The sequence below is a fragment of the Schistocerca serialis genome, chromosome 2 (genome assembly GCF_023864345.2).
Source record: "Schistocerca serialis cubense isolate TAMUIC-IGC-003099 chromosome 2, iqSchSeri2.2, whole genome shotgun sequence".
NCBI classification, from domain to species: Eukaryota; Metazoa; Arthropoda; class Insecta; order Orthoptera; family Acrididae; genus Schistocerca; species Schistocerca serialis.
Genome location: NC_064639.1, coordinates 647797997 through 647942175, shown reverse-complemented (window position 1 = coordinate 647942175; position 144179 = coordinate 647797997). Strand labels below are relative to the sequence as shown.

The window sequence follows — 144179 nt, the reverse complement described above, 5'->3', positions numbered from 1 at the left end:
GATAATAGGGGTAACTATATGGAGAGACGGGTAATATACAACACGTGCAAGGACCAAGAGGGAATAATAAGAGTGGGAGACTAAGAGCCAAGTGCATGAATTTAAAAGGGTGTAATATAGAGACGTATTCTTTCGCCCCTACTGTTCAATCTATACATCAAAGAAGCAATGACGGAAATAAAAGAAAGGCTCAAGAGTTGAACTAAACATTGTAACTGAGATTACGAAGTAGTTGAAGTCAAGGAATTCTGCTACGTAGGCAAAAAAGGTTAACCAATGGCAGATGGAACAAGGAAGACATCAAAAGCAGGCCAGCAATGGCGAGAAATGCATTCCTGGCCAAGACAGGTGTACCTGCATGAAACGTAGGCCTTAATTAGAGGAAGAAGTTAGTGAGAATGTTCTCAGAATGGACTGTGGGGAAACTCGAACAGAAGGGAATCAATGCGTTTGAGGTGTGGTCCTACAGACCAGTGTTGGAAATTAGCTGGACTGAGAAAAGAAATATGTGGAAAACACTGAAAAGAAGAAGGGTCAGGATGACATGACATCTGCTAAGACATCAGGAAATGACTTTCATGGTACTAGAGGGAGCTGTAGATGGCGAAAATTGTAGAGGAAGACAGAGGTCGGAATATATCCAGAGGACGTAGGTTGCAAGTGCTACTCTGAGATGAAGAAGTTGGCACAGGAGAGGAATTCGTGGCGGGCCGCATCAAAACAGTCTGAAGACTGATGACTCAAAGAAAGAAGGAAGGTCATAAGACAAGACTCAACACACAGTGGGAGCCTCTAGTTGTACAAAAACTGTTACATACAAAGATATATGAGGATATGAATATCATTTATCTATATGAGAAATACAAATTGCAATGTTTCCATTCTACCTGGGTATATAACAAGGTATACTTAATTATGTAGTGAAGTACGAAATTTACTATTTGAGTCACCTAAGCATATTGTACTAAACAAGGGATTTATAATCATATCCTTGTAGTCTAAAACATTCAATGCATTACATATTTTTTTTGTACCCATCTCAAATTTGAGCGCAGCAATTTGTGTTTTTCTTATAGGTGTATTATGTCCAAACTGTCATACCTCTTACCGTGTAATAGCCTTTGTACAACTACAGACTCTCGCTGATTTTGTGTGGACCGGCTCCACCATCTTGTCTGGTCATGGTTTAGAAAGCCGAAAGCTGGTTCACAGAAACATATAAGACAAATCAAGAGTCTCACATTTTTACTTTGTCCAAATGTCGATGGTAAAACACTATTTACCACCACTCAGCTTTTAACGAGTTTGTATTCCTTCAAGTACTAGGGATATGACTGGTGATACTTCCGAACACGATTATGTCCAACATCAGTCCAAAACAATGGATATAAATTGATAAATCTGCCTGAAAATCTTTAGAAATTAATCAGTTCTACGTAACTTTCTAAATGGAAATTTATATCAACACATTCTTCTTAAAAATCACTTTCTTCCCAGCACATAGGTGGGATTACTGCAGTGTTTATGTGTTCTCGCTCCAACGGAGAAAGCTAAAACTGTTATTCTAATAAAGTTTTGTGTTAAAGTAATTCTCCACCGAGATGATAAAAGTCAAGGGATAGCTCCTAATATTGCGTCGGATCTCATTTGGCCAAGCGTAGTGCTGCAACTCGACATCACATAGAGTCAAGAAGTCGTTACAAGTATCTTGCGGGAATATTGAGTCATGCTGCCTCTATAGTTGTCCGCTCCAATAAATGTTCATTGCGATTCATGTCGGGCGATCTGGGTGGCCAAAGCATTCGTTCGAATTGTTGAGAATGTTCTTCAAACTAATCGCGAACAGCTGTGGCCCGGTGAAATGGTGCACTGCCATCCATAAAAATTCTAACGTAGTTTCGGAACATGATATCCATTAATGACTGCAAATGATCTGCCAGTAGCCCGTCTATGATCAGTTCACTTGGACCAGAGCACCCAATCTATTCCATGTAAACACAGCCTACACCATTATCAAGCTACTACCAGATTTCACAGTGCCTTGTTGACAATTTGGGTCCATGGCTTCGTGAGGTCTGCGCCGCATTCGAACCCCGCTATAAGATCTTACAAACTGAAATTGGAAGTCATCTGACCAGTCGTCTAGGGTCCAACCGATATGGTCACAAGGCCAGTAGAAGCGCTGTCATGCTGTTAGCATCTGTCATCTGCTGCCAAAGGCCATCAACGCCAAATTTCGAATGTCCAAACGGATACGCTAGTCGTACGTCCCACATTGATTTCTTGCATTATTTCACGCAGTGCTGCTCATCTGTCAACACTGACAACTCTATGGAAACGCCGCTCCTCTCGGCCGTTAAGTGTAGGACGTCGGCCACTGCATTGTCCGTGGTGAGAAGTGATGTCTGACATTTCGTATTGTCGGCACAGTAATAACGTTGTGGATCTCGGAATACTTAATTCCCTAACAATTTCCGAAATGGAGTATCCCAGGTATGTAGCCCGACCTACCATTCCACATTGACTGTCTATAAATTCCCGTTGTGCCGCCATAATCACGTCAGAAATCTATTTACAAATAGTTCAAAAGGCTCTGAACACTATGGGACTTAACATCTACGGTCATCAGTCCCCTATACTTAGAACTACTTAAACCTAATTAACGTAAGGACAGCACACACATCCATGCCCGGGGCAGGATTCGAACCTGCTACCGCAGCAGCAGCGCGGTTCCGGACTGAAGCGCCTACAACCGCTCAGCCACAACGGCCGGCCAATCTTTTTACATGAATCACCCGAGTACAAATGACCCTCTGCCAATGCAGTACCCATTTAGATCTTGTGAACGCATCACTACCACTATCTGTATATATGCATATCGGTCCTACGACTTTTGTCTCCTCAGTGTAAAGTTTTGTATTAAGATAATATTATAGTTATATGTTAAATGATTATACTGTATGATTTATACCGTACCTACACTTTTAAAACATATTAAGAAAAAAATTTATTTTCCTGCTAAACAATTTATTGGGGTAACTAAATAAAGAGGAAATGTCGGATAACCATCTCCTTAATAAGCGAAGCAGCAGTTTGCACCATGAAGTACTCTCTTACTGCGATCCAGATGTCGCTTAATTGGCCTGTCTCCTGATATGATGTTGACTGGTGTTACAGGGCTGTTTCACCGGGCCATCCTCCAGAGCGGAGCCTTCACGCCGCTAAGTCTGGTCATCCCTTCCAGGGAAAGGAGCTTCCGGCTGGCCAGGCATTTGGAACTGCCGGCTAACAGCTCGCAGCAGCTCCTCGATTCGTTGATGAAGGTGCCCGCCAGGACTCTGGTGGAAAACATTCTCGAGGCTCGCTCACACGAGGTTATGACACTAAGCTTGCTCACTTCGATGTCACGATTGTTTGGAGCGCATGTGTTTTGTCCCGAATATTAGAACTTTGGCTTCTGTGGTTTTATTTAAATTTGCCCATGTTATCTGGATGAACTTAGTTTCCTTTGTTGTGTTTGTCAGTGAGGTTACGTATCGAAAACGACGCTTGCTCAGGGAGATATATATATACGTTATGGTATGTATATTGTGTGATAAGGATGTTTAGTCATTTTGTTAGTGCATTTATTTACATTTTTTGTTGGTAATGTCGTTGTTTGACACACAGAGGACAGTACACTGCAACTTAATGCTTTCCCCGTAATGTGTTTACATCAGTCCAAAGCCTCTTAAAAGCTAGTTTCTATTGCTAAAATGGTAGTATACCGCGAAGATGAAACACTGATATTTAGATGTATTTATGTCATGGCAAATACTAGGTTATTAGTTGGAAAAGACAATTTTTTTTCAGTGAAATAGACTTTCAACATGGGAGCGGTTTTTAAAGATGTTGGTATTATTCCTTTCAAGTATATCATTTAGTAACATATCTCCATGTACTGTACCTTCAGTGAACACTTGCTTCTTATAAGTCCATTTGGTGTTACTTGTCCATTTTATGTAATATAAGAAAATAATGCGCACTGTCATGGAAGGGGTGGCCTGTGTTTTACATGTGGGTGGCTGCTACTGATTTATTATAGGTATTAGTGTGGTAGGCATTTTGTATGTTTGTTGAATCTCTTCTGAAAGTCTCCCACCTTGACGTACGTAGAGGACTTTGCAGGTGCTATATACTATTTTATAAATGCCATATTGTGAGTGTTTATATCTATGTGTGTTAACATCGTGTCTAGGTGTTTGTCTTACCGTGTTGTGAAGGCGATGTTAACGTTCCGTGGTCTGACTATTTTTTCTGTTTTGTAGGAGGGTTCGCATGTGAGAGGAATGGAAGCTGTGAATTTCTTTTTAACTTTCTTTGTAGAGGATGGTTTAATATAGTTTTCCTTTTTTGTGTGAAGCCATCAACTTTCATGGAAATGACCCACCATAGTGTCACACGATCCTCTTCCATTTTCACGCAGTCCTTTGTCGCCGTGGGCTATTCTTAAGCGATTCTTTTATTACTTTATGACCTCTATGGGGTAGCGATTGTAAATAGTGTTTTTCAATCGATAGCTGGACAAAGTAAAAATCTGAGCCTCTTCATTAACACAGGAATGTCTAAAGCATCGCGGGTTTTTCATTTCTGCCTAGTACATGTCAGAAATTTATCACGTCTCTTCCACTGTCGTATCTTTACCGACGAATGCGTTCTTGAAAATTGCCGAATACAGTAAGAAAGAAATTTGTGGATACCAAATCCAAGAATGTTGCTTATGACCGTCAACTCTTTCTCCGTAGTAAACAGTAATACAAACATGGTCAACCTTATACAGGGTGTCCCACGTATCTTCACCACCCTAAATAACTGTTTATGCAGATGCAAATTACAAAATGTTTCAAGCAAATGTTCTTTAGCCGTCAGGGGGACATCATTCTGTATGATTGCCTTCGTTGTAATTTTGCTTTCTTACAAATGTATGAACAGTGGTATAACTTTTTTTAAAGAGCACCCTGTATTGTTTATTCGGTAATTCATTTCCTCTCCTAAAGACCTATTCAAAAATGTAGCACAGTGTACCATTCACTTAAACATAACGTTAATAATTACATAACACAACATTGACGTTGTCGCTCCCAGCGATTAGTACAGGTACTCGGGGTAATGGAACACATCCACGTGCTGACGTAGACAGAGGTCAAATGTAAATATAAGTAGAATGCACACCCGTCATTCCGTCAACCACCGTCGGTTGAAGAAGTGCGTGAGTAGAATGTACACCAACGAAGAGTAGGTAGAAACGCCACTCATTAATGGAGAATGTAAGGTAGCAGAACAGTAATTGCAATACTGTTTTCTTATGTGTGAGTACATTTGGTACAGTACTTTAATCCTTTTAAATGATGTTGTGTAGAGCAGGCATACAGTGCAGATTGTTCTTCCTACAAACTGCAACGACATAACGTTTCTTTTACTGTTGTTGAAGGTAGTCGAAATGCTACGCAGGCAGCGGAACTGTACAGAGAGCGATATCCCGACAAGAACCCATCTTACGGACGGTTGTTTCCTCGTCTTGTTGCGATGCTTCAAGAAACGGAAAGTTTCAGCCCACGACAAAGCAATTGTCGTAGCACTCACACAGACGAAGACTCCGAAGTTACTGTTCTGGCTTCCGTTGCTATGAATCCAGATGTGAGCACATGACAGCTAGAACACGAAATTGGCATTCCCAAAACGAGTGTACATCGTATTCTTACACGTCACCGGTTCCGTCCTTATCATGAACACCTACATCAAGAATTTCATGGGAATGATTTCCAGAATCATGTACAGTTCTGTCAGTGGGCACAGCAGCAAATCCTCGCCAACCCGAAATTCTTCTCCAATGTTCTATTTACCGATGAATGTTCCTTTCCAAACAAAGGACAGGTAAATACAAGGAACATGCATGATTGGTCCAGAGACAACCCAAGATGGCTTAGACAGGTGGAACATCAGCGTCAATGAAGAGCTAACGTCTCGTGTGGGATGCTTGGTACTACAATTATTGGTTCTTATTTCAGCAATGGTAGTCTAAACGGCACAGAGTATGCCAGCCTCTGCCGGCCGGGGTGGCCGAGCGGTTTTAGGCGCTACAGTCTGGAACCGCGCAACCGTTACGGTCGCAGGTTCGAATCCTGCCTCGGGCATTGATGTGTGTGATGTCCTTAGGTTAGTTAGGTTTAAGTAGTTCTAAGTTCTAGGGGACTGATGACCTCAGAAGTTAAGTCCCATAGTGCTCAGAGCCATTTTATGCCAACCTCCTCAGACGAATTCTTCCTCCTCTTCTGGATGAAATGCCGCTAAGAACCAGAATGCTTACGTGGTATCAACATGATGGATGTGCAACACATAATGACTTGCGTGCACGTCGTTTTCTTTCTGAACCGAAGGTATCCTGCCAGGGTGATTGTTCGAGGAGGAACAGTTACTTGGCCTGCTAGGTCTCCTGATTTAAGTCCTCTGGACTTTTTTCTTTGGGGATGAATTAAAGACGTCTATCGCGATATTCCTTCAACTCAGGACATACAAGAAAGTATCGTGCTTGCTTGTAATTCTCTTCAGCAGGCAACACTGGAAGCAGTAAAATATTCTTTCATCCAACGAGTGCACCAGTGTACCGCTGTTGAAGGTCACCACTTTGAGTACCTTTCAATTTTCTATTCCTAGGCAATGGTACAGGAGAGTCGAAGTCAATTTTTTGTTATGTTTTTACTTGGTTTTCATTTGTTTTCTGGCAACTCCAGCAGGTGGACGAGTTTGTGATCCCGGGCTCAAAGTCAATGTTGTGTTATGTAATTAATGAAGTTGTGTTACAGTGAATTGTACACTGTCATACATATTTGAATAGGTCCTTAGGAGAGGAAATGAATTATCGAATAAAAAAACAGGGTGCCATTTAAAAAAAAAGTCATACTACTGTTCATATCTTGTAAAAAAGAAACCTACAACGAATGGAATCATGCTGATTGATTTCCCCCTGACGGCTAAAGAACATTTGCTTAAAACATTTTGTAATTTGCATGTGGACAAACAGTTATTTAAGGAGGTCAAGATAAATGGGACACCCTGTATATATTATTTCCCAAAGTAAGGATAATTCTACCTAGCGTCCAGGAACCTAAACAATTACTATGGCATTTGACCTAGTAACAATCTCTTATGTCAAGAGTCGTACTATCAAGAGACCTGCTTATAAGTTGCGCAAAAAATTATCTTTTGTTCGTAACAAAATACACGACTAGTAACACAGCTGTTGTAGTAAAGATAAAATATTTAGAATAGGTCGTTGACAAGCTAGGTCTGTTGGAATAAACAAAACTAAAAAAAATAAAGATCCGTGAGTTAAGAGAATTATTTCAATGAAACTGGAGACGACGATACAAAAACGGAATAGATAACCTGTGACGACGGCATAGCGACAAATTTGTTATCCAAGTTCTATGGTGTTTCATGTTATCTTTTTAGGATTACGTACTATGCTTTTAATTTATGAAGTGCAAAAAACTTTATAAAATTATCTGTGACAAGTGAGGTATGTGTCTAGTTTTCACAAAAATAAACTGTTATCCTGTTCTTCAAACACTCATCACATTTTGCACGTACGAAGTAGTGTAGTAGTCAGTTAGCATTTCGAACCAAACAGCCGTCCAGTATACAAATTTTGTTTTTTTGTAGCATTTGTCATTCATTTAAGATAACAGGCATGATGGTTTCTTCGAAACGCCATGGGGACAATTTCTTTCCCTACATCCGTCCAACACGATCTCGTGCTGTGTCTCCAACGGCTTCATTGACGACGAAACATTTAAACTAAGCATTCCTTGTTCTTTTCTTACGTTTTCAGGAAAAACTGCGGCTGGACATGAGCCCATTCCGTCCGGTTCTGGAACCTACCGACGCAGAAGGCGGGGCCTTCATCAGCGAAGAGTTCGAAGATGTGTTGGCTAAGGGCCAACACAGCTTGGTACCGGTCATCATGGGAGTAAATTCGATGGAGGGCTTGTATCAAATAGCCGGTGAGTTGTTATGGACTTCCATCAATAGCTTTACCACTAACAGCATACACACACACACACACACACACACACACACACACACAGAGAGAGAGAGAGAGAGAGAGAGAGAGAGAGAGAGACAGACGCACACGCGCACACACACACACACACACACACACACACACAAATAATTGGCTTGCGTGCGAGCACTCGTCGCTTTGCAAAAACCGAAATGTTGCCTCGGTCCCTCGAGAAACCTACTGCATATAGACTGATCAGCCAGAACATTATGACCATCGACCTACTATCGATATAAACCGGCCCAGGGGATAGCAGCGTCACCTGGCGAGGAATGACTGCTGTTCAGACACACGCACGGTGCCTGTAGTATCAGTGAGCGTGCTGTCCGTGCATAGAATGGGGAAGGTGCGCGATCTGAGTTTCACTGAGGGCTGGATGTGTAAGCCCGGAGGCTCGGTGCGAACATTACGGAAACTGCATGGGTGGTCGTGTATTAGAGGAGTGCTGCAGTGAGTGTTTTCAACATGTGGCGATACCATGGTTGGGCGGCCACCTCTCACTACAGATGTCTGACATCTTAGTGCGGCGGGGCGAGTTAAATTTTCGTTCGCTCGTCGTACTGTGCACTGTTCAACTGCAAAAATCCACCTACCTCAGTACGGCGTCTGCTCACCATCCCTTTTCTCTGCAAACGTACGTACTGTTTAGACGTCGGAAAAGCAGCATTGATAAAAACGACGCCTATACTTACGTTGCAAAGTCCGCGTAAATTCTAGTAGCCTTCTCTCCTACAGTTATCTCATAATACACGTCGGGTGGTAATGTTGGTGCTTCTGTCATTAGAAATTGTTCAAAATTCGAAACCAAGTCATTTTTATTTCCTTAAGCCCGTATTGAAACCAGCCATCAAGTTCATATTTACTTAACTAACGAATCTACAACTCGCAGTTCTCAGTTCATACAACTTCACACGCTAAGCAGACAGAAATACAAATAAGTCCGACCAGACTGACTACGCGATCTCGCAGTCACAGTTCCGCTACTAATAGTGAGTTTCACATTCGACCCTTTTCAGTGTTTTTCTTTAAGAGAAATTGCACGCCAAAATACTCCATTTATGAATACGGAACGTGCCACGCGGAAATGTACAAAAAGAGGCCGAAAGTTCACACGCCCGTAACTTTCAAACAAAGCAATTCCAAAACTTCCAAAAACAGCTTTCAAACAAAGCAATTCCATAACTTCCAACTTTCAACAAACTGTTCGTAGTTGCAACGGATTTTCTTGCAACTAGTTTTAAACGAGAGGAACGCAATATTTCTTCATCTTATACATAATGAGAAACAGCACATTTAACATGTCCTTCCGCAACCGAGGCTGACGAGCTACTCTTCTTCAGACTGCCTGTCTCCCAGTATAACTAACTTGTTGTGCGCGGGAAGTACTTCGTTCTGATTGGCTGATCAGTCTGGCGGACCAATCAAAATGATCCTTCGAGATTATTCTCGCGGCAAAACTCGCCTAAGCCAATCACTATTCAGAAAAGGATTTGCGTCTTCCAAAATGCAAATACTTACACAATATTTAATAAAACAAAACGAAATTAAAATTAATCTTGAAAATAATTTAGAAAATGATTACTCTGCAAACGGCCATTCTGGCTGCCTTCTTACAAAAGCAATAACATCTAGACATACGTCATCAATAATGTGAGTAAAACACAACTTTCCCAAGTTCTAGTTACGTAACGTTGTACATAATATAATACTGAATTTCAACGTATGTCACACGTACACACTCTCACTCATTCTCATTTATTCACATAACAAACTAATAAATTTTTTCTGAATTTTATACTACAAAAATGCAAAATAATTGTTTTGAAAATAAAATTTCAGTTCAATCATTCTACACCTTGAGAACTCTCGTAATAATTTCAAATGATACTAAAAGGCAAACTCTTATTATTCATAACTGAGTTTTGTAGTCTAAGTGTCGGTTTGGGGTGTTTTAGGTAATTTTCTGAACCTGCGGAACTATAATATGTACGACTTAGAAATTTTGTGGAGACCTTCTCCTGAATAAAATAAAACTAGTATATCAAATTTGAAAATAATCTGTCCATATTTAATATCTTTTATTTAGATTCGTAGAAGGTATGAATGTAAAGTCGCTCGAAGTGTCACAGGAGCCGTTCTCATGCTGCCTAGCAGCGACAGCTGTGCTTATGAGTCATGGCTAAGACACAAGTTAGCAGCTTCCTAAGGTCCAATACAGAGGGCTATGTTGCACTGAATGTTATCATGTAATAACTTGCGACGCCATTGTAGGATGGGCAGACTGGTAAAACAGAACAGGCGGTGGACTGTGGCGGAACTAACATCAGACATTAATGTTGGACAGAGTAATAGTGTGCACGCACAGTGCACCGAACACTCTGCATCCGATGAACCATGCATATACCAATCTTAACACGACGACATGTCAAATACGACTGAAATGGGCACGTGATCATGTGTCTGGACGTTGGAGCTGTGGCAGAGCGTTGCAAGGGTTGATGAATTCCGATGTCTTCATGATCCTGCCGATGAGAGAGCGCTAATCCGTCGTCTTCCAGGGAAATAGTTCTTTGACACCTGTACTATACATGCTGGAGGCAGCTGCATTATGCCCTGGGAAACATTCACATGGGCATCCATGGATCTGGTGGTGATCGTGCAATGCACCATGATGGCCAAGGAGTATCATACCCTGGTTGGAGACCACGTGCCCTCCTTCATGACGATAATGTTTCCCGACGGCAATGGCAATTTCCAGTTGATGTGCTGGCTCCCGTAACATTACTGGGATGTGATTGTACTTGGCGTCAGAGCTCATTGACCCCTCGCGGGAGTTTACAGGATTTAGTTGACTCGTGTTTGATGATGTGGTACCAACACCCTCCAATGATCGACCAAAGCCTCGTTTCTTCCATGCCACGGCGCGTCGCAGCTGTTATCCGTGCCACAGATGGACATACCGGCTATTAGGTAGATGGTTATAATGTTCTGAAAAATTAATGTACATCCATCTTCTGGAAGCCACAGCGTAATCTCCAGTGGATACATGTGCTTCCTGACGTTATTAGAAGAAATATAAAAATATTTGTCAGCTACCTGGTGACATCTGAAAATGGGGTTTAAAGCTGCAGTGTACAGTCTAGATGTGCCAGTGAATCTTATGGTTCAAATGGCTCTGAGCACTATGGCACTTAACAGCTGTGGTCATCAGTCCCCTAGAACTTAGAACTACTTAAACCTAACTAACCTAAGGACATCACACACATCCATGCCCGAGGCAGGATTCGAACCTGCGACCGTAGCAGTCGCGCGGTTCCGGACTGCGCGCCTAGAACCGCGAGACCACCGCGGCCGGCCAGTGAATCTCAATTCCCGACGGATATTTACAGGAGACAACGATGTTTGTAACCTTTAACGATTTCCTTGACATATGTCATTATAACACTGAGCAGAAAAAAGAAAGAAAGGGACGTATCAAAGGAAGCATAAGGTCAGGTCCATTGATGCCTAACAAAAATATACGTAAAGGAACACTGCTAACCATCCTGTCGGCATTTCTGTTTTAAAAATGCGTCATTTTCTACTTCGAAAGATAGAGCTGTTTGTTCGATATGTGATCCAAAACAGATCCCATTTCGATTCATGTAACGAGCTAGCAGTGGGACATAGGGGACGGCAATTGAAATGTTCAGTTTCTTCACTTGCCTTATAACAACCGTAGCTTCTCTGAAATCATGGTCTAAATCGTGGAACTGGAGGTATTTTTATTTTAATTCTGGGACAAAAGAATGAATGTCTAATGCGTGATAGAGTATCTGTTGTTCTGTGTAACACAGCAAAATCGATGACTTGACCCGTACAGCATACCAACCAGCCAGTGGTTTCTCTCATTGCATTGTCATATTCACCGGAATATAAAACCTTATGCTGGGGATGAAGAAGATGTTGCTGAGAATGTATGTTTTCAGCACAGAACTGTGTGGCAGTGAGACATGGTCTGTGGAAAAACTGGAACGCAAGAGAATAGAAACACTGATACGTGGTGCAATAGAAGAATGTTGAAAATTAGGTGAACTGATAAAGTTAGGAATGAGGAGGTTCTCCGCAGAACTGTCGAGGAAAGGAATACATGGAAAACACTGACAAGGAGGAGGGACAAGATGACGCGAAATCTGTTGAGACATCAGGGAATAACTTCCATGGTACTTGAGGGAGTTGTAGAGGGTAAAAACTGTAGTGGAAAACAGAGATTGGTATGCATCCAGCAAACAATTAAGGATGTAGATAGCAAGTGCTGCTCTGAGAGAAAAGATTGGCACAGGAGAGGAATTCGTAACCGGCTGCATCAAATCCGTCAGAAAACAAGAATCAGCAAGTAACTTCAAAGTTAACACGAGATGGTACTTTTTTCACTATGTACTGACATCTCTTCATCTCATTGAAATATGGAGGATGACGAGCGAAACTGTTTCTGTGACTCAAGGAGATCTAATAGCCTAATATTATGAGTACAAATCGAACAGTGGGAGACAAGAGAATTATCTGAATGCCAGCTCTTGGATCTTTTATGCATGATCCTACTAGATATTATGCACGTCTATTGCAGTGTCTCTGGTTCAAAAATGGTTCAAGTGGCTCTGAGCACTATGGGACTTAACATCTGTGGTCATCAGTCCCCTAGAACGTAGAACTACTTAAACCTAACTAACCTAAGGACATCACACACGTTCATGCCCGAGGCAGAATTCGAACCTGCGACCGTAGCGGTCATGCGGTTCCAGACTGAAGCGCCTAGAACCACGCGGCCACACCGGCCGGCTGCAGTGTCTCTGGGCTCACACTTTTTAGCATCGCCCTCCCCTCAGTGACAGCATGCTAACAGTACTGACAACATAATATCGCAACTAAAATATGCTTTTGTGCGATTGTTTCTCATTTCTATGTTATTTTATTACGCAACACATTAAAACTGTTGAGGTATGTAGTACAAGGATTATATGAAAACTCCTTACAAAGACATATATTTCTGAAAATGTAGACACGATGTATTTGTAAAATTCAGTTACAGGTATAATTTCCTAATCGCCATGCCATTCCTTACCACCATGTCATAACATGTGCAACGCCTATGAATTTTCTTTTTTTCAGACCTTCGTCGCAGTAAAGAGGCCTTGGATGCTTTTAACGAGGACTTAGAAATCGTACTCCCAACTAACGCTAAAATCAATCCGCAAGATCGAACAAACGTGGCAAAGAGTATGAGAAGTTTTTATTTTGGTGATAAGAAGTTGAGCGAAGAGACAATGCAGCAATTCGCTGAGGTGAGAGGGATTTTTATTTAGCCATAGTTCTATAGCTGTTATATGTCCGGCGTTAGGATATAAATTCATCAACAGCAGTTTACGTGGATCAAGGTATGATCTCGCCTTGAATGGAGAAGGGACCTACGTTTATTAGACAATATTTTATCGTTGAACAGAGATAACGTGTAAATTATTAACATGAGAGCCTCATCTAGCTGTCTGACCATGATATTTACACCTTCATTGTTTTATTAAACCACCATTCGTGAAACAGTGCATGAACTTTGCTACGAGTAGTGGAATTCTGTAGCGCATCTGAACGGCACACTATTTGATTTTTCCTTCCTCTTCTTCCTCCTCTTCTTAGAGCTTTCTCCTCGTGTAAATGCTCATATCCTTCATATTTTCCGTTTCCGTACCTTTGACGTGATGTGTAAGGCCTTTGTAAATAGATCTTCCTGAAGAGTGGCGCAGTGGTTAGCATACTGGACTCGCATTGAGAGGACGACGGTTCAAACCCACGTACCCCCATCCGTGGTTTCGCTAAATCGCTTCAGGTAAATGTCAGGATGGTTCCTTTCAAAGGATACGACCGACTTCCTTCCCCGTCCTTCTCTAATCCGATGGGTCGATGACCTCGCTGTTTGGTCCCCTCAACCAAATCAGCCAGTCAACTATATTATTCGAAACCTTGCAATGCAAAGGCATTGTCTATGTTACACAACGCCGACTCGCCATTGCTGCTATTAGACGCCGCTCTTAAAACTGACCGTCCCCTACTTCACAGTCCACAACTCGTGGTCTCACGGTAGCATTCTTGCTTTCTGAATATGGGGGCCCGGGTTCGATTCCCGGCGCGGTCAGAGATTTTCACCTGCCTCGAGATGACTGGGTGTTGTTGTGTCGCCTTCATTATCATCATTCATGCACATTACCGTCGAAGGAAGGCAACGGAAAACCACCTGCATTAGGACCTTACCTAGTATGGCGGTGCGGGTCTCCCGCATCGTTCCCCTACGCTCTGTCAAGAAGCATGGGACTTCATTTCCATTTCCTACTTCACAGTTGGCGCTTCTCCCGTGTTGTCGAAAGATCAGTCTGAAGATGCCTAAACACTGTCCAACCATAGACCATTTAAAAGGAATTGTTCACCACGACACGAGAGCTGTTGCTTTTCGAAGGCGACATTTTATTCAGCACAGTTCTCCATCTCAATAAACTTATAGTTTCTATGAAATGACAACAATTTGTGCCACGAATATGAATTAATTTACTCACGGTTATGTATATACGAGGCGCTAACTAAAATTATTCCGGCTTTCTAGCGCGTTGCTCAACACATACGTCTGTTACATGGAGGAAATGGATTCATACTCCTGTAACGTCAGGAATATTTCATAACTTTTGCCATTCGGCCTATAGAAGGTGATTGAAGTGCTATCTGGAAGACAGAATAGAAATAGTCCCATCGACTAAAAGATGATCAGAGCACAAGCACGGGTAGGGAAGGGATGCTGGATGATACCAGGTGTGTACATTTCCAAGGAGCCACCCCAGCATTCAACTTAAACTCTCGGTTCCAAAAAGAAAGCGAAAATGTCGACAGGCAATAGTTAGTAGCATTTTGTGTTTGTATGGAAAGATCGATGTGCGAAGCATAGAACTTCCGTCGTCCTACATCAGCGAAAGATCTTGACAAGAAGTCGAGGAAATTATGGTCCCGCGTAAAATCGTTAAACTGTTCGAAGCATTCTATTCATTTACTCGACGACCAGTTTAGTGTGACAACGGGAAACCGCAAAAAGGAAAGCTGAAGTTTAAATTTTGCGTGTAAAGTATCATTCACGCTGAAGGACCGTAGAGACATACCAGCGTTTGACAGTCTCGTATGGAGAATCCAGGAAAGGCATCGCTGAAAGCAAACCACTCCGGAAGGATTCACTGTTTGGTTTTACAGAGAGTAATCTTCGACATTGGGCCCTCACTTAGCTTGCATTTATCGCGAATCTCTCACTCATTGCAAAGTCCCAGGCGTCTGGAAAAAGCACAGGGGACGCTCCTATACATAAAGGGTAAAAGAATGGACGTACAAAATAACAGACCGATATCCTTCACGTCGGCTGGCTGCTCAATTCTTGACCATATTCTAAGTTCGAATATAATAAATTTCCTTAAGATAGAGAAGCTTGTTTCCAGAAATCAGCAAAGATTTAGAGATCATCGCTCGTGCGAAAGTCAACCTGCCCTTTTTTCACTCTATACTTTGTGATCCATTTATGAAGCACAACCGGGGGTTCATTTTCCCTAGACTTCCTGAAAGCACTGAAGCACTGGACAGGTGCCTCACTGCAGAATGTTAACGATGGCCCGAACATACAGGTTAAATTTTCAGATATGTGAGTGGCTCGAAGACTTCTCAAGTAACAGAATCGAATACGTTATTCCAGACAGCGATTGTTCGTCAGCGTCAACAGTATCGTCTGGATTACTACAGAGAATTGTGGAAGGATCGCTCTTGTTTTCTTTACGCATAAAGGATTTTGCAGATAGGAAGACTAGCAGTCGGCAACAACTTGCTTATGACACTGCACTTTATGGCAAAGTGTTGTCGTTGAATGATGTGGGAGGATACAGACTGACTTGCATAGAATTTCTATTTGGTTCATAAATAACGACTTGTTTTAAATGTAGATAAACGTAGGTTATTGTAGGTGAGTGGGAAAAGTAACCAAGCAATGTTCAAAACCAGTACTAATGGTGAGCTACTTGATACAGTCACGATAAAATTTATAGACGTGACGTAGGGACGCGATATGAAAGGGTACGAGCACGTAAGGTCGTTAGTGGGAAAGGCAAATTGTCAACTTAGGTTTGTTGGGAGAATTCTAAGTAAATGTGATTCATCTATGAAAGACACCGCATGTAGAACCCCTGTGTGACCCGTATTTGAGTACAGCTTGAGTGTTTCGATGCGCACTAGGTCGGAATAAAGCAAGACATCGAAAAAGTTCACAGGAGTGGTACTCGATTTATAGCTGGTAGATCGATCGACGCGTGACTATTTCGGAAATGCTCCGTGAAGTCAAGTACAAATCTCCGGATAGAAGAATTTTTCGGAAAACACTGTGAAAGGTGTGTGTTTATGTGTGTAAGCATCAATTATCTCTCAGAGGTAGTGATGGGGCAGCCTTGGTTTATAGTGATATACAAAGAAAGAAATTTCATTGGTCATGAAATGATTAATAACGCTTTCTGGCTCAATGTCTCAAAAGTAGTTGCATAGCACACACTTTCATGTACCTGAGCGCAACGGCTAACAAGGGGTGTGCTTATATCTGTATATCGTAGAACAGAAGTAAACAAATTGACGGAAACAACAGATAGTACTAATTTATTTTAATTTTACACTTGTAGCGATCCACAGTACTATGGGACTGTTTCCCCGAGTATGTATTCTCCTATGCACAGCGATTGTATCAGCGAAGCATCGGAATTCATTCAGCGACACTCCCACATTTATCGTAAGCAAAATAAACAAGATTACGTGATAAAGTATTACCACACGTAACAACCTAATGTCTTGCAACGGCAACCCACATCGCCTTACTCTATTTAGGTCATCCGACATCATTAAGCAAGCCGATCTTGTACAAAAAACAATGAAATGAATTCAAAAGTGATGCAGTAACCAGCTTCCAGCTTCTCAGTGCTTGAGAAGCTCTAGCCCTTTCTCAGCACACGTCATTCCATATGAAAAGGCTTGAGTGAATGTGGCACTGCTCACAAAGTCACGACTCTGCTCACGTCGAACGGCGTGTAAAACTTAGGACAGTAAAATAACTTATAATTGTCTTAATGGCAATAGTATGGATCGTAGAATTTATTCTCCATCATGCAGAAGTAATTTCATCAGAATAGTATGCTCCATTAAATATAACTCTAAATCAGACACGTCTTAATGCTACAAGCACACACAGGGAAGGTAATGGCTGACTACCTTCGTAGAAGGAAGGCCTATGTATACTCATCGTCAAGGCACTTGATTAGCTGATAGTCAACGGCTCACAAAAGACAAGGTTTCTGTTGCATCGGTAATGCAAAGGGTTTACGAAACATCAGAATCGATATGTGTTGAAGCTGGCTGGTTTAATATCTGAAATCTTGGAAGGGATAAAACAAGAGGCAAGAAATTGAAAGAACTAAAGATACGTACATTTGAAGTCTTGAAAAATCTTAGAGAACCGGCGTTGGCGACTAAATGAATGACAACTATACTGCCACCAACGTACGCCTATCTCACATAAGGACCACATAAGTGAGGGAAGAAAAATCAGGGCCCGTACGGAGGCATATAGACAGTTGTTTTTCCCTCGCTTAGTTTTCGAGTGGGCGAGGAATGGCAATGGCTTGTAATGGTACATTGTACCATTCACCATGCATCATACGGTGGCTTGCGGCCTGCGTACGTACATGTAGATGTATCGATTTAAGAAAAATATTGCAAAACTGACTCGAAACAGGTTGATTAATACCTTGTCTTCCGCTCCTGCCGAATAAGGGCCCAGTTCCTGGAAGAGGAGTAACGGTGTTGTTCGGTTTTAGAATCGTGCAGTAACGATTGCGAAGTTGGTGTGGTAACCACATGCAACATGCGTCCATTTTCAACTTTGGTGTATGTGGTAACAGCAGTGGGTTGGCTGGCGAAGTGCCACAATATGTATATCATTATATGTCACTAAGGAATTTATTCATCAGCAATCCAGGGAAGTCAATATCTTCTGCTCGTTATTCAAAGATTTCTCTTGTTTATTGTCTTGTACACCGTTTGTCGCTTTGCAGGTGCATTCCCCTTCTGTCTGCCACAGATTGGTCTACTCTTAATTCATCACAGGCATCTTTCGAGGGCGCTTCACTGGAAAGCTAAATAACTGCCCCTCTTCGGTGCGGCAATCCGTCAGCCAGCTTCATTATACAATTCAAAAGGGACTGCAATATTATGCAACTTTAAATAAAATTACATTTACAAATTTTTCCATTTTCACGTCAAAAGTGTGAGGTAATGACGTAATTAATTAGTTTTTCAATTTAAATGAGCCATTACATTTTAGAAAAATATCCTTATTTCATAAAAAATAATTACTCTCAAAGAAAACATTTGCGAAGAAACTACATTGATATATGAATGATGGGTCACTCTTAACTGTTTAAGGGGGTGCACAAAGGAATGGAACATTCATTTAAAACTTTGGCATAAGGTTTACTGTTGACGGTAGGGAAGCTTTTAGTCACGTGGAAAGCACCTTAGGAATAACTTCTGCCTTTGCACGATCTGCAAGATGTCCCAGACAACTGTTTACGTAAAGCAGAGCTGTATCAGATATTGAATGCTGTACGTTTAAGTCAATATACAGGGTGAGTCCCCTAACATTACCGCTGGATATATTACGTAAACCACATCAAATACTGACGAATCGATTCCACAGACCGAACGTGAGGAGAGGGGCTAGTGTAATTGGTTAATACAAACCATAAAAAAATCCACGGAAGTATGTTTTTTAACACAAACCTACGTTTTTTTTTAAATGGAACCCCGTTAGTTTTGTTAGCACATCTGAACATATAAACAAATACGTAATCAGTGCCGTTTGTTGCATTGTAAAATGTTAATTACATCCGGAGATATTGTAACCTAAATTTGACGCTTGAGTACCACTCCTCCGCTGTTCGATCGCGTGTATCGGAGAGCACCGAATTACGTAGGGATCCAAAGGGAACGGTGATGGACCTTAGGTACAGAAGAGACTGGAACAGCACATTACGTCCACATGCTAACACTTTTTTATTAGTCTTTTTCACTGACGCACATGTACATCACCATGAGGGGTGAGGTAAACGTACACATGTGGTTTCCGTTTTCAATTACGGAGTGGAATAGAGTGTGTCCCAACATGTCAGGCCAATAGATGTTCAATGTGGTGGCCATCATTTGCTGCACACAATTGCAATCTCTGGTGTAATGAATGTCGTACACGCCGCAGTACATCTGGTGTAATGTCGCCGCAGGTTGCCACAGTACGTTGTTTCATATCCTCTGGGGTTGTAGGCACATCACGGTACACATTCTCCTTCTACGTACGCCACAGAAAGAAGTCCAGAGGCGTAAGATCAGGAGAACGGGCTGGCCAATTTATGCGTCCTCCACGTCCTATGAAACGCCCGTCGAACATCCTGTCAAGGGTCAGCCTAGTGTTAATTGCGGAATATGCACGTGCACCATCATGCTGATATCACATACGTCGACGCGTTTCCAGTGGGACATTTTCGAGCAACGTTGGCAGATCATTCTGTAGAAACGCGATGTATGTTGCAGCTGTTTGGGCCCCTGCAATGAAGTGAGGACCAATGAGGTGGTCGCCAATGAATCCGCACCATACATTTACAGTCCACGGTCGCTGTCGCTCTACCTGTCTGAGCCAGCGAGGATTGTCCACGGACCAGTAATGCATGTTCCGTAGTTTCACTGCCCCGTGGTTTGTGAAACCCGCTTCATCGGTAAACAGGTTGAACTGCAACGCATTCTCTGTTAATGCCTTGACAGAATTGCACTCTATGAATAAAGTCATCACCATGTAATTGCTGATATAGCGACACATGAAACGGGTGAAAGCGGCGACGATGCAGTATGCGCATAACACTACTTTGACTCAGTCCACCGGCTCTCGCAATGTCCCGTGTACTCATGTTTGGGTTCATGGCAACAGCAGCTAACACACCAGCTGCACCCGCTTCTCCTGTGACGGGCCTGTTACGGACCCGTTTGCGTGCTACGACCATACCTGTTGCATACAGTTGGCGGTAAATGTTTTGCAATGTGCGGCACGTTGGATGCTCTCTGTCCGGGTACCGTTCTGCATACACCCTGCAGGCTTCAGCTGCATTTCGTCGACACTCGCCATAGATGAGTATTATCTCCGCCTTTTCTGAGTTCGAATACACAATGATCACAGTTCCTACAACACTGGACTATCACAGACGTCTGGTAACACGGTGTACTACAGTTGGTCTACGTGCGGAGACGAATGCAGAATAACAATAGCAGCAAGCTCTACATGCGGACACCGCGACAGCTAGACCAAACCACAACAGTGCACTACAGCCACACTCGTAAACACGGTCGTCATCGTAAACATGTCCCTGCAGATGCTGCTCGCCGACCGTGGCCCGTGTTTGTTACAACACGCAACTGAACGTCGGATGTTTCAAGCGTCAACTTTAGGTTACAATATCTCCGGATGTAATTAACATATTACAATGCAACAAACGTCACTGATTACGTATTTGTTTATATGTTCAGATGTGCTAACAAAACTAACGTGGTTCCATTTAAAAAATACGTAGGTTTGTGTCAAAAAACATACTTCCGTGCATTTTTGTATGGTTTGTATTAAACAATTACACTAGCTCCTCTCCTCACGTTCGGTCTGTGGAATCGGTTCGTCAGTATTTGATGTGGTTTACGAAATATATCCAGCGGTAACGTTAGGTGACTCACCCTGGTTCAAAATGGTTCAAATGGCTCTGAGCACTATGGGACTCAACTGCTGGGGCCATAAGTCCCCTAGAACTTAGAACTACTTAAACCTAACTAACCTAAGGACATCACACACATCCATGCCCGAGGCAGGATTCGAACCTGCGACCGTAGCGGTCGTGCGGTTCCAGACTGTAGCGCCTTTAACCGCTCGGCCACTCCGGCCGGCTGACTCACCCTGTATTTAATCTTTATATACACGTATTGACTCTGAGATTGTTTTCAAAGGTTGCGTGGGGTAGTACGAGCCCTAAACGTTAGAGTACTAACAAAAGCAGGTTTTTTTATGGAAACTCTGGAAAATCTGGTGTTCCGTTCAGTGAAAGATGGATTGTAGAGAAAGATCCAGAGTCAGGTAGAGTTGTACAAAAGCGGTCACTATGATAAAAGTGTTATTTCCAGTACTCTCTGCCCTATGAGGAGAATGAGAGGATAGATTATTAGATTAATATGAAGCATGTTAAAACACTGAGAACAGCAGGTTTCCAAATGAAACGAAGAGAAATAATTTTGAGAGAGAGAGAACCAACAGACAGGGTAAGACACAAGATTTCGGTGTTGTTCGCCTCACCGACGTTTGGAAGACAGGCATCATTAACATGAGCTGACGTTTGTAGACTAAATATATGCCTAGTTTCAGACGAGAGTCGCTCCGGAACGTGAATCACTTCAGGAGATACAAATGACTAAATATGATACGGAGGAGAGCAAGGCGGAACTGCTAAGGAAAGACGTACAAAGCTCTAACTCCACTGATTGACCTTAGTGTAAATGGTCATAAAATTACAGCCATCCTACATTTATGTAGGAAATGATGTTATTCATGTAGCCATGAATTTATATGAACAGTTTCACAGAACAGAAGAGACAACTGTACTTCCAGTAAATACCCTGTAATTACAGCAACCAGTCGTAAAACTCGTGCAGTTACCAGGATAGTAATCGTAAGTTGTAAGACTGTAGAAAGGTACTTTGATATGACTGTATTGTCTTTGAATCTTGGACTGAGGATTGCGTCTTTGCTAATAAGAGATTGACCAAAAATAGATGTAAACTTTGGAAGAGAATGATTAACAATCAATGATAAGAATAAAGAATTCGAAATTAATCTTCCTGGCAGATGAAAAGTGTGTGCTGGACCGAGACTCGAACTAGGCATCTTAGCCTTTCGCGGAAAAGTGGGCTACCAGCTGAGCTACCCAAGCATGCCTTACGACCCCTCCTCACAGCCATAATTCCGCCAGTACCTCGTCTCCTACCGTAGGTAGGCAAAGGTCCCGAGTTCGAGTCTCGGTCCGGCACACCGTTTTAACCTGCCAGTAAGTTTCATTTCAACGCACACTCCGCTGCAGAGTGAAAATTTCGTTCTGGAAACATCCCCAGGCTGTGACCAAGCCATGTCTCCGCAATATCCTATCTTCCAGGTATGCAGGAGAGCCTTCTGTGAAGTTTGAAAGGTAAGAGACCAGGTACGGACGGAATTAAGGCTGTGAGGACAGGTCGTGACTCGTGCTTGGGTAGCTCAGATTGTATAGCACTTGCCAGCGAAAGGCAAAGGTCCCGAGTTAGAGACTCGGTATGACACACAGTTTTAATCCACCAGGAAGTTTCTTTTCTGCGCACACTCCGCTGCAGAGTCAAGATTTCATTCTCGAATTAGAAATTAATTTGGTTACCTGTTACACAGGATAAGGAAGCAGGAGGGCTCACTCATATTTGTTTTAGACGCCCAAGCTGGCAGTTACGTCTTTTTTGCCTCAGTAAGATCAACTGCAAAACATGCAAGAACTTTTAAAGAAGTTTAATGGCACTTATTATGTTAATGGTTTGGGTACGGTAACCAGTTACTGGGAGCTAGAGCAGGAAGAGCACAACCGAATGTTGCGCAGTATCCTTATAGAATGAACGATTTTAGCACTTCAAGTAGATGTCATTCGCTTCCAACATTTTGCAAATTGGAAATATGTGGTAAGGACTATGGGTCCCAACTGCTGAGGTCATCGGTCCCTAGGCTTACGCACTACTTAATCTAACTAAAACTAACGTACGCTAAGGACATCACACACACCCATACCTGAGGGAGGAATCGAACCTCCGACGGGGTCCAACATTTTATCTGCTGCTTTTGTTCAAACTTTGGACTATAATATCGGAGAGATTTTGACTGTTCAGCTCGTGGGAAGAGCGTATAGATATGTTCGATAAACTTCTGACTGCATTTGAAACACCTTAGGCCCCTCAATCTGCAAACATTTCAATTCGTGAGAAAGAAAGTACAACAATAATAAGGGCATGTAATTTCATCAGCAGCAAATGAAACAAATGCGAAAAAATTAGAAGCAGTTCGGAATTTTCCTGTAAAAACCTGGAAAAAACAGTTTCGGTCATTTCAAGATTTTTGTGGATTTATCCAACACTTCATTAAAGGACCCTGCGTGACTTAATGTGCATTTTTACAGTGCATTAAAAAGAAATACATTTGGATACGGGGTACTGAACGACAGAGAGTATTCAAAGATTTCATGAGTTAAACTTCACTATTGTAATCCCCAGTCATAATTAAGCATTTCATCCTGGGACAGCCATAGGTGAATCTGGCATCAGGGCAGAGTTATGTGAGTTAGCTACTAAAATTGATATAGAAGAAACACACAAGAGAACCTAACATGAACTATAACAGAGGGCAGATGAAACTTTAAAAACTATCAGAGCAATGTACGTATCAAGGTAAGAGAGCAGTTCGGCAAAACTACGTTGTGTATCATGACTTTTTGTACAGTAGTACGGACTGACTCTTAAAACGTGGAGACTTCGCGTACCAAAACAAAATACACACATCAAAAACAGTTTTGCATCACCGCAGTTCCAAGAACTCCTGAAGACAGACGATGACTGTGGATATTGTATCACAGACACAGCCCCTTTGACTGTTCGGAGATGTCACTAAACCCGCCCAAAGATGTAAACAACCATGCATGAGCAGCGCCGATTAGACGGAGAGGTCCAGTCATTCCACGAGCAAGGAGGTACACGACTCGTGATGTTTGTAGTTCAACCATGTCTAGACGGTCAATACCTCGGTTCTCAACAAAGGAAGTGTCCAGGAGTCTCGGAGTGAAAGAAAGCGAAATTGTTCGGAAATGGAGGAGATACAGAGAGACAGGAACTGTCAATGACATGCCTCGCCCAGGACCCAAGGGCTACTACTGTAGTGGATGGCCGCTACCTATGGATTATGGCTTGGAGGAACCCTGACAGCAACGCCATCACTTTGAATAATCATTTTCGTGCAGTCACAGGACGTCGTGCTACGACTCAAACAGTGAGCAATAGGCTGCATGATGCGCAACTTCACTCCCAACGTCCATGGCGAGGTCCATATTCGCAACCACGACATCATGTGGCGCGGTACAAATGGGTCCAACAACATACCGAATCGGCCGCTCAGGACTGGCATCACGTTCTCTCCACCGATGAGTGTCAATCAGACAATCGTCGGAGATATGTTTGGAAGCAACCCGGTCAGGCTGAACGCCTTAGACACACTGTTCAGCGAGTCCAGAAAGGTGGAGATTCCCTGTTGTTTTGGGGCGGCATTACGTGGGGCCGACGTACGCCCGTGGTGGTCATGGAAGGCGCCATGAAGGGTGTACGGTGCGTGAATGCTATCCTCCGACCGATAGTGCAACCATATCGGCAGCATATTGGCGAGGCATTCGTCTTCATGGACGACAATTCGCTCCCCCATTGTTCACATCTTCTGAATGAAGTCCATCAGGATAACGACATCGCTCGACTATAATGGCCAGCATAGTCTCCAGACATGAACACTATCCAACATGCCTGGTATAGATTGAAAAGGGCTGTTTATAGACGACGTGACCTACCAACCACTCTGAGGGATCTACGACGAATCGATGTTGAGGAGTGGGACAATCTGGACTAACAGTGCCTTGATGAACTTGTGGATATTATGCCACAACGAATACAGGCATGCATCAGTGCAAGATAATGTGCTACTTGGTATTAGAGGTACCGGTGTTGTACAGAAATCTGGACCACCACCTCTGAAGGTTCCGCTGTATTGTGCAATGTGTCGTTTTCATGAGCAGTGAAAAGGGCGGAAATGATGTTTATGTTGATTTCTATTCCAGCTTTCTGTGCGGGTTCCGAAACACTCGGAACCGAGTTGATGCAAAACTTTTTTCGATGTGTGTATTTATGACCTGATTAAATGTGTGTAAACCATGTCTGCAAATTTGGTTTCAAAAAATGTTTACAATAGTTTCAAGAAAAGATGACCTTTGAAAACATACTTCATCTATAATAACATGCAACAAAAGAAAGTTATTTATGTCATTGTAACAAAGTGTCAGCAATGTAACATAATGAATTAAGGCATAATATTCTCCAGCAAGCAATAGGCCAACTCTTTGCTTTGGATTTTTTGGACTGCTTCTTTTCTCTCCTGAAAATTTCTCATAAATCTTAGTACCAGTGGAATTATTTTCTAAATTCTTTCGATACTTCATGCTGAAAGAAGCTAAATGTAAGATAATAAAAAGCCTAAGAACGACTATTTCCTAAATACTACTCACCTACAGAGTGTTTTGTCAGATAACAGCCTGCAATTTGACAGTAGTGCTTGGAACTCATTTGAAGAAGAAAAGAATATCCTTGACATTGCTACTTCTACCTATCGTCCAATGTCTAATCCTGCCGATCACATCATGTAACAATCAAGAAAACTTTTCCGAGCATACAGCTGAAAGGAACATAAGGACTGATTTTGAAGAATTAATGAATAGTTAGTTTATCAGACACAAGTACTGGTATGGCACCTGCATAGTTTTACATGGCAAAAGCCACTACAATATTTTGGAAGACAATGGAGAAGGAGGCTCTTGCCAGAAAATTAAATCACTATCGCATACACAAACCATTGTAATGAAAGGCGAAGTTTATGTGTGGATATGATCCAATTTCAAATCTTCAAAGACACAGGATGAAATCAAGATATTTTTGCATAGCTTCTTCTTAGGATCATTTAGGATTGAAAAGATAATCAATCCGAATTAAATTGAAATGGAAATGCTTAATGGTGAGAACCATGTTGGCTTTCATTACGTGGAAAACATTGTGATGTATCAACAACGTTTGGAAGAGACTGAAAGCGAATCAAGGTGTAACAACAACAAAAAAAACTTTTTCTAAATTGCAAGACCTCTCCCTTTTATTGGTTTCTGCTATCAGATCCGATCGGTCTAATCTGAATAGCAGATCATACCTCAGGGTCCAGTACTAATTAGTGAAGTTATGCACAATGCACATGGGAATTATTAGCTATGAAAGGAAAGTCACTGAATACAACATGCAGAACGTATTTCCTAAACAACGTTGAAGTTTACAGGGATTTGACATTTATTATTCACAATCTCAAATAATATTTCGGAGTTTACATTAACAATCGTCACTCTTGGTTGGAAAGATCCAGAAATGAGTAGGATATCAACCAGGTCATGACGCTATCCTATTATACAGAAAAGTAAACTCGCGTGGTAAGTATGCAGTGATTGCGTGGCAAGGAATTAACAGCGAATGAAGTTAAGCCCATTAGTCGGCAGAGCGTCCATTCTGGAGGCCGCCGCTCCTACCCAGACGAATAATCGGTAGTTCCTATCTGTCCCTGGCATACTGCTGCAGCGATGTAATCTAACTGTGAGCTGTGCTGGCTGCTGTTGAACCGTAAGTAACTCGGGATGGCCCTCCATCACCTCTCAAAGCATGTAACAGACTGGTCGAGTAACGTGGTAGGTTAATAACTCGTAAGTGCCAATGAGCCAGTGTACAAGCAGTTTTGTTTTATGGAGTCCTTATGTGTTGCACAGGTGTTCAGAGATCGATAACTATGTTCTATAAGATACTGATGTGTTGTGTTTTTCTCCTTGTTTATGGACGCGATTAGCAGTGCGGTAAGAAGTTGTTTGGTCGCTGATTATACGTAATCGACAATGGCCTCATCGGTGTGGTTCCCATAGAAAAAGGAAAATCACTACAGACGAAATTGGTCGTTTTCCTACTGTCAACGCTTCGTGTACGCATTTGGTCTATACGTGAGAGATGTATACGTCATACAAATCATAGTATCCACCATTCATCTGCTTTGTCACGTAGTGCTACGCGTGTATGGCAATATTACCAGCCGCCATTACACACAGGGACGCTACCATCACGAAAATACCTACACATAGTCATGTTGCCATCAGCAAAGGCTCAATGACCTCGCAGTTTGGTCCCTTCCACCCTCCATTTTAAACCAACCAACAGCAGGACCAGAGCAGGTCAGCCTGTCTGCGAGTGTCTGCTTGCACTCCATTCTTTGGCAGTAGTATAAACTGCAGCAGCTACTAGGAGAGACGCTGCTTATAATTGAACAATAGTGCACTGTCTGCAACTTATTCTCTTGCATGTTGTCAGCCACACATTTCCATTTTATTTTCGTTCAACGTGAATATCGTATTAAAATTTGTTTAATACAAAAGTGCATATCAGTTATCATTTAACAGGAAACAATTATCACCTCCTTCTACATTTCTTGTGCAATATCATATTGCCACATAAGGGGAGCCACTCGACACGTCAAAACTCATCGCATGTGATATATTTAATGTGCATTTGGGTCCCTGAATTAAAAAAGGTAATAAAAAAAGGAAAAAGAGAAACATAGTACCCCAATATTTTATTAGTGCATAATCTGTGCGTATGTTGGTCTTTATAATGGGTTTAAGTAAATAAATTAAAAAAAACTGAGTACATCAATGTCTCTTAAGTGTAGTGTAACGATAAAAACAAGCGCCATGGAGACACTGGATTAACTTCCTAAGGTATTTATGCAAGAGATTACTGTACCCTACGTACCACTTATCACAATGGACCCCATCTTTGACAGCTATCTTTAATGTGCGATTTCATATTTTATATCCCGCACTGAATATCTTGTGTCATTTTATTATATGCCTATTGCAATGTGTGTTATATAGGATGATACCTTCTTTAATTACGCCAAAGATTATTATTAACAATTATGATGAACGTATTTTGTTTATTATTTATAAGTTACAGTAGATTTAATGAAGGTGGCCTCATGATTTTAAATGTTTTATTTTTATTTCTTTACCATGTTCTCATCTAATCACCTACAGGTGTTTCATTTTAATATTGAGTAAGTTTATTACATAATTTTGACCTCAATTTGATTTGTAGATTAGGTAATGAAATGTTTATTTCTTTCATATCTTTGTTTTTCCGTTTTTGTTGCTATAAATGTTGACAACACACATGATTCAGTCACACATTTAAATTTTGCTAAAAAAGTATACCCTTGTAGCGGGTACGTAGCTATTTCTGTACATCTTTATTTTCTGTTACGGCGCATCTGGAGCTAATTCACGTCATTTTCAATTACTACACATTTGATTGAACTTGTTGGGCTTAATTCTCACTTTCTCTTATAAATTTCACATCGATAATTTTGATAAAACTTAATTTCCAGCATGTAAATTGTTTTCATTTTTCAAGGCTGGTCGGCATCGTCCTCTGAGCCAGTGGAAGAATAAGTTAACGAATATATAGAAACTAGATATTCATAAATAATGTCTGAAATGGAGATGTAGTCTATGCTTCTCCCGCGACATCTAACACTGGATTTTCACGAACAACAAAATATCAAATGCAGTTTTTTAATGCGAAATATTTTCTCATCAATAGCATGTATATAATGTTATATCTACCGGTTTTGCACGACTACAATGAAACGTTAATAATCTGCATACGCATCCAAGTAGTAAACTTCATGTTAGTTTGACCTTTGTTGCACGCCACTGCCATTGTGTTGCAGCTGTAGTGGCCAGCAGTATAGACATTGCACTCGTGTTTGGGAGGGCGTTGACTGAGATCCTTGTACGGTCTCCTAGATTTCTCCTTTCTTTGGTTAACATCCTTACCTGACCCATACCTGTTCTCCGTCTCCAATAATCTGTTTGTCGACGCTAATATTCCTTTATTTTCGGTGGTTTTGAGGTGCATTGGACATTGGTTACTTCTGTCCTTTTGTATGGTAAACTGAAAGTTTCGTCATCCCTCTATATGAAAAGTAGTGTCGTTGAAAAACGAAAAAAACTGAGATTTGACTTATGGTGTTTTGTAACTGGATAATAAAGTTGCTGTTTACTGATCACGCTATTAATAATAATACTCTTTAATCTAGATGAAGGGTGACCTCTGGTTCGTGTACCCTACGCTCAGAGCAGCGAAGAAACTGTCCACAATTCCAGGCGCAAAGCCCGTTTACCTGTACGTGTTCGACGTTGATGGACGACTGAACGTGTACAAGACGCTGTTGCGCTTGCAGCAGTATGAAGGTGAGACATATTTTTAAGTTGAGTGAAGCCGTTGTTATCTACTATTTACAAACACATTAAATTACGAACATGCTAAATTTATTATAGTAAATGTGTTGTTTGCTGTCTGTGGATTTAAGACTATGAATGCAGTGGTTTCCATTGCCTACTGCATCCTCATGTTGTTGATCATTGCTGATTCTTCGGGTCTTTAGTGGCAGTTTCCAACTCCAAGGGCAAGAGACTGCCTCAAACCTCTGTTCGCTCCTCCGCTTTCTTCTACAAAGCAGTTGGCAGAATGAGGTCGACTTCTTATGCCGGAAGTCTTCGGCCACAGATGCTTGCTATTAATCAAAATTTAAGCAGTGGTGGGTTTCGAACCCGACGCTAAGGGGGTTTTGACTGCTAATTGAAGACGCTATACCTCCTAAGATCGGAAAGTTTCTCATTTTAGAAATTTACTCGGCATCTCATAATGTAAGATTTGTAGTTTGTTACATACACCAATATAAAATACATTAGGATTTTAAGTGCTAACATTTCTCTTGGTAACTGAGGACAGTGTAATAAACAATGTTACAGCAGTATTTTACTTCGTTTGCAAATTAACAATTATAGTTACTATGGGCACTATGTTTTCGGCTTCGTAAGCACGTCCAAGTACATGGGCAGCAGATCAGCTATCGAAGTGTGCAGGCGTGAACTAAAAGCGAAGAGTATGTACTGACAAACATAGCCCATTTAGTGACGAGTTACGACCGTTCAAAAAACATAAGGTACTAAACTATGTTATGTACTTGCTGGAAGACAGACGCAGAGAAAAAACAGTTAACCCCTGAAGTGGGCACAATGCCTGTACCAATACCCCTAAAACACTCCATATAAAAATGTATGCTTGGTTTGTCCATGCATCCTACTGTAACTCTGCAACTCACACTTGCAACACCGAGTATGATATTTGCTATGGTAGCCCTCCATCCTCTTTCATGAAAATGACTGGTCTTGACCTGCATGGAACTTATTCGAAGATATGGGGTGTAAAAAGAGGGCATTATACCAATGAACTGCTTACAGAAATTCGCTGGAGCACTTAGGAGTCGAGGGCCGAGCTGGCAAAGACTGGCCAAAATGTTTATTCTAGAAAGTTTGAGAATATTGGAGAATGTTATGAAATCTTATCGGTTTATCAGACGAGTGGCGTCGTCATCTTGTCTCCACGTTTCAATGGATTCCGTAGTCATCAACTTCCGGCGAAGATAATGGATACGAAATCCTTTGAAACATTGCGACTAGACGACAACGCCACTGGGAGGATAACCCGGAAAGATTTCATGGTGAAATACGTCGAAATAGCCTGCCATAACATATTGTAGAACGTTGTAGTATATTCGAGAATGTTATAGAATCTTCGAGAAAGTTCTACAGTTATGTAGAATTTTCCACAACTATAATTTTCAAGAATGTTTGACAGTGTTCTAGAATGTTCCAAGAACTACCCCAAGAACGTATTCAAACGTTCTATTACCCTATTGTGATCGGGTCACTTTTCAGAACAAAAGAATATACGCAAGTAATAGGTGTTGATAGAAAGATATGGGTAAATGGCTCCCTGCTGGAGGTTGGTGGAGGTGAAAATGGTGTAGACATATAAAACCCCTTATGAACAATCGTGAACAAATGTAGAGACGCAGCAGACAAACAGTAGGCAGTAGGCGATGGTACTCTGACTTGAGCACTGTGGCACAGACTCGCCTACATTGGTAGGCGTATTTCGAGGACTGAAGCTTACAGTTTTCTGATATTCCTGCTTTGTGAAAGGCTATGTCAGGATGCTGGGGCATTGGAGTGACAGATGGTGGTGAGAGACAGACCAGTTCACCCTGAAAGGACTGCCCTGGATGTTAAACTGGGACCTGCTATGCTGAGGAGTAACAGTGCTAATAGTGAGATCTCTAAGTCTCAGACCATCTGACACAATGGACCAGCTGGTTTCCAGGAGCTCAGGCCGTTTGTGGTTCTCATCCTGAAGATGGCGGTGGTAGCTGAATCATAAGGGTGGCACTGGCCATCACAGGCTGGAAGTCATATTGCAGCACACTTATTAATAGTCATATTACTGCCTAGCTATTAGATGATGACGAGGTTGTCCTCGGAGGTTTAAATACATTGACCTGCCCCGACCAAAAGTGGTCATGCTTTAGGGTCTTGTCAAAACATCTCAAACGGAGCCAGTGTTCTAGGTCCGAGTGTCATCACTTGGAAAGAGGGCGATGTGAAAGTGGCCCTAGAGCGAAAGATTGTTGCATCGACAGGTCTCCATCTGCGGTTGCTGGCTGTCTTGTGGCCTGGTTACAGCTATGGACTGTGGCGGAGTTTTATGCCATTGCATTTCGCCCCTCCTTAGATTAATGTGGTTCACCAGATGGTCATTTAAGAGTCTAGCTGCACAGATATAGATCTATCTTTTCCTCTACACTCTATAGTCTACTGCACAAATTCAGAATACTTACTGCATGACTTTTCCCCTTGGCGTATTCTTCTCCCCTTTTTATATTCCATTATATACAATATCTCATTCTTGTAATGTTGAAACACGAAATTTCTAGGTCCTTACTCTATTCTTTCTCTTTCGCTACTTTCCTTCACTTACTGGCTTACTTCCTCCATGGTGCCAATGCTACTGCTACGAACCCACAAGTTGAAGGAAGGTAAGGATAGGTTTTGGGCAGATCTACATCTCAGGTGGCAGTACACAGCACTTATTATTAGAATTAATTGAATAAACACTGTTTTTCGCCTTGCCTCACAAATTTTAGTATGGTTGCTACACAATCTAGGTTTCGGATTGTAAACCCATTTTCTAATACAGTACCGACTATGAAAATTAGGTGAATTCTGCGAGAGTTTCTATGGCAATGAGTCGGTGCTGATGTTCGGTTCGATGTTTCTTTCACGTGGCCGAGCAGATGTTCCATCACTAGACGACAATTTTGTGTGCCTATCAACTGATCCAGAGAGGGGTGAGGTCTGGCATGTCATTTAAGTAAGTCAGGTTTCCCTTAGTTAGGATCTAGAAGAATACGCCTGGCAGGTAAATTAATACTTTGTGCTTCCGATTGTAGTTCCGGTGATGGCGGAGGGTAACTGGAAATAAGATTCTGAAATACCGCATCGTGTATCGTTTATGAACAACTTTTGCCCCTGAAGTACAATTCGCTTGTGCACTGTCGATATGATCTTCTTTATAGCGGTTGCAAATGACAGCCGCCGGTTTTGGTACAGAAAATAGCCATTGCGGCCATATCATTTGAAAGAATTAGGATTCACATGCAGTGACCTCACCATGGCACCCGATCGGCGGCTTCTCGGAGCACAACAGTCTACTAGCAAGACTCAGAGACTGTGTGTACGTATTTTTCGGATCAGACAGTGATTTAACCAGTTCGACAACGCAGTAATTCGGTGATGGAGAATATTATTTCCTCAATTCTCCATTATATTTAATGACTAAATTGAAGTAGCAGACATTAAAATTAAAGCTAAACACCAAATTGTGTACATACTAGCACCCACTCTTATATACTGCCAGCTGTTGCAAGGCTATACGACTACATCTACACAAACCACATAGTTAACGAAAAACAAGCGCACAGCACCATGTAACAGCGACATTACACTTCCAAAGTAAATGAGACACACAAAGATTCCACAAACACTGTAAATGAAAATTTCACACGAAAGTTCCTGTAAGCTATTGCCAAACCAAGACTGTCTCCTTTACACTCACTCGTGAGTCTCTTCCATGAAACCAATACAAGCCCAGACGTATCCATAACACATAAACACAAATATCCTTAATAAACTAATAAGAAAAAAAAACAAAATTAGGTCGCAAAGCCATCTCGTGGTCTGAAGGCAATTGGATATGTCGAAAGAAGTGAGTACATAATGCTTCACTTGCCTGGCCTTCTCTCTCGCATTTTCTCCAACCACTTCCCTTTCCCCTTTGGAAGAAACCGCCAGTAACTGAGGCACGAAATATGGTAGCAGAGCATTCCAGTCGTTCTGTCTACATTTTGTATAATAATTTTACATTGTTGCTATTGTTTAGTGTAGTCTTTCAGTTCTATTATTTGTTTGTGTCATGTGCTAGTTCATAATTTCTTTATGTGTAAAAGTCGACGCAATTGCTCCAATAACACAAATAGTGTCTTGGTCTGTTGTCTCCAGCATTTCGAAATTAAGTATCCATCGATCAAGCATAGCCAGTGCCACCGCTACTACCTGTTGGTTTTGTATAGCGACCATGGCGAAAAAGGTGAGAAATAATCAATTATAACTAATACATATCGATTCCTTGCTGGAGTTAATACAAGAGACCAAAAGTGCCCCATTTATGACGTAGCTTTGTATGGATTGATGGCGAAAATAACCGCTACAGGTTGGCAGGATGTGTGCGTCAGGATGGACTCGGTTCCTAGGTGCGTAACTTGAACTCTTTTGATGGCTTGGGGACGGATATGTCATTGTGGGAAGTGGCAGACAAACAAACGGTGAGCAGAAACAGTTCTTTATGAATCCATTAAAACTGAACAGTCACTCGGCGTTTTCATGTCGACTCAATATTTCCACTCACAGTGGCAGGCAAGATAGACGAATCAAACAGCCCACAAATGCTGGCACGCCAAGTGCTGAGTCAGCCATGGCACCCAGAGTGCTGGAAACATCTCTGCTGCAGGCACAAGGCAACCAACAGTGTCTTCTAAATTTGCGACTAGTCGTAGCATCATCCAGATTCAAACTCCGGCTGATGTCTGGGGAACGCAACGGGCAGCTGGTGGCTTCGCAGCCCAGAGCTGGCTGACCATCCATTCAGAACAAGAGTCAGCGGCCCCATAGAGATGGAGGCAGAGCGTTGGCTGCCAGGGCCTGGGAATTCAGGCAGGGATTGATGGTTTCGAGCCGAGTTGTGGCGTTAACGACAGTGACAATTGTGTGTCCAACACAAAGGTTGTGGAGCAGCGTTACCCAACTGGGCGATCTTAGTGTCGAGGTGAACTGGAGGCTTTAAATGCAGCAGCCCAATGCGCAGGGCGCACACACACACACACACACACACACACACACACACACATATATATATATATATATATATATATATATATATATATACATATATATATATATATCCTCCCCCCATGAACCATGGACCTTGCCGTTGGTGGGGAGGCTTGCGTGCCTCAGCGATACAGATAGCCGTACCGTAGTTACAACCACAACGGAGGGGTATCTGTTGAGAGGCCAGAGAAACGTGTGGTTCCTGAAGAGGGGCAGCAGCCTTTTCAGTAGTTGCAAGGGCAACAGTCTGGATGATTGACTGATCTCGCCTTGTTACAATAACCAAAACGACCTTGCTGTGCTGGTACTGCGAACGGCTGAAAGCAAGGGGAAACTACGGCCGTAATTTTTCCCGAGGGCATGCAGCTTTACTGTATTATTAAATGTTGATGGCGTCCTCTTGGGTAAAATATTCCGGAGGTAAAATAGTCCCCCATTCGGATCGCCGGGCGGGGACTACTCAAGAGGATGTCGTTATCAGGAGAAAGAAAACTGGCGTTCTACGGATCGGAGCGTGAAATGTCAGATCCCTTAATTGGGCCGGTAGGTTAGAAAATTTAAAAAGGGAAATGGATAGGTTAAAGTTAGATATTGTGGGAATTAGTGAAGTTCGGTGGCAGGAGGAACAAGACTTCTGGTCAGGTGACTACAGGGTTATAAACACAAAGTCAAATAGGGGTAATGCAGGAGTAGGTTTAATAATGAATAGGAAAATAGGAATGCGGGTAAGCCACTACAAACAGCATAGTGAACGCATTATTGTTGCCAAGATAGATACGAAGCCCACACCTACTACAGTAGTACAAGTTTATATGCCAACTAGCTCTGCAGATGACGAAGAAATTGAAGAAATTTATGATGAAATAAAAGAAATTATTCAGATAGTGAAGGGAGACGAAAATTTAATAGTCATGGGTGACTGGAATTCGAGTGTAGGGAAAGGGAGAGAAGGAAACGTAGTAGGTGAATATGGATTGGGGCTAAGAAATGAAAGAGGAAGCCGCCTGATAGAATTTTGCACAGAACACAACTTAATCATAGCTAACACTTGGTTTAAGAATCATGATAGAAGGTTGTATACATGGAAGAACCCTGGAGATACTAAAAGGTATCAGATAGATTATATAATGGTAAGACAGAGATTTAAGAACCAGGTTTTAAATTGTAAGACATTTCCAGGGACAGATGTGGACTCTGACCACAATCTATTGGTTATGACCTGTAGATTAAAACTGAAGAAACTGCAAAAAGGTGGGAATTTAATGAGATGGGACCTGGATAAACTGAAAGAACCAGAGGTTGTACAGAGTTTCAAGGAGAGCATAAGGGAACAATTGAAAGGAATGGGGGAAAGAAATACAGTAGAAGAAGAATGGGTAGCTCTGAGGGATGAAGTAGTGAAGGCAGCAGACGATCAAATAGGTAAAAAGAAGAGGGTTAGTAGAAATCCTTGGGTAACAGAAGAAATATTGAATTTAATTGATGAAAGGAGAAAATATAAAAATGCAGTAAATGAAGCAGGCAAAAAGGAATACAAACGTCTCAAAAATGAGATCGACAGGAAGTGCAAAATGGCTAAGCAGGAATGGCTAGAGGACAAATGTAAGGATGTAGAGGCTTATCTCACTAGGGGTAAGATAGATACTGCCTACAGGAAAATTAAAGAGACCTTTGGAGATAAGAGAACCACATCTATGAACATCAAGAGCTTAGATGGAAACCCAGTCCTAAGCAAAGAAGGGAAAGCAGAAAGGTGGAAGGAGTATATAGAGGGTCTATACAAGGGCGATGCACTTGAGGCCAATATTATGGAAATGGAAGAGGATATAGATGAAGATGAAATGGGAGATACGATACTGCGTGAAGAGTTTGACAGAGCACTGAAGGACCTGAGTCGAAACAAGGCCCCCGGAGTAGACAACATTCCATTGGAACTACTGACGGCCTTGGGAGAGCCAGTCCTGACAAAACTCTACCATCTGGTGAGCAAGATGTGTGAAACAGGCGAAATACCCTCAGACTTCAAGAAGAATATAATAATTCCAATCCCAATGAAAGCAGGTGTTGACAGATGTGAAAATTACCGAACAATCAGTTTAATAAGCCACAGCTGCAAAGTACTAACACGAATTCTTTACAGACGAATGGAAAAACTAGTAGAAACCGACCTCGGGGAAGATCAGTTTGGATTCCGTAGAAATACCGGAACACGTGAGGCAATACTGACCTTACGACTTATCTTAGAAGAAAGATTAAGGAAAGGCAAACCTACGTTTCTAGCATTTGTAGACTTAGAGAAAGCTTTTGACAATGTTGACTGGAATACTCTCTTTCAAATTCTAAAGGTGGCAGGGGTAAAATACAGGGAGCGAAAGGCTATTTACAACTTGTACAGAAACCAGATGGCAGTTATAAGAGTTGAGGGACATGAAAGGGAAGCAGTGGTTGGGAAGGGAGTAAGACAGGGTTGTAGCCTCTCCCCGATGTTATTCAATCTCTATATTGAGCAAGCAGTAAAGGAAACAAAAGAAAAATTCGGAGTAGGTATTAAAATCCATGGAGAAGAAATAAAAACTTTGAGGTTCCCCGATGACATTGTAATTCTGTCAGAGACAGCAAAGGACTTGGAAGAGCAGTTGAACGGAATGGATGGTGTCTTGAAGGGAGGATATAAGATGAACATCAACAAAAGCAAAACGAGGATAATGGAATGTAATCGAGTTAAGTCGGGTGATGCTGAGGGTATTAGATTAGGAAATGAGACACTTAAAGTAGTAAAGGAGTTTTGCTATTTGGGGAGCAAAATAACTGATGATGGACGAGGTAGTGAGGATATAAAATGTAGACTGGCAATGGCAAGGAAAGCGTTTCTGAAGAAGAGAAATTTGTTAACATCGAGTATAGATTTAAGTGTCAGGAAGTTATTTCTGAAAGTATTTGTATGGAGTGTAGCCATGTATGGAAGTGAAACATGGACGATAAATAGTTTGGACAAGAAGAGAATAGAAGCTTTTGAAATGTGGAGCTACAGAAGAATGCTGAAGATTAGATGGGTAGATCACATAACTAATGTGGAAGTATTGAATAGGATTGGGGAGAAGAGAAGTTTGTGGCACAACTTGACCAGAAGAAGGGATCGGTTGGTAGGACATGTTCTGAGGCATCAAGGGATCACCAATTTAGTATTGGAGGGCAGCGTGGAGGGTAAAAATCATAGGGGGAGACCAAGAGATGAATACACTAAGCAGATTCAGAAGGATGTAGGTTGCAGTAGGTACTGGGAGATGAAAAAGCTTGCACAGGATAGAGTAGCATGGAGAGCTGCATCAAACCAGTCTCAGGACTGAAGACCACAACAACAACAACATATATATATATATATATATATATATATATATATATATATATATATATATATACAGGGTGAGTCACCCAACATTACCGCTGCATATATTTCGTAAACCACATCAAATATTAACGAATCGATTCCACAGACCGAACGTGAGGTGAGGGGATAGTGTAATTGGTTAACCATAAAAAAATGCATGGAAGTATGTTTTTTAACACAAACTTACGTTTTTTTCAAATGGAACCCCGTTATTTTTGTTAGCACATCTGAATATATAAACAAATACGTAATCAGTGCCGTTTGTTGCATTGTAAAATGTTAATTACATCCGGAGATAATGTAACCTAAAGCTGACGCTTGAGTACCACTCCTCCGCTGTTCGATCGTGTGTATCGGAGAGCACCGAATTACGTAGGGATCCAAAGGGAACGGTGATGGACCTTAGGTACAGAAGAGACTGGAACAGCACATTACGTCCACATGATAACACCTTTTTATTGGTCTTTTTCACGGACGCACATGTACATTACTATGAGGGGTGAGGTATACGTTCGACGGGCGTTTCATAGGACGTGGAGGACGCATAAATTGGCCAGCCCGTTCTCCTGATCTTATACGTCTGGGCTTCTTTCTGTGGGGTACGTTAAAGGAGAATGTGTACCGTGATGTGCCTACAAACCCAGAGGATATGAAACAACGTATTGTGGCAGCCTGCGGTGACATTACACCAGATGTACTGCGGCGTGCACGACATTCATTACGCCAGAGATTGCAACTGTGTGCAGCAAATGATGGCCACCACATTGAATTCTATTGGCCTGACATGTCGGGACACCCTCTATTCCACTCCGTAATTGAAAACGGAAACCATGCGTGTACGTGTACCTCACCCCTCATGGTAATGTACATGTGCGTCAGTGAAAAAGACCAATAAAAAGGTGTTAGTACGTGGACGTAATGTGCTGTTCCAGTCTCATCTGTACCTAAGGCCCATCACCGTTCCCTTTGGACCCCTACGCAATTCGGTGCTCTCCGATACACGCGATCGAACAGCGGAGGAGTGGTACTCAAGCGTCAACTTTAGGTTATAATATCTCCGGATGTAATTAACATTGTATATATATTGTATATATATATATATACACTCCTGGAAATTGAAATAAGAACACCGTGAATTCATTGTCCCAGGAAAGGGAAACTTTATTGACATATTCCTGGGGTCAGATACATCACATGATCACACTGACAGACCCACAGGCACATAGACACAGGCAACAGAGCATGCAAATGTCGGCACTAGTACAGTGTATATCCACCTTTCGCAGCAATGCAGGCTGCTATTCTCCCATGGAGACGATCGTAGAGATGCTGGATGTAGTCCTGTGGAACGGCTTGCCATGCCATTTCCACCTGGCGCCTCAGTTGGACCATAAAAAAATGCATGGAAGTATATAGAATATCTATATATTGTTGTACACGTGTTAATTAAATCACGATGTTTTTCCTATCGTTGCCACGTTACGCCACTCCAAACATCAGTGACATATGGAACAGAAACATTCATGCCTCCTAGAAAGCTTCCAGGCTTGCGCTGCATAAATCGTGTCATATGGAACTGAAGATATTTAATTACCTAACATTGTCCAGACAATTTTATGAATAACTCTACGCAGCGGCCCGTAAACAAACCTACTGCTACACCACAAAAGCCGTCCCACCATAGATACCTAGTGCTACACGTGAGAAACCGGAACATTTCGTTACTACTGATTGCAGTTATTTATGATCACATTCACTGGTTGATTTTATTGTTTCGCAGTCCGTCATCGTTAATGACTATGTTTCAGAATGGAAACCGGTTCTTTTCATTTGCTACTTTTGCAAATTAATTCTTACATTTACTCAAAATAATCGTGGAATCGCTGTCCTTTTGATGTACCGATGGTATCATTTATCTTTATATTATTATTACTCTTACCAATATACATTTTTACTTACATTACTATACCTCTTACGAAATTATGTTTACATCAGGAAAGGTTGATCCCTACTTATTTACCTGTCTGTCCATGTATTTGCTTTATTTTTAGCTACCCTTTAGCAGTTACTGAGAGATACATTTCATAAGTCACTACAATGACAGGCAGACAATGATGATCATAGTTCTAATTCTGATTAATATCGGTATTGGGAAATGACTGTTTCTTTTATTGATTACTGGTTCTGTTTTTACACGATAATGTTTCATTAATGTCCAGCTGAAGCTTGTCGCTTCTTCTAGCTTATGTTCTGAATATTATTTTGTGCAATTTCCATTACATTCCCTGTGATGTTCTCTGCAGGTGCTTGTCACGGAGACGAACTGATGTACTTGTTCAGATCATCGAAGCGGCTCATAGATGTTGAAGCTGGATCCGTGGAAGCGAAGACAATTAACAGAATGACGCGACTCTGGACAAATTTTGCTAAAACTGGGTACGTAAGCAATACATTTGGCACTTTAAGACGATACAGATTATATAAAGTGTCAGTTTGAATGAAGCTTTTATGAAATTAAAATAGGTCTGCAAACGTATAATACAGCCTCTTGCAACAGTTATATTTAGAATCGAATTTTTCTATATCTAGTTTACATAATAATAGGCTCCTGAGTATTCGTTTTCGGTATTTCTAAGAGTGCCCAAAATTTATTACTTTTCTTTTCATGGAACCTGCATTTTGAAGTGGAAATTTCAAATAAAATAAATCCATAAAATTCATAAAACGCTAAAATTTTCAAGACAAGGAACTGCTTATTTTAGTTTCAGTAAATATCGGAATTATGTCTGAAAGGAACAGAGAAATATAGATGAACTAGTTCCTCCATAAATTTCAAATTAATTTAATGTTTCGTAATAGGGCTGCGTTGTTGCAGAAAAGAAGATGTGATTGAGTTTTTTTTATAATATCCATTAACCTTGGAACTGTACAATAGTACACTTGAGGAACTGGAAAAAGTAAGCCAACTAAGGTGTGTTAGCAATGCGTAGCTTAGGAAGAAGTATCTAGAAACTTCTGCCGCGCGACCCTTTTGTTATGGAAATCCGGTGGAAATGCGACCAGAGAATTCTAATTTGTGCTGTTGTCGAAGAATGTTTGATCTTCAGTTGATGGAAAATGTACAAAAAAAATTAGTGTCATAGTAAAACCCACAGACAAAGAAAACAGTGTATGGAGTACCCATCCAGCATAAAGGAAGAATGACAAATTTAGAGTACATAATTATATCTGACATGAAGTAAGATGTACAAATGTACACGGTAGTCCATATCTATCGAAAAAAAGCGTTCCCTGATACATTAATTATAAAAATATATTCTAAATGTCGGCATATGTACTACAGAATTCGGGTTTATATTATCAGAAAGGTTCAAGCACTTCATTTGATCCAGAAACCAGGGAAGTTACTAGCCGCTTTATGTGACTGTAGAAGGGAAAGATTATACGTGCTGACAGCGACTAAAGCAAACAAATCAGGCTACAGCAGATTTTTTTGTGCGGTGATTGAGTATATACCAAAGTATTAGCAGGTATTACAAAAACCCGGGAGCTGGGCGCCATACAAGCCCACAGAATGATAACTTAGGAAGGAGATAATTAAAATAAAATGATATGCTGAATTCTCCCTTCTATCACTGAGTTTAAGAATGTGTTTCAAGGTAACAGTTACTGATGAATAACACGCTGACTTTTGGAAGGAATGCGAGGGCAGTTGTAAATTGCTTTTGCTTGATGCTCATAGCTGATACTTTTTCATTTCTGATTCTCAGAATACTTCCGTATTGCACAAGAGCAACGCGTGTTGATAACACATTTGTACTTAAGAAGTATTCGGTGTACAGTGACTGTGTGTGCATGGTATGTCGTGCAGTGCATATTTAGGAATCCATAAGGCAATATTTACTGAGAAAGTTAGACGTGTAGATAATTTCAGGTGCTCAAGTCATGACTGGCTCAAAAAAACCATGAATTTCAGTGTACTTCATTGATACCAGATGAAGCAATTATCATTGTTTTTCAGCTTTCCTCTATAGTATAAATCTCTGTTTGTCTTTTATAATATTTTAGTTATGGCATTGCATGTTTTTATTTATGAGTATTACTTTCCCTATAAATTTTAGCACTTAAATTTTGGGTTCTCTTTAAATTTTCCTTAAAAAGACGAAGCTCAGTTACATCATCACAATTTCAAGAAACATTTATACATCAGCACCGAAATGACGTGAACAGTAAATGTTAAGGCACTGACCGAATTGAATGTGACTGCTATGATAACGAACTGCCAACGATCAACATTCGCTCATTTTCTTGTCCTGCTTCAGTACGTTAGACTACCTACCGCTGGCACAATTCGGGGGCAGGATCTAAACACTGGAGTTTCTTTTGTTTCAGATTTTATACTCATACCATAGTTCTACTTACTGTGAATTAAAATCTGTAAAATAGTGTTCAGGTGGCTGATTGTGTTAACTTTATTCTTCTTATATTTGTAGCGCGTGAGTAATAGATATCTATGGTTGCGATGATTGCAACTTTTAGATTGAAAAGTCTGTAGCACAATGATAGGCCACGGCGGCTCCTTTCGAATCGTTCCATCGTTGCTTGCGTATCGTTGGTTCGCTGCCCTGCCGTGTGGTTAGGTAGCTCTCCAGGAGGGGGAGGGGGAGGGGGAGGGGGAGGGGTAAGCTAAGCGAGGGAAAGTCGGTGCAGCGGCAGTGAGGCGATTGCAGCGGCCGTGGGAAGATCGTGTACGGGGAAGCGTGGGTAGTTGGCCGTGCTCCACTCTGGTTATAGCTTTGCGGTCTGTGGCGGCTGGCAGCATTTTGCAGTCGTCACTATCCCGCTGCTTACATGTTGACCTACGGGCTCAATTGATTTTTGGAGCCTTCCTTTTGTCCACTGAAACCGTATTAGCGGGGAATGAAGCCGTCCTCCTGGAAGGGAAGCTATTATTGTTGCCAGCGTGGTTGAGAGCTGGCCTGAGATTGTATTTTAAATGACTGCATTCACCTGCTTTGGATCCAGCTATATGTAATGAGATATTTTTTAAGTTTGCATGTGAGGGATTTGTTTTAAGTTCATGCATTTATTTGTATTGGAATCTGATGGAAAGCTTGGTGTGTTCTAGTATTGCTCACGTGGACGGCTAAGTTTAAACTTCAGTTACGTTACTGGTCGGTTGTTCCGTTGGGTATATCTGATCTGCTATTTACTCTTGGGCTCACTGCTGGAACTGAAGCTATTGAAGCCTAGTTTTCCTTGTTTCAGGTTATGGAATTTTACGTGTACCATGCTGCGCAGCAATGCAAGTTTTGGTGATGCAAATTTGTGATGTAGCTAATTTTTTCTTGCAAATTATATAAGATTTCTGTAAATTTCTTGTGCTGTCTAGTCATCAAATCAATTGCATTTTATCGTGTTTGTAAGCTTATCCATGTTATTGAGGATTCAAGGCCTGATATCTTTTTGGGAGATTGCTTCAGTCTGCTTCAGTCCGAAGGATACTGGCCTAGTACAAGGTTTTTTCTTAAGAAATTTAATACTTAGACGGCAGTTCAAATTTGGTCTACCTTTCTGTGCAGTTAACGTGTGTTTTCCCTCTTGTATCTCGTCTTATCTTTTGTATCCTACGTCAGCCTGCCACCCGACCACTTCTACTGTACTGTTCTGTTTAACCTATAGTCCGACACTACACACCTCTTCTTCACTTAAGTGAATGTTCTGTAACAATGCCACTCATATCATCTGCGAGCATATCAAGAACTGTGAGACGTACAGTTTTGCGTCGTGTGTCTGCAGGTACCCAACACCGACCTCCACAGACCAAGAGCTGGCCGCCACGTGGCCAGCGTTTACGGAGGGCGCTCCCAACTACTTGCACATCGCCAACAGTGGCCTCACCGTCAAGCAGAGTCCGTTCAAGAGCAGAATGGATTTTTTGGAGAGTATCTACAAATAAATTGGCACTCTGTACTTGACCACTACTTACTGGCAACATTAATACGAAATTTCTACTGACAGCTATAACTGAAATCATCCCAAGCTCACGTTGTAATTGAGGAATTGCATACAATAACAGCGGACGTAGATTTATGTTTTCTGAAGAAACAAAAGTGTCAACTCATTATCTGAAAAAGCTCATCAATAAATAGTAAAATAAGGTAAAATATTATCCTCATTACTTTCTGATGACGATATAAACAATTTCAAAAAAAGTCTTCAAGGTATTCTACAATTGTAGGTATGCATCAAAACAGAATTACCTAGCATACGCTTTTGTTGCAATGAATGTAAGCGAGGTCTGTTTTTACTTCTGGTTTATTGTGAAAAGTCAGTTAGGCTGCGGTATATTGCAGCTTAAAGGTAACGATTATATTTACAAATAATTACTCTTCAAATTTTCAAGTTTCACCAATTTGATACTTATATTTATCCACATATTCATCATCAGGAATTTCAACCTAACTGGACGGAACTGATACTTTCTAATACCACTTCTCATTTTCAGATTTCAAATATATAATGATTTGCAGTACTTCATCTCTTTTTTGTGCGGTTACTCCTGGTTTTCCTACATCACTCAATCTGATATCTGTGTATTTGAGACACTGAACCCTTTCATTGAAGAATAAAAGTGGATGGTATATGGAAAAATAGGACTCTGAATCCAGTATCCTTATAAAAAAAATTTGCAGATTTCTGAGTACAAAACTTGTATTCCTTAGCAGGCAGGCATTCTTAAAAACATTGTACTGACCGCTGACGCCCAGTCTTTTATTAAGGACGCAGGCGTAGACGTATGCAACGATTGTGGTTGTTTTCTGCTTTCTTTCATAATGTTCTCGTACCCCTTCACTATTTGTATATTCTCTACTTGTTTTAATAGCTTGCCATATTCATCAAAATTCCTGTCACACAGACTGTAAGAATGTCTTGTTTCAAGGAAAATGTGTTCCACATCTACTTTCAAAGTTTTGAAAGTTTTGACAGCGAAGCACAGAACTTTAACATTACACTACTTTTGTTCTGCCGCACCCCGCCCCCCTCCCGTGAATCTGAGAATAAAATTATTTTATTTGTATGTGACATTTCTCCAAATTCAGATATAATAAAATTAAGCATAAAAGAATTTTTGTTTGGATTTTGTTTGTCTTCAAACTTTAAAAAGCGTAAGAAAAAAGTGCTACCATCGTTATGACAATGTACACGATGAGAGTGTAAAGGAACAGCAACGTTTTGTAGAACTAAGCAATTACATTTAGACGTGGAATGGGAGGTTTTGAGTATAATCTAATTTGACACAAGTAGGTTACAATCATCCTTACTTGTTTGATACTGAATTTTTGATTAAATGTCGTAATTTTCTAACTTTTTTCATAAAAAATACTGAACTTTATATGCGCTGTCTAGTTCCACTGATGTATGTTTAATATTCAGTACAATAATCACACATAACTCTTTTTGGCTGTCTCAGCAAGTACCCACAGTGTTCCCTGAAGTATTTACTGTATGATATGTTCTATAACTCACGTTCGCCGGCTACCCTGTTATATCACACAACATTTAATGTAGGATTTTTAAAATATTTTCCTCCCATCTCTGACCTCCTGTAATAAGAATCTTTATGAGAAATCTACTTCTATTTACCTAAGAGTTGCCAAACATCACCAGTTACTTTGCTGCTGCGAATATGGTATTTTCCCCTATGCTCTTCCGTTACAACACCTAAAACGGTTGAGTCTTACAGTTACCAAGTAAAAAATTTAATCCAGTGTCAAAATTATCCCTTTATTTGTCCTTACATTCCTGTGTTACACAACCCAACTTTCCGACATTTTCATTCTTGGGAACATGTTAAATCGAGTATGCCTCTCTCTCAGATGTACAGATTTAAATATGGAAATAATTATAATAATAATATAATAATAATAATAGAATTACTGAAAATATACTCCCCCCACCCCCCCCCCCACCTCCCACCCCCCATCCATGAACCATAGAACTTGCCGTTGGTGGGGAGGCTTGCGTTCCTCAGCAATACAGATAGCCATACCGTAGGTGCAACCACAACGGAGGGGTATCTGTTGAGAGGCCAGACAAACATGTTGTTCCTGAAGAGGGGCAGCAGCCTTTTCAGTAGTTGCAGGGGCAACATTCTGGATGATTGACTGATCTGGCCTTGTAACACTAACCAAAACGGCCTTGCTGTGCTGGTAATGCGAACGGTTGAAAGCAAGGGGAAACTATTGTCGTAATTTTTCCCGAGGGCATGCAGCTTTACTGTATGGTTAATGATAATGGCGTCCTCTTGCGTAATATATTCCGGAGGTAAAATAGTCCCCCATTCAGATCTCCGGGCGGGGACTACTGAAGAGGACGTCGTTATCAGGAGAAAGAAAACTGGCGTTCTACGGATTGGAGCGTGGAATGTCAGATCCCTTAATCTAGCAGGTAGGTTAGAAAATTTAAAAAGGGAAATGGATAGGTTAAAGTTAGATATAGTGGGAATTAGTGAAGTTCGGTGGCAGGAGGAACAAGACTTCTGGGCAGGTGAATACAGGGTTATAAATACAAAATCAAATAGCGGTAATACAGGAGTAGGTTTAATGACGAATAAAAATATAGGACTGCGGGTAAGCTACTACAAACAGGATAGTGAACGCATTATTGTGGCCAAGACAGACACTAAGCCCACGCCTACTATAGTAGTACAGGTTTATATGCCAACTAGCTCTGCAGATGACGAAGAAATTGATGGAATGTATGACGAGATAAAAGAAATTATTCAGATAGTGAAAGGAGACGAAAACTTAATAGTCATGTTGTTGTTGTGGTCTTCAGTCCTGAGACCGGTTTGATGCAGCTCTCCATGCTACTCTATCCTGTGCAAGCTTTTTCATCTCCCAGTACCTACTGCAACCTACATCCTTCTGAATCTGCTTAGTGTATTCATCTCTTAGTCTCCCTCTACGATTTTTACCCTCCACGCTGCCCTCCAATACTAAATTGGTGATCCCTTGATGCCTCAGAACATGTCCTACCAACCGATCCCTTCTTCTGGTCAAGTTGTGCCACAAACTTCTCTTCTCCCCAATCCTATTCAATACTTCCACATTAGTTATGTGATCTACCCATCCAATCTTCAGCATTCTTCTGTAGCACCACATTTCGAAAGCTTCTATTCTCTGCTTGTCCAAACTATTTATCGTCCATGTTTCACTTCCATACATGGCTACTCCATACGAATACTTTCAGAAATGACTTCCTGACACTTAAATCAATACTGGATGTTAACAAATTTCTCTTATTCAGAAACGCTTTCCTTGCCATTGCCAGCCTACATTTTATATCCTCTCTACTTCGACCATCATCAGTTATTTTGCTCCCCAAATAGCAAAACTCCTTTACTACTTTAAGTGCCTCATTTCCTAATCTAATTCCCTCAGCATCACCCGACTTAATTAGACTACATTCCATTATCCCTGTTTTGCTTTTGTTGATGTTCATCTTATATCCTCCCTTCAAGACACCATCCATTCCATACAACTGCTCTTCCAAGTCCTTTGCTGTCTCAGACAGAATTACAATGTCATCGGCGAACCTCAAATTTTTTATTTCTTCTCCATGAATTTTAACACCTACTCCGAATTTTCTTTTGTTTCCTTTACTGCTTGCTCAATATAGAGATTGAATAACATCGGGGAGAGGCTACAACCCTGTCTTACTCCCTTCCCAACCACTGCTTCCCTTTCATGTCCCTCAACTCTTATAACTGCCATCTGGTTTCTGTACAAGTTGTAAATAGCCTTTCGCTCCCTGTATTTTACCCCTGCCACCTTTAGAATTTGAAAGAGAGTATTCCAGTCAACATTGTCAAAAGCTTTCTCTAAGTCTACAGATGCTAGAAACGTAGGTTTGCCTTTCCTTAATCTTTCTTCTAAGATAAGTCGTAAGGTCAGTACTGCCTCACGTGTTCCAGTGTTTCTACGGAATCCAAACTGATCTTCCCCGAGGTTGGCTTCTACTAGTTTTTCCATTCGTCTGTAAAGAATTCGTGTTAGTATTTTGCAGCTGTGACTTATTAAACTGATAGTACGGTAATTTTCACATCTGTCAACACCTGCTTTCTTTGGGATTGGAATTATTATTTTCTTCTTGAAGTCTGAGGGTATTTCGCCTGTTTCATACATCTTGCTCACCAGATGGTAGAGTTTTGTCAGGACTGGCTCTCCCACGGCCGTCAGTAGTTCCAATGGAATATTGTCTACTCCGGGGGCCTTGTTTCGACTCAGGTCTTTCAGTGCTCTGTCAAACTCTTCACGCAGTATCATATCTCCCATTTCATCTTCATCTACATCCTCTTCCATTTCCATAATATTGTCCTCAAGTACATCACCCTTGTATAGACCCTCTATATACTCCTTCCACCTTTCTGCTTTCCCTTCTTTGCTTAGAACTGGGTTTCCATCTGAGCTCTTGATATTCATACAAGTCGTTCTCTTATCTCCAAAGGTCTCTTTAATTTTCCTGTAGGCGGTATCTATCTTACCCCTAGTGAGATAGGCCTCTACATCCTTACATTTGTCCTCTAGCCATCCCTGCTTACCCATTTTGCACTTCCTGTCGATCTCATTTTTGAGACATTTGTATTCCTTTTTGCCTGCTTCACTTACTGCATTTTTATATTTTTTCGTTTCATCAATTAAATTCAATATTTCTTCTGTTACCCAAGGATTTCTACTAGCCCTCGTCTTTTTACCTACTTGATCCTCTGCTGCCTTCACAACTTCATCCCTCAAAGCTACCTATTCTTCTTCTACTGTATTTATTTCCCCATTCCTGTCAATTGCTCCCTTACGCTCTCCCTGAATCTCTGTACAACCTCTGGTTCTTTTAGTTTATCCAGGTCCCACCTCCTTAAATTCCCACATTTTTGCAGTTTCTTCAGTTTTAATCTACAGGTCATAACCAATTGATTGAGGTCAGAGTCCACATCTGCCCCTGGAAATGTCTTACAATTTAAAACCTGGTGCCTAAATCTCTGTCTTACCATTATATAATCTATCTGATACCTTTTAGTATCTCCTTGGTTCTTCCATGTATACAACCTTCTTTCATGATTCTTAAACCAAGTGTTAGTTATGATTATGTTGTGCTCTGTGCAAAATTCTACCAGGCGACTTCCTCTTTCATTTCTTAGCCCCAATCCATATTCACCTACTATGTTTCCTTCTCTCCCTTTCCCTACACTCGAATTCCAGTCACCCATGACTATTAAATTTTCATCTCCCTTCACAATCTGAATAATTTCTTTTATTTCATCATACATTTCTTCAATTTCTTCGTCATCTGCAGAGCTAGTTGGCATATAAACTTGTACTACTGTAGTAGGTGTGGGCTTCGTATCTATCTTGGCAACAATAATGCGTTCACTATGCTGTTTGTAGTAGCTTACCCGCATTCCTATTTTCCTATTCATTATTAAACCTACTCCTGCATTACCCCTATTTGACTTTGTGTTTATAACCCTGTAGTCACCTGACCAGAAGTCTTGTTCCTCCTGCCACCGAACTTCACTAATTCCCACTATATCTAACTTTAACCTATCAAAAATGGCTCTGAGCACTATGGGACTCAACTGCTGAGGTCATTAGTCCCCTAGAACTTAGAACTAGTTAAACCTAACTAACCTAAGGACATCACACACATCCATGCCCGAGGCAGGATTCGAACCTGCGACCGTAGCGGTCTCGCGGGTCCAGACTGCAGCGCCAGAACCGCGCGGCCACTTCGGCCGGCTTTAACCTATCCATTTCCCTTTTTAAATAGTCATGGGTGACTGGAATTCGATAGTAGGAAAAGGAAGAGAAGGAAACGTAGTAGGTTAATATGGATTGGGAGTAAGAAATGAAAGAGGAAGCCGCCTGGTAGAATTTTGCACAGAGCGCAACTTAATAATAGCTAACACTTGGTTCAAGAATCATAAAAGAAGGTTGTATACATGGAAGAAGCCTTGAGATACTAACAGTTTTCAGATAGATTTTATAATGGTAAGGCAGAGATTTAGGAAACAGGTTTTAAATTGTGAGACATTTCCAGGAGCAGATGCGGAGTCTTACCACAATCTATTTTTATGAACTGTAGATTAAAACTGAAGAAACTGCAAAAAGGTGGGAATTTAAGGAGATGGGACCTGGATAAACTGAAAGAACCAGAGGTTGTACAGGGTTTCAATGAAAAAATAGGGGAACAATTGACAGGAATGGGGGAAAGAAATACAGTAGAAGAAGAATGGGTAACTTTGAGGGATTAAGTAGTGAAGGCAGCACAGGATCAAGTAGGTAAAAAGACGAGTTCTAGTATATATCCTTGGGTGGCAGAAGTAATATTTAATTAATGAAAGGAGAAAATATAAAAATGCAGTAAATGAAGCAGGCAAAAAGGAATACAAACGTCTCAAAAATGAGATCGACAGGAAGTGCAAAATGGCTAAGCAGGGATGACTAGAGGACAAATGTAAGGAAGTAGAGGCTTACCTCACTAGGGGTAAGATAAATAATGCCTACAGGAAAATTAAAGAGATCTTTGGAGAAAAGAGGACCACTTGTATGAATATCAAGATCTCAGATGGAAACACAGCTTTAAGCAAAGAAGGAAAAGCAGAAAGGTGGAATAATTATATAGAGGGTCTATACAATGGTGATGTACTAGAGGACAATATTATGGAAACGGAAGACGATGAAGATGAAATGGGAGATATGATACTGCGTGAAGAGTTTGACAGAGCACTGAAAGACCTAATTCGAAACAAGACCCCGGGAGTAGACAACATTCCATTAGAACTACTGACAGCCTTGGGAGAGACAGTCGTGATAAAACTCTACCATTTCGTGAGCGAAATGTATGAGACAGGCAAAATACCATCAGACTTCAAGAATAATATAATAATTCCAATCACAATGAATGCAGGTGTTGACAGATTTGAAAATTACGGAACTATCAGTTTAATAAGTCACGGCTGCAAAATACTAACGCGAATTTTTTACAGACGAATGGAAAAACTGATAGAAGTCGACCTCGGGGAAGATCAATTTGGATTCCGTAGAAATATTGGAACACGTGAGGCAATACTGACCCTACAACTTATCTTAGAAGCTAGATTAAGAAAAGGGAAATTTACGTTTCTAGCATTTGTAGATTTAGAGAAAGCTTTTGACAATGTTGAATAAAAATCTCTCGGTGTACAGGCCGCGTCAATTCAGGATAAAACTCCAAGTTTTCAACCACTACCTACATGATCGTCGTCAGGGCTAAAACTGACTGTCGTGAAGTAGCGAGGTTCCCACTTTTATATGCCAAGGACGGCTTCTGATTGGCTGCAATACGTCATAGCAACAGCGATATGGCGCGTAGTGAAGTAGTGCCCTCTACTTCCATAGATGTAGTTTCTATCCTGCGTTGCTCGCAGCGCCATCCCTTGAATTAGGAGGTAAAGTGCGGGAAGTTTTTCTCTGCGATTTTTCGTTATCCAGTGCACTCTTCCAAGTGTTGCTAAGTGCATTGCCGTTGTCTCTGTTAAAGTTATTATCGCTAAGTCTAATTTCGAGTTCTTCCCGGATCATTGAGGCCCAGTAATTCAATGCGTGGGCTATTACTCTGGTTTCTTCTAATAAAATCTTATGTTTGTTAAGCAGGCTATGTTCAGCCACCGCAGATTTTTCCAAATACATGTATTTTAGGTGGCGCTGGTGCTCGATGCAGCGGTCGGCAACGGTTCTTACAGACTGGCCCACGTAATTCTTGCCACATTCGCAAGGAATAGTATAAATTCCCGGCACTCTTAAGCCGAGACTATCTTTGACTGATCTCAACATTTCCTTAATTTTCCTAGGTGGTAGAAAGTAAGTACCGATCGGTCGCGAAATGGAAACCACTGGTAAAATCCGATAAAGCTTTTCACAGATGTGTTGGGCAGTGTCTCTAGTATGCCCTTCAATCGTGGCGCGTCGCTCTTTTCAGTTTTGAGCGAACAGTGAGCACGTAAAGATGCGTATGGAATAGCGTCTCCCGCCAAGTATGTGGGCCTGATTAGAGATTTCGCCTGTATCATGCAGCCCACAATGCACAACTGTCGAGCAGTTCCTTCTTCATGCCAATTCTCGGCCGCTCACTGTAGAGCAATGAAGAAGCTTCTGCGGCGTTTCCGAAGAGAAGTGTTTGATCACCCACAATACAACCCGTAATTGTCTCCCTCCCCCTCCCCCCCGAGTCTCATCTCTGGTGACAAGAACCGCTTGCTATGAAGACAAAAATTTTCCACAGACAACGAGCTGCAGACCAGTGCAGATAAGTGGCCGAAAGCACAGATGGCTGCTTTCTATGACGAGGATATTGGAAAGTTGATAGAACACTACGACAAAACACGAAGTAGGAGCGGCGACTATGTAGAGTAGTAGGTGGAAGGTGTACCTAACCATTGCAAATAAAACGTTTCTGGTTTTCACTGTGGTTTCCGTTTCGCGACCGATCGGAACTTACTTCCTGTATAATCCTCGTACAACGAATAACTGCATTTTACGTACGTTTGTAGCTCCATAGATATAGTCCGTGAGACTTTGTTAAGTGCTTCTCACCATCGACATTTCATGAATATTGAGTGAATGGTACACTTTCACGCATAAATTCCATAATAGTTAGCCGCGTGCATTGTTAGTTGTTAAAAAAGAACGAATGTTACCGCGTATACGATACATAAAGTGAATTACTCTTACAGTTGTTGTTTTGAATGGCTTAACTGCTTCTGTGTTGTAAGATAAAATCTAAGATAATGTGTTATAGAATACCAAACACGTAACTGGAAATAAATAAAAATGACATAGATGGTAGACGTACTTTCGCTGTTCTAAGTTAACGAAGGAAACGAGAACGATAATAACGAGCTGGAAACATAGGAATGAACCATATCACTAAGAAAGCCAATTAATAACTACGTCATTGTTCCAGTGCCTACATTAATACGAAGTAGAATCTAGATCTGCAGAAAGAGAAAAGTGTTACTGAAACTAGCCGACAAAAATTCTGTGTCGGTTTATGTAGTTTTCTTGTGAAAGTAACTGTTTCTGCTATTAACTATAAATAACAATGATTCATACTTATTTCTTGGATCGTAAAATGTAGCTGTGGACAGTCAACTCGTCATATACAACTGCTGGCACTGAATAACGTCCAGTCTTTCTAGTTACCCATTACTTTGAAAAATTCCCAGCATAAGTAAATGGGAAGTGCTTAACGTTTCCCATGTATTTCAAGGGTAAGTTAGTAGTACTCACCCAGTTAATTACAAGTTAAAAAATTCGACGAAAGTTTCATATTATCTGCACCAGATATGTAAGAGCTCCGGTTTCAAAGCATTGTACATAAAACGACCCGGAATCAAAACACTGCGTATAATTTCTCTGGTGTTTTCGAAATTTGCTCTAAACTATATATCCGCTAACTGCTAACTACTGTCATTGCTTCATGCGAGAAATTGAGTCAGTGAAGTCTTTCATTGCAAACACGATTCTCAAAATGCTTCATCACATAAAGAAGAAAGAAGTGAATTAAGGGTTTCGTATTGAGTTTCATTTCTAACTTACGAAGTATGTAACGTGTGAATCGCATATATTTTTACTGGAAATTTCAGTTTGGTAAGCTTTTGTACAAATGTCATCAAGTGTTAAACAATATAGCAACATTGTAGATTCCAAAGTGTTTTATTGCCAATATTAAATTCCTTACAATGCTTCACGAAATAAGATGTAATCTAAAGAACAAGATCGAATAGTCCATGATGTTGAGCGATGTCGCTGTAGATGTTATTATCATGTAGGAATGTCTTAAGCAATTTTGGCCTGAAAATAAAAAAAAAATAGTATTTTAAAAAGTCATAGATATAATAAAACAGTTCTACATTTACTTGAAACCTTGGAAGTGGAATTACAAGTGACGTATTAGCAAAATTAAGTATATAATAAACGTATATACTATACTGGAAGAACAAGATGAAACTCGTATCAGCACACAAAAATCCGACGGGAACAACAACCAATATATCTTCAAAACCAAAAATCGCACATATTTTGTTCTGCCTCCGTTGACCACTATTTTAATAGGAGAAATTACATTTAATAGAAACAGATTTAAGTAATCTGTGTCTCTCTCTTCTAATTAATTTCCTATTTGCCCCTACTTATTTGTTGTAAAGCAATTCCATAAAGCGACTACCGTTTCAAGATTTTACTCTGTCGGCCATACAGCATTATATTGTCATAAGGAATGAGCTACATGTGGGATGCATTTATTGTAAACTTTTCAACGGCTATACGGAAAGGGGTTTTCATCAAGAAGGTTGGTGTAACAAACATAGGTTTAATCAGAAATATATTCTAACAGCAAACAATGCTACAACAGTACTCTTATGTTATGGAAGGCGCATGGAATTTCCAAATTATGAATATGGTACGGAAATTAGAAAATATGTAAACGGAAATCCAAAGGATGGGTCTAGATAAAATGAGGGTCAATGAAGTGACATGGAAGGAAAATAAGAATATCTGGTAAGACGAATATAGAGTAATATCAACAGCAGAAAGTGACGTAATGTGATCGCTAACAGGAAGATAAAGCAATATTGTGAAAAGTTGAGTCTTGGAATAATTCTGATCAGAATCCACAATGAACCAATGACAACTATAACAGTTCAATTCCATGCCCAGATCTCAAGTAAAAGACATTGTCGTCTATAAGCACTGCAAACGTTTACTGCACATTTTTGACATCTTCGGAAACGCCATTTTCGACTTAGTTATCATGATTTGCAATGGGATCTCGGCCCAAAACTAGTCATTGAACGAATAAAAAGTAAAATTATGCGACTTGGAATGGTTTTTCCTTCTATTAAAATATAAAGTCTAAACAAAGTATATGAGGGTACAAAACGTACAATGCAGTACTTAAATGGAGATGAGAATCTAATTGCAGTTCTGTATTGGTGGAAGATACAGAAGACAGGCGGCAATCGGCTTGATAGTAGGAATGAGACAAGAGAAACGCTGCTAGACTTCTGCAACAGCCAGTAATAGCAAATACGCTGTTGAAAATCCACAAGGAAGTATGCTTGGAAAAGTCCAGAGATACAACAAACTTCCAAGATCAGACAGAGGGACTGTAGGGAAAAGAAAGACACTCGATCACAATCTAGAAACAATGAAGAGTGAAGCTTATGAAAATTGTCGGGAAGAACCAAATTGGAATGAATTGGGATATTGAACTACTTAGGACTGATGAGGTTCAAAAAAATGGCTCTGAGCACTATGGGACTTAACTTCTGAGATCATCAGTCCCCTAGAACTTAGAAATACTTGAACCTAACTAACCTATGGACATCACACACATCCATGCCAGAGGCAGGATTCTAACCTGCGACCGTAGCGGTCGCGCGGTTCCAGACTGTAGCGCCTAGAACCCTCGTCCACCCCGGCCAGCTGATGAGGTTCGTTTGGTTCTCTAAAAGTACTGCGATAATAAATGCCAGACAGACAATTCAGTTGACGAGGAATGGACATCTCTAAAATGAGAAGTTACAGAATACGGATAGATATACATTGACGGAAAGAAATAGCAACACCAGTAGTGCGACATAAATAGAAGTGGGTGGGCGTATTTATACATCTGAAAGATTATCTCTATTCAGATATCGTACCAGTCTCATAAGAGTGACACTAGTATGGCTATGTGAGGATGGAAATCAGCTCCTCTTTAAATACACCCTGTAGCGGTCGTTTGAGCGTTAGTTATCTTGAGACTGGATGTGGTGAGTCGGTGTCAGCAGAGAACGCTTTAAGGCGACAACATCTCACAGAGTTCGAACGATGGCGTGTAATAGGGCTGCAAAAAGCTGCATGTTCCTTCTGCGTTATTGCAGAGAGACTTGACAGAAAGTAGCCACGGTACCTGATTGCTGGCAGTGGCAGTCACAAGAAACTACGGTCGCAAAACCGCTCGAGGGCAGAGTGGAGGCCTGTTGTGTTTCATATTGAAAGTTGGTTCTACCTCTGTACAAGTGATGGTCGTGTGTTGGTTAGAAGGAGGCCAGTTGAGGGCCTGAAACCAGACTGTCTGCTTGCTAGACACACTGAACCTACGCCCGTTCTTGGGTGCGATTTCGTATGACAGAAGAAACACTCTTGTGTTATCCCAAGCACGCTGACTCTGTACATTAATTTTGTGATTCAACTTGTTGTGCTGCCGTTTACGAGAGCATTCCAGAGGGTGTTTTCCAACGGCATATGTCCCGCCCATATATCACTATTGTAACCCAACACGCTCTACAGAGTGTCGTACACTATTGGCCATTATAATTGCTACACCACGAAGATGAGGTGCTACAGACGGGAAATTTAACCGACAGGATGAAGATGCTGTGATATGCAAATGATTAGCATTTCAGAGCATTCACACAAGGTTCGCACCGGTGGCTACACATACAACGTGCTGACATGAGGAAAGTTTCCAACCGATTTGTCACACACAAACAGCAGTTGACCGGCGTTGCCTGGTGAAACGTTGTTGTGATGCCTCGTGTAAGGAGGAGGAATGCGTACCATCACGTTTCCGACTTTGATAAAGGTCGGATTGTAGCCTATCGCGATGCGATTTATCGTATCTTGACATTGCTGCTCTCGTTGGTCGAGATCCAATGACTGTTAGCAGAATATGGAATCGGTGGGTTCAGGAGGGTAATACGGAACGCCGTGCTGGATCCCAACGACCTCGCATCACTATCAGTCGAGATGACAGACATCTTATCCGCATGGTTGTAACGGATAGTGCATCCACATCTCGATCCCTGAGTCAACAGATGGGGACGTTTGCATGACAACTACCATCTGCACGAACAATTCGACGACGTTTTCAGCAGCATGGAGTATCAGCTCGGAGATCATGGCTGCGGTTACCCTTGACGCTACATCGCAGACAGGAGCGCCTGCAATGGTGTACTCAGCAGCGAACCTGGGTACACGGATGGCAAAATGTCATTTTTTCGGATGAATCCAGGATCTGTTTACAGCATCATGATGGTCGCATCCGTGTTTGCCGACATCGTGGTGAACGCACACTGGAAGCGTGTATTCGTCATCGCCATACTGGCGTATCACCCGCCGTGATGGTATGGGGTGCCATTGGTTACACGTCTCGGTCACCTCTCGTTCGCATTGGCGGCACTTTGAGCAGTGGGCGCTACATTTCAGATGTGTTACGATCCGTGGCTCTACCCTTCATTCGATTTCTGCGAAACTCTACATTTCAGCAGGATAATGCACGACCGCATGTTGCATGTCCTGTATGAGTCTTTCTGGATACAGAAAAGTTTCGACTGCTGCCCTGGCCAGCACATTCTCCAGATCTCTCACCAACTGAAAACGTCTGGTCAATGGAGGCCGAGCAACTGGTTCGTCACAATACGGCAGTAACTACTCTTGATGAACTGTGGTATCGTGTTGAACCTACATGGGCAGCTGTACCTGTACACGCCATCCAAGCTCTGTTTGACTCAATGCCCAGGCGAATCAAGGCCATTATTATGGCCAGAGGTGGTTGTTCTGTGTACTGATTTCTCAGGATCTATGCACCCAAATTCCGTGCAAATGTAATCCAATGTCAGTTCTAGTATAATATATTTGTCCAATGAATACCCGATTATCATCTGCATTTCGTCTTGGTGTAGAAATTTTAATGGCCAGTAGTGTATGTTTCCTTGGTCTCATCCATCACCAGATCTGTCTCCAATCGAGCTCATAGGGAACATCATCGGACGATAACTACAGCGTCGTCCACAGCCAGCCGTAACTGTCCCTGTACTGATCTAAAAAGTGCAACAGTCATGGAACTCCACCACCAGTACAACACAATGCTTGCACAGTTGCATGCTCACATTCTGGCGGCTACACCGATTGTTAACGTACTAACGTTTAACACTTTCAGTGGCTTATTTTGCATATTAACCTACGATCTTGCGATGTTATTATTTACGTACGTTACATGGAACAGGTATTTCCGAAATTTCGATACACTACATTAATTACTTTTTGGTGTTACAATTTTTTCCGTCAGTGTATTTGCCGGGAAGGTAACTGTGCTGTAACCTTGGGTTACCAGAAGAAACCTGTTGATCGACGAAAGAAGAAGTGCAAAAATAGTTCAGGGAAGCCCAGGCAAAGTGTCAGCAAGAAAAAATAAGAGGAAATCGAAAAATAAATCATTGTCGGGAGTACAGATTCAGCATACATAAAAGTCAAAATAGTATTCAATGAAATTAAAAGCAAAGACGTCAACATTAAGGGTGCAATAGGAATTCCGCTGTTAAAGGCAGAGAGTGAGCGAATAGGTGGAAAGAGTACCCTGAAGACCTCTTCGACAGGGAGAAACTCTCTGATGACGAGGTAGAAGAATAATTGAGAGAATATATGGTGGAAAAAGGTGTTATAGTATCAGAAAGTACTTGACAAAAACTTTGGAACAACTGCGATCAAATAATGCGGAAGGCAAGGATTACATTCCCCCGTACACAGGATTTGTCGACGAATAAACAGAATTAGACATTGTAAAATGGTGCTACATGTTCAGAATTCTGAGGAAAATAGATGTAAGCTAAACGGACAAATGGGTAATACACAATACGAACAAGAACCAAGAGGAAAATGTAAGAATGGGTCACCAAAACCGAAATTCTCGCATCAGAGAGCGTATAAGAAATGGATGCAGTCATTCACCTCTACTGTTCAGTGTATATATCAAAGAAGCAATGAAGGAAAAGTAAGAAAGGTACACATAAAAGTCATGGTGAAAAGATATCCACCGGTATCTAATTATGTCACTGTTGTCCTCTTTGCAAATAAAGTAGAAGTACAGGACCTGCTAAAAGGAATGGACAATCTAATGAGAACTCGCTATGGACTGAGAGTAAATCGAAGATAGACGAAAGTCATGGGAAATACCAACAATGACAACAGCGAAAACCTAACATTAGAACTGTGGGCCTCGAAGGAGACGAAGTGAAGAGATTCAGCTATCTCGGAAGCAAAATAACACTTCACGAACAAAGCAAAGAGGACGTTAAAACCAGAATGTCACAGGGAAATACGGAATTCCTGGTCAAAAAATTCTTTTAGAATCAAATATCGGCCTTAATTCGAAGCAGAAATTTAAAATTGGTCGGACTGATCAGATAAGAAACGAGGAAATTCTCCGCGGAATTAGTGAGGAGAGGAACTTGTGGAAAACATTGACCAGAAGGAGGGACAGCTTGACAGAAAATGTTGCAAGACATTAGGGAATAACGTCTAGGATACTAGAGGGAGCTCTGCAGGGGAAGACAGAGAATGCTACTCTGAAATAAAAGGGTTGGCGTAGGAGAGGACTTCGTTACGGGTTCATTAAACTAGTCAGAACGATAATGGATAAAAAGGTCATATGTGCTTTGTTTCTGTAAAACACAGTCAACAGAGCTCTAGTAAAGGGGCTATAAAATTTTTTGCAATGAAATTATTTGTGAAACAAATCAATTTCGTTCTTGCTGCAGGTCTCAGAAAGAACTCATCCAATGCTTCTGAACTACGTTACGTATAAGGTCCATCATAGTTTCATCAAAACGTAGCTCAGAGAATATGTATACTATAAACTAAGTCCCACTTCTTGCAAACTACCTTAATTGCTTACTGTTTCCCAAATACTTGGTTGACGTACGAATTTGGGTCTAGACTTAAGGAAATGTGTTTGACTTTTAGTTTTCAAAATGCTTCTTGTCACAGAAATAACATCTTCCAGAAACAGTACTGAGGTCTCTGTTTGCTTTACTACATATGTGCTTGCGAGAGCTGTTTAACTTACTCCTGTGTGTATGGCAACCACGCCGTCATCAGCCGACGTGAGGATCTCGATGTAGGCCGTACCGTCACCGTTGACGGTGATAGTGGAGCCGGTGCAGCTGTTTCCGTTCACATTACCAGATATGACGTCACAGTATTTACCACCTGGCAGACCAGTCTGTCAGAAAAAAGGTATGTATTACAGTCTATGGCATGGTTTCGGCATGTGAAAAAAAGCGAGTAATGCCGGAGACAAACCTTGAGAGTCTGCTTCAGGTCGGAGTTAGCTTCGTTGTTAATGGCAATGAACCCGGTGTTTCCTCGAGAGAAGGCTATCTGATATCCGCCGTTGTCCCACCAGTTCGCCATTGCAGTCACTGCGAACATTTTTGGGAAATCTTATATTCATGGGATTTAGCGTAAACTTGGTATTTCTTCTTACTTTGCATATAAAAAATGTAAATAATTATACTCTTTACCATGCGACAAGGATGCGTATAGACAAGCTACACAGCACATGCAATGAAATATTTTACAATTGATAATAAAAACCTAACGGCTTCAAAAACGAAGAGGCGAAGTTACCTCTTGAAAGGACAAATCAGATCTAATTACTACATGATAACATCTGAAAACGTGCAACACACTGTAGCAGTTATTTACTGCGGTCGTATTCAATATGAAAGGTATTGTTATCTACAAAGATTTCGAAGATGGGCTAGAATGTAGGCTGCTTGTTACGTAATAATGGCCGGCCGGAGTGGCCGACCGGTTCTAGGCGCTACAGTCTGGAGCCGAGGGACCGCTGCGGTCGCCGGTTCGAATCCTGCCTGGGGCATGGATGTGTGTGATTACATTAGGCTAGTTAGGTTTATGTAGTTCTAAGTTCTAGAAGACTGATGACCTCAGAAGTTATGTCGCATAATGCTCAGAGCCATTTGAACGTAATAATGAACTCACGATATTCGGCACTCAGATACACGATTTTCGCATACTGTGAAGTATTACCTCTTAATCCCAGACAGAAAGACGTTAATGAACCGTAGAGAGAAAGTAATCTCTTATTATCCACTTTGTGAAATGGTTCAAACGGCTCTGAGCACTATGGGACTTAACATCTGAGGTCATCAGTCCGCTAGTACTTAGAACTACTTAAACCTAACTAACCTAAGGACATCACACACATCCATGCCCGAGGCAGGATTCGAACCTGTGACCGTAGGGGTCGCGCGGTTCCAAACTGAAGCACCTAGACCCGCTCGGCCACAGCGGCAGGTCCACTTTGTGACTTACGCATCGTAATACAAATATAAAATTAGCCCACAGATTAAAAGAAAATTCACATGCAGAATAATTCACTCTACAGCGAAATACATATATTTTTTAAGCAGTAGTTAAAATTATATGGGCACCGTGAAACGAACCGTAGAATTTGTTCCACCATGCAAAGTCATTGTGTTCATATTCAACGACTGCGACAGTGTCTCATATTGAATAATTTACCGGAGATTTTGGTGCCGGTATTCCGCAGAGGCACTTTGAGGAAGTTGTCCTTGTATGTATAACTTCTACTTCTACTTCTACTTCACCCTCTACCTTTCTACTGCTCTTTTTCACTGTAAAAACAGTACTAAAGGTGCTCCTGCACACACACACACACACACACACACACACACACACACACACACGCACGCACGGAGCTTGTGTGCTTTCACTGTGGATAGCAAATGCCATCAGCGAATCTTATCACTTCGAAACATAATCGCACTTCTGAATTTTTATTTTATTATCGTCATTACTGCTTCTACGTGTAAGCTGAACAATTTACGAAAAAGGCTACAACCATGTCTTACGCCCTTTTTAATCCGAGAACCTCTCTCTTAACCTTCGATTCTTCCGCCTTGGTTCTTGTACATATTTCCTGTTCGCCTTCCTCTCCAGCTTATATCTAATTTCCTGACCCTCCAAGATAGCCGGACCCAGGTAGCCGGACGCAGTAACGTGCCTCTTCCGCAACGAGGGGAGGTGAACATGGCCTGCACCGAATCCGTCTCGCGGATTAACGACGATTTGTGGTGAGCCAGCTAGCCTGATTGTGATTTTTAAATGTTCCCCACATACCCTTCGGTAAATACTGGTGTGATACCGACGTCCCGCCTCAGATACACGATATGAAAATATGTGGCAAATGTTTCCATAGTTGCACATCAGATTTACTCTAGACGCTGACAGTTCAGATACACAGATTCCGTCCTGGGTTGGTGGGAGAGGGGGAGGGAGGGAGATTAATAATGTACCGACGATCACAGATGTTAAGCCCCATTAAACCCATAATTATCATCACCTATTTTCCTTAGTATTTCAAACATCCTGCTCCCTTATTAATTTGTCGAATGCTTTCGCAACCCGGCAATATTATGAAAATGCATTAATTTTTCTTAAGACATTTTTCCGTTATGAGACGAAACGTCAGAACCTCATCTCTGAAGTCTTTAGCTTCCCTAAAATCGAATTAATAGTCTGCTAACAAATCCTCAATTTTATTTTCCATTCATCTGTGCAATATATTCGTTACTTGCTTGGATGCATGAAGAGTTAAGCTGTTTGGACGATTGTTCTCACATTCAGTTTTATCTAAGCTTGTTTTCTTCGGAATTGTGAGGGTGATGTTCATAAGCAGGTCCGACAGCGTGTCAGCCGTCTCAGATTTTCTACACTAATATGAATAATTGTTTTGTTTACTCATCTCTTACTAATGTGAGGAATTCCTTTGGGATATTATCTGTCATGTTTGACTTCAGGTTTCCTATGTTCTGTCAAACTGTAACTTTAATAGTAGTTGTTCTATGTTTTCCATTGCGACATCAATTACTTCTTCTATAACATCACCAAAACAAATAATCTCTAGACTTGCCACATTATCTCTGCTCTTTAAGGGAAATGGCGTACTGAGTAGTGGCATACATATGACAATTTGATATGAAGGATTGCCTGACCACGCCTGAAAGGAAGAACTCAGTTTCCCATTTCTGACGTCGCTTTGGTCCACGTGACATTGTTTGAATACCCGCTAAGCACTTTTACCAGTTCCAGATACAAATGAAAAAGCCGTACACAGGGGTTTTTATTGTAGTCTTTAGCCCGAAGTCTGGTTTTGCCTCTCACCGCCCTAGTCCTTCCTATGCTCATTCCTTTCCAGTTCGACATAGCTATTGCAGTCTACCACTGCCATATGAATCTGATTATTTTATTCAAGCCTTGGTCTGTGATTACAATGTTTACCTCCTACAAGTAACTTCATTTCCAAACTCACGAATGCTTGATACCTCAGAGTGTGACCTATCAACGATCATCTCTTCTAATTAAGTTTAGACATAAAGTTATTTTTTTCACATTTCGATTCAGTACTTCGTCATCAAATACTTGATGCATCCACCTAATTTTTTAGCATTATTCATTCATCTGTAACGCCATGTTCCAGTCGCTTCATTTCTACTCTTGCATGTATTATTTATCTTCCATATTACACAACCGTATGAGGTTACTTGCGAGGCAAAAACCTCCAGAAAGAACTCGTTATATTTAAATCTATATTCTACGTCAACAAATTTTCAGAATTTCTTTTGTTGCTTTTCCCAGTCTGCATTATATCTTCTTTCCTTCGACCATCGACAGTTACTCATACTTTTCTCCGTTTGGACGTTTTGTTGCCAGGGAACCAGCATCATTAACAATATCTCATGAAGCGTTAATTAACGAATCTGTCAACAGATGCAGTACGTATGTTTTGCGACTAGTTTCGAATTAGAAATTTCATTATCAAGCCTAGCCTACTGAGGCTGCACTGAAAGTGTTTGATCTTAATAACAAACATCAGAATGTCCAGAGATGCTTAATAAAATGTTAGCATACTGATTTTCACAACCCATATGTGCCTCTTAATTTGATTTTGACTTGCAAAGATTCCACATCGTCTCTCTGAACTTTAATTCACTTTCCAAATTGCTCCCTGGTTTCCTTCACTGTTTGCTCAATGAACAGATCCAGCAACATCAGGGCGAATCTACAAACCTATCTTACTGCCTTCTCCACTACCTGTTCTCTTTTGTCAGTCAATAATTATAACTTTTGTCTCCTCTCTGTGCAAGTTCTCTTTATTTCATCCCTCTTACCTTCAGAATTTCAAAGAGTTTATGCAACCAACGTTGTCGAAAGCTTACTCTATATCTAACAATGTTATTTAAGTAAATTAACTTTCCATCAGTCTATCTTCTAAGATAAGTCATAGTGTCAGCATTGTCTCTCCAAGCCCGCTTTTATCGGTCGCTTCATTCCCCTACAATGCGAGCTAGTATTTTGCAACTATTACTTATAAAACTGAGGATTCGCCGACATTTCACACTTATCAGTAGCTACTTTTTTGGAACTCGTACACAGAATGCATGTGTCTGCGATTTTAGAACGTCGCAGAAGTTAGTGTAAAGAACCAATGTAATAAACGAATTTATTGTTTAAAAAAAGTCGGTGCTAGAACTCCGGCTTCTAAATTAGTCAGGAAGACAAACTGTAGTTCCATGTTCGTTACAACGCTACTCATGATAGAGGCATCAGTTCCACAAAATCATAAAGGTTGCAATTCTCGTATAAATATCTACACACTTCCTCAAAAATTACATCTTGCTGAGGGATCTGTGGTATCCAGAGATATAGGGACGTACTGACTTGGACATGTTCGTCTCTGACCGGGTTCACACACAACCATCTATGGAAGTAAATGCAGGCAGAAGCAAAAACGAGTTGTTGGAAAAACGTAAGTAATTGTTATTACTAGTACGTTGCTCCTACACTAACGAAAATCTTACTTACGTCCTGCATTGTTCCTGAAGCCAACCATGTTGTAGATTTGTCTCCAGCGGTGCTCGCACACCCACGGCCTGGCACAAGAGTCGTCTGAGTTGATGGTGGGAGAAATGATGTTGTGGTTGGAGTCCTGTGGAGGTCCGTCCTTGTCGAGATTGAATTCGTAGCTGGACATCACTCGGGGGAAGCCGTAAGGCCAGGCCAGCATGAAGGCGGTGGCCATCTGTAACGGCGGACAAGGCAATAAAACGATACATTGCAGCAGGTTCTGTTTTGGCAAGTGCAGAAAGTAAACGAAAATTGTCTCTCTAACGTCTCCTACATTGTCAGTACACAAGTTTCATAAAATGATAATAACAATTATGCGGTAACTTACACGTCAATGCATCAGTACAGTTACTAGAGTGAACATTGTTATAAACAATTCGTGTAGATTGTTGTAGGTGTTTACGCTCGTCATGACGCTGCCAGCACATATGCTTCTCTTTTCGAAGAGGAACAAATGTGTTGCTTTGGTTAACACCTACGATGTACGTAAATATCAACATTTACATCGACAGGTACACACATACTTCGCAAGTCACTCTGCAGCATGTGACGTAAAGTGAATGAAAATTAGCCACTCTCTGGTCTCTGACGTATGGAGTATGCCACTGTAAGTTCCCCAGTCTCAGTTACGTTATTCTCACAGTCCGAAAGCGAGATTAGCAGAACGGTTGCCTAGTCTGTTTCAAGTAGCGGTAATCAAAGTTTTCCAAATAAGGTTTCCTAAGAACAGTGTTAGCAGTATAAAACGATTCTCATCTTTCACTCATGGCAATTTCTTCTACACAGATGCTGCATGCATCTCTCAAATCATCTACGTGCTTGATAGCGGGGGCTGTGTGGATGGGACTGAGCGGTTTTTTAGGTTAGAGTGTCTCAGGAAACCACAGAAAGGGCGTCCGTCTCGTAGGGGGCAGATAAAACACAGTAAGGTAGTTGTAGAAACGATCGGTAGTGTAGTTGTAACTTGTCGTAGCTGTGGGGAAAGAACCTGAGCTCCAGGCCCCAATAGCTCAAATAGTTACAAGTACGAAAAGCTGGTTAAAGCCGGAAATAAGTTCAGCTGAATTTTTTTCAAACGACCTAACAGTGTTCAGAAAGGATAGATTAAATACAGTCCGTAGTGGAGTATTTATTGCTGTCAGAAGTAGTTTACCTTTTAGTGAAATTGAAGTAGATAGGTCCTGCGAAATAGTAAAGGTAGAAGATACCACTTGATAATCGGACGAAACTTTTAATTGGATCGTTTTACCGATCCCCCGACAGAAGATATAGTTGCTGAACAGTTCAAAGAAAACTTGAGTCTCATTTCAAATAGGTAACCCACCCATACAATTATAGCTGGTGTGACTTCAATCTCAACTTGATTTGCTGGAAAAATTATACGTTTAAAGCCGGCGGCAGGCATACAACGTCATCCGAAATTGTACTGAATGCTTTTTCAGAAAATTATTTTGAACAACTAGTCCATGAGCCCACTTGAAGTGTAAATGGTTGCAAAAGCATACTTGACCTCTTAGCAACAAACAACCCCGGAGAAATAGTGAGTATCATGAGGAATACAGGGATTAGGAATCACAAGGCAGTTCGTGCTAGGCTGAATACCATGACACCCACAACATAAAAAAGACACCCAAAGTACATCTATTTTAAAAAGCTGATAAAAATGCTCTGAACGCCATTTTAAGAGACAGTCTTCACATCTTCCTGTCTGATCATGTACACGTAGAAAAGATGTCGAATGATTTCAAAGAGATGTTATCGACGGCAAGTGACAGATATACGTGACATAAATTAATAGGTGATGGTACTGATACCCCATGGTACACAAAACGGGTCAGAGTTCTGTTGCAGAAGTAACGAAAACAGCATGCCAAATTTAAAAGAACGAAAATCCCGAAGATTGGTAAACTGTTCCAGAAGTTCGAAATACAGTGCGTACTTCAATGCTAGATGCTTTTACTAATTTCCAAAAAGAAACTCTGTCTCGGAATCTTGCTAAAAACCTAAAGAGATTCTCCTCATAGGTAAAACGCACCAGTGGCAAGGCGCAATCAATATGTTCACTGCGCGATAACAACGGTGAAGTCACTGATGATACTGCCACTAAAGCAGAGTTATTAAACACGGTTTTCCGAAACTGCTTCACCAAAGAAGACGAAGTAAATATTCTTGAATTGCAATCAAGAACTACAGCCAAGATGAGAAACATAGAAGTACATATCCTCGGCGTAGCAAAGCAGCTTAAATCACTTATAAAGGCAAGGCCTCCGGTCCAGATTGTATACCAGTCAGGTTCCTTTTAAAGTATGCTGATAAAATAGCTCCATATTTAACAATTATACACAACCGTTCCCTCACAGAAAGATCTGTGCCTAAAGACTGGAAAATTTCTGAAGTCACACCAAAACCCAAAAAAGGAAATAGGAGTAATCCACAGAATTACAGGCCCACATCACTAACGTCGATTTGCAATAGGATTTTGGAACATATACTGTGTTCAAACATCATGAATCATCTCGAAGAAAACGATTTATTGACACACAGTCAGCACGGATTCAGAAAATATCGTTCTTGCGAAACACAACTAGCTCTTCATACTCATGAAGTATTGAGTGCTATCGACAGGGGATGTCAAATTGATTTAACATTTTTAGATTTCCAGAAGGCTTTAGATACCGTTCCTCACAAGCGCCTTCTAAACAAACTCAGTGCCTATGGACTATCGCCTCAGTTGTGAGACTGGATTCGTGGTTTCCTGTCAGAAAGGTCACAGTTCAGGGTAACAGACGGAAGGTAATCGAGTAAAACAGAAGTAATTGTCCGCATTCCCCAAGGAAGTGTTACAGGTCCTCTATTGTTCCTGATCTATATTAACGACACAGGAGAAAATCTGAAAAGCCTTCTTAGATTGCTTGCAGTTGATGTTGTTATTTATCGTCTTGTAAAGTCATCAGATGACCAAAACGAATTGAAAAATTAATTAGATAAGATTTCTGTATGGTGCGGAAAGTGGCAATTGACCCTCAATAAAGAAAAGTGTGAAGTTACTCACGTGAGTAATAAAACCGCTAAATTTCGATTAGACGATAGGTCACAAAATCTGAAAGCTGTAAGTTGAAGTAAATATTTAGGGATTACAGTTACAAATAACCTAAATTGGAACGATCACATAGATAATGTAGTGGGTAGAGCAAACCAAAGACTGCGATTCATTGGCAGAATCCTTAGAAGGTGCAACAGGTCTACTAAAGAGACTGCTTGCATTACGTTTGTCCGCACTATTCTGTTGTATTGCTGTACTGTGTGGGATCCGCATGAGATGCGACTGATGGATGACATCGAAAAAGTTTAAAGAAGGGCAGCTCGTTCTGTATTATTGCGAAATAGAGGGGATAGTGCCACAGACATGATACGTGAATTGGAGTGGCAATCATTAAAACAAAGGTTTCGTCGTTGCCACGGGATCTTTTCATGAAATTTCAATCACTGGTTTTCTCCTCCGATTGCGAAAACATTTTTTTGGTACTCACCTAAACTGGGACAAATGATCATCATCATAAAATAAGAGAAATCAGGGCTTACACAGAAAAAATTAAAGTGTTCGTTTTACCCGCGTGCTATTCGAGAGTGGAACGGTAGAGAGACAACTTGAAGGTGGTCCATTGAACCGTCTGCCAGGCACTTAAGTGTGAATAGCAGAGTAATCACGTATATGTAGATGTAGACGTTTGAGAGGATACAACGTACCTTCCTGTTGTCATTTACTATGTGAGAACGGAGGAGACAGCCTTTTGGAATCCTAGAAGGAGAGTGCATCTACTATCTGCAGTACATTGTAAGTAGAGGAGACATAGTATTTCAGATGGGTGACATTTAGGAACCAGTGTTGTTATTCGATCGAAGACGAGAGGTATGAATACTAACCACCATCCTTCAGTTTGCTCGTCACAGGAGGGACATAATTTGTTATGGGGGGCAAATTCCAAGTTTTCCAGGAAAGAATACAATGTAAAGGGGCTTCACGTAGACGGATCATTCCGATGTGTTGACAGCGTAGCATAAACAAGGGGCCTCTTGAATGATGTCGGGTAAACTGGATAAATCATCAGTCATGAGGGGGTACAAGGAGCTCTAAATAATAATGACGTAGTTCACAACTTCCGTGGTGCGTTTTTTGCTAGTAGACTGTTTTTTATGGCAGCAGACCTTTTTGGGGAGATTAATTGAATGTCTACCACTAAAAAAACTGCTAATCCAGTTTCGTGTATGACCTGTGCTACATGTTTTGTACACCACCTAGAAGATGACATTGGCTCACACCTTTATTGACTTGATGCAACAGGAGAAGTAATTGGTTATCGTGTTCCTTGTGTCAGTTATCATTCTCTTGTGCCATTACAATCAAAGTTGAATGTGTTTTGTTCGGATTTCTCTGTGGACCAACCACAACGTGCATTAACTTTATAAGGCAACTGTTCGGACGTCAACGTGGTCGTGTTACTTCGTGGTGGAGTTTTACGGTAACTGCTCAACACTGCTAACGGCTATCGCTTAATTTACTTTTCCATTCTCAACTTTTAATTACTATATATAACATGTTCGTCCCCGTCGAACATCTTATCGATTTGTGGTAGCTGCGAGTAACACAATCATCAGAATAATTCCTTATTCAGTTATTCTTCCTCCACGTTTTACGATGCAGCAGTACACTTACTAGAATGAAAGAACGTTCCTACTACTGCTTATTTCAAAACTTTTGCCTTCCACATAGAAATCCAGAAAATTCAGTGCTCGTTCAATGCTGCGTAAACAAGACAGAGGAAACAATTGCAGGATGGCTTAAATCAGCGATTTAGTCGTCCAGAATGTCCAACTTCTAAGGAAGTTAAAGTTTTCTATGACATCCATGCAGAAAATTTAAAGTCTTATACCGTTATTTTTTAAAGTAGGGCGAAAAGCTCTATGATTCTTTTAGTTTTTTAAGGCTGTTTTAAGTAACTGACAGAACGACAGAAAGCGGACTAGACTGAATGGTGCGGTTAACATCAGTGCTTACCTTGTAAAGCCTTGGTTCCCGGAAGGTGAGGACGTCACCACCACCACCGTGACCCCGCTGGTTGTCATGGTTGTCAATAAAGACCAAAGCGTTGTTTCCGTTAACCATGCCCCACTCCTCACCTGAGAAACGATAGATAGTCCGATTTCAAACCATGCAATAACTATTAATTACTTGAGAATCTACTTTGGTTGAAAGAAAGTGAAATAATAAAAAAAGTAGAAATGGGAGTACACACTTTCCTCTATACTATAGACTGCTGAGTGAAACAGCCGTTTTCGGAGAACTCATAATGACTCTGAAATAAGGCTTCCATGTGAAGCTATCAACAACAGAACTGAAATCAAAGCTGCAAAATTAAACTTTATATCATTATTTGTTACCGAAGTTGACCAGCCACTTCATGAGGTTCTTCCTCCGGAAGCATGGTGCCAGCTGGGAACCATACGTAAATTCGCAGACTCTTCCCATCCCGATGTATTCCGTTTTCTTTACAGCTTCAGTGCCTACAACAAAATATAGAATTTAACCAATGTAAATCCACTACATAATGATCACATCAGTAAGTGATTCGGTTTTGCTTACCAGGGTCGATCACTTCCTGATAAATAAAGGGCCTCTTCCCGCTGCCGAAGTAGTTGCTATTGAGATTGCTCAGTGCACCATAGATCTTGGCGAGATTGTCGGGCCACATGTGCTTTGCAGCATCGATCCTGAAAGATAAGAAGTCATCGTACACCAAACTGTAAAGGTGTATGTTTAATTTCTGGCTACTAGCACGGAAAGGTACCATTAGCAGGAATCGCAAATTAATCTCCAAGCAGTGGACCAATGAATTTGTGATTGAGTCAAGGAACTACACTGAGGCCATCACTGATTGCGGCAGGCAGTTTCGCAGAATTATCCGCCCTGTTGTGGCACTCAATCCATCAACCACTCACTATCCACGGCAGATGAAACCACTACACGGAGTAGCGGCCAGGTGTGGCGTTCATTAGGTCGAATGACTTATCAACTGCAGGTGTTCTCTGTAAGGTCTGAAGTATTTGCTGTAGTTTATGGGACGTATTTTTTTACCTATTTCCAGTATTCAGATCACTATCCTATTTTGAAATATGATGGAACTTTATTTCTCAACGACTAGAGTGTGCAATTAATGATCTAACAAGAGCACGAGGGAATGCTCTAAATTAGTGCCTCCGAATTTTTTATGTAGAAACGTTTAAATATTTTAACATAAAACAAGTATTATTAATATACTACATCTTAATTTTTCATGTCAACATATTTGTTTCTCAACAGAGTCACCCGAACATATTACTCCCAACGATAGACTAATTTGTTGATACCGTCACTGTAACATGTCTGACTTTATTGACGGAGCCATAACCGCATCTCTGCTTGCACCACTTCATCAATATCAAACTGAATTCCTCGAAGGTGCTCTTTAAGTTTTGGGAACAGATGAAAATCAGATAGTGCCAAGTCGGTACTGTGCACATAATGACCAATGCCAGTGGAACAAAGCGTAGGCTTATTGCAGCTGCCGCAGAGCTCGTGTGTGGTCTGGTATTGTTACACTGATGCAAAGGATGCCCATTATGTGAACGAACTTTTCGAAGCAGAAAGTCGATTATAGCAAAGTCTCACGCACCGAGTCAGTTACGTTACACGCCGACACACTGCGGTTTGGAGCCTTTTAAGGCAGAAGGTTGAGAATATGAAGTTATGATGAAAACGATGTAGAATGTAATAAGGTTTGTTGTATTTAGAAAGCTTCAGGAGTCTTCACATACGAAATTCGGAACTATTACTTTTCACCATGCCTTCGTATCAAAAGATCAAAAGGTACATTACTTCGCGTATGTTCAATGTTTTCGTTATTTTGTTCTACATGCATCTCGCCAACACCTATTGTGTCTATGAAGGTTTTCACTGTGTCAATGCAAAAAAAAATATTTGTAGCTTTCTTGCCGCGAAACCCGCTGTGTGAGCGCGACGTTTACGAAATGCTAGTGCCTCTTCCCAGCTTCTGATGACATGCCGGCGTCTCCCACTTATACAGATATCGACGGCCGCTGATACTGAGTAAGTGTTTAAGGAGACCAAACGCTGAAGGCTATCAGTCTCTTATTCACCCTCCTGGACGGAAGCGGTGTTCCCTGTCTGACTGAGCACAGGGTAAAGCCTTTGTGCAGGCGTAGTCTGCATCTGAGGCGGAACAAGGGCACGTGCCACATGTTTATCTAGTGGATATGGAAAACCGCCCGAAAACAACACCTATGCTGGCCAGCAAACCGATCGCTCACCGTTAATCCGCCAAACAGACACGACCCTGTGCCGGCATACCTCCCCGTCGCAGAAGCGGCTCTCTCCGACGCAGTTTAACAGGGGCCTGGCCGGTTGTTTACGTAGCTGACCAATCACGTACGCCGTCCACTCCTGTCCTACATTATACAGACCGCCGTGTCTCACGTCCGTTTGCTTCTAAACTGCTTCCAAACTTGATTCCTAAAGTGTGCTTAGGGCTGTTTATCGACCTGAGGAAGTAATACAATTACATACGTAGAGGACCAATGCATTTTTCAAGATACGAGACTGAACTCATTAAAAGGGTTATTAAGGTTATATGAGATTTCATGTAATATGGTCCCACAGCAGCTATATATTTTTTAAATGAGGCTGCCTTCGCTTTATACGAATGATCAGTACATACATGTATGTATACCTCTTTATGTTCTACTGTTCGCCTCTTCACTCTGTTAGATAACGCACTCCAGCGCAATCTCTTAGTTAGTTTCGTAATTTTCGGAGGACTCTTGGCAAAATTAGTGACGTAAAAGTGACTATTGTAAAATCAGTTTTAATTTACTTTTCTTGGTACTTCCCAATAATTTTCATAATGTACTGACTTGCGAGCGATCGTTATGTATCCGTTCGAAGGCTGTACAATCCAGACTCAGTATGTTAATCATGCAAAACCGCCGTGAGGACTGAGGAAATCATCCCAACGAAGAATCATCCTTTCGGTAAAGAACCGTGTCCCACTACATGAAGAAGTACATAACTGCCACTGCACGTCATCACCCGACATGAATCGTCGACTTTTCAAGACCTTTTTTTAGAGACCGGAGGCCTGATAATCGAGTGGTAAGAGTTCCGGACCTTAGCGCAGGTGCTCGATTCCTTCCACTTAAGTCGGTGCAACCTCTGGCTTACCACATTTCCGATATGGGGACGAGCATTATCATGAAGCAAGGGCAGCCCTTATTGCGCAACTCTATGCAACGGTGGTTTTCCACGGACATAGTGGCCCAGATACGTTATTCATTCTCAGATGCACGTCAACCGCTGTTACATCCCTTAGTAGGCAAGAAAATAATATCAGCACGTTTGTTCTATTTGGACACATTTGGTGAAAACGTTTCCCCATGCACTCGCGTGGGAAATACCCAAATGCTACTCTAATCCCTTGCCTTCACGTCGGTGCTTACCTGCATCGGACTCGCGCTGCGTTGCATACACCGATGAGCCAAAACTTTATGACCACCTTTGTCAAAGCGTGTTGCTCCATTTCTGAAGCACAGTGCAATAGAAAGTCTGCTTGGCATGGATTCTACAGGTCTTTGACAGTATTCCAGAAGTGTGTGGAACCTGATGTCTACGGAGAGGTCACGTAATTCCCATAAATTACGTGATGGTGCTATACGAGCACGCAGCTGGCGCCCTGTTTGTGGGTACGGACCAGGCACATTTGCTGGGCGAGACATCAATGTCACTTCATTATAATACCCCTCAAACCACAGTAGCACGATTCTGACCTTGTAGCACGGACAGTTATCCTGCTATAAGATGTCATCGACCTAGTGGGTGACTTCAAGGAAAAAGCGATGCAGGTGGTCCGCAATAATGTTCACGTTCACTGCTGGCATGATGGCTTCGAATACCACCGCAGATACCATGGAAGACCAGCTCATTGTGCCCTACAGCACAACTCTCCTCTCACCGGCCTGCATCTGTGAGCGGTGCATGTTCATTGCAGCCACTCGTTCGGATATGGCGTGTAAGGACCCAACCGTCGACCAGATGTAACCAGAAATGCGACTCATTCGACAGGCGACACGTTTCATATTGATCTACGGTGAAAACTCAGTGATGCTGTGCCCACTGCAACCATAACTGATAATGTCGTAGGGTTAATACAGGAAACCGTAGGCTTCGTATGATGTGGAGCTCCGTGTGCTTGCATCAGAATTGCACTCTGTTGTCAGATCTGCCACAGATCGATGCCTATCCTGGATTACACAGTGGGGAATCTTCCGATCTCTAAGTTTTGTGATGAGACATGGTCATCGAATATCATACGGCCTACTCGTTACGCTTACTTCACCGTCCTTCACCACTTTTCATAGGTGCTCACAGCAGTAGTGCTCAACAGGTGATCAGCTTCGCGGTTTCAGAGATTCTCGTTTCGAGCCGCAGCGCAACAAAGAAGTGCCCTTTGTCAAACCGCTTACATCAGTGTATTTCCGAATTTGCGGCTCGTACCTACGCTATAATCACTGTCCATTCATCTCTCTTCTACCTACATTCATTCTTTACTGGGTCACATGTTCCCATGACCACCAGGAGGCGTTCAACGTGGCGGTGGGCAGTGGTCATAAAGTTTTGGCTGATCAGTCTATACGCTGGAGCAACACCCTGAGACGGAAAGTTTTAGATCTCCCCTGATAATTTAGTACCTGACTGACCAACCAGCGGCCCGTATGCCGCATTTGGCCTGCGACTGGTTACCGGGGAGAAATACGCCGGAGAAGCAGTGTGACTCTCGCATTGTACTCGGCCAAAGGCGCATTTTCGGCTATTTCCAGCGATGCTCGGCTCGCCTCGGGTTTGCAGTTGACACTTGCATGTGGAAGGTGCCGCATAAAATGCCATTTCGTCCCCACTGGATATAAACAACAAGCGAATGTCCTGCCTGTGGCTAAAATTCGATAAGTTACTCAGTTTCGCTTGTCGACTTGCATTGCCAATCTCATTCCCGTATTTTACTTCGCTTTTCTTTCTCATATTAACATTAGTGAATAATTCTTTTCCGTTGTGGATGCATTAGAACACTGCAACTTGTAAGCGGTCCGTAGGCCCTTACTATAAATTTGCACTCGGCACAGATCGATAGGGCGAACAATCGATCGTGTCGTGTTGCGGGAGCGAGTGTGGAGTTGAGCCAGTGCCATGTTGCGGGTAGAGATGTGTGGAGGTCGTTGTTGAAATGCAAGGCTTTAACGGAGAAGGGAGTCGCCATCGCCGTGGTTAGACCCCTTTGTACTAGAAATAATACCGGGAAAGTGAAGAAGTATCATTATGGAAGTGGTCAGTGACATTTCTAGTGCCGATATTTTGGTTTCGCGTCTACCGCGCCGGCATCACCTTGGATTGCAGTGTTGGATTGCAGTGTTGGATGCAGTGATGGATTAGCGTGTGACGATAATGGAAAGTGAAGAAGCCTGTGCTGAGATTAGCCGTAATTAGATATGTATGACGAAGGCAGTGGCTGTCTCCTCCTTTTTGTGTTTTTGAGACGAATATAGGTTCGTAATTAGTGAAACTGTGTTGGTGTTTTTCTTGTTACCAGACATTTCATTATTACAGTACTGAACAGGACGAACTGGAAAGTAACAACTTCCGTAGCAGTCAATTCCGATTGCCAGCCCCATTAGGTACACAGTCACATTAATAATAATTATTGGGTTGCTATTCGACCAGATCAGGTCGGGATAAATAAACAGAGGTGTTACACCCTGGCTTACCGTGAAAGGACAAGTGCAATCTTCGGACGAATAGTAAGAACAATACGTAATTTTATCTTGCTTAACGCGAGAAAATATTTTCCAATTTCGGATGAAGACAGAGTATAAACTTTAAAATCGCGACAAGAAACAGTGTATTTTGAACAGTACGAAGTAATAGCATCCTACGATTGTGAATAAACTGTTTTTTCGCCATATTAGATGAGAGTAGTAGTGTCGATAAACTGTGCTATAATGTGCAAACGCGTAAATCTGCACGAAAAACTGTGAAAAGTGAACACTAAAGAAAGACACGTGTGAACATTACCACAACAAAACGAGCTAACAATTCGTCACGGAAGCTTTTAAAGAAGTGTTTAGTAGTAATATTATGACCGAAATTGCTTTTTGAATAATGAAAATCGAGGAACTGTTATGCAGGCGACAATTTATGTGGCGACGCAATTGTTGAGTGACGTCACGCACACCCGTGCAGCAGCTGCGCCAAAGAGCTTCGATCCGTGAGGTGATTTCACACGTCATCCCAACTACCTGTGCAAGGAGTAGGTCAGACGCAGACGTAATACACTGGGCAGCGGTCAGCAGGACTTCGATACAACGAGTGCCGACCCGGCATCTAGTGGCCGAACTACAAACCAAGCCCGCCTGCAGCACCACGGAGTAGCCGACTGAGAACTACGACGACTCGCCATAGATCTTCAGCGCGACTTCACGTGGCTCCGGCGGCAGTACAGCGCCATGCCCACTTCAAACATCAAAACATCGCGACTCGTGGTAACGTCAGTTGGTGAGTGAAGACAACTGGTTAGCATAACATTAAATTGCAGTATACTGTCTTCAATATAAACAAACAGTTTTAAACTGTGTTTCACCTTAGGAGAAGTGCCCAATTACAGTAATTTCCGAAAAGTTTGCGAAACATACTCTGAAATATAGCATACTTATTGATGCATGCTGCGCTGTCTAAATGGTGATTATACAGATATGCTCATTGTTTTTGGGGATTTTACATTTATAGATTTAACGAATGATGTGATTTGTCTTATTTAAAACATTTTACATAAGCTGTGTATGTGAAAATTGATATTTGAAATTAGTAGGTTTTGAGAGTCGTTATGTTCAGTGCTCATACGTATTGTATCAATTTTGGGATTAACTGAAGATACTACAGTTACTGTTTGATTAGTTTAGCGGAAATTAGGAGTGTTTTGGGTTACTAGAGGTTAGTTTATATTACTTGCCTGTGCATTAAAAATAAACCAAACATGTCTACTGCAGATAAGCAGGTTCGTGAGGCAGTAGTTGAAAGGAAAGGGATAGGACAGGAAGACAGAGATGATTCAGGAATCAGTGATTATGGATTGTCATTAGAAAGCCCATTAGCACATTCAACTAGCTACCCCGAGACACCGGGACAAACGACGAGGCTGGCCGCGGTGGTGTAGCGGTTCTAGGCGCGCAGTCCGGAACCGCGCGATTGCTACGGTCGCAGGTTCGAATCCTGCCTCGGGCATGGATGTGTGTGATGTCCTTAGGTTTAAGTAGTTCTAAGTTCTAGGGGACTGATGACCAAAGTAGTTAAGTCCCATAGTGCTCAGAGCCATTTGAACCATTTGAACAAACGACGAGAGATAAGCCACTTTCAGAGGGTGCAAATATGCGGTTGATGTTGGCAGACTTGCTAAAGGAAACCAAGGCAACAATAAAGGAAGGTTTACAAGAAGCTAGAGAAAGGGAAGAAATATTCCGCAAATCATTAGAGAAAGGTTTATAAGAAACTAGAGAAAGGGAAGGAATATTCCGTAAATCATTAGAGAAAGGTTTACAAGAAACTAGAAAATCATTTAAGGAAGATTTACAAGAAACCAAAGAGAGCTTAGAAAAGTCATTTAAGGAAACTCTAGCACAAGAGATCAAAACATCACAAATGAAGATAGAATATAATCTGAAGAAGGAAATGCAGGAGTTACAAGAACGACTGAAGATGGACATCAACGAGAGAGAGAGTAAGCTACAGAAGAGCATAGATCAAGTCCAGGGGGACGTGGAGAAGATGGAAGGAAAGTTAACAAAAAAGATAGAAGACGATATTGAAGAAACTAAAGCCAAATCGGGAGAAAGGATCACCGAAGTGGAAACAAATTGCAATCATCGAATCGCCGAGGTGACGCAGATGCAGAAACAATGCAATGATGCGGTTAAGGGGGTAGGAGATAGGCAAAACCAACTGCCTGTCAATCTGAGAAATTCTATAGCCGTGCAACGAGAAGAGGATAACAAGAGGGTTGCAATGGAGGTCTGGCAATTACAACAGGGAGTGCAACAATTGGAGAGCAAGACAGAAGAAATTAATAAACGAATTAGCAATGCCACTTTAACCGTTGGGGAAGGTAGAGTCGTTACCTTGATGAGCAGTGATAATCGGTACATCCAAAATAATACAGGGCAGAAATTTAAACCGAAAGGAGGGTTGCACCCAATGATATTTATGAAATGGTTAAGAGGAGTTTTCCCAGCACATTTCAAAGATGCAGACAAGATTCAATTTGCAATAGATAGGATGGAAGGTGAGGCCTTCACTTGGGGAGCCAGGAAGAAGCAAGGGACTACTAGTTATGATCAGTTTGAAGGGGAATTCTTGAAGAAATACTGGTCCAAAAGTCATCAGTGTGCAGCACTTGAGGACCTACTACACCACAAGTCATTTAATACATGGAGAGGAACGTTGAGAGAGTTTGCCGAACATATGTAGGAATTGAACGAGACCTTGGAACAACCCCTGAGTGATGACATAATGATATCAGCGATAAAAAGAAGATTGAGCCGGAGAATGCAAGAAATTGTATCCGGGAGCCTAATTAAAGATAGGGAGGCCTTGATGGAGATACTGGAACAGTTGGAATCTGTTCGATCACAGGAACACAATCAAGCTAATGATCAGAACCAAGATGGAAATAATTACCATCAAATTCGTTTTAATGGCCCACCAAATTACAGAGGTAGAGGTGGGGGTAAACGACGTAGGAACCATGGCAATGGTCAACTGTTTCACCACAATCATGGGAGAGAGGATAATGACAGGAATTATGAGAGAGGAAATGATAGACAAAGGGATCATGAGGTACGAATTGAAGAAAGTTAGGTGTAGGGAGCTAGCAACCCTTTTGCTGGTATACCAGGTGGCGACTGGTACACTCCCAGCTGGGTGAGACTTTATTTCTTATTTCAAGTTTCACTCCTCTACCACTATCCATAGGTTAAGAAAGTTAGTGTAGTAGTTAGGATTGGTAGTGGTCATCCAAGTAATTCAGTCAGGAACCATGTAGTAAATTTATAGTTGACTTAAAATAAGGATAAGTAGTTACTGTTGATGTAGAGTGTGAGATGTCAGAGAATCAATAAGTCAAAAATCAGCTTAGTGTCAGTGCATTGCAAAATTATTAGTGCCAGAAGTAATAAAATGAGAACCAGATCAGAAAGCTAATGTTTATATAATGTGGTGGGAAGCTAATTGGTCAAACAAGAGTTTGTGTAATCTTATAGAGTTGTTTTGTGAGGCATGAAAATATCAAACTGTTGTAAGGAAGTTGAAATAATGTATCAGCTTATAAGTAGATGAACATATAAAGAAACAAATACTTGAGGAGATAGTTGTTCGAATAAATGGTGTGAAATATTATGAATGGAGTGGCCAAGGAGCCTGGAGTAGTATTTTTATGTAGTTATTGCAGCGAATATGGAGCGTTGATGTAGTTTGAAAATATATATTTATTTGCAGTTGAAGTTGCTGTTAAGTTGAGGGAGTTATGTTTAATGAAATGTATGGAGTATGAGATGTTTGAAGTATTGAAGTATGTCATTTAGCACATGAGCAACATCTGTTTGCAAGTTATTTGTAGGTATACATGTTTATCGGAAGTATGCTGAATAAAACAGAAAGTGTAACTCATGAGTAATGAGTAATTCATGTATCCAATTAGCTATCAGAGTCAATTATGGTTATACTTAGGTCAAGCTTTAGAAGCAGAATTCTAGCACTGTGTAATGAATAACAAATATCCCTATGGTGGATTTGAATTAATGTGAATATAACAGGAAATTTTGTACCTCTCATCCAAGCTTTCTAGATAACAATTCACATATGGCAGTAATGTTTGGCAAAATGAAATGATCAGTAGTTTGAAATTTTTCATTGGGTGACCACATTAGTTATAGTGTTGCAAATAGTTATGTAAGACATACTTAGTGGTATAATGGAGTATTTAATATTATGGAATTTGTAGAGGTATGAGGGAATGTAAAATAATTGCATAAGTCAAGGAGTAAATGTTATATTTAGTTTTGATATTCAATATTGCTTGTGCTAAAAACTCAAATGAATAAGTTGTGAGTTTCTTCCTTAACTTTAATGTGGGTTGGCCAAGTGAGTTATAAGTTAGAGTGATAGTAGTATGGACGGCAGGAACCCCGCTGAAAGGACGGCATACCAAAGGGGTCGCTTGCATTCAACTAGTTTGTTTTCTTGTCTTTGCTGTAGCAAGTTATAACAAATATGTAGTTAATGACTCGTACAGACCTTTGAAAGTGAAGATTTTTGGTAATTGAATGTAAGATAATTTTGTAATTATATTTATCATGCCATATTAATTAAGACAGATTGATGTTGTATGATGTTTCTGTAGGGGCGGTGTGTTACCAGAGCCAATAGGATATTATTTGTAATATAATAACTCATATGTCATGTGTTCACGTAACAATTTTTGATTGTATGTTGTGTGTTGCATCCAATATGGACTATAGAGGATTATTGCTGGTTGATAAAAAATTGTGATTTGGACAATGCCATGTTTACGAGATGTAATAACCTTTTGTAGAATATTATTGTAGAGCCAGCCCACTACCAGAGTCAATGGATTATTTGTTGAATTGTAACTTCATTAATTATTTACACTGTGTGTTTTGTTCAGATGTAATGATATCTAATTCCCTTGCCGATTCTTTTACACCAGAGGCTCCAAAGAAGTTTTCGAGGGCGGGGATGTAAGGGGTCCGTAGGCCCTTACAATAAATTTGCACTCGGCACAGGTTGATAGGGCGAACAATCGATCGTGTCGTGTTGCGAGAGCGAGTGTGGAGTTGAGCTAGTGCCATGTTGCAGGTAGAGATGTGTGGAGGTCGTTGTTGAAATAAAAGGCTTTAACGGAGAAGGGATTCGCCATCGCCGTGGTTAGACCCCTTTGTACTAGAAATAATACCGGGAAAGTGAAGAAGTATCATTACGGAAGTGGTCAGTGACATTTCTAGTGCCGATATTTTGGTTTCGCGTCTACCGCGCCGGCATCACCTTGGATTGCAGTGTTGGATTGCAGTGTTGGATGCAGTGATGGATTAGCTTGTGACGATAATGGAAAGTGAAGAAGCCTGTGCTGAGATTAGCTGTAATTAGATATGTATGACGAAGGCAGTGGCTGTCTCCTCCTTTTTGTGTTTTTGAGACGAATATAGGTTCGTAATTAGTGAAACTGTGTTGGTGTTTTTCTTGTTACCAGACATTTCATTATTACAGTATTGAACAGGACAAACTGGAAAGTAACAACTTCCGTAGCAGTCAATTCCGATTACCAGCCCCATTAGGTACACGGTCATATTAATAATAAATATTGGGCTGCTATTCGATCAGATCAGGTCGGGATACATAAACGGAGGTGTTACAAACTGTGGCAGTGAAGGTAATTTATAAGGAATTATCTGCCACCAGTAGCTTTTACAGGCATATGTTTTTCCATAGTGACATTTCAGGGCAACTGGTATCCCATCTTCAGTTGTTTACATTTACTTACATTCCCTGAAGATTGTTTCTTTACTAAAAGCGTTGCGGAAGTTTGAAATTGAAGATCTTAAGACAGCAATTGTAAAAGGTGATGAGTAAATGTCCACGACGCGTAATTAAATATAAGCATGTGAAGATGGCGTGAACGTAAAATGAATGCACTGCCGAAAAAACGCTTGATTTGAGGCAAAATTTGTAGGCGTGGCTTGTTGGTAAACGTGGAGGTACTTATATCGATAAGTTATCCCATCATCAATAACATCACGGACGCTATAGTTCTAAGGTAATGCGCTAGGAGCGCTACTGTCGCGTTGCGTCGCTAGGCGGTCTTCGAGCTTAAGTATGTGAATCAGGCCGCCGTGTCATCAAAGGTCGTGCGTGACAGTTTAGTACTATCGGACGAAGTTTGACACATTTTTCACGATAAAGTTGTAGTGCTCTTAGTTCATAGGTCACTGAAAACCCCTCAACTGGCGTCGTGAACGACCAACGCCGTAAAGACCGCGCTCACCGGCATGTAGTACCCGGCTACCCGCTACGGCCCGAGGATCGGAGTGTGTGGGATTGTAGGAGGAGCTCACATGAAATAATCAGAGGGAAGCTAATCGAATATTACGTAATAGTTTTTATTTCTCTTCTTGGTGTACCGATCAATAAAGAGTCTTATCTATAAATAAAATGTACCGTTTATTAAGAGCGTACAAACTGTAAATTCTCTATAAGTTTCTGCTAACTTGTAACACAGATGTTCAAGTGTATTACAGGAAGAAGAATTCTTAGTCACACTCACAAAGACACTCTGACTATACACATAGCTCCCAGCTGGAGCATTTTTCAAATGTTGGGCTCCAGGAGTGCGCTCTGTGCTAGTATTCACGTCAAGTCGAGTAAAGGTAAAGCAGTGGCTCAGGAAGGTGATCTACCATAGTGTCACGCACATCATGCGTTGATGATATTCAGTCACGGACGTTGCAAATAAGATGACTGTTTCACCTTCCTCAAACTCTGCGCCAGTAGCAAGTAGATGTGGAATATTATCTCTCTGCCTCATAAGCTTTGCCATAGTAAGTAGATGGGGAGTATTTTTATTCGTGAAAGTGGCGTCGGGACTCACTTAAGAACATGTTCTGTGTCACATTAATATAGTGAGACCATACTGACTTGGAGCCATATATTGTCCTCTGATGAGTTAGCATTTTGAGTGCTTGGGAAGCAGCATTAAATATGTGTATATATCGTTTTTGATACTCTCTGATGTAAAATTACACGAAATGCTGATGAATGAAAAAATTATTTGCAGTGTGGTGGACATTTAGTGAGCGTTTATCAGAACTGACAGACGTAATTTGAAATTTATGTTCAAAGGGATAGCTATACATGCGGGATTCTTGAAACTTTCGCTCTGGTTCAAAATGGTTCAAATGGTTATGAGCACTATGGGACTTAACTGCTAAGGTCATCAGTCCCCTAGAACTTAGAACTACTTAAACCTAACTAACCTAAGAACAACACACACATCCATGCCCGAGGCAGGATTCGAACCTGCGGCTGGCTTTCGCTCTGGTGCGTGCTAAAAACATTGGCAATTCCTTTCCTTACAAGGATGGGAAAGGTCGTCCGTATGAACTTAACACTGAGAAAAAGATTCCACAAGCTAAGAGCATCGTTCCGTTACATCGTTTATCTGGTGTGTTGCATCCTACTGACTATGTCTGGGTTTCGCATAGGTCACATATAGTGGTTAAGCCAGCATTTTCCACGTCTTCCAGAGCTAGAGATTGCTAAAGTAGTGGAGGACTACCCCAAAGTTTAATCTCATTGACTTAGAAAAGTATCATTGTTGTTTGTTCATTTAGGACTCAGCAATGATGGTTACGCATTCGTCAGACATTCAGTTGGTACAAACGTTGTTCTCAAGCAGTGCCTCATACAGAAAGTAATTACTGATTGCCTACACCAATATATTCCAGTTCATTGTAGGATATTTTCAAGTGTATACACTTATGAATGACCTGAGTAACTTAAATATATTTCTTGACACAAGGTTGAAATTTGTCCTACTAACACAAACAGTTTTCATTAAAACTGATTGGAACAGTACCTGAACCCAGCAACGCCGATACCGATGAGCTTGTTCATGTATTCCGAGATCTTGCCGCGCACGTAATCTGATCCATCGTTCAGATCCTGAAGTCCAGTCAGTTCACAGTTGCGAACCTGAAAGTAAGACATAACAACAACAGTTCATACATACATTTCAATTATTGGTTTCTGTCGTCCGAAATTGGACATCGAAGTGGTGTAAAATGGAAATCTAAGAAGTGTAGCTCAAAAACTCTGGTAGACTACTGGTTCTATCTGTCATTAGAAAGGTGTATGTTCAACGAAACGTATCTGTTCATGTAACTTCTGCTTAGTATTTCTTTTTTAACTGCATTCGGGAATCAAATGAAATTATATTTTCAAGAAAAATATGGAAAAATGACAGATTTTCGAAGATTCCTCCAACTATAAAGTAAAGACAAGTGTGAACAAAGAGAAAGGTGTACTAAATCACTTCGTACTCTCAGAACCTGTCGGTGGTTTCTCGTCGTCGTAGTATTACGAAACAGTTAGATCAGTAAAATTACTCTAATCTACAATGTTTTCACTGCAGTACCGAAGAGGGCTTACATGTTCCTGCCTGGACACGGAAAGTAAGTCTTGCAGCACTGCTCTTCGTGATGCGAAACTTCAGAGAGTATCATAAAAGCAATTTGAAATTTGTGGTAAGGTCGTGTGGGACCAAACTGCTGAGGTCATCGGTCCCTAAGCTTACACACTACGTAATCTAACTTCTACTAACTTACGCTAAGGACAAAACACACACCCATTCCCGAGGGAGGACTCGAACCTCCGACGCGAGGAGCCGCGCGAACCGCGGCAAGGCGCCCTAGACCACGCGGCTACCCCACGTGGCAAATCAGTTGGCACCAGATCGACGATTCCAAGTCAAGTCTTACATATTCACTTTCACTAAGGTCATGTACACTGACATTCTGATCACTGCTTACCCTGATTTTGGATGCCGATTGGTGGTGTTCCGGACACTTGACGCGGTAACGGAAGTATGTAAATGGAATAGACACCCTAGCGAAGACATGGGCTACAATGGGGAAATCCATTAAGATTAGCGACTTTGACAAAGGGTACATTATTATTACGCAGAGCCCGTGAACGAGTATCTCGAAAATGTAGGCGCTGGTCGAATGGTCAAGTACTGCTGTCGTGAGCATCTACAGAAAGTGGCAGAAGAACTGTGAAATTACCAATAGGCGCTAGATGGTTGGACGTCCACGACTCTTTACAGAACGTGGGATCGGAGGTTTGTCTGCTTCATAAAGCGGAACAGATTATGATCTGTGGCATGTCTGCTGACAGAGCACAATACTGGTGTACGCAGAACTATTTCTGTGGTGTCACCGCCAGACACCACACTTGCTAGGTGGTAGTTTTAAATCGGCCGCGGTCCATTAGTACATGTCGGACCCGCGTGTCGCCACTGTCAGTGATCGCAGACCGAGCGCCACCACAAGGCAGGTCTCGAGATACGGACTAGCACTCGCCCCAGTTGTACGGACGACTTTGCTAGCGACTACACGGACGAAGACTCGCTCATTTGCAGAGCAGCTAGTTAGCATAGCCTTCAGCTAAGTCAAGGGCTACGACCTAGCAAGGCGCCATTAGCATTACATTGCATGTATCTACCGAGTATCACTTGTACCGTCAAGAGCGATGTACAAATGATGGATTAAAGTTCAGTATTCCAGCAGCTACGTACTTTTCTTTATAGCATTCATTACGTATCCTGTTTCAGACCTCACGCCACCCTCCGTGAGTTAGCGCGTGCATCTTGGCCGCCTCTTTCTATTAGTGTACGTAGTGTTGGCAATTTCGGAGCACATCGTTCATGATATATTGTTGAAAATGGAGCCCCGCAGCAGACCACCCCTACGTGTTCTCATTTTGACCCAGCGATATTGTCAGTTATAATTGCACTGGGCACAGGACCGTCGGTCCATGGATACGTGTCGCCTTTCCGGGTGAATCACATTTTTGCTACACTAGTTCGATGGTCGTCTCCACAAACGCCGCCACCGACGTGAACGGCGGCCCAAACCGTGCAGCGCACCACGGACGCAGGCTGGTGGGAGGAGTTTAATGCTGTGGGAGACATTCTCCTGCGCTTGCATGGAACCTGTGATAGCAATCGAAGACCGCTGACGGCTGGAAACCGCCTGCATGCCGTCATGCTTGATGTCTTCCCCGAAGGTGATGTCATCTTTCATCAGTGTGTCTTTGTCTCGGGAGGACGATGGTTCTATCCCTGATTTAGGTTTTCCGTGATTCCCCATAATCGTTTCAGGCAAATGCCGGGATGGTTCCTTTGAAAGGGCACGGCCGATTTCCTTCCCAATCCTTCCCTAACACGAGCTTGCGCTCCGTCTCTAATGACCTCGTTGTCGACGAGACGTTAAACACTAACCACCACCATCTGTGTCTCGGAGGCAGAACCGTGCTACAGTGGTTTGAGGAGCATTATAGTGAACTCACGTTGATATTTCGACCACCAAATTCGCCTGATGTAAATCCTACGGAACCCACCTGGCTCGCTATCGGGCGTCATCACAGCGTACACATATCAGCGGCCCGTTATTTATGCGAATTGCAAAACGTGCGTGTGAGCATCTAATGCCACAAGCCTCCACAAACGTACCAACAAGCTGTGGGATCCCTGATACGCTGCATCAGTGATGTATTTCGATCCAAAGACAGAAAAGTAAGCTATTAAGCAAGTCTTAATGTTTTGGCTCATCAGTCTATTTGAACTTATTAGTCTTATTTCGGAATGATTTTGATTTAATAATTAAACCCAGTTATGCAGTTTTAGACGGAGAAGCAGCTGCATCGGGAAGAAATCAAGAGAACAGTTTCGTACTTGCCGAGTACATTCGAAAAGTTAGCGGAAAGGAGGTAGTGTGAGAACGAGAAATTCAATGGAACTGCATCAGGATATAAATGTTTAAATATCACTCTGTCGTGTAGTATATGAATATCTTTTCTCCAAGCAGGAATTGCAATGGAAGTGAATATGTGGAGTATCGTAGTATCACTAGAAATACACTATCTGACAGAAGGTATCCGGACATTCCTATGTAACGCGAAACTGCTTACTACATACCACGAGAGACGTACCAGCAAGTACAGTATCAAAAGACGCGGGGAGTATTGTAAATGAGAAGCAGTACCATCAGTATGGCTCAGTGACAGTGTCTCGGTCAGCAGAGCTCCGTGACGACAATTGATGTCACCTAAGTAACTAATCCACTAATCCATCAGGAACATTTAAGCCATGTTATGGCTGCCCCAAATCGAGCGTTGGTACCTGTGAAGGAAACGCGAAGAAATAACCACAGCTAAACCCAAACCAAGCAGACGTCAACCAAAACCAGGCAGATGTAATGGACACCAACGGTGACCGTCGAGAATTACGAAGGGTGGTTGTCGAAAGCCGCCTGAAATCAGCGGAAAGACTCACTCGTGAGACTGAAAGTGCTACCAGCAGTTCAGCTAGGACAATGACTGAGCTAAAACCACACATACGTGTAGTCAGTGCTACGCAATGTTCGAGTTGCTGTAAAGAGCGAGCCATTGGGCAGTGGATGACCAGAAACGAGTGATTTGGCGTGATGAATCACACTATACCTCTTGAAAATTCGATGGAAGGGTTTGAGTTTGACGGAATGCTAAGAGAACGTTATGTGCCGTCATTTGTAGTACCAACTGTGAACTACAGAGGTGGTGGTGAAGCGTCATGGCAACATTTTACGTGATTCGGCTTACAAATTATTACATGCGGAAGGATAAGAACACATTTTATTACAGTTTTACTGTGTACAGTAATGAAATTTTTGTATCAGCATGACAACGGAAACTGTCATAAAGCAGCATCTGTCAAGCTATAGTTTGTGAACAATAATACTCCTGAAATGGACTATCGTCCACAGAATGCAGATCTGAACAGATCCGCCTAAAGCTACACAAAATAGAACACGTTTCGCATGAGATAGAACGTCGAATTCGCTCCAGAATTGTCTAACCTTCGGTTCTTGAGAAAGAAGGGGCTGACATTCCTCCACTAATATACAGACACCTCATTCTTCGTTCCTGGCAGAGTCACTGTCACCACAAAGGCGAAGGGTGGACAGCCCCCCCCCCCCCCCCCCCCCTTAGATTCACGTCCACTAAGAGGTGTCCTGATATTTCTGCTTATATAATGTAAACATTGGGCTGAACCCGTCTATAGAAGGCTTAACCTGTACACTTCAGTAGCTGTTCGTCTAGAAATGAGAAACCTGTAATGAATGAGGCAAACATTGGGTGAGAAAAATTTTTCGCTGCACAGTAAGGAGTCTAGAGAGGCCAAGGATGACAACAAAGGAGAGCCGTAATCTTTAGATTAGACAATACAGGTGTGCACCCATTCCACATTTATACCAGTGTAGGCAATCAGACATTCGTACTGTATCAAAAAGTTGTTCACGATGTATTTGATAAATGATTATGTAAAGTGGGCTAGGGACATTTGCAGGTATACAATCGTAGATAACGCGATTTCTCATAAAGAAGATGTGGAAAAAGATTTTTTATTTGTGTGTGTGTGTGTGTGTGTGTGTGTGTGTGTGTGTGTGTTGTGTCCTTGTGTGTTTTAGCGTGGGAGAAGACATTACGCAATAGCTATAAATGTTGCTAAATAATTCCTTTAGCGAGAAGAGTAAACTGAATTGACCGCACGCACAAGAAACTTTGCAGATCGCTAGGGGACAGATCCTGCTAGACTTCAGAGTAGAGACTCTGGTGCAGGACTTGGTACAGACACGCTTAGCTGCAGCTAAGACGCCACTGGAGACTTCGGTCTTGACCGCAATGAGAGTCAGTGGTAGCCACATCCACAGCCACTAACGCTGAGGCCCCGAAGTAGACTGGGACACGAACCAAGGCCCAGCGCAACATGTCGACTACACCGCAGTCGAACGGTCACACCACCGCCAGCCGGATAATGCCTTCAGTAACACTTTAGTGTCTTCAGCGCGGGGTCGGCCTTGTTACTATGGAATTGGTGATGTTAGTGTGTGAGAGGGGCCGAATGCCCTGCTTGCCGCCACCCCGTACCCCCAGGGGCGGAATTAGTGTACCCCAGGTGCCTGTGAGAAGTGTAAGCAATGAAACAGTGCGAATGTATTCAAATGTCTGTGAGTTGTGTAACTAAGATGGTAGATGGGACCATCCCGGGATATGGAAAACCGAATAAAAACCACATCCAGACTGGCCGACACACCGGCCCTCGCAGTTAATCCGCCGGGCAGATTCGATCCGGGGCCGGCGCGGCTGCCAGAGTCCAGGAAGCAGCGCATTAGCGCCCTTGGCTAACCTGGCGGGTTCAGTTAACTCCTCAGAGTCATTTACGTTTACATTCAGTGTTCTTACAATTCCATTTTGTAATTGATTTATCACTATTTTACGATTCAGAATTAAGGGTGAAATTATATTAAATGTTTTGTAATTGTATTTTGTGAAGGGTATCTGATTTATTATTAATTTATAAATGCCTTGCTCAAGTTAGTAAGTTTAATTAACATTAATCTTAAAAATACGCTATCTTAGCTTGAGTTAATTCCATCACTGAGAACGTACTCTTTTGAACAAGTCAATGATTACGTTGCCATAGTTGATACAAGTATATGTAAGTTCTTACGTTGTTGGCGTCTTGGTAATTGGTGACGCTGCAGGGGGGCCAGTGGAAGTCGTTCTGGCCGTAGGGCACGTCTGGGTAGTTGTAGGCCGAGGGACTGCTGCCTCCCACACCGGTCTGTCCGCCCTGCGTGGCGCTCATGTGATTGATCACAGCGTCCACGTAGATCCTGCAATATTAGATGACAGGGTCAGCAGCAGTTTTAAACTGTTAATTATCTTACCGCTAAAAAATTGCATCATCAAGAAATTTCACAATATGGCATCGTATACATAGTTCTTCGTCCGGTCAGTTGTTTTGCAGTGGCTGAAACACAGTGATGTAAATGTTTCAAATGGCTCTGAGCACTATGGGAGTTAACATCTTAGGTCATCAGTACCCTACAATTTAGAACTACTTAAACCTAACTAACCTAAAGACATCACACACATCCATGCCCGAGGCAGGATACGAACCTGCGACCGTAGCAGTCCCTCGGTTCCCGACTGCAGCGCCTACAAACGCACGGCCACCGCGGCCGGCTCAGTGATGTAATACACATGTAATACACTAGCCTTTTAAATTAGTTACTAGAATGTTTGTCGGTGAATCAATATCTGGAGGACTTGGGATGGGTCATTTACCATGGCCGAATAGGATTCTTTTTTTGCTGTGTGTGTAATCCTTAATTTCATCTTCTAATGATCACTTTTTTAAAAAAAAGTCTCACGGGAGATAAGGAAAGGATCAGTAGTTTATTTCAGTTTCTATAACAATGTGTCACATCACCAACAACTCTAATCTTGCTGCAATTAAGAGCTCCTACAAGCCACACGGATCCAGACTCTGGCTCGTATGTGAAACGATGACTTGATGTTGTGAGGTATATTCTGTGGGACATGGAGATCAGTAATGACCGCGCATGAAAGTAGTTACGAAAGCTTGTGTTCGTTATATCTGTGATGTCTGGCTCTTTCATCGTATTTCACCATCACATGCTCAGCTATTCCGGCTGCGTGCAGACTAGGACAGATATATCCACATCCTCTATCTTCTCTATTGTCTTGTCAATAAACTCTGTCCCTCTTATCCCTCCTCGACGACAACGCTGTTGTCTGAATAGTATGGCAGAAACAGCCACTCCCATCACAGCAAAATCTTTTCTGTCCCTCTCCTTCATTCAGCTACCTTACCAAAGTCCTCACCACTAGCAGGTACTCATTTCTGAAATAACCTCCTTCACTATATTTCAGAGCTGAATAACACCTTCAGCTTCAAGAGACAGTTAATGACATACACTATTGAGCCAAAACATTACGACCACCTGCTTGATCCCCCCCATGAACCATGGACCTTGCCGTTGGAGGGAGGCTTGCGTGCCTCAGCGATACAGATAGCCGTACCGTAGGTGCAACCACAACGGAGGGGTATCTGTTGAGAGGCCAGACAAACGTGTGGTTCCTGAAGAGGGGCAGCAGTCTTTTCCGTAGTTGCAAGGGCAACAGTCTGGATGATTGACTGATCTGGCCTTATAACAATAACCAAAACGGCCTTGCTGTGCTGGTACTGCGAACGGCTGAAAGCAAGGGGAAACTACAGCCGTAATTTTTCCCGAGGGCATGCAGCTTTACTGTATGATTAAATGATGATGGCGTCCTCTTGGGTAAAATATTCCGGAGGTAAAATAGTCCCCCATTCGGATCTCCGGGCGGGGAGAAAGAAAACTGGCGTTCTATGGATCGGAGCGTGGAATGTCAGATCCCTTAATCGGGCAAGTAGGTTAGAAAATTTATAAAGGGAAATGGATAGGTTAAAGTTAGATATAGTGGGAATTAGTGAAGTTCGCTGGCAGGAGGAACAAGACTTCTGGTCAGGTGACTACAGGGTTATAAACACAAAATCAAATAGGGGTAGTGCAGGAGTAGGTTTAATAATGAATAGGAAAATAGGAATGCGGGTAAGCTACTACAAACAGCATAGTGAACGCATTATTGTGTCCAAGATAGATACGAAGCCCACAACTACTACAGTAGTACAAGTTTATATGCCAACTAGCTCTGCAGATGACGAAGAAATTGAAGAAATGTATGATGAAATAAAAGAAATTATTCAGATTGTGAAGGGAGATGAAAATTTAATAGTTATGGGTGACTGGAATTCGAATGTAGGAAAAGGGAGAGAAGGAAACATAGTAGGTGAATATGGATTGGGGCTAAGAAATGAAAGAGGAAGCCGCCTGGTAGAATTTTGCACAGAGCACAACATAATCATAGCTAACACTTGGTTTAAGAATCATGAAAGAAAGTTGTATACATGGAAGAACCCTGGAGATACTAAAAGGTATCAGATAGATTATATAATGGTAAGACAGAGATTCAGGAACCAGGTTTTAAATTGTAAGACATATCCAGGGGCAAATGTGGACTCTGACCACAATCTATTGGTTATGACCTGTAGATTAAAACTGAAGAAACTGCAAAAAGGTGGGAATTTAAGGAGATGGGACCTGGATAAACTGAAAGAACCAGAGGTTGTACAGAGTTTGAGGGAGAGCATAAGGGAACAATTGAAAGGAATGGGGGAAAGAAATACAGTAGAAGAAGAATGGGTAGCTTTGAGGGATGAAGTAGCGAAGGCAGCAGAGGATCAAGTAGGTAAAAAGATGAGGGCTAGTAGAAGTCCTTGGGTAACAGAAGAAATATTGAATTTAATTGATGAAAGGAGAAAATATAAAAATGCAGTAAATGGAGCACGCAAATAGGAATACAAACGTCTCAAAAATGAGATCGACAGGAAGTGCAAAATGGTTAAGCAGGGATGGCTAGAGGACAAATGTAAGGATGTAGAGGCCCATCTCACTAGGGGTAAGATAGATACTGCCTACAGGAAAATTAAAGAGACCTTTGGAGATAAGAGAACGACTTGTATGAATATCAAGAGCTCAGATGGAAACCCAGTTCTAAGCAAAGAAGGGAAAGCAGAAAGGTGGAAGGAGTATATAGAGGGTCTATACAAGGGCGATGTACTTGAGGACAATATTATGGAATGGAAGAGGATGTAGATGAAGATGAAATGGGAGATATGATACTGCGTGAAGAGTTTGACAGAGTACTGAAAGGCCTGAGTCGGAACAAGGCCCCCGGAGTAGACAACATTCCATTGGAACTACTGATGGCCTTGGGAGAGCCAGTCCTGACAAAACTCTACCATCTGGTGAGCAAGATGTATGAAACAGGCGAAATACCCTCAGACTTCAAGAAGAATATAATAATTCCAATCCCAAAGAAAGCAGGTGTTGACAGATGTGAAAATTACCGAACTATCAGTTTAATAAGTCACAGCTGCAAAATACTAACACGAATTCTTTACAGACGAATGGAAAAACTAGTAGAAGCCAACCTCGGGGAAGATCAGTTTGGATTCCGTAGAAACACTGGAACACGTGAGACAATACTGACCTTTCGACTTATCTTAGAAGAAAGATTAAGGAAAGGCAAACCTACGTTTCTAGCATTTGTAGACTTAGGGAAAGCTTTTGACAATGTTGACTGGAATACTCTCTTTCAAATTCTAAATGTGGCAGGGGTAAAATACAGGGAGCGAAAGGCTATTTACAATTTGTACAGAAACCAGATGGCAGTTATAAGAGTCGAGGGACATGAAAGGGAAGCAGTGGTTGGGAAGGGAGTAAGACAGGGTTGTAGCCTCTCCCCGATGTTGTTCAATCTGTATATTGAGCAAGCAGTAAAGGAAATAAAAGAAAAATTCGGAGCAGGTATTAAAATTCATGGATAAGAAATAAAAACTTTTAGGTTCGCCGATGACATTGTAATTCTGTCAGAGACAGCAAAGGGCTTGGAAGAGCGGTTGAATGGAATGGACAGTGTCTTGAAAGGAGGATATAAGATGAACATCAACAAAAGCAAAACAAGGATAATGGAATGTAGTCGAATTAAGTCGGGTGATGCTGAGGGAATTAGATTAGGAAATGAGACACTTAAAGTAGTAAAGGAGTTTTGCTATTTGGGGACCAAAATAACTGATGATGGTCGAAGTAGAGAGGATATAAAATGTAGACTGGCAATGGCAAAGAAAGTGTTTCTGAAGAAGAGAAATTTGTTAACATCGAGTATAGATTTAAGTGTCAGGAAGTCATTTCTGAAAGTATTTGTGTGGAGTGTAGCCATGTATGGAAGTGAAACATGGACGATAAATAATTTGGACAAGAAGAGAATAGAAGCTTTCGAAATGTGGTGCTACATAAGAATGCTGAAGATTAGATGGGTAGATCACATAACTAATGAGGAAGTATTGAATAGGATTGAGGAGAAGAGAAGTTTGTGGCACAACTTGACCAGAAGCAGGGATCGGTTGGTAGGACATGTTCTGAGGCATCAAGGGATCACCAATTTAGTATTGGAGGGCAGCGTGGAGGGTAAAAATCGTAGAGGGAGACCAAGAGATGAATACACTAAGCAGATTCAGAAAGATATAGGATGCAGTAGGTACTGGGAGATGAAAAAGCTTGCACAGGATAGAGTAGCATGGAGAGCTACATCAAACCAGTCTCAGGACTGAAGACCACAACAACTACAACCTGCTTGATAGCTTGTTTGTCCGTCTTTGGAATGAAATACATCACTGATTTTGTGTATCAGGTTCAGAATGGTTCAAATGGCTCTGAGGATTATGGGACTTAACATCTAAGGTCATCAGCCCCCTAGCACTAACAACTACTTAAACGTAACCAACCGAAGGAAATCACACACATAGATGCCCGAGGCAGGATTCTAACCTGCGACCGTAGCGGTCGCTGTGCATCAAAAATGGTTCAAATGGCTCTGAGCACTATGGGACTCAACATCTTAGGTCATAAGTCCCCTAGAACTTAGAACTACTTAAACCTAAATAACCTAAGGACATCACACACATCCATGGCCGAGGCAGGATTCGAACCTGCGACCGTAGCAGTCCCGCGGTTCCGGACTGCAGCGCCAGAACCGCTAGACCACCGCGGCCGGCGCTGTGTATCAGGGATCCTACAGTTTGTTGGTAGCGTTTTGGAGATACGTAGTATTAGATATCGACCCACAGGTCATGTAATTGGCGTAAATAAGGGCCCGTTGATCTTCGCACGCAGTGATGATCGTGACGGGTTCCACAGGATTTACGGCAGGCAAAGCTATTCACCGAGACATTAATGTGGGTTCACTATAATTCTCCTCAAACCACTGTAGCACGGTTCTGGGTCCGAGACACAGACAATTTCACTGCTGAAAGATGACATCGCCGTCGGGAAAGACATCAAGCGTGAAGGGATGCAGGTGGTTCGCAGCTGTCAGCGTGTCTTCGATTACTACCACAGGACCCATGCAGGCACGGGAGAATGTTTTCCATAGCATAATACTGCTCCTACCAACCTGCGTCCGAGGTGCGCTGCATGTTTCGAGCCGTCGTTCAACTCGATGACGTCGCTTGTGGAGGCGAGAATCGACTTAGTGCAGCAAGAGCGAACATGTTTCCATCGATCAACGGTCGAATCCCGATGTTCTCGTGTCCACTGCAATCTTTACTGACGATTTCTTTGGATCAACATGTGGACACGTAGGGGTGGGCTGCTGCAGAGCTCCATGTTCGACAATGTACGATGAACGGCGAGCTCCGAAACAGTTGGCGTGCACTAGCATTGTGTTCATTCCGCAGAGATGTCGCAGACTACCATCTAGCCTACTTTACAGAGCAGACAAGCCTCCGAGCACCACTTTCTGTGAAGAGTCCTGGACGTCCAACCGTTTAGAGCCTAGTGGTAGTTTCACTGTACTTCCATCTCTTTCCGTAGATGCTCATGACAGTAGTACGTGAACACTAGAACACCTTCGCTGTTTTCGAATAGTCAAAACAATGGTTCAAATGGCTCTGAGCACTATGCGACTCAACTTCTGAGGTCATCAGTCGCCTAGAACTTAGAACTAATTAAACCTAACTAACCTAAGGACATCACACACATCCACGCCCGAGGCAGACTGAAGCGCCTTTAACCGCACGGCCACACCGGCCGGCCTTCGAATAGTCGTTCACAGGCTCTCCGTAATAATAATCTGCCGTTTGTCAAAGTGGCTTATCTCAATAGATTTCCCCATTTCCGGCGATCCGACCCGTTTACGTACTTTTGTTACGGCGGAAAGTGTCCGCAACGACATCAGGCGGCGTACAACGTCGCGGTGATCATTGAATACTGTTTTGGGTCATTTGTTCACCTACTACAGTGACAATAGGGATTACCGTTGTCGTTTGACATACTCGTTACCCTTGTACATTCTTCTTTCCAACTAGATCTTAGTCTTTTTCCAATATATTTAAGTGATGCTGTGTCCTTAAATTTCCTATTCTAGGAACTCGCTACATCGGGAAACATCTATGTTATATACCAATAAATACTTTTTATATCTACGACTATCATTATTGTTATTATTGTCATTAATATTATTATTGCTATTATAACTATTAGCGGCAGCAGCAGTAGTAGTGCAAGCACTGACAGCAATATCTTATTAACTCATAGTCAGTATTAAATATTCACTTTGTCTCTTAAGACACTCAGATCACTTTAATTATAGTTTTCATATTAAAATTGTTATTTCTTGGATAACTGTGATGTAAAAAGGCACTGTAAGTTTTTGTCCCTGGTGCAATGTAAGAGAAGGTGTGATGGCCTTAACTGAATCAATTAAATATACAAGCAAATAAAATAAAAAATAGAAGTCTTGAACATTAATGAAAAACGAGCGCACAGCATTTCTCAAAAATTGACAGAAAAATGCATATTTTGTTTCGGTGCCGGCCGAAGTGGCCGTGCGGTTAAAGGCGCTGCAATCTGGAACCGCAAGACCGCTACGGTCGCAGGTTCGAATCCTGCCTCGGGCATGGATGTTTGTGATGTCCTTAGGTTAGTTAGGTTTAACTAGTTCTAAGTTCTAGGGGACTAATGACTTCAGCAGTTGAGTCCCATAGTGCTCATAGCCATTTGAACCATTTTTTTTGTTTCGGTGTTTAGTTGAAATCCCTCACTATATTGGGTAGTCTCATGCACTAACCCACCATGATTAACATGCAATGAATGTAAGGTAAAATACATACGTACTGAAACTGCAAATATAGCGTCGTAGTTTCCACGTTTCACCGTGTTTGAACCTACGCTCTTTACTAAAAAACAGTGCGCCATGGTCAGCAGGAAATGAGGACTCTAAAGCGGCCAAGGAACGGGTGTTACTACCATAGTTTCCAAGAACGCAGGGGAAAACTTCACAGTGGACGCATTATTTTACATTTCTCCAAGACAGCATTCTGTGCAGGCAGTGCATGCGATGACAGTAATAAAAAATTGTTATCGAAAGACTCCATCGAGTTTACCTGAAAGGTCCCAAATAAGTAATGTGTTTACCGAAGGAAATTCAGATCGTGTTTAGTAACGACAATTAACCTCATTGTATAGTATTAGTTCCACAAAAGAATTCGTGCCTACATTAATTCAACTAGTGGGAGAAGAACTAGAGTGTTATTGGTGGTAATAGTAGTGTCAAGCGCTCAACGACAGGACATACCAGTGCTTGGTGTTTGATAATGGGAGTATGGTTATTGTTATTAGTAGTAAAAGTAGCACTGCTTCAAAAGAAATATCTCGTCACAGAAGTCTGTTGCTTACAATAATTATAATTTCAAACAAAATATTAATAGGATATTAATAGGACATATAGGAGAAGACTTCTAGATGGCATGGCCCTGCTCCTTGGCATATTATACACAGTGAAGAATGTTCGTGACAAAGGTTCTGGGATGGATCGGAAATACTACCCGGAGCCTTGCGTACCGACTTTAGAAATGCCAGTCTAACGGCATACTGAGGGAGCCTCTACGGACCATAGAGAGAGTACCCGGTGGCAGATTGTAGACATCAGATGGTCAATGATTTGTCCTCCTATGACACAACTGTTTGCGCACTCTCCGTAAATCACAGTAACCCGTTTGCGATCTCAAGCCCATCCAAAAAACTTAGCTTGTCTCAAAAGTTAATCATATAGTTTGTAACATGGGGCAGTTCCAGAGACCACGGAGCTGTTCATATTTCTGAATGGAAAAATCACTCCCTTTTCTTCGTATTGGGGTAACTGAGAATAAACATGTTCTATCCAATACAAAATCAAAGATCTCGGAATAAAATTAATACCGAATTGCAATGACGGCAGGAATTCAGCGTTATATATCTCTGACAAAAATCACGATGTGAAATGTTCTGCATATTTAGTGGTACGTGTTCGAAATTGTTTCAGTAATAGCTACATAAATGGAGCGTTGACCTTTGATATATAATCGAAGAACTGCTTACAATATATTCGTTGGGGACGCGCGCAGAAAACCACGCTTTTCATCTTATAGAGTTCTTGCATTTTCCATTTCTCACTTGAACTGTTCTTTAACATTTTTGTCACGTTGAATGTGAAAGGTGTTACTCAGATAAGTCGTGAAAGCGGAGTTCGAAAATAAAATCGCCTTTTGCCTATCGCCATTCTTGAAAACATTGTATATTGTTTATTCTGTTGCGGCTTAGTTAAATTATTGACTCACATTTTTGAAAGTAATCTAAACGTATACATGGAATTTCCTTACTTGACAGTTCAGAAACACAGCTTTGGGGAAAGGAAGTTCAAGAATAGCGTGGTGCTGATTTTGTGATTCTACATCCAGATTTATGACAACCACTGTAGAAACTTGCTGCTTGCTGTTATAGGTACGTTATGTATTTTATGTTAATTCTGGGGAAATGCTTCATATCTGCGTAAATACAATTATTTTTTGATATATGTAAGAAGTGTTATCCCTAAGCCTAAACTAATCTAATAGTATATCTGTTCTTAGACTGGTGGGACCGGGACAACAAATGCACTCGTACTCCTGCCTTCCACCTTGCCCCACGAATGTCCTACTTTCCTGACAAGCTGGTAATAAACATTGCGTCATATATCTTTTACTGTTCGATTTGTTGGAGGGGTACCGAGGTATTACACAAGAGACCGGACTTTTGCGGGTAAAAATTGTTATTATAACCTCTAAAACAACTAGTGAACTGTAATGAAAGCACTACAGTATATTAATTTGGCACTTGCTTTGTGTCATAGTGACGAATTTCAGGTACCACCGTGTTCTGGGAATGACGGTGGATAAAGATGAATATTACGACCAGCTCGCAGAAACTAGAGGTGATGTGTATGACGACCCAACGTTTCAAGCCCCTTGTGAATCAAATGAAACGTACATTTTCTGTCGAGGTGATCTCAAAGATCTTCTTCGTTTCAGTTTGTAGAAGCAATAGGCAGAGATTTACCTCAGAGACCATACGGATGACGTCTTGTTCTCCGAAATAGACGGACCACTTCGACATTAGTGGAATAGGGTACCTCTACAACACAGACCGCAGTGCACAGCAAATGTAGAAACTACGTTTTACTTGCTATTTGTTAAGCAAGGAAATGAATTTTGTTTACTTTTTTGGGATCGTAACATTATTTATTTTCAGATGATTTACTGAAGCAGCAAACTACAATTCGTCGTCGATTCTCCAGTTTAGTACACATCTATATTTTAGTTCTTCCCATTCAGCTTGCAATTTCAGTTACACAGATTTTATCACAAAATATTTTGCTAAATAAAGCAATCCAGTGACAGCCTTTACTTGACACTAAGAGGAAGTTTGCGATTCGGAATAATATAATATATACTTATTTGTTACGTTCAACCTGATACTGAGAATTTAAAAATTAATAGTGAAATGCGGACAGTTGTTTCTGTAACGCACTGTTCAAACACAGGTCATTTAGAAGAAATCCTTTATTTCATTCGATAGAAACTAATCGCGGGCCTTCGTGAAGCCGTTTTGAGGTACTCGTTAGAAAATAAAGATGTGATTGCCAAGTTATTTACTTTCTATCGGTTTGAGACGAATCTTCTTGAGATACTGCCAGTATTACGATGTTGTAAAGTAAGCTTTAAACTCACCGCACTCCTACGTTGTTACAGCGGTTGACCATGTCGGTGAAGGCGGCCTCGTCGCCAGAGCGGGTAATGAGCCTGTAGGAGACTGGCTGGTATCTCTCCCACCACGGACGGTTGTCGCTGGGAATGGCCAGGTTCTCGTTTGGTGGGGACACCTGAAAAATGTCTCGGATAAACATCTCTGACCTCCAACAAATTTTACCAAAATACCATCAGATGCTCTGTATCTGTTTCAACCACATAAGACTAAAACTGTAGTATTATCTTGTAATATTTAACAATATTCAGTCACGTTCTCTACAAGCATACAAAAATTACAGACTAAAGTGAAAAACATAGTTAGAGAACTGTATTTTAACTGTCAGCTCTACAAACAAGGCTTTATTCTCCATCGGTTTCGGTCCCTCACGCCATCATCACAGAAAAAAAGACACCCATAAGATGGAAAAGCAAGAGAAGGGTGTATTGCTAGAGCTGATGTTTTTGCCTTTTCTTCCTATGCGTGATGGTCTGGGAGACCGTAACCGGTAGAGAATAAAGGTATATTTGTATAGCTGATGGTTAAAAACTCAGCACTTTAAGTGTCTGATGGCTACAGAAAGCTAACACGCTGAAACATTACTTGAAAACCATAGTGCCTGCCAGCATTCTTAAGAAGTAAACCCAAAATGTCTGATATTTATCAGGAATCGCCTTGATTCTATTTCAGGTATTTCGTGTAGTCTTTGTCTGCAATGAGAATCAGCTGCTCTAGCATGATATTACAGTTGTAGATTTTGCTATCTTGGGTGAGGTGTCGCACTTTTCTCACTATCATCCCGCGTAACATACCTTTAGTCCCTTCGCATGCAGATATTTAGAGGACAGGAGTAGGGTGGGATGGTTTGTATGGTTTCGACGATGACTCCGATGCTAAACAGTACCGCACATACCAATCTCAGGATGCAAACCGCTGCTTGCAACTTGTTGTTAATGGGTAAGGAGAAAAGGCTGGCAGGAGAGTTATAAGGGTATTAAAACGGAGGGGGAATTTTGAATTTAAAAGCTAATGGAAATATGTGGTCATGTATGAAAGGGCACTACCCTTTATAATATAAAGTTACAAATTTTACTGATAGTTGAAAATTAGCAGTCGTGGAATTACCAGATGTAGAAGTATGAAACCAGAATTTGGTTCCAATAATTACAAGTCTGTTGTCTGAAACTGATAAACGAGATTTTACTCAAACCAGAGATTGAAAATCCGCTTCAGTTCTAAATTTCTTTTATTATCACGACCGGTTTCGGGCTCTCATAAGCCCATCCTCAGGTGTCGCAACTGTGCTGTGGCCCCCGAGCACCACGGTAGACGTGTACTAAGTGCGGTGTGCTACCTATAAGCATTATTCAAAATAATCTCCATTGTTATTTATACATTTCTCCCATTTCTCCGGAAGGCTATGAATGCTACGCCAAAATAACAGTTCTTCTTCTGAAGCGAACCAGTCAACGAGCCATTTTCGTACATTTTCATAAGAACTGAAGCGATGTTCAGCGAGAGCGTGTTCCAGTGATCCAAGTAGATGATAACCGGAAGGAGAGTCTAGAGAATAAGCTGCATGCAGTGGTATTTCCCAAATGAAAGCCTCGATCGTTTCCCTGACCCGTTCTGCTGCGGCTGATGGGGCGTTATCATGGAGCAATATGACTTTCTGTCGCCTTTCTCCATATTCCAGTCGTTTTTCACGTAATGCTCGATTTAAATCGATCACTTCCTGTTGGTAGCTACCAGTGTTAACGTTTTCACCAGGTTTCAGCAGCTCATAATATATGACACCAATAGCGTTGTCTTCTTTCCAAAGCGAATTAATATTGCAGTGAATGTCGATGGTTTGCCTGCATTCACCCATGATTTACGACGCTTAGGATTCTCAAAATATATCCATTTCATCAAATGTCACTATTCAATGGAGAAACGACTTTCTTTCGTATCTGGCGAGCAGCATTTCACAAGTGGTCTTTCGATTTGCTTGCCGTCTTTCATTCAGTTCATGCGGAACCCAGTATCCCACTTGCTGCATCTCTTTCAACGGAGGATAAACGGCTTTCTGAGGTGACATTCATTTGTTCCGCGAGTTCCTATTGGGTTTGAACATCATCTTCATCCAATAAGGCTTGCTATTCGTTGTCTTCAAACTCTTTCGGTGATTTCCCGCGCTTGTCGTTTCTCATGTCAAAATCACCGCTTTTGAATATTTTGAAACATTAGGAACACTGCTTATTCCCAAGAGCATATTCGCCGAAAGCTTCGACAAGTATTTGATGCGATTCTGCAAGAGTTTTCTTTAAATGATAACAGAAAACCAATGCCGCTCGCAAATTGTAGTTCGTAGGCACAAAACTCGTCATGTTTACGGGTTTGAAACAGATACCGATGTATGTAACCTGGGTTACTGTGGGTTGACATTCGTCGTCAGCCGTTACAGGAAGCAGATGGCGCTGCAGACGCTGTCTCCGGGCCCTACACTGATAGCTAGCGCCATCTACAGGTTTCATACTTCTGCGCCTGGTAACACAAAAATACCAGTAATAATTTCACCACTAACGAAGAAGAAAAATAGTATCATAACAATAAAAATAAAAAAGAAAGGTATGGGTTAGGAGTTTAGAAGACACTCGGTGAGAACGAAAACGCTGGAGACCGAAGCTGAAACTGACGAAATATTTAGAAACATGCGAATGTCTACCAATATTTACAAACTATTTCAGTGCTATTAAACGCAAAGACAAACTTCATACCATGTCCTAGAAAAGGAAATTTGTCCATTTTATCATCCTTTTTACTGTAAAAAATTGATGCAAACTCAGTTACATGTATCTATTTATACGTAGGCCCCCACGACACACTCACACTGAAATTATACGAAAATGGCTCTGAGCACTATGGGAGGTAACCTCTGAGGTCATCAGTCCCCTAGAACTTAGAACTACTTAAACCTAACTAACCTAAGGACATCACACACACCCATGCCCGAGGCAGGATTCGAACCTGCGACCGTAGCGGTCGCGCGGTTCCAGACTGTAGCGCCTAGAACCGCTCGGCCACTCCGGCCGGCAACGCTGATACATTTGAGTACGCAATGTGTCTGCATCAATGGCACTTGCAGCCACTTGGACCAGTTCTGCCACTGATACATAGCGCATAAGTAGTTCTTTCGTCACCTCAAAAGCAAAGTTCAGTTTAAAGATGAATGCTGAGCGTTATAAAATGAGGTTAATGAGGTATGTAGCATATCGACTGTATTGGGTCCAAAAGTACGCCACAGTGGAAGTGAACTGCAACACAGCCAGCCACAGGCAGGCAAGATTGTTATGCATTGTGAAGCAAAACACATCTCACAGGCGTTGCCAAGCAGAGCCAGCTGGGTGCTGCATAGAAACAGCCAATGCTGCAATAAGCTAGTGGAAGGACAGAAACCTATCCTTACTTGCCACCGTGGACGTGTTCGGTGTACATGCCAAAAGCCCTAAACGAACATAGGCTGGAACATATAAGTACTCAGCTATTCATGTACTAACATATTCTCGTCTCAGTATGACAGCATACACCATAAGCCTGTAACACCTGGAGCGACATCCTGGAATCCATTAAGGGATCTGCTGTTCGACCACGGAGTGGGGCAGCCTGCCGTGAGTCACGAGAGCGGTCACCACAGAAGCAGAGAGCTGCTGGCTTGCTGGAGGGAGGTCACGGCTGCCTCCAGGGTACCGCCATCTGTGTTGCCACGGTGTCATCACGGTTGCAGCTGGGGACATAACTAACAGCAGATTCGAGTGACATCACGCTGGGTTCTGCTGTTTCTGGTGTCAGCAATGATGGACGTCTATTATTTCGCATGAGGGGCAACTGGACACCTCCACCAGGCTGTTCCTGATGTACTACAGCTGAGGGCCAGAATAAAGAAGTTAATTAACAAAATTTACTGTGATGCTGATGCCTCATTTCACTCTCATGGGTGACAATACATGGCCATCTAACTCCGGTGCCGGGTCATTGACGTCGCCTTCTTGGAGCAGTGTCTGAATCTACAGCGCTACAGGCTTTGGTACAGTGAGTACAAACAATTTTTCGTATGGAGAAAAGATTTGACAGTTGAGCTTTTTCTAAAATAGATTTTATTGCGAGTAGAGAACCTCTTGATTTGTATAGTTTCAGAGGTAATGGAAGTCATATTTGGTGAGTACCTGTTAGATGTTCATAGTGTAGCCTTGAGGGCCACTCAGCACGATGTACGGAATCAATTCCAGTAAAATGTTATACATGTAATTGTCAGGGCCCTGTGATTAGGCAATACAAAAGGTGATCTGATTAAACCACGAACAGTCACACTAAGACTTGATTCACACAGTTGTGTGCTTCGGTATACTGAGAAATCACTTTGTTTCAGTGTTGAGTCTAGCTTGCCAGTAGAAATTTTGTGTGTGGTGGAAGCGTTAGAAGAAAATGAAGTGTTATATTAGGTGGGTTGCTTAGTAAAGAAAGGTACTGTATGTATATAAGAAATACAGGCTGAAAAGAAGGTAGCTGTTTTTATAGACAATTTTAGTGCAGAGGGCGTAAGATTAACAAAGGGGTTGTTAATCGCAAAAAAATGTATACGCTGGAAGAAAACCGCTGGCCGTTGTGGCCTAGCGGTTCTAGGCTCTTCGGTTCGAAACCGCGCTGCTGCTGCCGTCGCAGGTTCGAATCCTGCCTAGGGCATGGATGCGTGTGATGTCCTTAGGTTAGTTAGGTTTAAGTAATTCTATGTCTTGGGGACTGATGACCTCAGATGTTAAGTCCCATAGCGCTTAGAGCCATTTGAATTTGGAAGAAAAGCAATGGGACATGAATCGTGTCAGCGATGTACAGTCACCGGACGCCACTGAAATTGCGTTATGGAGAAAAGTGAAGCACCCAGAGGGAAGTAATAGGGAACGGATGGAAAAATTACTTTTGGAATTTAAAGATATATTTTTTAAAAAACGGACATTACCAGCTATGCGTATTACATAGCATTGCATACCAATAGGAAATGAATCACCAGTCTACCGAAAATCATACAGAATACCTAGGTTCTTACAGCCAAGTTTGGAGGAATTTATCGATCAACAGCTGAAAGGTGGAATAACTGTTGGGTTGGAATAGTCGTTGTGCCAAAAAAATCTATGGATGGAACACGAAAATACAGGTTTTGTTGTAATTACATATATCTAAATACAGAAACGCCTACCCTTTTCCAAAGATCACAGAAACCTTGGACCATTTAGGGCAATGCAAATATTTTTCAGCAATGGACTTGAAGAACGGTTATCGTGAGATAAAGGCTGCACTGCGGGATCGATACAAAACAGTGTTTTCGGCTCCCAGAGGACATTAACAATTCAGAAGAACGCCATTTCGATTAAGAAAAGCTCCTGCAACTTTTCAGAGATTGTTGCGTGGATTAAGCAGAGGTTTAAAACCACGGCAATGCTTAGTGCCTCTCAATGACATAGTCGTCTGCGGGAGTGACATGGAATAGTATATGCAGCGATTAAGGGTATTCCTATGGATAAAAGCAGCGAAGTTAACATTGAGTACAGAAAAGTGAAATTTTGTGACGCAAGACGTAGCATACGTAGGTCATAAGTAAAGAAGGGGTAAAGACAAACCAAAGATTAATTAGAGCTGTACGTGAATCCTCTGTACCAGAATCTGTAAAGGAGTTGCAATTGCTCATAGGCGCCGCGACCTATTTCCGCCGGTTCTTAAAAGTATTTGCGGATATTGCCAGACGATTGACACGGTTGTTAAAGGAGGGTACTAAATTCATGTGGTAAGAAGAGTGCCAGCATGCTTTTGAAGAGCTACAAAAGCTTTAACGTACAATCTGATATTGGTATTTCCGGATTTTAATAGAGAATTTGTTTTATCGTGTCATGCATCAGATCGTGCACTTAGCTGTATGTTTTCATAAGAGGTAGAAGGAGTAGAACATGCGTTAGCTTGCACATCGAGAGAACTAACCTCTGCAGAAAGAAATTATTTCACAATTGAGAAAGAGATTTTAAGCAGTTTTTATGGAAACACATATTTCAAATGTTATATGTAAGGCAAAAAGTTTAGAGTAACAACAGATTATGGGGCATTAAAATGGTTGTTGGGGTTAAAAGATCTAAGTGAGTTAAGACTAAGTGAGTTTGATTTCGAAGTGACACGTAAAGCTGGGAAGAGGCAAGAAAATGCGGATGCTTAAGTAGGAAACTAGCAGTATTACATATTGGGGGCAATGAGCGCAAGAAATGGCAGATTGCACTGAGAGCGGATGACGAATGTAAGAACTGTTTTAACCAGGTTGGGATAGTGTGCGGAGAAGACAGGTTGCGACTGTTATTAGCGTTACCAGAGAGGCTAAGGAAGAGTGTTACAAGAAGCTTATGATCACATATTAGCGAGCCATGGAGGTTGCAGATCTACCAACAGAAGAGTAGCAGGCAGATATTGGTGGAGGAATAAACAGATGGACGTAAACTTTTGTGTGCGGAATTGCTTACAGTGCGCACAGAGAGCGGATTTGTGGCGAACCAGAGTATCACTGCAGAGGTTACCTAAAGCATTAGCACCACTCGAATTTCTGGGTACTGATATTATAGGTCCATCCAATAAAACACCTGCAATGGATAAATATGTACTCTCAATCATAGATTATTTTCAAAGATACGTAGAAATGGTCGCGATGACAAACCAGCAGGCAGTAACAGTGGCACCAGCACTTGTGAAGAAGCGGTTCTAGGCGCTTCAGTCTGGAACCATGCGACTGCAACGGTCGCAGGTTCGAATCCTCCCTCGGGCATGGATGTGTGTGATGTCCTTGGGTCAGTTAGTTTTAAGTAGTTCTAACTTCTAGGGGACTGATGACCTCAGATGTTAAGTCCCATAGTACTCAGAGCCATTTGAACCATATTTGAACTTGTGAAGAATTATATACTGAACCTTGGAATGGATTTTTATGAAGACTGCGATACAGATGCCGGCTTAGCTTAAAATACTATAAACTTTTTTTAATGATACGGCAGTAGCTATAATACTGGCAGTTGCAAACGTCAGACCGAAAGCAAAGGATGATGAGGGTGAAAGAAATTGTAGCTGGAGTTATTAGAACATCTGGTCCTGGTTATTCCATTTTAGGAGGAGGTACCTGGCGTGGAGTGTAATTAATTTGGTATTCTTCATAATGAAAAGTAAGGTTTTCGTTACCTGCACACCGGCGTAGCCTTTGGGCGCGAGGAAGCGCTCGCACTCGGCGGCGATGTCATTCCACTTCCACTCGAACAGGTGGACCATGGCACTGCGGCCGTTGGCCACGTTGGGGTCCCATTGCGCGCTGGCCGCACCCAAGACTGCCAGGAAGGTCCACAAGGCCCGCATCGTCGCTTTCTTTGCCGGCCAGAGTAACTTGGGGACTCCCTTGGTCTCTATTTATACAAAAAGTCAATTTTAGTGTTGCAACATCACTGCCCATTGATAACTGCGTATTGATTGAGAAATGACCTGCTATTTAAGGTCAGAGTACAGATCAGTGTGGTTACAAAATGTCCATTTTAGTGTTGCAACATCACTGCCCATTGATAACTGCGAATTCTTTGAGATATGAGCTGATATTTAAGGTCAGAAAACAGATTAGTGTGGTTTCGTGATATTCTGTTTACAGGAAATCAATCAAAAGGTAATTATCCAAGATTTTAGAGATGATTAGAAATATCTTAAGCAATGTAGATTTTTAATACCTGAAATACTAATGTGTATAGAGCACCGAGACATCACGAACAAACAAACAAATTTTTCAGTTAATTACTTGTGTCAGAGTGTCTAAGGAAATAACATGTCTCGATACCAGAAGGAAGGAAAGAAGTTCAGGGTTTAGCGTTCCGTCGACGTCTAGGTCGCTGGAGACGCTCGACACGAGAGTGGTCACTGAACTACTTAATGCATTGCCAGTTAGTGATAATGTCAAATGTAGAAACGTCCGAAAAAATACAGGGTATTTCAGAATGTTTTGATGATTTAAAATTTGAGAAACACAAGCTACAAACACGATAGAGCGACGGTGGCACCGTCTATTAGTAGTGCAGAGAATCAAGTTTCACCCCAAATACAGGTCAGTAATCGCCTCGTACTGGTCGAAGCAACATTGCGCGTTCGCAGTCGAGTGTTATTTTCACTACGGCGAATCTGTCGTGCGCGTTCAGCGTGCCTTTCGTAAGAATTCCAAGATGTAGCCGCTTTATCCAGTTCCTGCTAGTAAAACAACATTGAAATTGGTAAGAAACCTCCGTGAAACTGCCAGTGCATCGAATCGAAAGTCAACCGGCCTCGGAAAACCGTGTGCTTAGCAGTTTACACGAAAACTCTCGTCGTTCCTTAAGAAAATGTGCCGAAACGACCAGACCGAGAAGCTTGAAACAGTTAAAAGATCGAATTCACGGTTAAATTGCCAGAATTACACGAGAAGTTTTGAAAGATGTGTTCAATAACTGGGTGAAACGGCTCGAGTGTTGTGCAGCCTCAAATGGTCATCATTAAGTCAATGTAATACGTAAATCTGAATAAATGATGTATCCTGTCTAAAATGTTCAATCTCGTTTCACGATTAGTTGGTGTGTTATTCAAATTGGAAATCGTCCAAACAATGTGAAACAACCTGTCTTACACACCTTGGTTTTTAGTTTAGAATATGATGAAGTGCTTTCCAAAAAAAAATTCTTGCTACTCTTTTCGAAAAAGAGTAAACCCCAAAGTTAAAATAAATTTTCAAGATTTTTCCCGACTTAAGCTTTGGAGTGGGGGACGGCGGGCCATGTAATTGGATGCGTCGTTTTCTCTAAAAAGATGTTGATGTTCTCCTGAATGATTTGTAGGGATACCAAGGAAACCCACATCTGATCAATCGATGAAGGCGCTGCTAAACCAGCGAGACTTATACTTTATCTGCAGCACACTAATTTGAGGGTCGTTCTGTTTGCGGCGCGGGGAACCACGTGGAACACAGGGGTCCCACGGAGGCGACTCTGCGTTACATCGCTGCCAGAGTCAGCAGCATGCTGGCCCCTTCGGGAGTATGCAACTAGTACACTAGAAACGAGACACTTATTAAGACATCAGCCTACATTTATACACATGTTACAGTGACGACTATGACACAAGCACTTACATTTTACGTAGCTTAATGTTTTGTCTTTCATTGCATGAAGTCAGAATCACTTTATCATAACCTAACGAAGCAACTCCTTTAACATTTTAGACTCTCTTGATAATCAAATTCCCATGCTATGAAACAGTAGTATCAGTTTAAGAAAGACTGTACTTCACAACATTTTATTCGTGTTTTAGCCTTTGTAATAAATGTACTTGTAAGACAATAGCACAGGTCAGCACATATGATTTTGTGCTACTATTCTAACGCGATAATAACACCAAGTATGTTATACACTCGTATATATAAGCTCGTAGCTTTTTGAGTTTTCTGACCTAGTCCAGTTTATAGGCTACCTTGCACATTTATATTTTTGCCTTTTTCATATACATTGGCACGCAAAACTTAAGGTCGAAAGTAACTTTCGTATGATGTGTCACTGTCGAGTAACATAGCTCTAACAAGGGAACCTCCCCATCGCACCCCCTTCAGATTTAGTTATAAGTTGGCACAGTTGATAGGCCTTGAAAAACTGGTCATCAATCGAGAAAACAGGAAGAAGTTGTGTGGAACTATGTAAAAATTAGCAAAATATATAAACTGAGTAGACCATGCGGAAGATAGGCAACATCAAGGATAATACTAGCACCAGAACGTCGTGGTCCCGTGGTTAGCGTGAGCAGCTGCGGAACGAGAGGTCCTTGGTTCAAGTCTTCCCTCGAGTGAAAAGTTTAATTCTTTATTTACAGTTTATGTGAAAAACTGTTATGTTTTCATCAGTTTTTTGGGAGTCACTATCACATTCACAAGAAAACCTAAATCGGGCAAGGTAGAAGAATCTTTTTACCCATTCGCCACGTGTACAAGTTAGGTGGGTCGACAACAAATTCCTGTCATGTGACGCACATGCCGTTACCAGTGTCGTATAGAATATATCAGACGTGATTTTCTGTGGAGGAATCGGTTGACCTATGACATTGCGATCAAATATTTTCGGTTCCCATTGGAGAGGCACGTCCTTTCGTCTACTAATCGCACGATTTTGCGGTGCGATCGCAAAATACAGACACTAAACTTATTACAGTGAACAGTGACGTCAATGAACGAACGGACAGATCATAACTTCGCGAAAATAAAGAAATTAAATTTTCACTCGAGGGAAGACTTGAACGAAGGACCTCTCGCTCCGTAGCTGCTCACGCTAACCACGGGACCACGGCGATACTCAGCTTACACTCTCCTTGATGTTATCTATGTTTCACATGGACTACTCAGTTTCTATATTTTGCTTATTTGTTTCACAGTTCCACATAACTTCTTCCTGTTTTCTCGGTTGATCTTTGTTCAGTTTTTCAAGGCCTATCCATTGTGCCAACTTATAACTAAATCTGAGGGGGGTGCGATGGGGAGGTTCCCTTGTAAGTATCTTGGACCATACATAGACAAAACTACTACAATATAGTAAGGAAGGTAACTGAAAGAAATACGTAATGAGATGAAGAGAAATGAGGTTTATATTGACGGACAATTACTACAGTGAAGTTGAATTTATTTATGAAGGCCTTTAGGACATTACAAAAGGCGGAACATGATTCTTAATAGGAGCTGTGGTCGCAACGGACGATAGTGCATGGCCTCTAACGTGCTCCGATGTTGGCCACGAAGAAGTTAAGGAGTTGTTGTGGTCCGTTCGACCAATATCCTCTCGCTCCAAGAGCTCCTTAACCTGCGCTCGTCCATGCGGTCGCGCAAAATAAAAAGAAAAAAATATAAATAAATGAAAAATTATCCAACATTATGGAACGTGATCATGTTCACGGTCAAGATGTTATGGTATGTGAAGGTATAATGTTGCACACTGTACTGATCTCAATATCATGAAACACAGTACACCCACCGGTCGTTATTATGACTCTGTGCTCCTTCCCTGTGTGCGTATTTCCATTGGAGCGTATGGCTCGGACTTCAATGCACAACGGCATCGAACTGTGCAGGTCGAGGAGGTATTGGAAGAGAGGACATTCGGTGAATGTAAATGAAACGACTACAGCCGTCTTTATGATCTTATTTATTGTGTAGCTCCAGTTTCAGCGACTGTGTGCGCCATCTTCAGGTTGCAGTTGATGCTGAAGGGGTTATCATGATCTACATAAACGCTGGATCAGTGGACGACGTAACTTGTTTACGCGAACTATCTGCAACCGGCAGTTGATCATTTGAGTTACATATGGTCTGCGCAAACCAGCATCAACTGTGGCCTGTAGACGTCGCACTGAATCTTTGAAACTGTTAGCCACAAAATAAACAAGAAGGACGGGTGTAGTGAACGACCACGGTCCCTAAGACCTCCAGTCAGAAAGATGGACATACAAAAAGTTCGGCGAAGGGACTGATCGGCCCGTTCTCCCGACTTAAATCCAGTCGAGCACTTATGGGATGCTTAGGGGGACACTGCAGCACGTACAAATGCACCAACGAACATCCAGCCGTTGCCATTCGCGCTGGTAGAGGAAAGGAACGCCCTATCACAAGAACTCGTTACCTACGTTGTGACTAGACTGGATGAACGTTGCAGGAAATGCATTGCCTACCTTGGTAAACACACACCCTACTAGGAACCATGTACCGCATTTTTTAACGTCCAAGGTACCATCATTAATCGTGGTAACTTCACTGTAATTACAGTCTTAACAAAAGTGTCATTTCTGTTCCATTTAACGAGTATAGTACACTGTGCCATACTGTACTGTAACAGTTCTTTCTAAGTCTGGTAAGAGTTTCATCGAACTATGTTACTTCGCAGTGACACATCATGTGAAATTTACCATCTTCCTTAAGTTTCGCACACCAGTGTATTTTCATAAATAGATTAGAAAAATCGGAATAAGCATAGATTTTGTTTCTCTTGATTCAAGTGTTATATCTGAGGTAGGTCTAATTTGCCTGAAACTTGTCATAACAGTTACAAAAAACGCCATCTACAATATTTTGTTCATAAACTAATAAAAAAAAACGGATCACCGACTTCTCCTGCATCAAAACAGCGCCTTGCTGAAGGTCAGACAGTGGTACTAACCCCACTTCCCCTAATACGAGATTAATAACTTATGAGCACGGTCTATTCTCTCAGTCCGATATATAATGCCATGCGAAACGACTTGTTTATGTTTGTCATGTACGAAGCCAAAAGTGAACACACTAGTGATTTTGCTACATTCTCAATCCAATCTTTTGTGCATATGCTTTGGGGGCTTGTGTGCTGTAACCATCCTTCCAGACTTAATGAAGACATCGCCAAAGCTATGGATACATCAAAGCTATGGAACGTAAATAGTTTTCTCCTGTAAATAAAGATAATATTCGAATGTGTTTCATCCGTGGAGACATCAAGTTATTCTAGTAATTGGTGACAGAAAAGAAAATCCATGGGGTCACACACGTTTTTCTGGAACCATCCAACAAATTTGCTGAAACTTTAGTACTCTTAAATATCAGTGAGCACTCACTTTAGTGCACTAAATAACGAATCTTTAGATTTACTTCACACAACACCCACCCACTCCGGTAGCTTCGAGTGCTAGCACACCACTTCAGGGTTTTGGGGACGTGAGCCGGTTCGGGACCGAAACCGCCCGGCAGACCAACGACAAGGTCCGATGTGCCGGCCACCATGAACGCGATTCTTCAGGTGGACTCTGACATCTAACTACAGGAATACCGGGCTAATTCTCACAACACAACGCAGTTATACGATTCTCAAACATTTCGAAAACGTCCTCACACTTAAACATGGGAAAACACTAGACGCACAAGAGGGGCACAAATTCCGTCGTAGAGGGGAAGGCACGAACAGCATGCGGGCATCCTCTACCGCTAGCGTCGTCAAATCCACAGTAACAAGCCTATCCGGTGCAGACCCGTGAAAATGGCAATAAGAATTCGTAATATACTAAAGTACATCTCTTACAGTTTTGGGTCCAATGTAGAGAATTTACCGCATCCTTACATATTTTGAATCCGGCAATTCAGTCCAAAGCTATTAAGCAATTCAGTAGGCGATTTTTAAACCTAATGACTCTGGAGGTATGTGGACGGCACCTCTGTAGTATGCCCACATGGCAGCAACCTTATTTCCTTCCAACCTATATCTACGGGCTATGAACTGCCATCGCCAATCTCATGGCAGTCGTGTACTACAGACTCTTGCTCGTAGATCTAGTTTTACATCCAGGAAGATTATCAGCAGATCTTAATAATTTTCACGTTGTGTTTGTACAAAACGGGTACTCTGATAAGCAGCTTCGAAATGCATTTCGACCTTCTCGCCCTAAAAATGAAGAACAGACACAAGCAACGGACAACTTCAGGATGATGGTTTTTTGTAACCTATGTTGGTGGCGTGTCCTTTACGATAGGTAGACAGCGGAAGAAATATAAAATAAAATGTGTCACGTGCCCAACTGCGCAAAGGCAAACGATGCTTGAAGACAACACAGAATTGTGGATACCAAGTACATATAAAACCCCGAGCCAATGTCGGTAATCATACAATGGCCAGACGTGTCGCTCTGATAAATCCGCTGAACACAGACGTCACACCAGGTGAGGTCAGCCATAATACTCTGACGTTGCTGAACACTTTCTCGACATGGAACATATCATGAACTACTGAGAGGCAAAGATCGTTTCGTCCGCCTCCGCGTACAGAGATCCCTTCATTAAAGAAGCAGTCGAAATACGTGTAAGTAACGTTGTGATTAATAGAGTCTCGGTATTTCAACTTAGGATGGCATGGGACTGTGCTGGCCGGAGTAGCCGTGCGGTTCTAGGTGCTACAATCTGGAACCGAGCGACCGCTACGGTCGCAGGTTCGAATCCTGCTTCGGGCATTAATGTGTGTGATGTCATTAGGTTAGTTAGGTTTAATTAGTTCTAAGTTCTAGGCGACTGATGACCTCAGAAGTTAAGTCGCATAGTGCTCAGAGCCATTTGAACCATGGGACTGTTCAACTGTGTGTGAACTCTTATGGGACTTAACTGCCAAGGTCATCAGTCCCTAAGCTTACACACTACTTAACCTAAATTATCTTAAGGACAAACACACACACCCATGCCCGATGGAGGACTCAAACCTCCGCCGGGATCAGCCGCACAGTCCTTGACAGCAGCGCCTAGACCGCTCGGCTAATCCCGCGCGGCGACATCATGGGAAGCAGTATTAGTGGTACTTTGGCATCGTTGGCCCCACACGTACGATTCCAGCGAGACATTACAGACAGGGAATCGAAGTCAGGACTTTTAAACTTCGCGCCAACAAACAACCGCGCAAGCACCTGGCCGTGATTTGCTGCCGCGCTTTCCCGCGTCGCGTATTCGAAGACTGTTTCCAGTTTCTCCGGTAGGGGGCATTGGACGTCGATGTCCTCTCCTGTTCGTTTACGGTAACGCTGTAGCCCCAGCCCTTAGTGACTGCGCTATTATAGCGAGCCAGTGCATATATTGGCTACCCACTGCAGCTACACGTCAGAAAGCACCTGAAGACGACGAGCAGCTGTCTCACTGAAATATTGTGCAGGTTTGACAACAGTATCCGATGCAACCATCGCGAAACACTGAAACACTCAAGGAACAGTTCGGCTAGTTGCACGAGAAGTAAAGTATGGGAATTGTCCTGCTGCAGGGAATACAGCCCCTCACTTTCAAGAAATAGCTGCATGCTCTGTGTACTGTTCCCTGAATGTATACTGAGGGCTATGGCCACTGAAGACTAGGATTCCCTACCCCCTTAAGCCCCAGCCTACCATATTGTACTGTTGACGCTCGAGGTAGATGGCCTCTAGAGTGGTAGAATCGAATTGATGCGTTGTCGCAATCAGGAAACATCATTATTAATCATGCATATTACTGGTGAAGAAACTACAAGAGTCGTAGCGACTTTGTGTAGGCAACGCCCCCGAAGCGTGTACTGACGACAGAGAGCGTAGTTTTGCTCATGCAAAGATAACCCTATGCTGTAATGCATAAAAGAAAACATTTTCTGAAGTCATTAAAATTGTAAAGACCTTGTATATAACGTAAAAGCTTTTTTAACAAGAAATTCATTAATATTTTGTTGTATTTACAGGATCAACATAATGCGAGATTAGAAGAAGGAATACTCGCTGCCGTCTGTCAACGAGCTCACACCCGAAACTGCCTGCGGCGAAAAAAAAACCACGCATCAAAATGTATGGCTGGTGGAAGTTTTATCTTCAATGATATCTGCAGTTTTTATTATTAGCTGCTTTTCTTCTAATCTTTGAGACCTTTTCGTTTCAGCTACAAATTTACATATCTCAAACAGATTTTGCGATCAATGTATACATTATTTTAAAAAAGTCCACTAATTGGGTAATTAAAATTTTAAATTTCCTTCTATTAAGTATTTTTTCCGGGTGAAACTGATTTGACAATGTATAAAGTATTACGTAACTTGTTTTCGCGGAAATGGACTATCAGATTTAGTTTCTTCATGACGATGTAAGCCTGTTCCCACGGACTTGCTCAGAAGCAACCGTTATCTAAACATGTTTACCAAATTTTTTCCTGTCTCCTCAAGATAATATCTTGTGACCATTCATGTCGCGGCTGGAGTGTGCGCACGAGATCTTAATCTGTGCACAAAAATTCTGCCTATTTTATTGGCTAATTTCAGAATATTGAAAGGTATAGGTAAGCTAGACATAGCGGTGATCAATGAAGTTAAATGGGAAGAAGGTAACCATTTCTGGTTAGATCAATGTAGGATCGTACCAACAGCGGCAAAAAATGGTATCACAGGAGTAGGACTCTTTATGAATGGGAAGTTAGGGCAGAGGGTGAGTCACTGTGAACTGTTCGGTTAACAGTTATGATATACCGGGTGATCAAAAAGTCAGTATAAATTTGAAAACTTAATCAACCACGGAATAATGTAGATAGAGAGGTAAGAAATGACACACATGCTTGGAATGACATGGGGTTTTATTAGATCAACCCCATATTGATAGACGCGTGAAAGATCTCTTGCGCGCGTCGTTTGATGATGATCGTGTGCTCAGCGGCCACTTTCGTCATGCTTGGCCTCCCAGGTCCCCAGACCTCAGTCCGTGCGATAATTGGCTTCTGTGTTACCTGAAGTCGCAAGTGTATCGTGATCGACCGATATCTCTAGGGATGCTGAAAGACAACTTCAGACGCCAACGCCTCACCATAACTCCGGACATGCTTTACAGTTACATTCACAACATTATTCCTCGACTACAGCTATTGTTGAGGAATGATGGTGGACATATTGAGCATTTCCTGTAAAGAACATCATCTTTGCTTTGTCTTACTTTGTTATGCTAATTATTGCTATTCTGATCAGATGAAGCGCCATCTGTCGGACATTTTTGAACTTTTGTAATTTTTTGGTTCTAATCAAACCCCATGGTCATTCCAAGCATGTGTGTCAATTTGTACCTCTCTATCTACATTATTCCGTAATTTATTCAGTTTTAAAATTTTACTGACTTTTTGATCACCCAGTACATAACAAATTCTCAAGAAGAAGATGTGATAAAGTGTAAGAGGATATTAAACAGGTAATTTAGTATGTATAGGGCGATGAACAGCTGTTAATAACGGACGTTTGGAATGCGGTTATAGGGGAAGAACAGAAGAAAGATTATTGCGAGAATATGGGCTTTGTAGTAGGAATGACAGACGATAAATACTAATTCAGTTCTGCTATAGATTTCAGTTACTAATAGGAAGTACAGTGTGCAATAGCAAGCAGAGTAGCCGAGCGGTTCTAGTAGCTACAGTCTGGAATCGCGCGACAGCTACGGTCGCAGGTTCGAATCCTGCCTCGGGCATGGGTGTGTATGATGTCCGTAGGTTAGTTAGCCTTAAGTAGTTCTAAGTTCTAGGGGACTGGTGACCTCAGAAGTTAAGTCCCATAGTGCTCAGAGCCATTTTTACACTGTGCAATAATCAAAAGAGGAGAAGATATTCTTGGAAAGAGCCTAGAGATACGAGATGATTTTAGTTGGATTACATCATGGGCAGACAAAGACTCCAAAAGTAGATACAGACTCAGATCACAATTTGGTGCTGTTGAAGAATAGAGTGAAGTTTAGAAGAACCAGTGTGGAAGAAAGTGGGATACTTAAGTACTGTGAAATGATGAAACACGTTTGAAGTTCGATAAAGATATGGTTACTGCGATAGGAAATACCACAGTAGCAATTTAGTTAAAGAGAAGTGGACATCTCTAAGAAGAGAAATCACTGAACATCGGCAAACAAAGAAAGGTAGAAGGAAGTAAATGCAAAGACACCTTAAGCAACAGAAGGAATAGGGGGAGAATACAAATTTTCACTTCGAAGGCAGTGCAGTCCAAAATTCATTTGCCAATCACGTGAAATCGCCATAAGCATTGAGGGATTCATCCCACCTACCCACCAGTTTGAAGATACTCGTTTCGTAGAACACCGTGTCTTGCTGCAAGGAGAGATGCGTAATCGCCTGCTGCAGTCCTCGTCCGACAGGAAGCTCGACGCTTCAGGCGATTTTTTAAAGGACTGGATAGGCGATAATGGCATGGGGTGAGATCTCAACTATAGGGTGTGTGCTAGAGCGTCACCTACAAGAGTTGGCGTACCTTCTGCGTTACGACATTCGCGATAGGGGTACGTGTGCTATCATGAAGCAGTTGTAATTCTTACCGCAGTTTTCCCTGACTTTTCGCGTTAATTGCAAGCCGCAGTTTCTCCAGTGTTGCTAAGTACTTTTCCCCAATGATTGAGTCATCATTAAAAAGTAGCAGAGACAGGGAATCTCCCTGCTTAAGTCTGTTCATCATTACAAATTCTTCTGACTCCAATTTCCACGCGCATACTCTACCTTTTGTGTTTTTCAAACTCACTTCTACAAGTCTGATATACTTCTTTGGAACTTGGAATACAAAAACAATGACGACGAGGAAGTGAGAGATAGTGAGTTGAGACAGCAACATTAATAAGGAAGGAATGTTATATAAGCGGTAATACAGAACAAGAAAGAGACAGTGTCACTGAGAGGAAACTGACTGTGGTTGTGACAAAGGAGACAAAGAGAGAGAGACACAGAGAGATAATGAGAAGGAGTCGGATTGAATGAGTGAGTGGGAAGGAGCAACTTGGAGTGAGTGGGTATGAGTGACTTGCAGCGATAGAATAGAGGGAATAAGTGAGTTCAGTTAAGGGAGCCTGGGGGAGATTGAAATGAGTTGCATGTTAAAAAAAGGCACTAATATGTTCGTAATTCAAAACGTTTGGCAAAAAATTTCTGAAGATGATGAGAATGGGGAAACAGGATCTTTTAAATAAACAGGAATATATTTGCATTTTTTGTGCTATAGGAGCTTGTCCCGCCGGCATTTAACATATTTGGGACATCATACCCGTTTTTTGTTGCAAGAAACGTTATTCGTGAAAGTAAGATTTTTCGGTATAGTCCCAACGACAGTCAAAAACATTTATGCCGTATCTCTATAACGAATCCAATTTTAATCTTGATGAACTCTTCACCTTGATTTCTGTTGCTTATGAACAACTTGTCTATGTTGTTGTCGTCAAACTTGGTGCCTCATAATAACTCTCTGTAAAGTCAGTAGGGGTAAGAACAGACACTGAGAGACAGTGAAAGGAAGGCAGGTGTCATAATAGCTCCCAACCAAATTTTTCGATCGTCTCTGTCGCTTTCAGAGTGTGTGAATATGGCTGTAATTTGGCACTTATATTACTCGTTTTCAGAAACCACCCACGGATTTATATCTTGCCGTAAATTTCAAAGTATGTGGAAGCTTGTTGTTAAAGTAGTATTTAAGTTTCACTCCATGTTGTCGTCTTCAACAGTCACAAAGAACTGAGGTTTGAGTTTCCCCCTGCACCGGTAATATTACTTAATCGTTTGAAAGCTGCATATAGGCTCACAATGGTGAGGCCGCTGTTCATCGCAGTGTTATGAGGCTATTATTTTCCGTAGAAAAACATTATTATTTGACAAAAGAGATCTGATAACATGTTTTGGAACCCATCAACAATCAGTTTTAGGAAGTCGGTTGCGACTACAGCCAGTCGTTTGTAACAATGAATATCAGTGGAAATTTCTGTGGCTGAGCTAAAATTTTCAAATCACATTCACAGGTACAAGATTTTGCACATACCTTCTAAACGTTATCGAGTATTACGGTGATATTAGATCTTGAGATATGAAAAATCGTATTAGTGACCGTCGCTGTTCTGGTGTACACATTTCGAGAAAAGAGGTTGTCTTTCCTTTTACTTTTTTTCAAACACTTCACGTAACTCGTCCCCAGTGATGTGCAGTAAGTTTATTTCGTAATATTCCGTAGATTCTTGACAATACAGTTTCGCTCTTGAAGTTCCTTTGTATTTCTTCTTTCTTTACTTTTGCGGTTTGTTTAGCCATGAACGTTCTTCCCCCTACTAATATAATTGCTAAGGAATCTGCCCCCATTCTCTTCATACAAACTCTCTCAATATTTCCTAGCTGTATTATTTTGCCTCTTTCTATTTCACCCATTGTCACACTCTGCTTGTTGTAATCGCCTCTTCTACTGGCTTAATGTGATACTGCATTAGGTTAGGTACAGCAAAAGTATTCAGGAAGAATGTGCTGCACAGCCTGATCTCTTTATCAAGAAAAGAAGAGCAAGTGACTACACAGTGTTCAAAAAGACAGTGACGAATACTTTGAGAGGTGGTAGTACTTATCGAAACAAGAAAAATAAGTCTAATAAACATGAGGCCGGAAATGCATGTTGTCTGCGATAAACACGTGTTTTCAGGAGGTGCTCAACGTGGTGTCCATTCATGACAGTGCACCCCTCTGCCCTACGAAGTAAAAAATGACGCACTCTTTGAAGTTTACCAGGTTGACGTTGTACCTGCTGGCATGCATTAAAAAGGTGACCCTGTAGTGTCCGCACATCGTCGGTTGGAATGTCCATCGTTCCTGAAATATCTGCGTCAGGTATTCTCGCACATTGTGGTGAAAGTGTGCTGGTTCGCCGTCATGCACGGACCCCATTTGCATTTCTTACTGCAATGATACAACCTCCAGCAAGGTAGGCAGTACATTATAGGGAAAGTCCAGATAATGCGCGCCAGTTAATCTTTGTGTTAGCACATATGGCGCTATTAATATTTACCCTAGTACGCCTGCCTATACGTTAGCTGAAAATCGGTGTTGATGACCTCTTTCCTGAACTGCTTTGGGATTTACATCTGCCCACGGGTGCTGCTTATGGAATACCACAACACCACCTCTTGGTAACCCTGCCTCATCGGTCAATAAAAGTTTGGTTGTGAGCAGTTGATGTGCCTCACACTTTTGCAACAGCCATTGACTGTATCACTGATTGCCATGATGAACCTGTGGCCATAAGGCCTGAACGTGCTGTAGATGATATGGGTGCAGCAATTGTTCTTGAAGTCCCCCCCCCCCTTCAGACAAGAGAGTGAGGCAAGGCTTCTGCTGAAACTAATCATGGCACACGGGTCCCAGTGGTTTCATCCACCGTACGAAGCACACGGTGCTCAATGTCAGGCGTGTGGCCTGCGCGGGACGTTCCACTGTCAGTCTTCCGAGGTGCAAGGGTACCTGTGCCCCTGTGTCGCTGGGAAAGTCTGCTGGACAGCTTACCAGAGTGCACTCTGCGCTGTGGATATTTTTCAGAGTATAGGGAAAGGGCTAAACCGTAGCAGAAAGTCATATTTGTCATTTCACTCGTCGAGTAAAAGGCTCCCATTGCTAACAGAAAAAGTAAATGTACTACACCATTTAGCCGGCCGAAGTGGCCGTGCGGTTAAAGGCGCTGCAGTCTGGAACCGCAAGACCGCTACGGTCACAGGCTCGAATCCTGCCTCGGGCATGCATGTTTGTGATGTCCTTAGGTTAGTTAGGTTTAACTAGTTCTAAGTTCTAGGGGACTAATGACCTCAGCAGTTGAGTCCTGTAGTGCTCAGAGCCATTTGAACCATACTACACCATTTGTACGTACAAACAGCGCAATAACAGTAAACACATAAGCGAATCCGCGTTAGGAAGATAGTGAAACACCATGATACGTACCCAGCGTTGACAGTACTATACAATAATGCACACAAATACGAAAAAAACTAAGGTAGCCTCCTCCGCACTATAATGCACACAAATACGACAGAAACTAACGTAGCCCACATCGCGACTCGAACCACACAACTGACAGCAGAACACCTATTGGCAGGTAGAGTACAGTGAGTAAGATATCGTAATACCTTGTCGACACATTTTACGGAGCACCAATAAAACGACTGTGCTAACAGCCGCAACCAAGCATCGAGCAGCCCTTCCTATACACACAGGTATCTCTGCAAATGTCCGTTTCCGGACCCATGTTTAAACGACTTATTTTTCTTTTTTGAATGAGTAATACAATCTCTCAAAGTATTCGACACTTTTTTTGAACACTCTATACAATATGGGTTAAAAGAACATACCTGCAAAACTGGAGACCAGTATTCATACGATGTTTTCCTACAGACTCCTGAAGCATTTTCTAACTTTACTTGGGAGAGAGAAGCATCTAGCAATAAATCAACGCGGATTTAGAAGCATTGCTAGTGAGGAACTCAGCTTGGCATTTTCTCGCACGATATTTTGCACTTAAAAAAAAAAGTGTTTCACAATGTTTTGATGATCTAAAATGTGAATAACGCATCAGTAACCAAGATAGAGCGACGGTGGCACCTATACACAGGTCAATAATCATGTCGTACTGGTCGAAACAACTTCAAGCGTTCGCAGTGGAGTGCTGTTTTCACTACGGCGAATCTGTCGTACTCGTGCAGATTGCCTTTCGTAAGCATTCCAAGATTTAGCCGCTCTACCCATTGCCTGCTAGTGAAACAATATTAAAATGGGTAATAATCTTCCGTGCAACTGCCACATCGAATCGAAAGTCAACCGGCGCTAGGAAAACCATCCGAACTCTAGAGATCATCGAACGTGTGCGTAGCAGTTTGGACGCGAGCCCTCGTCGTTCCTTACAAAAACGTGCCCAAACGACACACCGATAAACTTGCAACAGCCAAAAGATCAAATTTGCGGCTAGATTGCCAGGATTCCTCGAACACTTACGAAAGATGTGTTCAAAATTTGGTTGAAACGCCTCGGGTATTATGTAGTCGCAAATGATCCTCCTTTATCCGATATAGTACTTCTTAAGTAAGTTTCAGTAAATGACGTACCTTGTGAAAAATGTTCAATTTTGTTTCAGGAATAGTTTGGGTGTTATTCAAAATTGAAATCATCAAAATATTGTGAAACACCCTGTATTACATCTCTATTTTTAGTTTAAAATATGTTGAAGAGGTTTCCAAAAAAATATTCTTGCCTGTCGCAACGAAAAAAAGTGATACTAACAATAAAGGAAATTTTCAAACCTTTTTCTCCCACTTCAGTCTTGGTATTAGAGAACAACGGGCCATGAAATAGTATGTGCCATTTTCTCCGGAAAGATGTCGGTGCCTTCCTGAAGGATATGTAGGCAAACCAAGGAAACCAACATCAGATTACTCGATGAAGATGCTCGTAAGTGAGTGGGCTGTATACTCTCTGAGCAGCACACTACTTTATGGGTTGTGCTGTTTGCGGCGTAGGGGACATGGGACAGAGGGACCCACGGAGGCGAGTCCAAACTGCACCTCAGCCAGTGTCAGCAGTAAGCGAGCCTCTTAGTAAATGCACAACTATTACACTAGAAGCGTGACACGTATTAAGACATCAAATTATATCCATACACATGAAATAGAGACAAATAGGACACAGGCAATTATATTTTACGTAGATTTATGTTTTGTCTTTTATTGCATGACGTGAAGTAACTCCTTCAACATTTTACACTGCCGTGATAATCAAATTGACATACTATGAAACACTAGTATCAGTTTAAGAAAAGCTATGTTTCAAAACATTTTATTCCTCTTTTAGCCTTCGTAGCAAATGTACTTGTAAGACAACATTTCAAGTCAGTACGGATGATATGGTGCTACCATTCTAACGTGATAATAACGCCATGTCTGTGACACGCTGTCATATATAAGCACGTAGCTTTTGTGACTCCTTAGTCCTGTTTATAGGTAATCTTGCACACTTAAGTTTTTCATATACACTGATGCGCAAAACTTAAGGATGAAAGTAACTGTTACATGATGTGTCACTTTCGAATAACAAAGCTCTAATTAACTTGGACCACACATAGACAGAAGTACTACAATATAGAAAAAAAGAGGGTAACTGAAAGAAACACCTCATAAGATGGACAGATATGTCACTTTTATTGATGGACAACAAGTATAGTGAAGTTGCCACGATTTATGATGGTCTCTTGAACATTACAAAAGGCGGAACATGGTTCTTATTAAGAGGGTGATCACGAGGTGAGTGGTCTGCAACACATTCCGACCTTGGCAACGAGGGTGGTAAGGTGTTCTTGTGTTGCCCGTTTGCTTAATATCCTCTCGTTCCAAGAACTCCTCTTCATGTACTGTTCGATGCTGTCGCGCATTGTCATCCATAGAAAAAAGAAATCACGGCCAAATGCGGCCTTGAAAAGACGCACCCTCGATTACAGCATTTGGCAAACTGTTTTTATGGAGCATATTCCTTTCCTGATTGGTAGTTACACCATGAGTCATCACCTGTGGGGCACAGTGCGTTTTGTGGGTGCTCATTTGTTGATGTATTATAAAAAAAATAATTCCCATACTGCTCTCCTCGTTTGCTCAGTGCTTCTTGTATTTTGCCTAATTGCACACCCATAATACTTCTGCAATCTATAAATGGCTTCATTTGTCAATCTTCCTCTTCCTCCAAGGGTCATACCATCACTAAGCTTCTACGATCCTAATGTCTGCTTTCGTTTGCGCAAGCGAGCCCCCATGCTCTTCTGCACATGTCCAATGCACTCCTGTTTTTTAATGTGTATTTTAATGCCATAAGGTTTGAGTTCCTCTACAGCTTCATATCCCTTAGAATCACCATCTCCTAGATGGTTAGTGTATCGTACATTATACCACTCCTGTGATCTGGAAAAAATTGTTTTCAGTCCCTCTACTTCCATCTCTCCACTCGTGCCGTGAAAATTTGCTTCACAACTTTCGTCCTTGGTATTGCCCTTACATCTGCAATGTTTTCAGAGAATAGTAGCATCAATTACTTTGCAACTGTCTCCACTGGTAGCTGTCACAACTCCATTTAGAGATTTATGACCTCTACATTGCCATCATCCATCTAAAGCAACAGTTAAATCCCTACAATTCCCATTATATGTCACAGCTTATTTGACTGCTTTCTTTATTGTTGCTTGAGCAATATCTTCAGCACAAGATTCCACCAATTCATTTTGAAATCCAAACATGGTTTGTGGTTTTGGCAAGTTCATAATTCCACGTAACATTGTCCCTACAGCACTGCCGTTGGCAATGCAATGCAAGCCATACACTAGCCTAACATTTATGTCACACACCTTCATTCCACTATTAGCACTACGAGGAATACTGTTAGAATTAGAAAACGAATCTTCAGCAGCACATTTGATACACTTCAAGAACATTTTACGTGCCAAACCAATGTGTGAATTTATTTTCATTTCCAGTCCTCTTTCTTTGCAAACTTGGCATAATACGTTATGATTCAAAATGTTAAAGAGCAAGCAAATGTTAATCATTTCATTCACATCATTACTGTCGCTTTCATAGTTTTCAAATTTTTCTTTCCTGTCATAAAGTTTCTTGCTGGAAGAAGTTCTATCACATTCATTTGGAGTAGTCGGTGAAGCAGTCTGAGCAGCAACTCCCTTCGAAACAACAAAAGATTTCTTCCTCCACTCATTGTGCCTTTTCTTAAAAACTCGATTGCTGAAACGGGGCATACTGATATCCACAAACCAAATACGTAAAACAGATAGAGCAAAATTCGTCAAATACGCAAAATTGAACAGTTAAACAACACAAAGCAAACTTCACAAGTCACCACACACGGTATAGTGTTTATGTTTACCGATACGAACACTCACTTGTCACAGAGATAAAGCCGTTGGAAAACGAAACACTGTCTAATTCCGCAAAGATACCCTGCTTGCAGCCAGCGAGCAGCGCCGTCAGAGGTGACACGCCAAGTCGCTACAACCGTTTACGGGGCCCGTCAACTTTGCAGCGATAAAAAACACACTTAGTATTCCCTTAGAAGGGTGAAACTTGATTTGTTTTATTCATAAATCTCTAAATAAATTTATAATAAAAAAAAACAAAAAAGTTAATTTTGTCAATTTCATCGTTCCGGCTCCCCTTAACCTATTCTTCATCACTACTACATTGTGATCCGAGTCTATATCTGCTCCTGGGTACGCCTTACAATCCAGTATCTGGTTTCGGAACCTCTGTCTGGCCATCTCTGTCTAACTGAAATCTTTTTCTTGACCTGGCCAAGCCGGCCGAAGTGGCCGTGCGGTTAAAGGCGCTGCAGTCTGGAACTGCAAGACCGCTACGGTCGCAGGTTCGAATCCTGCCTCGGGCATGGATGTTTGTGATGTCCTTAGGTTAGTTAGGTTTAACTAGTTCTAAGTTCTAGGGGACTAATGACCTCAGCAGTTGAGTCCCATAGTGCTCAGAGCCATTTGAACCATTTTTTTGACCTGGCCTTTTCCAAGTATAACTCCTCCTCTTGTGATTCTTGAATAGAGTATTCACTTTTACTAGCTGAAACTTGTTAAAGAACTCAATTAGTCATTTTCCTCATTTCTGGTCCCAAGCTCATATATTCCTGTAATCTTTTCTTCTACTCCTTTCCCTCCAACTGTATTCTAGTCTCCCATGGCTATTAGATTTTCACATTCCACTACATACTGTATTATCCTTTCAATGTCCTCGCACACTTTCTCTATCTCTTCATCTTCAGTTTGCGATGTCGGCTTGTATACCTCAATTGTCGTTGTATTTGTTGGTTGATTGTCGATTCTGGTAAGAACAACCCTATCACTGAACTGTTCACAGTAACGCACTCTCTGCCCTATCTTGCTATTCATAACTAATCCTACTCCCTTTATAGCATTTTCTGCTGCTGTTGATATTACCCTATACTAATCTGACCAGAAATCCTTGTCTTCTTTCTACTTCACTTCACTGACTCCAAATGTATCTAGATTGGGCTTTTCAATTTCCCTTTTCAGATATTCTAGTTTCCCTACCACGTCGAAGCTTCTGACATTACACACCCCCTCTCGTAGAACGTTATCCTGTTGATCATTCAGACTTTTTCTCATGGTAACCTACCCTTTTCCAGTCCCCTCCAGGAGATCCGAATGGGGGACTATTCCAGAATCTTTTACCAATGGAGAGATCATCATGCCACTTCTTCAATTACAGGCCACATGTCCTGTGGGTACACGTTACGTGTCTTTAATGCAGTGGTTTCCATTGCCTTCTGCACCCTCATGCCGCTGATCATTGCTGATTCTTCCGCCTTTATGGGTAATTTCCCACCCCTAGGACAAGAGATTGCCCTGAACCTCCGTCTGCTCCTCCACCCTCTTTGACAAGGCCGTTGGCCAATGCTGATTTTTAATAAAAATTTTAGCAGCTGCGGATTCGAACCCAGGACCGAAGACGTTCTGATTAAGAATCAAAGACACTCCCCCTTTCATTTTGGCTGATCTAATTTTGTTTGCCGGCCGCGGTGGTCTCGCGGTTCTAGGCGCGCAGTCCGGAACCGCGCGGCTGCTACGGTCGCAGGTTCGAATCCTGCCTCGGGCATGGATGTGTGTGATGTCCTTAGGTTAGTTAGGTTTAAGTAGTTCTAAGTTCTAGGGGACTGATGACCACAGCTGTTAAGTCCCATAGTGCTCAGAGCCATTTGAGCCATAATTTTGTTTGTTAGTATTCGTAGCCTTTGTTCGACACCCGCTGAAGTTCGTTATTGATCCATTCACGCAGTTTTTTATTACAGAGGACTGATAACCCTCCGACCGAACACGCTGATCTACCCTAGATCACTGGTCTAGGAACAGTAAAAAAAGTTCGATAAAGTGTGCATTCCTTCCCTTATGTACCACATTGTCGGCTAAGACAAACGTCCTCCTAAACAGACTTATTTTTACTAGTCTCTATTGACGCCCGTGTACTGCGAAACAACGCCGGAGGGAGTGTAAGAAGTGCTGTAGCCTACGCTGTACCAAAACGGTGCTACGACTGAGTATCCTTTGGAAATCTATCACCGCATCAAGTTTGATAACATCCCCTTCACTGTTCGCTCTAACAGCGTTTTGGTCATGTAATAAAAGAACTCATTAAATTGCAGTTTTGAGTAGCGTGCTGGCGCAGCGAACGATGAGGCAATGTATGGCCATTTACAGCGATACAGTGGGCGCTATGTGCGGCACAGACTGCAACTTGAATATACGGGGTCAACAAAATGGCTCCGAGCACTAAGGGACTTAATTTCTGAGGTCATCAGTCCCCTAGAACTTAGAACTACTTAAAACTAACTAACCTAAGGCCGTCACACACATCCATGCCCGAGGCAGGCTTCGAAACTGCGACCGTAGCAGTCGCGCGGTTCCAGATGTAGCGTCTAGAACCGCTCGGCCACTCCAGCCGGCATGCTTATACAGGGTCACTTACAGATGTGTTGAGAAACTTAATCAGCAGGAACTACATTATTTCCTTTTGGCCGATGGTTTAGTCACACTATGTCAACCAAAGTATTTTTATTCGCGGGAATTATCTGCAGCTGGAATAGGTATCACACATGGATGCCGGGAGAGACAATTACGGTGCCACACTTGCTCGACGGCACCTGTTAAGTAGCGTTGTTCATCAAGTCCAGGGCAAATGAAGTGTAATTTGTGAAGCAGGCCCATAACAGCTTCATACTCTGATAATATTATGCAAGAATTAATTTTATGTTCTTCTGTCGTCGTTCGTGTGCTACGGAAGAAGAGTGGTAGCTCTGTAAGTTTTCGTGTTGAATAGCAACCGCTTGGAAGCTCTTAAAATAATTTATTTAACGGCCCATTTCGTAGCCTAGAAGCCACATCATCAGGTTAAATCTGTTAAATTACGAAAAGTGTTCGCTGCAATTGTGGTCGAATAATATTTAAAATTGCAACATGGATGGGATCGAAAATTCTTTGTCTATGAATGAATGTGTAAGCGTCAGGCAAATCCAACACCTTCCATGAAAACCCTGACATGATAGCAAATCCGGCAGTATGTCACATAGCTCCAAATAAATCCTGACATTAAATTAACCAAAGTAATGCGATCAACGAGTGAGCAAATGGAATACCACAGACACACTAGAACACCTAAATGCGTGTCATACCTTCTCACTGTAAAACAGACGCAGTTCCGAAGGGAGAAACGAGAACAGAACCCGAAAGCAGAGTCGTGTAAGCTAGAAGGCCCTACGATAAAGGACACCCACATCGCCCGCTGACCGCCAAGACCACCCTCAGCCCATATTAAAAGATTGAGCCCTCCAGAAGAATAATATAGATCTAACAATAACACTAAAAGGGCCACACCAGCCGCAAGTCTTAGCGTGAAACTATACGCTTCTCTGTTACGTTGCAAACATTAAAAACATTGCACCACCATGAAAAGTATAACGTTTCTTATTGAATAGACAGAATTTTTGTAGGTGGAGCTTAAAGTTAAAATTGAGACGCTGATTGGTCAGTTGAAAACACAGCCAGATACCTTTTCTTAAACCAACTTCAGCAAATTGTAGTAAGGAGAAGTGAGAGTGAGTGGCTTCCGAGACGGCGAGGTGTGTTGAGCTGCGCCGCCCGCCGCTCCCTGACACTGCCTAACCACCGACTAGGTAATGAACGCACGCGATGCCGCATAAGAGCGCATAAGGCTTCACTCAGAACTGCAGAATTCTCATCTGTTACATCCCCTTTTTGCATAATACTAATGTCGATCGTCAATTAAACTTCATGGTATTCACATTGGCTACTAGAAGTTAAAATCTGAAACGCAATGATTTTTCTGTTATATAATTATTGAGAAGCCACATCAGCTAAGGTCATCAGTCTCTAAGATTACACACTACTTAACCTAAATTATCCTAAGAACAAACACACACACACCCATGCCCGAGGGAGGACTCGAAACTCCGCCGGGACTAGCCGGAGAGTCCATGACTGCAGCGCCTTAAACCGCTTGGCTAATCCCGCGCGGCTAATTATTGTTTGTGTGGCCTTCAGCCGAGCATGGCCTTCAGCCGTGTTACAATAAGGTTTTTAAGGAAACTTGTTTTAAGACCAAAGGATTTATTTTAAATGCGCTTTTTGGAATTGTTCTTCTGACTTCTAATTCAGGCGTCCATCCGTTTGTTATTTCAAGTTGTGTGTGGCCTCCAGCCAAGCTATAATTTCACTTCTCTCATGATAAGGCCTTCAGCGTGTTACAGTAAGTTTTCTTTAAGCAAACTTGTTTTAAAAGCAAGGTATTTATTTTAAAAGTGCTATTTGGAATTCTATTCCTGACTTCTAATTCAGGCCGTCAGCCTTTTTTTATTTGAAATTGTTTGTGGCTTTCTGCTGACAAGGGAACCTCCCCATCGCACCCCCCTCAGATTTAGTTATAAGTTGGCACAGTGGATAGGCCTTGAAAAACTGAACACAGATCAGTCGAGAAAACAGAAAGAAGTTGTGTGGAACTGTGAAAAAAATAAGCAAAATATACAAACTGAGTAGTGCATGTGGTAGACAGGCAACATCATGGAGCGTATGGCTCAGGAGCACCGTGGCGCCGTGGTTAGCGTGGGCAGCTCGGGGAAGAGAGGTCCTTGGTTCAAGTAATCCTTCGGCCGAAAATTTTACTTTCGTTATTTTCGCAAAGTTATGATCTGACCGTTCGTTCGTTGACGTCTCTGTTCACTGTAATATGTTTAGCGTCTGTGTTTTGCGACTGCACCGTAAAACCGTGCGATTAGTAGACGAAAGGACGTGCCTCTCCAATGGGAACCGAAAACATTTGATCGCAAGGTCATAGGTCAACCGATTCCTCCACAGAAAAACACGTCTGATATATTCTATACGACACTGGTGACGGCATGTGCGTCACATGACAGGAATTTGTTGTCGACCCACCTAACTTGTACACTTGGCGAATGGGTAAAAAGATTCTTCTACCTTGCCCGATTTAGGTTTTCTTGTGAATGTGATAGTGACTCCCAAAAAACTGATGAAAACATAAGAGTTTGTCACATAAACAGCAACAAATGAATGCAACAGTTTCACAGTCGCACAGTTTTCCCTGTGCTCTGTCAAAACATATGTTTTTAACGTTTTCAAATTTTTCCGTGTGAGACCGTAAAATCCTGCGTATTTCCAAGCAAATCTGAACATGTCCTGGTATTTTGAAGAACGAAGTTGATTATGTGTGAGTGTTTAAACTTTGATAATTGACACACGATCACTTTAACAATACTGCTGTTTGTACATGTGCAGCTTCGCAAAATCATAGAATCTTTTCACAAAGTATTTCACTTGCCGAAAAACAAACATATCTAACGGTTGCACAAGAGGTGTACAACCTGGAGGAATTGAAATCACGTCTACTACAACACTAAAATTGTACAGTGCATGATCCTTCTGTCCTGTATAGCTGTCCGCGTAAGGAGCAATCACACGTTCATTAAAGTCTTTCACCAGTCTTTTCTCCATTTTTCCTGACGCACTACAATTCACTACCGCGCAGTTACCTCGCATCGGACGGACGGACAGATAATAATTGTCTGAAAACAAAAAATTGAAATTTTGACTCGAGGGAAGACTTGAACCAAGGATCTCACGTTACACAGCTGCTCACGCATCCCACGGGACCACGACGATGTTGCGTATATTGCGCATGTACTACTCAGTTTGTATATTTTGCTTATTTTTTTCATAGTTCCACACAACTTATTCCTGTTTTCTCGATAGATCTGTGTTCAGTTTTTCAAGGTCTATCCACTGTGCCAACTTATAACTAAATCTGAGGGGGGTGCGATGGGGAGGTTCCCTTGTGAGTAATAATTTCACTTCTTTTATAATAAGGCCTTCAGCAGTGTTACAGCTGTTTTAAGCCGAAGTATTTATCTTAATATGTGCTATTCGGAATTGTTCTTCTAATTCAGGCCTTCAGCTGTTAAACAGTCAATAGTGTGCGTGTGTTTTTTTCAAGATGGTTTTAAAATTTTAATTTCTTGAAATAAAGTTTACGTATTTGTTGTGCAAACGAGAGTAACTGATTACGGCCCTTGTCCACAATCGTAACGTTATCCTGCCCCATCCTGAGAAACCAGCTCTCAGATGGCATGCCATGAAGGGCTGAGCTGTATGGGTGCTCCGGATGACAGCCAAAGGGGTCCTGCTATGAAGAGAAATGGTACCCCCTGGCTTTTGGGTAATATGGCGGGCGTCAGTCAGATTGGTATCCCACTGCTATCTCGGACGACTTCACACGCGGCTTCGCTGGCCATCGTGGTTCAAAACGGGCACCATCACTGAAGACAAATCTACTCCAGTCAACGAGATATCAGTGCTAGTGTGCCTGACACCACCTCAAACGGGCCAGTTGGTGTACAGAGCTCCCTCTCTGTGAGACGCGTATCACTGTGATCACGGAAGCATCGGTTACATGTCGGATCGATGATAATGATGACTTCGGGGCTCTGAGTGCCTCTCTGACGATTGCTCTGTCTCAAGTTCTGTCGCGTCTCTAAGCCAACCGCTCCCTTCCATGGTTCACTCATGCCCTGCCAACACCATCGAACAGTGGCATCGCTCCTGTTCAGAGTCGCACGATTCGGTGATTCCTCCAGTTGGCTTCTCTGGGCTCAATTACACGTTCTCTTTCCATTTCTGCCATCTGTGTATACTCTTCATGAGCCTGTCTGCGAGGCATAGTTACGGTCCAGCTTAGTGCACTGAATGCCATCCGCAAAGACTTTATTCCCTGTCGTCGACTGACCCTTGTTTATATTCCTCGCCAGCTGCGCGGTGAAACTGTGCTGCAGCGTTATACATTCATCCATCGCCCGCCAAACGTTACGGTTTTACCAGTTTGTGTAACTCGTTCCCGATGCACCTGGTTTTTTTTTCGTAGAACGTATTAGCGGCCCTCTTTTGGTTGATGTATATACTGAGAAAATGGAAGATGTGTGTTGCTTTGATAAGTATCTTTGAGCCGTAGTTGTGCTGAGCCGCTCTGTCAATTTGTAGTGCGAGCAGTTTCTTTCTTTTCTTTATATTGCAGCCAGTTATATTCGTTAGCTACATTTTACGGAATCTAAGAAAAGACAGAAAAATCAAGAACTCTTGTCATTTCGCCTTCGTGTTGCTAAATAGATTTGAGCAGGAGTTTCTTCTTCCTAACATTATGGCTGTACGCCCGTGTGGCTGGGAAAAAGATCAAAAGCCCCTTAGGGTGAATGAATGGTGAGTGTAGCCAGCTAATAGCTGTGTGTATAAAATAAACTGTAAATGGAGCTCACAATCATGTAGAAAATGCACTCAGTATGCACGTATCCACAGGTGTAGAGTTTAAAAATTATCACACCAAGTAAATTTGAGTACCTTAATTTAAACGTTTTACAAAATAAAGCATTATATTGCAAAAAGGTTCAAAATATGTAAATTATAATTCCTGATTTACTCCCAACATGTACCCCGAGTAGCATGAACCGGAAAAGAAAACACAAATACATTCCCAGAATCATTAAGAACATAAGAGAAAACTGTTTTTTTTTATTTACGAGTCTTTTACTTCCAGTAGCTTAAATAATTCCATGAACATGAGCTAACTACACACGTTACCATTGAAAACCAATATTTGAATGCTTGAGTCAGAATTCGAAATCCACTCCTTCTTAATGCGAAACCAATGTGCTGACAACTGCGTCCCACATCCACCCCTCCCCCAACTCTTCGGCCGGTAAAGTTGTTACAGTCGTAACTTAACCTTAATGCACAATGGAAAGCTTGGTATTAGTACTGTCACAATGACATTTCTCTCACATGATACACTAAAAAAGGAAATTCTTGTGACAAGCTGGAATATTTCCACAGTTTTCGACGTGAGGTACACCTGAAACTTCGCTTATGGAAAACAACTTAATGCAATACTTTTCTTTAGCAAGAATTTTGTTTTATTTTTTGTTGAGTACCTCCACCTAAATCTGTCTTTCGGAAGCGACCTTATAGTCGTACTTGAGGGTATTTGTTGTAACAATGATATTTCCCACCCTCCCTGTTCCACTCGTGAATGGTGCATTGGAATAATATTACAATTAAATTTTAAGCTTTTACAGTATCACAAATTTCCGACAATACATGTTCAAATTGCATAACGTGCTGTGAATTAGAAAATTTTGCCAACAAATCTTAAGAGAATTAAGGGGGTAACTGAGAACATATAATTCTTGTTCTGTTGACTAAGAACAAAAATATGCAATTACGTGACGCTTTTGAAACGGTGATTGACCCAGTTGATGGTAAGTCTTCAGGAGACCGAAACCTTATACTGAGTTCTAGTAGGCCCTCCGCTCCCACATGGCATATGATCCCATATGCTAGTTGGAGTTACAGTTTCTATAACATACGAAAGCTGAGATGATGATGAAGGGAACTGAAAGGGCATTCATAACGTTTGTTCATAAGACACAAAAAGTACACGTTCTTTACATGTAAATGCATATCATCTGTCTTTTCATACATTTAATCTGTCTTTTGTGTTATGATTTTTATTCTTGACATGACACAAACATGTGATTTGACGAGAGCACTGTTGCTGAAAATTTTAAAGCTTTTAGGTGATTTCATGTAACTTTTGCCATTCTAATGAAGATAGTCTTCGAAAAATGGTTAATGTGTTTTTTAAAAAAAATTGTGTGCAACCGCTTGGCTGACTATTCCATTTTATATAATTGCATACATGGTTGCTAAGATAACAGCCACAATATGCTTAAAATATCAAAATACATTTCAGTTTCTTCCGCCACAAATACATACAAGCGTGGTATAAAAATTACCACCGCCTGACAAAATCTAATTATTATTACTATATCCATATGTATGCTGATAAAAAGACTCTTTGCCATAAAATCCAGCAGGAGAAGTGTGCCGTTACTGTACCACCTTGTTCTTCGGCACAACCAACCAGATCACTAGCAGGCGTGACTTCTTTACTCAAGCACACGGTAAGGCATGCTCCATATCGATGATACACACTGCTGTGTTGCCATGCACAAAGAAAAACACCTTTCCTCAAGTCATTAAAATGTAAAGTTATTGTATATAACGTAAAAGCCTTTCTAAATAATAAATTCATGAATGTCTGTTATATTATAGGATCAAAATAATTCGAAATCTGAAAAACAAATCCACGCTGCTGCCTGACATCAGTTACTGCGAAATAAATCATTCATCGAAAGCGTGGCTGGTCGCAGTTCCATCTTCTAACCTTCGAGATATTTTCGTTTCAGGAACAAATTTATACATTTCAAACTGTTACTTCCGACCTTTGAATAAATTATTTAAAAAGTCTTTGTATAAAATATCGAACTGAATTTTTTTATTCATTTTCGTCAAGTACATGTTTCGTCTTACACAATATAAATATAAAACACTGCTTAACGTGTTTTCGCGGATATGCGCAATCAAATTTAATCTCTTCACGATATGTAGGCAGATTGCCACAAAGCTGCTCACAAGTAACAGTTATCTAAACATGCCCACGTGTTTTTCTATATCTCGAGATAATATTCTCCCACCATTCATTTGGCGACTGGAGTGTGTGAACGAGGTCATTTATAGTCTGTTCATAAATATTCTGATTATTTTATTGGTTACTTTCAGAATTTTGAAAGAGGTAGGAAAGCTAGAAAATCTGGAAAGGGAACTGCAAAGACCCACTGTAGATATAGTGCGTAAGCATTTCTGATGAGGTGGATAGAGGATCATAGCAACGCCAGCGGAAAATGGAACAACGGGAGTGGACTGTTCAGTGATTCGATTCTTCTCATCAGATTCAACATCCGGCCATAACCGACAACATTACTTGAGTTACACGTGCCGACGTCGCAAGCAGAAGATCAAGCGATAAAGTGGTTGAGGAAATTAAACAGATAATTTAGCATGCAAAATGAGATGACAAGCTAATGATCGTGGGTGATTCGAATGTGGCTGAAGTGGAAGGAATAGAAAAGAGATTCAGGAGAATATGGGATTGATAGCAGGAATGAGAGAGGAGAAATACTCAAATACACTGTTCAGAAATTAAAAGAGGAGAAGATATTCTTGGAAAACGCCTTGACTTAGGAAAGTATTCCAGTTCGATTACATCATTGTCAGACAGACCCGAAATTTTTGTACAGAAACACAACGTCAGAATTTTAGCTGCTCTGACACACAGCTAGTACTTAAAAAGAAAAAAAGAATTAAGCGTTCGCCAAATGTCTGTCTTTCGAGGCTGCTGGAGAAGTGTTCCCACCAGATGTAGCTGTAGCAGACAGTGCATGCGTAACACGGCGGGCCCATAACCTCAACTGGCGGCACATCGCTGAACGGATAACACGGCATAAAGGGGTCGTAATTTTTAAAGCGAATTTCAGTTTCCGTTGACAGATTCTCTGACACAATTGTTCACAATTACTATTCATTTGAACTTGCAACTCATGTCCTTAATAATTTGTAGTTGCCTTTGCGATATTCGTAACTGTTAAAAATGGAAGTAAAACTGAATCAATTTTCTTTGTCATTTCCTCGCATATGCTTGTTAACAGCTTCTATCTTTGTGCAGGCTCCAAAGTTTCAAAGCAGTGTGGAATTAATTAATGTTTACAACCGCGCTAGGATAAAATATGAGGAACTTGGTAGGCGGTCGAAATCACACACTTCTCTTGTCAACCTACGCAAGTGTTATTTATTAGTTAATTTCTTGGAAATTCATTCCAATGATGTCAAAATTTCGTTAGAAACTTAAAAAACGTTATAAGAAACAGAAAATAGTTCTGATGATTCCGTGAGATGTCGATCAAACGATAGCTGTTGTGGTAATCGAAGTCCCGAAGGAAAACGCAGTATCTTTCTAGCCCAAAGAAAACATTAAAGTAACTGCTTTCAGTGACAAATAGATATTCTTTTTTGCTGTATTCCGAGGAACCACCCTTGAACTATTGGTACCCCCATAAACCTCAACAAGCCCACTGTAGACCACATTAGATCCAGACAGAACCAACAGAATTGCTCCTTTTGCCTAAGCAGGAGGAAGCGTGTGATATCCAGACTATGACCGTGTACTAGACGATAATTCCATTAATAAAATCCTTCTTTTGTGTATAGGAATGGTCTCCAGCCCAAGGGCTATCGAACGTACTTGACACTACACTTTTATCACCAAAAGAACCCGATGTATAAGCACTGGAAAATCCCGTTTTTATGCCCAGCGTTTTGGAACGTATTAGGTATGCTTCAGAAGAAAGCAGGTGCTGACGGATTTGAATATTGCCGAATTATCAGTCCAGTAAGTCACGGCTGCAAAATACTAAGAAGCCGACATCGGAGTAGATCAGTTTTTATTCCAGAGAAATATAGGAACACTCGAGGCAATACTGACCCTACGATTTCTCTTAGAAGATAGGTCAAGGAAAAGCAAACCTCCATTTATATTATGTGCAGGCTTAGAGAAAGCTCTCGGCAAAGTTAGCTGGAATACTCTCTTTGAAATTCTGCAGGTAGAGGGGGTAAAATACGGGGATCGGAAAGCTATTTGCAGTTTCATAGGAACCACACTGTAGCTATAAGAGTGTAAGGGCATGTAACGGAAGCAGTTGTTGAGAAAGAAGTGAGACAGGATTCTGTCAGACACAGAAAAGATTTGGAAGAGCAGTTGAACGGAATGGACAGTATCTTTACGGGAGGATATAAGCTGAATATCATCAAAAGCAAAACTACGACAATGGAATGTACTAGAATTAAATCCAGAGATGCTGAGTGAATTAAATTACGAAACGACACACGTAAGGTAGTAGATGAGATTTGCTATTTGGGGAGCAAAATAACTGATGATCATCGAAGTACAGAGGCAAGGGCAAAAAAAGCGTGTCTGAAGAAGAGAAATTTGTTAACATCGAATATAGATTTAAGTGTTAAGAAGTCTTTATTGAGAGTATTAGTATGGAGTGTAGCCATGTGTGGAAGTGAGACATGGACGATAACCAGTTTAGGCAAAAAGCGAACAGAAGCTTTTCAAATGTGGTGCCACAGAAGAATGCTGAAGGTTAGGAAGATATATCACATAACTAATGAGGAAGTACTGAATAGAACTGGGGAGAAAAAGTTATAGCACAGTCTGAGTAGAAGAAGGAATCGGTTGATAGGACAATTTCTGAGACATCAAGGAAGGACCAATTTAGTATTTATAGAGTTGAAGGGAAGTGTATGTGTGTTTGGCGGGGTGGGGGGGGGGGGAGGTGATAGTAGAGGGAGGCCAAGAGATGAAAACAGTGAGTATGTTCAAAGGGATGTGGGTTGCAGTAGTAGCTGAAGAGGCTTGCACAGGACACAGTAACATGGAGGGCTGCATCAGACCAGTCTTCTGACTGAAGAGCGCAACAGCAATACGTAATCAATGATAAATTTCCATGTGAAATAATTTATTATCATCATAAAGAATTTTAAAAACCTTTTTCCTTCATGTGACCAATAATAACTACATCATGGTACCATATTAATTTCCCCCTTATTTACTCACTTGTCTAACATTCTTTAACAATTTAATCCAAATAATCTCCCTTAATACCGGTGATTGTTCTGCTGAACAGCTTTGTAAATTACCTATTGCTTTTCTGTATTACCGACTATAGTATTTAGAAATATTTCAGACACATCACCCCTCTTTGATACTAGGAAATATTTGAAAAAAAAGGTATCCGTGACAATAATACTTCCACGATTTTCCAGTATAGTCCTAACAACTTTTAAACATTTACGCTATCACTCTATGACCTGTCTAATTTCGGTCGAGAATAACTCTTCACTTCGACGTCGGTGACTTATCAACAACTTGTTTGTCTGCGTTGTTGTCAGAATTGGTGCCACGTAACAACTCTTTGAGAAGTCTGTAGGAGCAACAATCGGCAATGGAAGGTTGGAAAAGTGAGGCAGGTGTCACAATAATTCTTTTTTCGGCCATCGTGTCGCTTTCAGAGTGTATGGATATGGTTGTTATCGGGCACCTGTTTCACTCCTTTTGAGTGGCCATCGACAGAGTTTCTTCTTATCGTAGATTTCAATTTATGTGGCTGCATGTTAAGATAGTACATCTCACTCTATGTTATCCTCGTAAACATTCGTAATGAATTGAGCTCTGAGACGCCCGAAAGGCCGTTAATATCATTTACTCGTTGGAGAGCTGAATGTTTTCTCTGCAAGCGTACCTGGATGGTTTATCCGAGAGTTTGTCATTTAAGTACAGCTTCACACTGGTGAATCCGCTCTTCATCGCTGTGCTATAAGACTATTATTTTCCGTTGAAAACGATTATTTGAGCGCAAAAAGCATGCAAAGAGCAGTGTCTTCAAGGATGTAATCAGTTGTTTTGGAATCCATCAACAACCACTTTTATGATATTGAAGCATGCCATGAATTACTATTATACGTTTTTATGTGTCTTTTTCAATGAGATAATTTATGCGATTTTGTAACGAGTCGTTCGAGACTACAACCTGTCTTTTAGCACGGTGAGTATCAGTGGTATTTATCTGGCTGAGATAAAATTTGAATCCTCACCTACAAGTTATCACGAATAAAGACTTTCGCACGTATCTTTCTCGAGCAGATCTTGTAGTTTTATAGCTTCAGATATGAAAATTCGTATAACTGACATTGCTATTCTGGTGTACACATTTCGAGAAAAGAGGTATTTGATTTTGTTCATTTCAGACACTTCTCATAACTCGTCCCCGATGCTGCACGGCCGGCCGGTGTGGCCGTGCGGTTCTAGGCGCTACAGTCTGGAACCGAGCGACCGCTACGGTCTCAGGTTCGAATCCTGCCTCGGGCATGGATGTGTGTGCTGTCCTTAGGTTAGTTAGGTTTAATTAGTTCAAAGTTGTAGGCGACTGATGACCTCAGAAGTTAAGTCGCATAGTGCTCAGAGCATTTTCAACCATTTCTGATGCTGCACGTATCTTTGTGATAGTACGTAGATCGAATTCAGGAAGAGTGTGATATATAACACAATCTCTCTATTAACAAAAAAAAAATACAGGTGACTCCCATACATTAGATAGGTGAAAGAATGGGCCCGTAGAATTACTGACCAATATCTATAGCGACGGTTTGCTAGACTCCGGCCGGCCGAAGTGGCCGTGCGGTTAAAGGCGCTGCAGTCTGGAACCGCAGGACCGCTACGGTCGCAGGTTCGAATCCTGCCTCGGGCATGGATGTTTGTGATGTCCTTAGGTTAGTTAGGTTTAACTAGTTCTAAGTTCTAGGGGACTAATGACCTCAGCAGTTGAGTCCCATAGTGCTCAGAGCCATTTGAACCATTTTTGCTAGACTCCTTGAGCATTTTCCACGTTCGAATCTAATAAATTTATTTGGGAGAGAAAAGCATGTATTCACAAATCAGTGCTGATTTAGAAAGCGTCGCTCGTTTGAAACGGAGCTCGCTTTTTCTTCGCACGATATCTTGCGAACATTGGGTACATGGAAACTAGTAGATTCCGTATTTCTAAATTTCCGGATGCCTTTGACTCAGTGCCATACTGTAGACATTCAACAAAGGTCTGAGCATATGGAATAGATTCTCAGACATCTATGTGATTCGTAGAACTGAGTAACAGAACCCAATACATTGTCTTGCAACGCGAATGTTCATCAGAGACAGACCAGCAGACCCCTGGGATCTATGATACGACCGCTCTTTTTTTTATAAACTTTACCATTCTGATGGATACAGTGAGCAGCTATCTGCGAATTTGTGCTGATGATGCGTGTGCGGGAAACTGCCATCGTTGAGTGAATCTGGCAGAACACAGAACGATAGAATTTATATTTAATGTGATGAATGGTAGTTTGATCTAAGTGCAAACAAAAAAAGAAATTACTGAAGACGAGTAGGAAAAATAATCCCGCAAAGTTCAAATATAGTGTGAATTGTGTACTGCTTGACAAACTCATGTCATTAAATATCCAAACGAGACGTTGCAAAGTGATGTGAAATTGGTGTAGCACGTAAGGTCATTTGTGCGTGAAGCGAAAGGTCAGCTTTGGATTACTGGGATAATTTTATATAAGCGTAGTTCATTTGTAAAGAAGACCGCGAACTGAATACCGAGTACTGCTAGAGTGTTTTGTATCCCTACCAGGTCGGATTGAAGGAAGACACCGAAGCAATTTAGAGGTATGTTGCTGCATATGTTACCAGTAGGTTCGATTAATCCATGAGCTCAAGTGGAAATTCCTAGAAGGAGGGAGACATTCTTTTCACGAAACACTATCGAGAAATAATAGTTGTTATGCTTTTACGATCGGTTTCTATTTGCATAAAATCGTATTGTGTATTAGTTATTACTGTGATCAGTTGCCCTGAAGAATATCGCTTCAAAGTGGGACGAATGTTTCCAGAATGACATTTACACTCTGCAGAGGAGTGTGCGCTGATATGAAACTTCCTGGCAGATTAAGACTGTGTGCCCGACCGAGACTCGAACTCGGGACCTTTGCCTTTCGCGGGCAAGTGGGACGAATGTTGTTTTACTATTTCGTAATGATGCGGCATAAACTGACTTAGTTCAAGCTATTGAGAGTTTAGAGAACCGGTATTTCCGATGAACTGCAAAAATATCTTACTGCCACCTACACACGTGTATCTCACGAAACGGCCACGAAGACAATATAAGAGAAATCGGAGGCTAATACGAAAGCGTTTAGACAGTCGTTTTAGTCGTTTTACCTAGCCCTAACTGCGAGTGGAACACGAAAGAGAATGACTGTCAGTGGTACAATACCCTCCACTATGCACCGTATGGTGGCATAAGTTTTCCGTAGTTTTCTTGCATGTTTATCCGATGAATACAACCGACGTATTAAGTTCAGTACTCTTACTACGCTTTAACTGCAGTACTCACCAAGTCTTTTTGGGGCGGGCGCAGTTCATACGTTCAGAACAACAAGCGTTTCTCCGATATAACGGTATGGAAGCCGCTATGTGCACCAGCTGCCGTCTTTCTGCCGAGCAGACTACGGTGGGACGCCTATGATGCGACGTCCCAGCAGGAGCGCAGACTGTGTGCTGGTGTTAACCAGGAAACCGCAACTCCGCCGCCAAGGACAACGAATCAGACGCGCCGGTCACCATCGGTGTTCTCGTGACTCCAGATGCAGGAAGCGCCAGCAGCTTTCATATCTGTTGTGGCTGAAGCCGTAGAGAAACCGTGTCTGTTCTGAGTCGTTGTAACTATGGACTGGACTACTACTGCTGTTTCCTTAACAACCGAAAGTTATCAGACGAACCACATACGAGGTGCGGCCAGAAAAAAACCGGACTGATGCTGGAAAAAACATTTATTTACAATTATTTACAATTTCATGTTATCTCCTTCAATGTACTCTCCTCCTCGGTCTCTACACCGCTCCATAGGAGATTTCCACTGTTCATAGCAATGCTGCAGATCATTTTCGGTAAGTCCATACATTACTTCCGTCGCTTTTTCTTTTACTGCTTCAACAGTCTCAAATCTAGTTCCTTTCAAAGCTGACTTGACTTTAGGGAAAAGAAAAAAGCCACAGGGGGCCAAATCAGGTGAGTAGGGTGGATGATCTAAGATGGGAATGTTGTGTTTTGCCAAAAACGTCTTCACTGACAACGCACTGTGAGCTGGGGCATTGTCTTGGTGAAGGATCCATGACTTTTTTCTCCACAAATCGTTCCGTTTTCTCCGTACTCACTAACGTAGGGTAGCCAGGACGCTAATGTAGTAATGCTGATTCACTGTTTGTCCCTCTGGTACCCAATCAATGTGCACAATCCCTTTGATGTCAAAAAAAAACAATCATAATTGCCATGAATTTCGATTTTGACATTCGTGCTTTTTTTTGTCGTGGAGAACCAGGAGTTTTCCAATGCATCGATTGGCGTTTAGTTTCGGGATCGTAAGTAAAAAAACACGATTCATCGCAAGTAATAACATTTTGTAAAAAGGTGGGATCACTTTCAATGTTTCCCAGGATGTCAGAACAAATCTTTCTTCGGCGTTCCTTCTGTTCAATTGTGAGACACTTTGGAACCATTTTTGAACACACTTTGTTCATGTTGAAACTTTCATGAAGAATCTGCCTAACACTTTCCTTGTCAACTCCTGTGAACTCAGACACTGCCCTGATAGTTAAACGGCGATCTTGTCGAACAAGTTTACCGATTTCTTCAATGTTTGCATCAGTTTTTGCTGACAATGGTCTGCCAGTGCGAGTGTCATCATTGGTGTCTTCGCGGGCATCTTTAAATCGTTTAAACCACTCAAACACTTGTGTTCGCGATAAACAATCATCGCCGTACACTTGTTGTAACATTACAAACGTTTCACTTGCAGATTTTCCTAGTTTGAAACAAACTTTGATGTTAACACGCTGTTCTTTCTGTACACTCAACATTTTCCGACGCACAGACAAAACGTCAACTACTTAAAACAGACGCCACGGGCAGACTGAGTGCAGGAGGCAGATGAAACTCGAGCAGTAGGCGGAGCGAGAGTCACGTGACAGGCCACGCGACTTTCAGCCTTATTGCATTCGTTTTATTGTTTCACCAGTACTAGTCCGGTTTTTTTCTAGCCACACCTCGTATACTACCAAGCGTCGAATATGTCCTTAAAATTTCGATCACTACAAACTGACTTGCAAAACCTTTCAAAGCTCTCAGACAGAACGACCTTACTGATCACTGAGGATCACTCACTCCGAGGTTACCCGCTCAAACAATCTTGAAACGTCACGTTTACCCCACAAAACCCCCAAGTTTAGCCCACCGGTTTACAATTTCACAAACCTCAAAACAATCACGCCTTTCAGCCACTGAATTTCCGAAACAGAATTAAGACTTTTCAGTAATCACATACCGTTCGCAGTACCAGCACCTCTGTGGAAAGCGCTGCTTCCTCGTAGGACTTCTCGAAGCTTTCTCTCCAAGAGATGTTGCAAAATACGTGCCACCATGGTGAGTCACAAAGCCCTAAACCCAATCAATTCAGGATTACAGAAAGCCTGACTCATCATAGCCAAGGCCACTTTCTCACTTATACTGAAAACAGGTTCTTACATTCGCAACAGATAAAGAATGAACTCAAGAATGCGGCGGGGAATAATATTTTAAAATTTTCCTAAGTATATTCATTTCTTGAGCTTCGCAAGATGGAGTGCTTGAACAACGACGGCAAGAATCTCTAGTGACTCGTTTCTCAGATGAATAACGCTGTGTTTGAGCGTGAAGTAGTCACAGAGGTGAAAACAGGGATATTTTCATGTCGTCACAAACCTGAAGCCGAAGTGAGCCATGTCATTTACTTCTAGTGGTTTCATTGAGTGGAGGCGTGGTTGTTTGGACAAAAAAATAGCTCAAATGGCCCTGAGCACTATGGGACTTAACATCTGAGGTCATCAGTCCCCTAGAACTTAGAACTACTTAAACCTAACTAGCCTAAGGACATCACACACGTCCATGCCCGAGCCAGGATTCGAACCTGCTACCGTTGCGGTCGCGCAGTTCCAGACTGAAGCGCCTAGAACCGCTCGGTCGCACGGGCCGGCTAGTTTGGTCAAAAATGCCAGATTTCGTCGTTTACGGGTGTACTAATCGTTCTACTCGTAGTCAAAAGTATAAAAGAATCACTTTCTGTTTGTAAGTGGAGCCGTTCAAGCGGTACTTTCTTTTATATACATGAATGTTGGTCGTACTCATTACTTTTACTGTAATGGTTTTATTTCTGTCATTTGAATTCAGGTTTCCTAACAGTCTAATTCTCAAAGTTCCCTGGGTGAAAGATTGGAAACCAACCAAACTCGCCGTAATACATTATCATGATTTTCGGGAAGAGGAGATATTAGGAAAAATGATGTGCCATCATTTTTCCTGCGTTTCCTCTTCATGTAAAGTGTAGAACATTAATTTGGAATTCAGCTTCTATAAAATTACGTCATGAGAGTTTTCTGTCAATATAATGGATATTATTTCTGTGTACGTTAATGAACAATTGATATTTAATTACGTACCATTTACTTTCGGAAGATTTCATAGAAGTCTACCATTCTCTGATATAAGAGTTTCACACTCCCAGGCATTTATGGAAATTTATAATGCCAGGTAATGTCCTAGCTTAAGGAACGTCAGGTCAGATTAGGTTAGGTTAGGTTAGGTTAGGACGGATAAGTAACTCAAAGCTTTATCAGCTTAGTACTTTGACAGCGCAGTCACTTCCTTGGGCTTCTACCACCTACCCAAATGGAGCTACTTCTGGAGGCAGTACTGTCTCTTCCACCATGAGTCCACAGCTCGTGGTCTCGTGGTCGCTTTCTCGCTTCCCGAGTACGGAGTCTCGCTTTCAATTCCAATCGGGGACAGGGATATTCACCGGCCTCGAGATGACTGGGTGTCTG

General features: G+C 41.7%; 2 protein-coding genes across 2 annotated transcripts in view; one reads left to right on the top strand and one right to left on the bottom strand.

Moving 5' to 3' along the window:
• Positions 1 to 44067, top strand: part of LOC126457724 (esterase FE4-like) — a 58911-nt gene extending 14844 nt beyond the window's left edge. The window contains exons 4-9 of the mRNA XM_050094260.1: positions 3178 to 3374; positions 7871 to 8042; positions 13250 to 13422; positions 29262 to 29415; positions 40204 to 40336; positions 43700 to 44067. Of these exons, the coding sequence (XP_049950217.1) occupies positions 3178 to 3374; positions 7871 to 8042; positions 13250 to 13422; positions 29262 to 29415; positions 40204 to 40336; positions 43700 to 43859 (989 nt within the window). The 3' untranslated portion in view covers positions 43860 to 44067. The remainder of the gene's footprint in view (positions 1 to 3177; positions 3375 to 7870; positions 8043 to 13249; positions 13423 to 29261; positions 29416 to 40203; positions 40337 to 43699) is intronic.
• A 9593-nt stretch (positions 44068 to 53660) lies between these two features.
• Positions 53661 to 140787, bottom strand: LOC126457723 (alpha-amylase 2-like). The gene is made up of 12 exons (XM_050094259.1): positions 140660 to 140787; positions 106489 to 106706; positions 99234 to 99385; positions 89208 to 89373; positions 83514 to 83629; positions 70358 to 70485; positions 70156 to 70278; positions 69773 to 69894; positions 64675 to 64891; positions 60067 to 60185; positions 59831 to 59986; positions 53661 to 53793 (listed from the first exon to the last, which is right to left on the bottom strand). Exons 2-12 carry the CDS (start codon positions 106657 to 106659, stop codon positions 53779 to 53781), a joined length of 1485 nt encoding a protein of 494 aa, XP_049950216.1. The 5' UTR covers positions 106660 to 106706; positions 140660 to 140787; the 3' UTR covers positions 53661 to 53778.
• Positions 140788 to 144179: the final 3392 nt, after the last annotated feature.

Bases quoted from the DNA above. Each gene is read 5' to 3' on its own strand.
- LOC126457723 (XM_050094259.1), bottom strand. From the start codon at position 106,659: ATGCGGGCCTTGTGGACCTTCCTGGCAGTCTTGGGTGCGGCCAGCGCG. The intron at 99,386-106,488 runs GTAACGAAAACC...GACATTTTTCAG, and splicing joins AAGGCTACGCCGGTGTGCAG to GTGTCCCCACCAAACGAGAA. The intron at 70,486-83,513 runs GTACTGTTCCAA...CTTATCTTTCAG, and splicing joins ATCGGCGTTGCTGGGTTCAG to GATCGATGCTGCAAAGCACA.